The 144,179-nt window shown below is 46.7% G+C and overlaps 1 protein-coding gene across 1 annotated transcript; it reads right to left on the bottom strand.

Moving 5' to 3' along the window:
* Nucleotides 1–67,996: 67,996 nt before the first annotated feature.
* LOC142566795 (protein obstructor-E-like) lies at nucleotides 67,997–135,297 on the bottom strand. Its single transcript, XM_075677679.1, has 4 exons — nucleotides 134,968–135,297; nucleotides 81,734–81,943; nucleotides 80,445–80,832; nucleotides 67,997–68,860 (listed from the first exon to the last, which is right to left on the bottom strand). Exons 1-4 carry the CDS (start codon nucleotides 135,014–135,016, stop codon nucleotides 68,758–68,760), a joined length of 750 nt encoding a protein of 249 aa, XP_075533794.1. The 5' UTR covers nucleotides 135,017–135,297; the 3' UTR covers nucleotides 67,997–68,757.
* Between the last annotated feature and the right edge of the window lie 8,882 nt (nucleotides 135,298–144,179).

Below are 144,179 nucleotides of genomic sequence, written 5' to 3'. Positions count from 1 at the left end.
TGATTTCTTTTTCGTGACCATGTTCTTAGTACATTGACTTGCTGTTAGAGCACCCTTTGTGACTGCCTTACACTTTCTGCGCCCATGACCCCTCTTGTGTATAAACACACTATGTGGCAACGCAATAAAATATTGTTGGAAGTCAGCGCAGTGTATGTCATCTCTCGCAGTCCTTGTCCTTCCCACTGTACATCATTTTTTATACTGCACAGTGAATATTAATTGATTAAAAATTAGAAAAATATAGTACACATCTGAGCTGCAAAAATGCAATTGATGGAGCAAATGACGTTTAGCTTTCCAAAAGAAAAAAATGTTCACGGTTAACCACGAGGTGCAGGGACTCTATTCTCTGAGCATCTTGACCAATAAATGCAGCGCATGGCATTGCTGGAATCTTGCGTCCTGCATTAGCAAAATAAGAAGAGAATCATGAGAGTTCAGTCTGTGCAATTACACATGTACACTGTGGAAAATTTGATAAGGCAACAAGCTCCTGAAAGTAACAAATTTAATTAATGTGACTGGGAACAATGCACAGCTCAGGCAACTGGGCAAGACAGGTGAAAGGTAGGAGAAACTTTTATTTTGCAAATTTAGGAATTGCATTTACTGTGAACACTAAACCACTATGTCACTTTGAATACAAGGCACATACAGCAGCAAAAGCATATAAATTTACAGTAGCCTTTTCACCATAGAAAATAAGAGTGAATTAAATTTAATGACACTACGAATGACATCTCTCAACAGACATTTGTCCAAGAGTGTGTATGTGACCTTAATATAAATTGACATGAAATCTGCAACGGGATATGGCAACCTTAATTACGGGATATGGCACATTAAGAGTGACATGCACAAGACATTAAAAAATGGCTGTTTTTACACAACATTATCACACTAGGAGACAAAGAGTAGTTTTACAGAGTGCACACAAAATGAAAATGAGGGAACCCCGACTGGCATTCTCATTTGCCCTGCAATACCTGCATCCAGCCCAACAATCTCCAACTCTCCAATGCAGTTTATTAGACCATTTCTGTATACTGAAATTTATTGTGTATTTCTTATTTACTAATTTATTAAGAACTGACATTTCGGCATACTTTCCTTGAAAATTTAGCATGTGTTAACTATTTTCCTTAGAGCAGGCCCCTTTCTTTCAATGGGTTAGCTTGGCGATATGGTGACAAGTAGTATTCCCAAAGATCATAAGTTTAAATAAACTTATGATCTTTGGGAATACTAAGTTTGGGAATATCATAAGTTTAAATAAACTTATGATCCTTCGTCATGCTCCCACTTTTTACTTCATGCTCTAAACTGTGATACCCCTCCTAGGCAGTTTATGTTATTCTGCGAATACATACATGGTCCTTCTTTATGTAGCCTCTTAACTAGAGCCTGAAATTTCTCGTCTCCTAAAAAAATCATCTTTACCACCCGAAATATATTGCACGGTTACCCCTGATTGGGGGGGGGGGAGGGATTGTATATAAGTGTTCATATTCAATGAACCTCAGAGCCACAACCATTTCTCATCCTGTGTTGCCACTACCCGCATGAGTCGCTATGGTTGTAAATTGGCTACCCACCCTCTCCCGCCTAAAAGTACACTTTTCCACATGGAAAATCACCACAGCATTGCATTTGATTGAATGAGTCCTCCTGTGCATGTTTTTTTTTTCTCGTCTTGTAATGGCTAGGTTCAACATGGTCAAGTTGTCTGAAAACTGCCAAGCCCCAACCAATACTTTGTGTAGTTTCAAAATTATGAAACATTCATTTTTCTAGACTAGTCCCAAATTAAGAATGAGGCAGATTTTCATGATGCAAATGAGGAAAGGTTGTGCTTAGTGACAATGATAGGCCTACTATATTCTGCGAAACTGTGTGAAATGACATATGCTTGCAATATTCATGAGCAGCTAGCTCAGTACAAGAAATAGGCGCAATGCCTGTGGAAATGTTTTTTAACACCCATGAGAGGTCCCAGTTTCTTGTAATTTCTTCAAATCCCTTGCAGTCTAGATTGCAATCCGGCGCATTTGATATTGTATTTCAAATAAAAACAGCTCAAAGTTTAAGGTTTTGAGAATTATACGGGATTAAATTAAAGGTAGCAGAGTAATGCAACGAGCAAATAACAAGCTCATTGCATAGAGTAAAGAAACATTCCTTTCCTGCAAAAACATTGGTAGCAGGAAGGTCATACGAAATTAGCACTGAATGCACAATAAAGAATATCATGCTGGAATGCTCCAGTCTGTGAATATTCTTGCACAAAGAAAATCCTCATTATGAAAGGCCATCAAGTGTATGCTTTGGATCAGCAGTCATACCTGCAGTATGCAGTACAATATTTAAAAACACACAACTGCACATAATATCAAGCTTAGGCCGCCAAGGAGCCTCAGAGTTTTAAATTATAACTTGACTTACTATATTAAACTTTACACCTATATCTACTTACAATGTTGTCTTCCCAACTGCTTCCTAGAAGACACCAACCATCTATCTGCCTGAAGGCGAATGCAAGTGGCTTGCTCTTGATGGCGGGCACCAAGATTGGGCATTGTGAAATTGCTGCTATCATCTGCATGAGCTGCGAGAAACAACGCTCTAAGTTCAAGATGAATGAAATACAAGATCACTGTCAATGAGCGTCGTTTTGATTTGCACGAGAAAAGCAAAAAATATGGACTTTGTGCTGCTTACTGAAAAAGAAGCAAGCTTCCTTCCAGATGTTGCAGTCATGCATTAACATTGTCACACAGCTGCACGTTTGTATGCTCATATGCCGCTGTCGCTACTCTGCCAGCATGCTTTGCATCGCTTATTATTTCAAGTTATATTGATCATTGTGTTTTCTTCCCAATTTTTGGCAAATAGCACCAGCAAAGAAGTAGCTCACTTACACACACACTCCCTTGTGAGGAGCGAATTCACATACACGCACGCATGCATTCACGCGCGCGCGCACACACACACGCACACACAACAAATACACAAGCCTCTACCACATAAGCAGCTTCCCACGCTTGACACACTGCATTTTTTTATCCTTTGACACTCCTACTGCTAAGGCATAAAAAAGACTTCGTGTGACCAACCCCAAACTCCTCAACCTACACTTCCAGCTTAAACACTTTCTCGAGAGCCAGGACAAGCCTTGCAGCTTCCCCAGTTCTCCAAACTGTAGTTACGAATTTCAATAGGGCTATAGGCGACAGCTCTCGAAGGGCATGCAAACTACCAGGAGAGACCTAAAGCTTGCATATGATACCTCTAAAGCACAACAACAACACGCCAAATTTTCAAAATTCATTAGAGCTCCTGAAGACAATTGCCATATACGTAGGACGTCTCGAATAACCTGCTGTTCACAATTTCAGCGGTTGTCTGTATCAACGGAAATGTGGGCTAATGGGAAATTCACGTCTTTAACATCAGAATTAGTGTAATGGTGGAACACACTACCAGATTTCTTAATCATTTATTTATGCTCTGGATGTAACGTTCCCTTTAGAATAACAATCAAGGATATCAATTCATCACGGCAGAGGAGGGAAAAAGGAGGAAGCGTATACCTGACGCCTTCCCACTGATCCTCCTGAGAAACGGCGCCTCATACCGCAGTTGTCCAGGTTGGCTTGAAACCAAACTCGGGTTTCAGGCGGCAACACTCGCTGCACCAAATTGGATGAGTTTTATTGCGAGTAAAACTCTACCGGCCTTATGCAATACATATGCACGCACAAAAAACGCACTCGCGCGCACACAAATATACGCACTCTCAAAGCGCAGACACAAAAGCACGCACGCGCACATTGATAAACACAAACAAGCACACATACATGCAGGCAGACACGCTATCACGTGCACGCACACACAGCGACCCACACAAACAAGCTCACAAAACACGTACGCACTAGACACACGCAAGCACGCCGGCCCATACAAACCGGCATGTACGCGCACGCGCGCACACACACACACAAACACACACACACACGCACACAAAGCGAGCTGAGCGCACGCACACACACGAATCGAGCCGAGCGCGAGCACGCACACACGCACAGACAAAACGAGCCGAAAACATGCTAAAGGCGCCCGGCAAGCAGCAACAGCAGCACGCGACCGCATCAGGGAGAACCAATACCGCGCCAGTTCTTTCGAAAGGTGGCAAAGTCAGTCGTCCTTTTTCTATGCGGCGCAGAAGTGGTCGACCACATTACAAGAAGCCACGCTGAACGCACAAAAGAATCACATCTACGAACGTTCAAGCGCTGAGAAACAAAGCGTAACTATGCAGGCGCACCGCGCCCGATATAAGACGGGGCGCGATCGAGGTATTAACTTGCCCTACTAGGAGTGCAGCTGCTCTTGCTCTTACATTAGTGAATTATGCTACGAGATCACAGTAACAAACTTCTAGAGCGAAGAAAAACACGTAACCCACCAAAGAAATACCAAGTAAATGGGCACTTGCCTGAAAATTCCCACTATGGCAGTACTACCGACCGCCGACACAGGGCACATTGCAACTGCTCGTCTCAGCGTCCGTGGATCCATCTTCCAGTGCGTACGAACGCTTTGCTCTGAAGTGGAGCCCGAGTAATACACAAAGCACGGGCCACACCTTTTTCTACGCCGCGCACAAAACTAATCACACGTGTAAAATTATTTCGCACAGCGCGAGACGCGAACGCATTTCATGTAGCGCACGGATGTAGCGAGAGAATGCAATAATGGCGTAGCTTCCGCCTTCCCGTGCTGCCGCGCGCCGAAGTGACGGCATGTGACTGTACAGCGTTCTCCCGTCACTTCCGGTCGCTTTTCATTGGGCAGGGAGCGGCCGCGCAAATTGAACGTTTATTCTGACAGGTTTGCTTGCTCGCATGGCCGCCTGTTTGCTGCTGCTTCGTTCTGGTCTCCAACAAGAGCAGTGAGGCGGGTAGTTGTTACTACGTTTTGTGCCGAGCATCTTTTTTTTTTGGGGGGGGGGGCGCAGTCTGTACTGTATGACTGAGGGTACAGTACACAAATCGGGACCGTGAGCGAGACGATCGGCGCTCTTCTGCTGATGCGATTAGATTATTTGCTGCGTCCGAACGAAGCAACCTTGCGAGGTCACAGCGTAGTTACAGCGATATCCTGGCTCGATAAAGAACCCTCACATCTTGGTCGTGCGACAGCGACGCGTAAGCATTCAAGAGGCGACTGAAGAATGTGTTTGTAAGAGCGTATGCTGTGGATAAGCAATTACAGCTTTGACGACACCAGCCCCTAATATATAGGCTGAGCCTCACAAACTGTGTCCGAGGATGCGCTTAGAAAGCACACCAGTGGCTTAGTAAAACTCTGAATAACTTAGGCAAGGTACGTGGAGATTCAAATTTGAGAACTTCCAGCGTGATCTCGCCGCTATAAATGTCTTCGTTATGGCTTCACCAAGCAAATTGTGCGTTGATGCCATTGTACAGCAGAGGCTCGTCTAACAGCACGTCCCTGTTTGTTCAGCAATGTATCCACACAACTTCTTTAATTTCGCCACTTTTTGTTGGGCTTTTAAGGACACCGAAACATTCGTGCAGAATTGTGCACGTTGCTCTCGCGTTTTCATTCTGCTATTGCAGTTTGTCTTAGAAGTGTTTAATTGCATGATAATATAATTGTGAGCACAAAATATAGTGATAATTAAATTGTAAGTGAAAGTGCGTACATTTTCTCAATGATACATTTTGGAGTGGCCGTCATGCCAGTAACATCAGAATCCTAGAAAAAGATCGACAGTCACTTAGGAATGCGAAAACTTAATGACTTCATGGATGTGCACTTGCAATTATCACGTGACCGTGATACGTCCTACATTGTCACGTGTCCTTTACAATTCTACCTTCATCTGCCGCAATCCACCTTGCTACAGTTTGTACGAACCTTAACCGAATTTATTCCACCCTAATACACATTATTTACCCATAATTGCTCATAATTAACGTTGTTCTATTTACTACCTTCTATATCACTACTGACGTCATACAAGACGCTCATGACGTCACATTTTATTGCTTTATTATACATACTTTCAAGGCCTAGTAGATACAACAGAAAGAAGGGGTGAAAGTATACAATATTTGCAGTGCAGGGCAAGAATAGAAAATCAAACTAAGACACTTTGAACAGCGATGTTGAATTGCTGGTGTCACAAATTGAGACTGTGGAGGCGGAAAGGCGGTTCCATTCAGTGGCAGTTCTTGGCAAAAAGGAAGAATGGCACATGAATTTTGTGTTGATGGTCCATGCGAGACGAGATATAACTTGGTTGGGTGAAAATATTTTCTTTAAGAGAAGGGTTAAAGTATCATATTCTATGCAAAATACAGAGACGAAGGTACCTACGACGTAACCAAAGGTCAGGTTGACCTAGTGTTCTTTTCATGGACGTGACGCTAGAATGACGTGAATAATTTGAGAGAATAAAAGGGCGGCGCGGTTCTGAATGCTTTCAAGGGAAATGACAAGATTGGCATGAGCAGGGTCCCGTATGGATGGTTGTTGCGGAGAACGCCATCTTTCCTACCTGAAAGGCCATAAAATGCTTTCGCATTAAAAATGCAATACATGCACACCTTGCTCAATGCGTGGACGTGTACACGTTATTTAGGTTTATGCATGACAGGCCGCCATTGGAATCTGAACCTGGCAACGTTTAACGTTAGAACGCTATCTAGTGAGGCGAGTCTAGCAGTGTTATTGGAAGAATTAGAGGGTAGTAAATGGGATATAATAGGGCTCAGTGAGGGTAGGAGGACAAAAGAAGCATATACAGTGCTAAAAAGCGGGCATGTACTGTGTTACCGGGGCTTAGCAGAGAGACGAGAACTAGGAGTCGGATTCCTGATAAATAAGGAAATAGCTGGTAACATACAGGAATTCTATAGCATTAACGAGAGGGTGGCAGGTCTTGTTGTGAAACTTAATAAGAGGTACAAATTGAAGGTGGTACAAGTCTATGCCCCTACATGCAGTCATGATGACCAGGAAGTCGAAAGCTTTTATGAAGACGTGGAATCGGCGATGGGTAAAGTCAAAACAAAATACACTATACTGATAAGTGACTTCAATGCCAGGGTAGGCAAGAAGCAGGCTGGAGACAAGTCAGTGGGGGAATATGGCATAGGCTCAAGGAATAGCAGAGGAGAATTATTAGTAGAGTTTGCAGAACAGAATAATATGCGGATAATGAACACCTTTTCCCGCAAGCGGGTTAGTCGAAAGTGGACGTGGAGGAGCCCGAGTGGTGAGACTAGAAATGAAATCGACTTCATACTCTGCGCGAACCCTGGCATCATACAAGGTGTAGACGTGCTCGGCAAGGTACGCTGCAGTGACCATAGGATGGTAAGAACTCGAATTAGCCTAGACTTGAGGAGGGAATGGAAGAAATTGGTACACAAGAAGCCAATCAATGAGTTAGCGGTAAGAGGGAAACTAGAAGAATTCCGGATCAAGCTACAGAACAGGTACTCGGCTTTAACTCAGGAAGAGGACCTTAGTGTTGCAGCAATGAACGACAATCTCATGGGCATCATTAAGGAGTGCGCAATAGAAGTCGGTGGTAACGCCGTTATACAGGAAACCAGTAAGCTATCGCAGAAGACGAAAGATCTGATCAAGACACGCCAATGTATGAAAGCCTCTAACCCTACAGCTAGAATAGAACTGGCAGAACTTTCTAAGTTAATCAACAAGCGTAAGACAGCGGACATCAGAAACTATAATATGGATAGAATTGAACAGGCTCTCAGGAACGGAGGAAGCCTAAAAACAGTGAAGAAGAAACTAGGAATAGGCAAGAATCAGATGTGTGCGTTAAGAGACAAAGCCGGCACTATCGTTACTAATATGGATGAGATAGTTCAAGTGGCTGAGGAGTTCTATAGAGATTTATACAGTACCAGTGGCACCCACGACGATAGTGGTAGAGAGAATAGCCTAGAGGAATTCGAAATCACACAGGTAACGCCAGAAGAAGTAAAGAAAGCCTTAGGAGCAATGCAAAGGGGGAAGGCAGCCGGGGAGGATCAGGTAACAGCAGATTTGTTGAAGGATGGTGGTCACATTGTTCTAGAGAAACTGGCCACCCTGTATACGCAATGCCTCACAACCTCGAGCGTACCGGAATCTTGGAAGAACGCTAACATAATCCGAATCCATAAGAAAGGGGACGCCAAAGACTTGAAAAATTATAGACCGATCAGCTTACTGTCCGTTGCCTACAAAGTATTTCCTAAGGTAATCGCAAATAGAATCAGGAACACCTTAGACTTCTGTCAACCAAAGGACCAGGCAGGATTCCGTAAAGGCTACTCAACAATAGAGCATATTCACACTATCAATCAGGTGGTAGAGAAATGTGCGGAATATAACCAACCCTTATATATAGGTTTCATTGATTACGAGAAAGCGTTTGATTCTGTCGAAACCTCAGAAGTCATAGAGGCATTACGGAATCAGGGTGTAGACGAGCCATATGTAAAAATACTGAAAGATATCTATAGCGGCTCCACAGCCACCGTAGTCCTCCATAAAGCAAGCAACAAAATCCCAATAAAGAAAGGCGTCAGGCAGGGACATACGATATCTCCAATGCTATTCACAGCATGTTTACAGGAGGTATTCAGAGGCCTGGAGTGGGAAGAATTGGGGATAAAAGTTGATGGAGAATACCTTAGCAACTTGCGATTCGCTGATGATATTGCCTTGCTTAGTAACACAGGAGACCAATTGCAATGCATGCTCACTGACCCGGAGAGGCAAAGCAGAAGGGTGGGTCTGAAAATTAATCTGCAGAAAACTAAAGTAATGCTTAACAGTCTCGGAAGAGAACAGCAGTTTACGATAGGTAGCGAAGCACTGGAAGTGGTAAGGGAATACATCTACTTAGGGCAGGTAGTGACCACGGATCCGGATCATGAGACTGAAATAACCAGAAGAATAAGAATGGGCTGCGGTGCGTTTGGCAGGCATTCTCAAATCATGAACAGCAGGTTGCCACTATCCCTCAAAAGGAAAGTGTATAACAGCTGTGTGTTACCAGTACTCACATATGGGGCAGAAACCTGGAGGCTTACGAAAAGGGTTCTGCTGAAATTGAGGACGACGCAACGAGCTATGGAAAGAAGAATGATGGGTGTAACGTTAAGCGATAAGAAAAGAGCAGATTGGGTGAGGCAACAAACGCGGGTAAACGACATCTTAGTTGAAATCAAGAAAAAGAAATGGGCATGGGCAGGACATGTAATGAGGAGGGAAGATAACCGATGGTCATTAAGGGTTACGGACTGGATTCCAAGGGAAGGGAAGCGTAGCAGGGGGCGGCAGAAAGTTAGGTGGGCGGATGAAATTAAGACGTTTGCAGGGACAGCATGGCCACAATTAGTACATGACCGGGGTAGTTGGAGAAGTATGGGAGAGGCCTTTGCCCTGCAGTGGGCGTAACTAGGCTGATGATGATGATGATGATGATCAATGCGTTCAACACCCTTCAATCGTCGATTTAACACCCTTCTTCTAGCAAAGTCGCACCTTATGTGTGGTATACACCCTTGTGGTAGGGTGTTTTGACCGAAAAGGGTGCTAAAAGGGTGTGGCCGAGGGTCTAAATGCAGAAAGCACCCCCCTTAACACCCATAAGGGTGTAAAAAGTTTACTGTGTAGGCTCTTCCTTTCGCGCGGCCAGCTCGGCTTTGCGCCACTGCTTCCAGTAAACTGTTTAGTTCGCGCGGCTCGCTTTGTGTCGCTATGGAAAATCAGCCTTTCGAGTACACTTGTCTGTTCGTGCAGCCATGTCTGCTTTTCACTACCGTTTCCAGTGAACGGTTTGCGTGGATCGCTTTGCTTCTCGCTGTACAAAATCACATAGTATCTACTTTTTAAGTGAGCTCTTCCGTTCGGGCAGCAAGCTTTGGTTTGCGCTACTGTTTCCAGTAAGCTGTTCGGTCCGCGGCTCGATTTTCTTCGCGCTGTTGAAAATCACACAGTATTTACCTTTAAAGCAATCTCTTTGTTTCGTGCAGCAAGCTCTGCTTTGCGCCACTGTTTCCAGTAAACTGTTCAGTTACCACGGCCTGCTTAGTTTCGCTATGGAAAATCAGCCTTTCAAGTAGGCTGCTCGGTTCGTGCCGCCATATCTGCTTTTCTCCACCGTTTCCAGTAAACGGTTCGCTCGTGCTCGCTTCGCTTCGCACTGTAGAATATCACGTAGTACCTATTTTCTAGTGAGGTCTTCGATTCGGGCAGCAAGCTTGGCTTTGCGCTACTGTTTTCAGAAAACTGTTCGGTGCGCGGCTCGATTTTCTTCGCGCTGTTGAATATCACCTAGTATCTACCTTTCAATTAGGCTCTTCCTTTCGCTCGGTCAGCTCTGCTTTGCGCAACTGTTTCCAGTAAACTGTTCAATTCGCGCGGTTCGCTTTGTTTCGCCATGGAAAATCAGCCTTTCGAACAGGCCAGTTGGTTCCTGCTGCCAGATCTGCTTTTCGTTACTGTTTGCAGTAAACTGTTCGCATCGTCCGCTTTGCTTCGCGCTGTTCAAAATCACGTAGTAGCTACTTTTCAAGTCAGCTCTTCGGTTCGGGCAGCAGGCTTTGCTTTGCTCTACTGTTTCCAGTAAGCTGTTTGGTCCGCTGCTCTATTTTCTTCGCTCTGTTGAAAATCACGTGTTATCTACCTTTCAAGTAGGCTGTTCTTTCGCGCTGCCAGCCCTCCTTTGCGCTAATCTTTCCAGTATACTGTTCAATTTGCGCGGTTCGCTTGTTTCGCTATTTAAAATCAGGCTTTCGAGTAGGCTGGTTGGTTCATGCGGCCAGATCTACTTTTCGCTACTGTTTCCATTAAACGGTTCACGTGGATTGCATAGCTTCGCGCTGTAGGAAATCACGTTGTAACTAGCTTTCAAGTAGCCTCTTCCTTTCGCGCGGCCAGCTCGGCTTTGCGCTACTGTTTCCAGTAAACTATTCAATTCGCGTGGCTCGCTTTGTTTCGATGTGGAAAATCAGCCTTTCAAGTAGGCCGGTTGGTTCGTGCGGCCGGATCTGCCTTTCGCTACTGTTTCCAGTAAACGGTTCACGTGGCTCAGTTTGCTTCGCGCTGTAGAAAATCAGGTTGTATCTAGCTTTCAAGTAGGCTCTTCCTTTCGCGCGGCCAGCTCTGCTTTGCGCCACTGCTTCCAGTAAACTTTTCAGTTCGCGCGGCTCGCTTTGTTTCGGTAAGGAAAATCCGCATTTCAAGTAGGCTGGTTGCTTCGTGCGGCCAGATCTGCTTTTCACTACTGTTTCCAGTAAACGGTTCACGTGGCTCAGTTTGCTTCGCAGTGCAGAAAATCACGTAGTTCCTACTTTTCAAGTGAGCTCTTCGGTTAGGGCAGCAAGCTTTGCTTTGCGCTACTGGTTCCAGTGAACTGCTCGGTCCACGGCTCGATCTTATTCGCGCTGTTGAGAATCACGTAGTATCTACCTTTCAATTAGGCTCTTCCTTTCGCGCGGCAAGCTCTGCTTTGCACAACAGTTTCCAGTAAACTGTTCAATTCGCGCGGTTCGTTATGTTTTGCCATGCAAAATCAGCCTTTCTTGTAGGACAGTCGGTTCCTGCGGCCAGATCTGCTTTTCGTTACGGTTTCCAGTAAACGGTTCGCGTGGTCCGCTTTGCCTTGCGCTGTTCAAAATCACGTAGTAGCTACTTTTCAAGTGAGCTCTTCGGTTCGGGTAGCAAGCTTTGCTTTGCTCTACCGTTTCCAGTAAGCTGTCCGGTCCGCAGCTCGATTTTTTTCGCGCTGTTGAAAATCACATTGTATCTACCTTTCAAGTAGGCTGTTCTTTCGCGCGGCCAGCTCTCCTTTGCGCTACTGTTTCCAGTATACTGTTCAATTCGCGCGGTTCGCTTCTTTCGCTATGGACGATCAGGCTTTCGAGTAGGCTGGTTGGTTCATGCGGCCAGATCTGCTTTTCGCTGCTGTTTCCATTAAAAGGTTCACGTGGCTCGCTTTGCTTCGCGCTGTAGAAAATCACATTGTATCTAGCTTTCAAGTAGGTTTTTTCTTTCGGGCGGCCGGCTCGGCTTTGCGCTACTGTTTCCAGTAAACTGCTCAATTCGCGTGGCTCGCTTTGTTTCGATATGGAAAATCAGCCTTTCAAGTCGGCTGGTTCGTTCGTGCGGCCAGAACTGCTTTTCGCTACTGTTTCCAGTAAACGGTTCGCTCGTGCTCGCTTCGCTTCGCACTGTAGAAAATCACGTAGTACCTATTTTCTAGTGAGGTCTTCGATTCGGGCAGCAAGCTTGCCTTTGCACTACTGTTCCAAGTAAGCTGTTCGGTCGGCAGCTGGATTTTCTTCGCGCTGTTGAAAATCACGTTGTATCTACCTTCCAAGTAGGCTGTTATTTCGCGCGGCCATCTCTCCTTTGCGCTACTGTTTCCAGTATACTGTTCTATTCGTGCGGTTTGCCTTGTTTCTCTATGCAATATCAGCCTTTCAAGTAAGCTGGTTGGTTCATGCGGCCAGATCTGCTTTTCGCTACTCTTTCCATGGGCTAGGCTGCAGCGGCAGCGGCACTATGTTTGATCGCTGCTTGTTCTTCATGCAGTTCTTCGGCTTCCTTGCTGTACCCCGCCTTTGCGGCATCACATGGCTTGGAACTGCTTCGTCTCACTTGGCTCCCTTCGCGGTCGAGCACGTGGATGTCATCGAGTGCTTGCCATGGAATTGCTCTATCGCTACCATATGCGATTACCTCAGCGTGTCCCGCTTCAAGATACAGCATGCCAGTCACCCCGGTGTCCTGTCCTTTGATCAGCCAATCATCGACAACTCTCGGTCTGTGACGTCAACAGCCGACGGTATAAATGTCCAACGCGCGGATCGACTCTCCAGTGGGCTAGGCTGCAGCGGCACCGGCACCAAGTTTAATCGCTGCTTGTTCTTCATGCAGGTATGTTACTATTCTGATGCCGAGTGTATCCGATCTGATGATCGCTTTCTGCTGCTGCTCCCTTGCCCACAACGTCTTGTATCCTGCTGCTCGCATGCATTGTATTGCGCGAGTTGTCTCCTCTTGAGCGGGGATGTGGAAATCAATCCTGGTCCGGGCCCTCGGTCTAAGTCTAGGCGTGGATCCGGTTCCGCTCTCGATGAGAATGATGATTCTCGCCCTTCCTTTGATAGCCTTGACAAAAACGACCCTTCGGTATCCGAAATGTTCTCTAAATTATTGGAAGGGCAGACTCAATTGGCACAAGATGTTGCTGAAATTAAGTCATTTCAACAGTAAGTCGCGCGTCGCTTTGATGTTTTAGAGTCACGTGCTCATGCACTAGAATCCACTCCTATGTTTAAAGACTCTAGTTTACTGTGTGATTTAGGTTCTGAAATAACTGCCTTGACTACTAAGGTAACGGACTTGGTCTTAAAAAATGACAGTCCTGAAAATCACTCTCATAGAAACAATCTGATAATACACGGTATTTCTGAAGCAATGAATGAAAACGCTACCGTCCTGCTGACTGCAGTTTCATCTGTGTTTACTGAGCACCTGACGACTAGCTGCCCTCATATTGAGCGCTGCCACAGGCTCGGTAGAGCACGCACTGGTGACATTCGTCCCGTCATTCTAAAACTTTCTAACTTCAGCGACAGAACCGAGGTTCTTAGGAACGTCTCAAAACTCAAGGGCTCAAATTTCGTCATTAAAGAAGATTTTTCTTCTAGGGTTCGGTTAATTCGGAAAAAATGTGGGACGCATCAGCCTCTTTTCGGGACAGCGGTTCTGTTGGGAAGTTGAGATATGATCATGCTTTCATTAATAAGGTTCGTTATAACTGGGATGACAGTTCAAATTCATTAGTAACGGCACCCGCTCAACGTGTTTCTTCTGAGTCTGGCCGTTTGACTTCCGTTCCATCCACTTCCTGAATTCATCCTGGCCGTTTTGAGAACCTTGTTGTCTTAAATATAAACGCTCGTAGTATTGTTAAAAAATTTCCTGACTTATTGCACCTTATATCTATTCATTCCCCCCATGTTATCGGCGTCACAGAGACTTGGCTGCACAATGGTATTTACGAATCTCAGTTCACTCCACCCGGTTTTGTTTCCGTGCGCTTAGACAGGATTTGCGGTACTGGTGGTTGCGTGGCACTGCTGATCCGGTCGGATCTACGATTCTCAGTGTTGCCTTCTCCTCCAGAAACAGAATCCGTGTGGCGTAAAATTTACCTTCATAATCGGTGTATTGTGATTAGTGTTATATATCGTCCCCCCGGCTCTACTCTTGATGTTCTTCATGCTGTTCCAAATTTCATGAGCGAGATTAACATTGCTTCGTCGAGTTTTATCGGTATGGGTGACTTCAACGCCTCTGGTATCCACTGGCCTTCATTGTCTGTAGTCGGTCGCGACACAGCTATTTGTAAAGAACTAATAAACATTTCCTTGTCCTTTGGCCTCACCCAGGTTGTTCCTAGTTCAACCAGATTAAATTCCGTCATTGACTTAGTTTTTTTAAGCGCTAACCTAGCCGAACGTGACTTTTCTTGTGAGGTAATTGATGGTATTTCAGACCATAAAGGCGTTTTAGTGTCACTCTCCTCTCCAATTTTTAAATCCCCCTACACGTTTACTAGTTTCCCTGATTTCACTTGTGCGGACGACAATTCTATTACTGATGTCTTATCTCATCATTTCGATACGTTTAGTGCCCTTGCAGACAACCAGGACGTCAACTGCCTTGCTAATTACTTTGAGCGTCTTGTCAGATCATGTATCGAACGTTTTGTGCCCATCAAAACTTAGAAAAGAAAGTCTAACATTCCATGGATGACTCGTGATATCTCGCATTTGTCCAGTCACGTTCGATGGTTAAGGCGTTCCAGAAGAGGCGCTGATCCCATGGCGTTGGATAGATATGTTAAGGCAAAGAATGAAGTCAATCTTAAGTTGCAAAATGCCAAGGGATTCTTTTTTCGCGTTCACCTGCACAATTTTTAAGAACTAACCCACGAAAATTTTGGTGTTATATTTTACCTCGCGATGTTTCATCCACTTCTTTCAGAATAGATAATGACGTCATCAACGACCCGGCGGTGATATCCGAGGCTTTCAACAAATATTTCCAATCCGTGTTTGTTTCCGATAACAACCTTATCCCGACACTTACCAATATAGTTTCTTCTGAAGCAATCAGTGATGTTGAGATAAACTGCGAAGGCATCCTCAACCTTATATTAAACCTGGATGTTAAGAAATGCACAGGTCCGAACGGAATACACAACGCGTTCCTTGTTCGTTATTCGTTGTGGTCATCAAAATATCTGTCAGTCATATTCAGAAAGTCCTTATCATCCTCTACTGTACCTTCTTCATGGAAGTTAGCCAAAGTGCTCCCTCTTTATAAATCTGGAGATAAGCAGTGTTTGTCGAACTACAGACCGATTTCACTGACGTCACAGTCATGCAAAATGTTGGAACACATCATTCATAAGCACATCATGCTCTTTATGGAATCAAATAATTTACTGTCTAATATGCAACATGGGTTTAGGCGCGGTTTTAGCACGATAACACAGCTAGTTGAGTTCACGAATGACATTTCATTTAACCTTGATGTAGGCAACCAGGTTGATGCCATTTTCATAGATTTCTCGAAGGCATTTGACACCGTTTTACATTCTAAACTTATTGCTAAACATAATGCTGTTCTGAATAATCCTCATTTAGGTAACTGGATTTTAAGCTTTCTCTCATTTCGCTCCCAGTTCGTCTCTTACAGTTCGACTGACTCCGCTACTGTTGAGGTGACATCAGGGGTGCCCCAAGGCTCCGTCCTTGGGCCGCTTCTTTTCTTATGATACATAAGCGATTTGCCACTTCACTGCTCTTCTAACATCCGTCTCCATGCTGACGACTGCGTTCTATAGGAAGTGAATAAATCTTCTAATGATCATTATCGGCTTCAAGAGTCGATTTCTAGATTTTGCGATTGGTGTAACACTTGAAATGAACATTAATTTCAATAAAACCATTCTGATGTCTTTCTGCAACAAATCTTCCCCCTCCCTTTTCAGTTACTCGTTCAATGGCCGTGCTGTAGATAAGGTTTCTGAGTATAAGTATCTTGGTGTCATTTTTACGCATAACATGTCATGGTCCAAACACATTGATTACATATACAGTAAAGCACTAAAAAAATTAGGATACTTGAGGCGAACGCTAACCCGATCTCCAAAAGACACAAAGTTACTAATGTATATATCTCTAATCCGCCCTGTTCTTGATTATGCATCTCTAGTTTGGAGCCCGCATAAGCAGTTAGAGATTAATAAACTAGAAGCTATACAGAAAAAAGCTGTGCGATTTATATGTCATCGTTACGATCGCGACTTTTCGCCCTCTTCAACACTTTCTTCCTTGAACCTAAACACGCTCTCTTTTTGGTCCCGTCTCGAATCATTAAAATTTTTGCATTGCATTGTCAATCTTTAGTTAGGCTCTCAAATGGTAATTACATTCACTTCGCGCCGGGATCATCAATGAGGAGACATCATGACCTATACTTGATACCGTACTACTCCCGTAATAACATGTTCAAATTCAGTTTTTTTTTCCCCGCTCAATCGAAGACTGGAATTCATTAACTGGGTCCATTCGCTCATGCTCATCCCAAATTTTTGCAACCACCATCCCAGATGCATAATCGTGCTCACCCATGTCTGACAGCATTTGTATAACTTCTTGTGTATTTTTCTTTCATCAGTGCTCTTTTTGTAAAATTTTGACTTGTGTTTATTTGTGTATTTTCCTTTCATCAGTGCTCTTTAAAAATGTTCACTTGTGTGTACCGCTGAATACTCCAATGTATTTTCTGTACCATTTCTTAACCCACTCCTGCTATAGCGCAAATTGCGCTGCAGTATGTATACATAAATAAATAAATAATAATAGGTAAACAGTTCACGTGGCTCGCTTTGCTTCGCGCTGTAGAAAATCACGTAGTATTTACCTTTGACGTAGGCTCTTCCTTTCGCGCGGCCAGCTCTGCTTTGCGCCACTGCTTGCTGTAAACTGTTCAGTTCGCACGGCTCGCTTTCTTTCGCTATGGAAAATCAGCCTTTGAAGTAGACTTGTCGGTTCGTGCGGCCATATCTGCTTTTCGCTACTGTTTCCAGTGAGCGGTTGGCGTGGATCGCTTTGCTTCGCGCTGTAGAAAATCACGTAGTACCTACTTCTTAAGTGAGCGCTTCGGTTCGGGCAGCAAGCTTTGCTTTGCTCTAATGTTTCCAGTAAGCTGTTTGGTCCTCTACTCGATTTTCTTCGCGCTGTTGAAAATCACGTTGTACCTACCTTTCAAGTAGGCTGTTCTTTCGCGCGGCCAGCTCTCCTTTGCGCTACTGTTTCCAGTATACTCTTCAATTCGCGCGGTTCGCTTGTTCCGCAATGGAAAATCAGGCTATCGAGTAGGCTGGTTAGTTCATGCGGCCAGATCTACTTTTCGCTACTGTTTCCATTAAACGGTTCACGTGGCTCGCTTTGCTTCGCGCTGTAGAAAATCACGTTATATCTAGCTTTCAAGCAGGCTCTTCCTTCCGCGCGGCCAGCTCGGCTTTGCGCCACTCCTTCCAGTAAACTGTTCAGTTTGCGCGGCTCGCTTTCTTTCGCCATGGAAAATCAGCCTTTCAAGTACACTTGTCGGTTCGTGCCGCCATATCTGCTTTTCTCAACCGTTTCCAGTAAACGGTTCGCTCGTGCTCGCTTCGCTTCACACTGTAGAAAATCACGTAGTACCTATTTTCAAGTGAGGTCTTCAATTCGGGCAGCAAGCTTGGCTTTGCGCTACTGTTTCCAGAAAACTGTACGGTCCGCGGCTAAATTTTCTTCGCTCTGTTGAAAATCACCTAGTATCTGCCTTTCAATTAGGCTCTTCCTTTCGCCCGGCCAGCTCTGCTTTGCGCAACTGTTTCCAGTAAACTGTTCAATTCGCGCGGTTCGCTTTGTTTCGCCATGGAAAATCAGCCTTTCAAGTAGGCCAGTTGGTTCCTGCTGCCAGATCTACTTTTCGTTACTGTTTCCAGTAAACGGTTCGCCTGGTCCGCTTTGCTTCGCGCTGTTCAAAATCACGTAGTAGCTACTTTTTAAGTGAACTCTTCGGTTCGGGCAGCAAGCTTAGCTTTGCTATACTGTTTCCAGTAAGCTGTTCGGTCCGCAGCTCGATTTTCTTCGCGCTGTTGAAAATCACCTAGTATCTAGCTTTCAATTAGGCTTTTCCTTTCGCGCGGCCAGCTCTGCTTTGCGCAACAGTTTCCAGTAAACTGTTCAATTTGCGCGGTTCGCTTTTCTCGCTATTTAAAATCAGGCTTTCGAGTAGGCTGGTTGGTTCATACGACCAGATCTCATTTTCGCTACTGTTTCCATTAAACGGTTCACGTGGCTCAGTTTGCTTCGCGTTGTAGAAAATCACGTTTTATCTAGCTTTCAAGTAGGCTCTTCCTCTCGCGCGGCCAGCTCTGCTTTGCGCCACTGCTTACAGTAAACTGTTCAGTTCGCGCGGCTCGCTTTCTTTCGCTATGGAAAATCAGCATTTCAAGTAGGCTGGTTGCTTCGTGCGGCCAGATCTGCTTTTCGCTACTGTTTCCAGTAAACGGTTCACGTGGCTCAGTTTGCTTCGCAGTGGTGAAAATCACGTAGTACCTACTTTTCAAGTGAGCTCTTCGGTTCGGGCAGCAAGCTTTGCTTTGCGCTACTGTTTCCAGTAAACTGCTCGGTCCGCGGCTCGATCGTATTCGCGCAGTTGAAAATCACAAAGTATCTACCTTTCAATTAGGCTCTTCCTTTCGCGCGGCCAGCTCTGCTTTGCGCAACAGTTTCCAGTAAACTGTTCAATTCGCACGGTTAACTTTGTTTCGCCATGCAAAATCAGCTTTTCAAGTAGGCCAGTTGGTTCCTGCGCCCACATCTGCTTTTCGTTACGGTTTCCTGTAAACGGTTCACGTTGTGCGCTTTGTTTCGCGCTGTACAAAATCACGTAGTAACGACTTTTCAAGTGAGCTCTTCGGTTCCGGCAGCAGGCTTTGCTTTGCGCTACTGTTCCAAGTAAGCTGTTCGGTCGGCAGCTCGATTTTCTTCGCTATGTTGAAAATCACGTTGTATCTACCTTTCAAGTAGGCTGTTCTTCCGCGCGGCCAGCTCTCCTTTGCGCTACTGTTTCCAGTATGCTGTTCAATTCACGCCGTTCGCTTGTTTCGCTATGGAAAATCAGGCTTTCGAGTAGGCTGGTTGGTTCATGCGGCCAGATCTACTTTTCGCTACTGATTCCATTAAACGGTTCACGTGGCTCGCTTTGCTTTGCGCTGTAAAAATCACGTTGTATCTAGGTTTCAAGTAGGCTCTTCATTTCGCGCGGCCAGCTTGGCTTTGCGCCACTGCTTCCAGTAAACTGTTCAGTTCGCGCGGCTCGCTTTGTTTCGCTACGGAAAATCAGCCTTTCAAGTACACTTGTCGGTTCGTGCGGCCATGTCTGCTTTTCACTACCGTTTCCAGTGAACTGTTGGCGTGGATCGCTTTGCTTCACGCTGTACAAAATCACGTACTACCTACTTTTTAAGTGAGCTCTTCGGTTCGGGCAGCAAGCTTTGGTATGCGCTACTGTTTCCAGTAAACTGTTCGTTCGGCGGCTCGATTTTCTTCGCGCTGTAGAAAATCACGCAGTATTTACCTTTAAAGCAATCTCTTTCTTTCGCGCAGCAAGCTCTGCTTTGCGCCACTGTTTCCAGTAACCTGTTCAGTTACCACGGCTTGCTTAGTTGCGTTATGGAATATCAGCCTTTCAAGTAGGCTGGTCGGTTCGTGCCGCCATATCTGCTTTTCTCTACCGTTTCCAGTAAACGGTTCGCTCGTGCTCGCTTCGCTTCGCACTGTAGAAAATCACGTAGTAGCTATTTTCTAGTGAGGACTTCGATTCGGGCAGCAAGCTTGGCTTTGGGCTACTGTTTCCAGAAAACTGTTCGGTGCGCGGCTCGATTTTCTTCGCGCTGTTGAATATCACCTAGTATCTACCTTTAAATTAGGCTCTTCCTTTCGCGCGGCCATCTCTGCTTTGCGCAACTGTTTCCAGTAAACTGTTCAATTCGTGCGATTCGCTTTGTTCCGCCATGGAAAATCAGCCTTTCGAACAGGCCAGTTGGTTCCTGCGGCCAGATCTGCTTTTCGTTACTGTTTCCTGTAAACGGTTCGCGTGGTCCGCTTTGCTTCGCGATGTACAAAATCACGTAGCAGCTACTTTTAAAGTGAGCTCTTCGGTTCGGTCAGCAAGCTTTGCTTTTCTCTACGGTTCCAAGTAAGCTGTCCCGTCCGCAGCTCGATTTTCATCGCTCTGTTGAAAATCACGTGCTTTCTACCTTCCAAGTAGGCTGTTTTTTCGTGCGGCCAGCTCTCCTTCGCGCTACTGTTTCCAGTATACTGTTCAATTCGTGCGGTTTCCCTTGTTTCGCTATGCAAAACCAGCCTTTCAAGTAAGCTGGTCGGTTCATGCGGCCAGATCTGCTTTTCGCTACTCTTTCCCTTAAACGGTTGCCGTGGCTCGCTTTGCTTCGCGCTGTAGAAAATCACGTTGTATCTACCTTTCAAGCAAGCTCTTCCTTTCGCGCGGTCAGCTCTGCTTGGCGCTACTGTTTACAGTAAACTGTTCAATTAGCGCTGCTCTATTTGTTTCGATATGGAAAATCAGACTTTCATGTAGGCCGGTCGGTTCGTGAGCCATATCTGCTTTTCACTACCGTTTCCAGTGAACGGTTGGCGTGGATCGCTTTGCTTCGCGCTGTTGAAAATCACGTAGTATCTTCCTTTCACGTAGGCTCTTCTTGTCGCGCGGCCAGCTCTGCTTCGCGCTACTGTTTCCAGTAAACTGTTCAATTTGCGCGGTTCGCTTTGTTTCGGCATGGAAAATCAGCATTTCAAGTAGGCTGGTTGCTTCGTGCGGCCAGATCTGCTTTTCGCTACTGTTTCCAGTAAACGGTTCACGTGGCTCAGTTTGCTTCGCAGTGTAGAAAATCACGTAGTACCTACTTTTCAAGTGAGGTCTTCGGTTAGGGCAGCAACTTTGCTTTGCGCTATTGTTTCCAGTAAACTGTTCGGTCCGCGGCTCGATTTTCTTCGCGCTGTTGAAAATCACGTAGTATCTACCTTTCAATTAGGCTCTTCCTTACGCGCGGCCAGCTCTGCTTTGCGCAAAAGTTTGAAGTAAACTGTTCAATTCGCGCGGCTCGCTTTGTTTCGATATGGAAAATCAGCCTTTCAAATAGGCTGGTCGGTTCGTCGGCAAGATCTGCTTTTCGCTACTGTTTCCAGTAAACGGTTCGCGTGGCTCACTTTGCTTCGCGGTGTAGAAAATCACGTAGTACGTACTTTTGAAGTGAGCTCTTCAGTTCGGGCAGCTAGCTTTGCTTTGCGCTACTGTTGCCAGTAAACTGTTCGGTCCGCGGCTCAATTTTGTTCGCGCTGTTGAAAATTACGCAGTATTTACCTTGAAAGTTATCTCTTCCTTTCGCACAGCAAGCTCTGCTTTGCGCCACTGTTTCCAGTGAACTGTTCAGTTCCCCCGGCTCGCTTAGTTTCACTATGGAAAATTAGCCTTTCAAGTAGGCTGGTCGGTTCGTGCCGCCAGATCTGGTTTTCTCTACCGTTTCCAGTAAACGGTTAGCTCGGGCTCGCTTCGCTTCGCACTGTAGAAAATCACGTAGTAAGTACTATTCAAGTGAGCTCTTCGGTTCAGGGAGTAAGCTTTGCTTTGCGCTACTGTTTCGAGTAAACTGTTCGGTCCGCGGCTCGATTTTATTCGTGCTGTTGAAAATCATGTAGTATGTACCTTTCACGTGGGCTCTTCTTTTCGCGCAGCCAGCTATCCTTTGCGCTACTGTTTTCAGTAAAATTTTCAGTTCGCGTGGCTCGCTTTGTTTCGCTATGGAAAATCATTCTTTCAAGTCGGCGGTTTTCTTCATGCAGCCAGAATTCTTTTTCGCTACCGTTTCCAGTAAACGGTTTGGGTGGCTCGCTTTCATTCGCACTGTAGAAAATCACGTAGTGCCTACTTTTCAAGTGAGCTCTTCGGTTTGGGCAGCAAGCTTGGCTTTGCGCTACTATTTCAAGAAAACTGTTCGATCCGCGGCTCGATTTTCTTCGCGCTGTTGAAAATCACCTATTATCTACCTTTCAACTAGGCTCTTCCCTTCGCGCGGCCAGCTCTGCTTAGCGCAACTGTTTCCAGTAAACTGTTCAATTCGGGCGGTTCGCTTTCTTTCGCCATGGAAAATCAGCCTTTCAAGTAGGCCAGTTGGTTCCTGCGGCCAGATCTGCGTTTCGTTACTGTTTCCAGTAAACGGTTCGCGTGGTCCGCTTTGCTTCGCGCCGTTCAAAATCACGTAGTAGCTACTTTTCAAGTGAGCTCTTCGGTTCGGGCAGCAAGCTTTGCTTTGCTCTACTGTTTCCAGTAAGCTGTTCGGTCCGCAGCTCGATTTTCTTCGCACTGTAAAAAATTACGTTGTCTCTACCTTTCAAGTAGGATGTTCTTTCGCGCGGCCAGCTCTGCTTCGCGCTACTGTTTCCAGTATACTGTTCAGTTACCACGGCTCGCTTAGTTTCGCTATGGAAAATCAGACTTTCAAGAAGGCTGGTCGGTTCGTGCCGCCAGATCTGCTTTTCTCTACCGTTTCCAGTAAACGGTTCGCTCGTGCTCGCTTCGCTTCCCACAGTAGAAACTCACGTAATACCTATTTTCTAATGAGGTCTTCTATTCGGGCAGCAAGCTTGGCTTTGTGCTACTGTTTCCAGTAAACTGTTCGGTCCGCGATTCCATTTTCTTCGCGCTGTTGAAAATCACCTATTATCTACCTCTCATTTAGGCTCTTCCTTTCGCGCGGCCAGCTTTGCTTTGCGCAACTGTTTCCAGTAAAGTGTTAAATTCGCGCGGTTCGCTTTGTTTCGCCATGAAAAATGAGCCTTTGAAGTAGGCCAGTTGGTTCATGCGGCGACATTTGCTTTCCGTTACTGTTTCCAGTAAACGGTGCGCGTGGTCCGCTTTGGTTCGCGCTGTACAAAAACACGTAGTAGCTACTTTTCAAGTGAGCTCTTTTGTTCGGGCAGCAAGATCTCCTTTGCTCTACTGTTTCCAGTAAGCTGTTCGGTCCGCAGCTCGATTTTCTTCGCGCTGTTGAAATTCACGTTGTATCTACCTTTGAAGTAGGCTCTCCTTTCGCGCCGCCAGCTCTCATTTGCGCTATAGTTTCCGGTATACTTTTCAATTCGGGCGGTTCGCCTTGTTTCGCTATGGAAAATCAGCCTTTCAAGTAGGCTGGTCGCTTCATGCAGCCAGATCTGCTTTTCGCTACTGTTTCCAGTAAACGGTTCGCGCGGCTCTCTTTGCTTCGCGGTTTAGAAAATCACGTAGTTCCTACTTTTCAGGTGAGCTCTTCGGTTCGGGCAGCAAGCATTGCTTTGCGCTATTGTTTCCAGTAAACTGTTCTGTCGCGGCTCGAAAACTTCTGTCGCGGCTCGAACTTGAAAGGCTGAATTTCTGTAGCGAAACAAAGCGAGCCGCGCGAACTGAAAAGTTTCCTGCAAACGGTAGCGCAAAGCAGAGCTGGCGGAGCTACAAGAAGAGCCTACGTGAAAGGTAGATACTACGTGATTTTCAACAGCGCGAAGAAAATCGAGCCGCGGACGGAGCAGTTTAGTGGAAACAGTAGCGCAAAGCCAAGGTTGCTGCCCGAATCGAAGATCTCACTTGAACATAGGTACAACGTGATTTTCTTCGGTGCGATTTAAAGTGAGACCGAGCGAACCGTTCACTGGAAACTGTGGTGAAAAGCAGATCTAGCCGCACGCACCGACAAGCCTACTTGAAGGGCTGATTTTCCATAGCGAAACTAAGCGAGCCGTTTAAAATGATTAGTTTACTGGAAACAGTAGCGCAAAGCAGAGCTGGCCGCGCGAAAGGAAGAGCCTAATTGAAAGGTAGATACTACGTGATTTTCAGCTGCGCGAAGAAAATCGAGCCGCAGACCGAACAGTTTACTGGAAACATTTGCGGAAAGCAAAGCTTGCTGCCCGAACCGAAGACCTCACTTGAAACGTAGGTACTACGGGATTTTCTATAGTGCGAAGCAAAGCGAGCCCGAGCGAAACGTTTACTGGATACGGTAGCGAAAAGCAGATCTGGCGGCACGAACCGACCAGCCTACATGAAAGGCTGATTTTCAATAGCGAAAGAAAGCGAGCCGCACGAACTGAAAAGTTTACTGGAAACACTACCACAAAGTATAGCTGGCTGCGCGAAAGGAAGAGCCTACGCGAAAGGTAGATCCCAGGTAGCACAAAAGAGATACGCAACGTTTTCGTAGCATTTATCCAAGACGATAAAAACGGGTTAAAGAAGACACGAATGAGAGAACTTCGGCGGGAAAACGTCGCATATCTCTGCTAATGTCCGGCTTAATTACTTTCTTGAGACGACCTAGTACAGGTCTGCAAGACGTATTCGAAAAGCTGGTCTAGAAATAGGATTGGGAAAGACACAAGTAATCCCTTTGCCAAAACTATTCGTCACCAATTTCTAAACGTTTTTAGGACGTTATCAAAAAGCTGGTCTAGAAGCGATCTTGAAAGGTTTACGATCATCTGAAGCTAATTTTCGCGGGTGACGGGCGCGATCAGACATCGTTGTTCAAAACACGCGTTTAGTTTCGCCTCACGCGACTGGCCTATGCCGCGCAGAGGTCGTCAGCCGCACCCGTTGGCACGGCCTAGGCCAATCGCGTGAGGTGAAACTGATCGGGCGTTTCGAACAACGATCTCCAATCGCGCCCCAGATGAGTAGAAGTGTCGGTGTTGACTGTAAGAGCCATGGCGCAGTGCCAAGCACTGTTCCCCGCATGGCCGGCGCATCCTCTACCAAGTCGCACGAAAATGAGCCTGTTAGGAATAATAAATCCTTAATACCGCCTTTAGTAAGCTACCATGCTTACAACCACAATGGGAATGACATCCTGCAAAGAACAAATGGCCATGTCTTGGCAGGTGGCCAGACCAAGCCCTTCATGCCAAGAGTGCATGAAATGAGAACACTGTGACAAAGCAAAAACACTTTATTAAAATGTAATGCTTATGCAAGGTTCGAACAAACTGTGTGAGAAATGCAAATAGAAGTAAAAGTACATCAACAATGACAAAAGTCACAGAGAGGATTCGTAATGAACTCGAAAGTGAACATTCACTACCACATAAACAAAATTCCATGTACACATACAAAAATGAGCAGAAAAACCTGGAGTGTACTAAAGTGTCTAATTTATCATAGTAAAGTGCGCGTGCTATTAGATGGACTAGAGTTATGCAGAAGTGACATCGGAGCGAATGGAAGAAATAGACTGAAAAATGCAAGAGTATGAATTGGATGGTAACTGCCTCCAAGCAATGTTACCAATCATCTAGAAGCTTGAAAAGAGCACAAAAAGAAATACCACCGCATACCATCATAAAACAATCCTGTGACAGAAATAAAAAAAATGGGAACAATGCAAAATTGGAAATATTGCCTTTAGGATATATCAAAGAAGGTAATGGCGAGAAAAAATAACCATACAACAAAAAAGCAATACAGTGAAATTAGTACAGAATACTTAAACGGGGGATTCAGTGTAACAAGTGAACACTACTGTAGTACAGCGAACGATGAGACAGTAATGCTGCATCTTGCCACTCCAGAACGTGAGAAATGAATATGCAAGCCTCATATTAGAAACTTACATAAACATGGAAATAAACTGGAATGCACTGGAAGCTGCATTTGTGTAACAAAGGAAGCAATGGTCATAATAAATATAAGTGTTTTATCTAAAAAGCCCTTTACAAGAGGCAAAGTTGTACCTCTCTGGCAAAAATAAAGTTGCAAGGAATAATTTGCAAACCAGCAAATACATTAATTAGCACACTGGCATGTCACACTTTGCGCACATCTCCAGTCTCCTAAAGAAAAAAAAGCACTCTGAATGAGAAAAACGTTTAACACATGTAGCCCAGAGCAAATTGTTTGCCAGTTCACTCACACTTTCACATCCAAAAACATTTGCCACAAAGTCCAGGCACAGTTCCACTGATGTTCACCAATTCACCCCCACTTTCACGTCCAAAAATATTCGGCACACAGTCTAGGCAGAACTTCATAGATAAACAGCTTGAGAGCACTCTACTGATTATTGTGCAGTCCCGCTCCTGGAAATAAAACTGCCGCACATGCTGGTAGTGGTTTCAATGTAGGCACACTTGCTGCACTGGACAGGTATGCTCAGATATCTGCGCTGGTGCTCCATTTTGTCGAAGTATACACATTGATGCACTACGCTGGTAATTAAAATGTTTTGAATGCACAAGTATTGGCTTCACCAGAAAGACTTGCCCACATACCACCACTGGCATATATATGCACTTGCTCTTCACTCAGTAGCATTGAACTTAAAGTGTTCCCTAGGTGGGCGCCATGTGTAAAACCGGTGTCACACGACCACTCTCGATCGCGATCAAGCCCAATCCGTATCGAAATTATCGATGCGACTGGCTCACTCTCGTAGCTTGCGCAGAGGAGCCAATCACGACCGAGAAATTCGATTTGTAACGGACTGGATAGCGGCTAAAAGAGCCCCTTGTGAAACTGGTATCAAATAATGCACAGACGTACGCTAGGAAAATGTGTTGCACAAGTACGAAGAACTGCGACATGCCCTGTTGTGCAAAGCGCGCACAGAACACATGTATGTATGTATATACATACATGTGTTCATACAACAGTTCCGATGGTAACGTCTCTTCGTAACCGAGGAGGCAGGTGACGCAGAGCAGGAACAGCTGGTAGCTCGAACGGCTCACACTCGTGCCAAGCACTGGCGATCCGGCTGGCCCACTGGTTGCACAGCAGGCATGGAAGAGACGATCTGGCTGGCCTTGTTCCTGTGCTCTTCTTCTTCATTACAATTACCCCCGGTGCAAAAGCGGAGCCATCCTGGCGACTTACGACGTGGAGACGAGCGGGTCATAGAATTGTTTCAGGCGGCGCACGTGAACAACATCCCGTCCACGGCGGCGCTTGTCGGATGTCGATGTAAGCGGCTCTATGACATAGTTGACGGGAGAGGTCCGTTCGACGATGCGGTATGGTCCATCATACTGCGAGAGAAGTTTTGTCGAAAGTCCAGGCGTGGTAGAAGGCACGGACAACAAGACAACGGTGCCGGGAGCGAAGTTCGGATTCGTAGCGTCGCCATCACGATTGGCTTTTTGTCGTTGTTGGTCAGCGGAGGTGAACTTTCGGGCTAATTGACGGCATTCCTCGGCGTATCGGGCGACAGCTGAAACGGGAGCACATTCTGACGCGTCTGGTGTATAAGGCAAAACCGTATCGATGGTATGGGAAGGATCGCGACCGTAGAGAAGAAAGTATAAAGAAAATCCTGTGGTACTTTGTGTAGCCGTATTATATGCGTACGTGACAAATGGGAGGATGATGTCCCAGTTTGTATGCTCCGATGAAAGGTACATGGCGAGCATATCACCAAGGGTGCGATTGAAACGCTCTGTAAGTCCGTTAGTTTCAGGATGGTACGCCGTGGTGGTCCGGTGAACTATGCGGCATTGAGCAAGCAGAGCTTCAACCACCTGCGACAGAAACACACGGCCTCTATCACTCAGCAGCTCCCGAGGTGGGCCATGACGAAGCATGAAACGAGCAGAAAGGAGGCAACGTTCACTGGCGGTCGCTGCAGGTAGAGCAGCGGTTTCGGCATAGCGTGTAAGGTGGTCAACTGCGACAATAATCCATCGTTTTCCAGCGGGTATTAGTGGTAGCGGCCCGTACAGGTCAATTCCCATACGGTCGAAGGCACGAGCAGGGCATGGAAGCGGCTGCAATAATCCGTGAGCTGGATGAGGCGGAGATTTGCGGCGTTGACATTGCGGGCACGAGCGGACAAACTTTTGGACAAAAGTAAACATTCCGCGCCAGTAGTAACGTTGCCGCAGGCGCTCATACGTCTTCAAAACGCCTGCGTGTGCACATTGTGGGTCAGTATGGAAAGACGCGCACATGTCGGAACGCAAAGTCTTAGGGATAACCAGGAGCCACTGGCGACCATCGGGCTGGTAGTTCCGTCGATACAAGAGTTTATCCCGGACAGCAAAATGGACAGCCTGGCGACGCAGGGAGCGCGAGATGGGAGATGCAGGCGAGCCAGAAAGGAGACCCAAAAGAGAGGCCACCCAAGGATCCTTGCGCTGTTCTGATGCGAACGTGTCGATGTCGACCGAGGATACCGCCTCAATGGTGGAGAGGGAGGCCGCGTCGGCTGGCAGCGGAGAGCGGGACAGAGCGTCAGCGTCAGTGTGCTTGCGACCGGAGCGCTATATGACGTGTATGTCGTATTCTTGAATGCGCAGAGCCCAGCGTGCAAGGCGTCCAGACGGGTCTCTTAAAGAGGATAACCAACAAAGGGCGTGATGGTTAGTAACCACATTGAAAGGCCTGCCGTATACATAGGGGCGAAACTTCCCGAGCGCCCAAACGATGGCCAGGCATTCTTTTTCTGTGACACTGTAATTGCGTTCCGCTTTGGTCAGCGCACGACTGGCGTAAGCAACGACGTACTCGGAGTAGCCAGACTTGCGCTACGCAAGGACAGCGCCAAGGCCAATACCACTGGCATCGGTATGCACTTCAGTTGGGGCGGTGGGGTCGAAGTGTCGCAGTATAGGCGGAGACGTCAGGAGACGGCGTAAGGTCACGAAGGCGGTGTCGCATGCAGGAGACCAGGAGGATAGGTCGTTGGCGCCACTTAAGAGTTGTGTCAGAGGTGATATTATCGAGGCAAAATTGCGAACAAAGCGCCAGAAGTAAGAACAGAGGCCGATGAAGGCGCGGAGGTCTTTAAGTGTCTTTGTTTTCGGAAATTCTGCCACGGCGCGAAGTTTTGATGGGTCGGGGCAAATGCCGTCTTGTGATACGACGTGACCCAGAATCATGAGCTTGCGCGCGGCGAACTGGCACTTTTTCAGGTTCAGTTGCAGGCCTGCGTTGATCGAGGACGTCAACACTTGCCTAAGGCGAAGAAGATGCGTGCTGAAATCAGGGGCGAACACAACGATGTCGTCGAGATAGCACGAACACGTGCTCCATTTTAGGCCGCGCAAGATAGTGTCCACCATTCGTTCAAAGGTAGCAGGTGCATTGCATAGGCCAAATGGCATCACATTAAATTCCTATAAACCATCTGGCGTAAGGAATGCAGGTTTAGGGCGATCAACTGCGGAAATCGTGACCTGCCAGTAGCCCGAGCGTAAATCCAACGAAGAGAAGAATTTAGCGCCTTGCAAGCTGTCCAGAGCGTCGTTAATGCGCGGTAGAGGGTATACGTCTTTGCGCGTGATCTTATTGAGACGGCGATAATCGACGCAGAACCGAATGGAACCATCTTTTTTTGTGGCAAGCACCGCCGGTGATGCCCACGGGCTACTGGAAGGTCGAATGACGCCGCGCTGAAGCATGTCGTCCATGTGCTCACTGATCACCTGACGCTCCTTGGCGGACACGCGGTACGGGCGCTGCCGCAATGGCGCGTTGGAGCCAGTGTCGATGTGGTGGCTGACGGTTGACGTGCGACCCAGAGAAGGCTGAGCGACATCAAAAGAAGAACGGAACTGGGCAAGCAGGTGAAGAAGCTGGGAGCGCTGCTCGGAAGTAAGGTCATCAGCAATGAAAGGTGTGAATAAGTCGCCTGATGGCGGAGCAGAAGTGGAAAGTGCACAGAAGTCAGTGAGCTCTGTATACAAAGCGTCCGGCACGTCGGTTATAAACATGTCATCAAGAGGCTGAACATGGCCAAGTGCTTCACCACAAATAGCCGTCAGGGCTGTAGGAAGCGGATTACAGACAACGATAGCGCTGAGTCCGGCTGAAATGTCAAGCGTGGCGAAAGGGAGGGGAACATCTTTGCGGGTGATGAAGAGTTCCGAAGGAGTGAAGAGGACAGTGCCTCCAGAGACAGCGCCACAGAAGACGGGAACAACGGCAGACGAGTACGGCGGTATGGTGATGTCTTCCCGAAGGACTAGCTTAGCGGGAAGAGATGTGGCGCCGACGAGGGGTGCGTCACACAGAGGCGATAATTCGACTTCAGCACGTGCACAATTGATGACGGCGTTATTTCGCGAAAGAAAGTCCACCCCAAGTATCACGTCGTGAGAGCAGGACTGAAGAACCACAAACTCCACCATATAGAGAACGCCCTGAATAACAACTCTAGCTGTGCAAGCTGCTGAAGGCTGCACTGGTTGGGCGCTTGCTGTGCGAAGAGAAAACCCAGAAAGTGGCGTCGTAACTTCTCGTAAGGCGCGAGAGAGGCGTTCATTTAGGACAGACACGGCTGCTCCAGTATCAATTAGCGCAACGGTAGGGAGGCCGTCCACAGTTAGATCGACTACGTTCGAAGGCGACAATGGAGGACTTGCCAAGGATTAGCAAACGCAGGAGCAGGTCGATGAACGGGATGACGAACGGGTGGTAGCGGCCGTGGATGTTGCGCAACGAGTGATTGACGAGGAGGCTGCGCGGCGACGGATGCGTAAGTAGGTGGCGCGGCGCCAGGGTACAGCTGTGCTGCATTGGTAGAGCCTCAGCAACTTGCTCTTCAATAACCCGCCGGAGCGTAGGGGCGAGCTGTGTAGGAGGTTGTGAAGGCAGCGGCTGCTGTTGGGGTAGCTCAGCAAAGGGCATTAGAGAGAGCTGACGTGCAATTTCCTCCCGCACGAAAACTTGGATTTGTGTGAGCAGGGGGGAGCGATCAGGGAGGACGGTCATGGAAGAGAGGGCCTCGTCAGCCACTGAGGGGCGCCTGGTCAAAGCGCGTTGCCTTCTCAACTCGTCGTAGCTTTGGCACAAGTTTATGAGCTCTGCTACGGTGCGCGGACTCTTGGCGATCAAGATTTGAAAAATGTCATCGGCGATGCCCTTCAAAATGTGCTTTAATTTCTCATTTTCGGGCATAGAAGCATCCACACGTTTGCACAGGTCGAGAACCTCTTCGATGTAACAGGTGAATGTTTCACCGGGTTGTTGCGCTCGCTCTCGTAATCGCTACTCGGCGCGCAACTTGTGGACGGCAGGGTGACCGAAAACTGCAGCGAAACTGGTCTTGAACGCGGACCAGGACTGAAAGTCGGCTTCGTGATTCTTAAACCACAGGTGAGCCACTCCCGCTAGGTAGAATATGACGGCATTTAACTAGGCGGTATCATCCCATCGATTGTGCAAGCTCACCCGTTCGTACGTTGCCAACCAGTCATTGACGTCCTGTTCGTCCGTACCGCTGAAAACCGCTGGATGGCGTTGCGGGACAGCACCAGAGCAGGCAACGGGGGGTGGCGGCGGCGTCGGCTGGCGAGAGTCAGGCATGACGGGAGGCAGAGTCCGAGACCGGAGTTCCAGGGTGTAGATGTTCTTGAGTACCCCGCACCTTCCACCAATTGAAATGGGTGCACTGAACAGTTCCGATGGTAACGTCTCTTCGTAACCGAGGAGGCAGGTGATGCAGAGCAGGAACAGCTGGTAGCTCGAACGGCTCACACTCGTGCCAAGCACTGGCGATCCGGCTAGCCCACTGGTTGCACAGCAGGCATGGAAGAGACGATCTGGCTGGCCTTGTTCCTGTGCTCTTCTTCTTCATTACAATATATATATATATATATATATATATATATATATATATATAAGTGCTATATATAAAGTGATATAAAGGCAAGATCATTACTAATATGGATGAGCTAGTTCAAGTGGCTGAGGAGTTCTATAGAGATTTATACAGTACGAGTGGAACCCACGATGATAATGGAAGAGAGAATAGTCTAGAGGAATTCGAAATCCCACAAGTAACGCCGGAAGAAGTAAGGAAAGCCTTGGGAGCTATGCAAAGGGGGAAGGCAGCTGGGGAGGATCAGGTAACAGCAGATTTGTTGAAGGACGGTGGGCAGATTGTTCTAGAAAAACTGGCCACCCTGTATACACAATGCCTCATGACCTCGAGCGTACTGGAATCTTGGAAGAACGCTAACATAATCCTAATCCATAAGAAAGGGGACGCCAAAGACTTGAAAAATTATAGACCGATCAGCTTACTGTCCGTTGCCTATAAGAATTTACTAAGGTAATTGCAAATAGAATCAGGAACACCTTAGACTTCCGTCAACCAAAGGACGAGGCAGGATTCCGTAAAGGCTACTCAACAATAGATCATATTCACACTATCAATCAGGTGATAGAGAAATGTTCGGAATATAACCAACCATTATATATAGCTTTCATTGATTATGAGAAAGCGTTTGATTCAGTCGAAACCTCAGCAGTCATGGAGGCATTGCGGAATCAGGGTGTAGACGAGCCGTACGTTAAAATACTGAAAGATATCTATAGCGGCTCCACAGCCACTGTAGTCCTCCATAAAGAAAGCAACAAAATCCCTATAAAGAAAGGCGTCAGGCAGGGAGATACGATCTCGCCAATGCTATTCACTGCATGTTTACAGGAGGTATTCAGAGACCTGGATTGGGAAGAATTGGGGATAAGAGTAAATGGAGAATACCTTAGTAACTTGCGCTTCGCTGATGATATTGCCTTGCTTAGTAACTCAGGGGACCAACTGCAATGCATGCTCACTGACCTGGAGAGGCAGAGCAGAAGGGTGGGACTAAAAATTAATCTGCAGAAAACTAAAGTAATGTTTAACAGTCTCGGAAGGGAACAGCAGTTTACGATAGGTAGCGAGGCACTGGAAGTGGTAAGGGAATACATCTACTTAGGACAGGTAGTGACTGCTGATCCGGATCATGAGAGTGAAATAATCAGAAGAATAAGAATGGGCTGGGGTGCGTTTGGCAGGCATTCTGAGATCATGAACAGCAGGTTGCCATTATCCCTCAAGAGAAAAGTTTATAACAGCTGTGTCTTACCAGTACTCACGTACGGGGCAGAAACCTGGAGGCTTACGAAAAGGGTTCTACTTAAATTGAGGACGACGCAACGAGCCATGGAAAGAAGAATGATAGATGTAACATTAAGGGATAAGAAAAGAGCAGATTGGGTGAGGGAACAAACGCGGGTTAATGACATCTTAGTTGAAATCAAGAAAAAGAAATGGGCATGGGCAGGACATGTAATGAGGAGGGAAGATAACCGATGGTCATTAAGGGTTACGGACTGGATTCCGAGGAAGGGAAGCGTAGTAGGGGGCGACAGGAAGTTAGGTGGGCAGATGAGATTAGGAAGTTTGGAGGGTCAACATGGCCACAATTAGTACATGACCGGGGCAGTTGGAGAAGTATGGGAGAGGCCTTTGCCCTGCAGTGGGCGTAACCAGGCTGATGATGATGATGATGATAAAGTGCGAGAGCGCTTCGCGAACTCCATGCGCACACATGGCACCCGCACGAACTCGGCGGGCCGCCGTAAAGCGCGAAGGGCGCACAGCGTACATTCCGACACATGTCCCAAACTGCAAACAATCGTACTACCTAAAGCATACAAGTTATTTTATACCAAGGACATACTCGTCTCACGTATGCAGTATCCACAAGCGAGTTATGCAGCGTACATGCTGTATCCATTCGCCAAATAGTAAAATTGATAACAAGCACAAAGCTACAAGGGATCAATACATTACTACCATTTGAGGCATCAAATAAAATCGAATTTGGCCGTTTCATATATTGGACACAATATATGGACACATGTGGTACCCGGTAATACCATGAAATACCCATCACGTGGGTAAAGGGGGCGAACACACAATCGAGAACCTGAAGCGCAAACGATAAAAGCACGGTATGGTGCACGCAAAATTCTGTCAGTGCGCTGTAGCGCGAGGGAAGGAAATAGGGCGAGCACTTGACCTCCCCTTTTGGGATACCGCACTAGTACTGAATCATTAAAAAAAAGCCTGTTTGAACCAGTTCCCTTGTCTGCAACACTCTTGCTAAACGGGAGACTAAAATACCACGATGACGGCTATATTGCGGAGATCGGCAAGGTGCGCACAGACAGAAATTTTGCCGCCTTTCTTCGCATTCTGCAACATATGCTTTCTTGTTAGGATCACGCATAGCGGCCGACCCCGACGCTAGGGACACACAGGCACTATTTCGTCCATCTAACTTTCGTCCTTATACTGCCCTTAACGCCTTAATTACAGCGTCAGTGAATAGGCGCCTCACATAACATGACAATGAACTTGAAGAGCTGATTAGTGCCCTCCACTCCGCGCCCTCCAATTGAAAACAATACTGATTTCCAAATTAAACTACACAAACAGATCGCACAACCCAAACTAATCACAGAACGTCGTTTTCTTGACGGCAAAACCCTGCAACACTTACATGACAAAGGGCAGCGGCAGCACATTCAGAACAGCCGCTATCATACCACAGCGCAATGCAAGTGCGATAACGCTATTATGCCCGGCTCAAACAGATCGCACAACCCAAATTAATCGCAGAATGTCGTTTTCTTGACAGCGAAGCACTGCAACACTTACATGACAAAGGGCAGCGGCAGCACATTCAGAACAGTCGCAAACAGACCATAGTGCCATGCGAGTGCGATAACGCAACTATGTCCGGCTTCACGAATAACGTGGAGCCTTTGTCACATAACAATTGAAAACACTACTGATTTCCAAATTAAAACCACACAAACATATCGCACAACCCAAACTGATCACAGTATATCGTTTTCTTGACAGCAAAACACTGCAACACTTACATAGCAAAGGGCAGCGGCAGCACGTTCACAACAGCCGCAAACACACCACAGCGCAATGCGAGTGCGGTGACGCGACGACGCCATGACGACGCGACTATGCCCGGCTCGCCCGGCTGCCCGGCATCATGAATCACGTGGCCACCTTGGTAACATGATTTGACGACGGTATCGCCACCTTGCGCAAGGTTCGATCGCGTTGATGGGTTGTTGAATATTGTAGAAGCCGCTAAAGAGGCTGACGCGCCGTGGCGTGGCGGTGGCGTTTTGAGTCGTTTGCAAAACGTATTCACCCCTCGTTTTTAAGCTGTCTGGCTTCGAACGTTATCAAAACGTATTCACCCCTCGTTTTTAAGCTATCTTGCTTGGAACGTCTCTGATGCGTCGATTTTGGTCAAAAATCCGTTTCAGACGTTGAATCCCTTAATACGACGTTTTCAAGACTTTGTGTGCTACCTGGGATACTACGTGATTTTCAACGGCGCGAATAAAATCGAACCGCGGACCGAACAGTTTACTGGAATCAGTAGCACAAAGCCAAGCTTGCCGCCCGAATCGAAGACCTCACTTGAAAATAGGTACTACGTGATTTTATACAGTGCCAAGCAAAGCGAGCCTGAGCGAACCGCTTTCTTGAAACGGTAGCGAGATGAAGATCTGGCGGCACGAACCAACCAACCTACTTATAGGGCTGATTTTCCATAGCGAAACTAAGCGAGCCGTGGGAACTGAACAGTTTGCTGGAAACAGTGGCGCAAAGCATTGCTGGCCGCGCAAAAGGAAGAGCCTAATTGAAACATTGATACTGCGTGATTTTCAACAGCGCGAAGAAAATCGAGCCGCGGACCGAACAGTTTACTGGAAATAGTAGGGCAAAGCAAAGCTTGCTGCCTGAACCGAAGACCTCACTTGAAAATGGGTACTACGTGCTTTTCTACAGTGCGAAGCAAAGCGAACCACGCGAACCGTTTACTGGAAACAGTAGCGAAAACAAATCTGGCCGCATGTACCAAACGGCCTACTTGAAATGCTCATTTTCCACAGCGAAACAATGTGAGCCGCGCGTCCTGATCAGTTTACTGGAAAGAGTGGCACAAAGCTGAGCTGGCCGCGCGAACGGAAAAGCCAACGTGGAAATTAGATACAACGGGGTTTTCAACAGCGCCAAGAAAATCGACCCGCGGACCGACAAGTTTACTGGAAACAGTAGCGCAAAGCAAAGCCTGCTGCCCGAACCGAAGAGCTCACTTGAAAAGTAGTTACTACGTGATTTTCTACTGTGCGAAGCAAAGCGAGCCACGTGAAACATTTACTGGAAATCGTAGCAAAAAAACAAATCTGGCCGCATGAACCAAACCGCCTACTTGAAAGTCTGATTTTCCGTAGCCAAACAAAGCGAGTCGCGCGAACTGAAAAGTTTACTGGAAAGAATAGCGCAAAGCAGAGCTGGCCGCGCGACAAGAAGAGCCTACGTGAAAGGTAGATACTACGTGATTTTCAAAAGCGCGAATAAAATCGAACCGCGGACCGAACAGTTTACTGGAATCAGTAGCACAAAGCCAAGCTTGCCGCCAGAATCGAAGACCTCACTTCAAAATAGGTACTACGTGATTTTATACAGTGCCAAACAAAGCGAGCCTGAGCGAACCTTTTACTTGAAACGGTAGCGAAATGAAGATCTGGCGGAACGAACCGACCAGCCTACTTATACGACTGATTTTCCATAGCGAAACTAAGCGAGCCGTGGGAACTGAACAGTTTACTGGAAACAGTGGCGCAAAGCATTGCTAGCCGCGGGAAAGGAAGAGCCTAATTGAAAGGTAGATACTACGTGATTTTCAAAAGCGCGAGGAAAACCGAGCCGCGGAGCGAACTGTTTACTGAAAACAGTAGGGCAAAGCAAAGCTTGCTGCCGGAACCGAAGACCTCACTTGAATATGGGTACTACGTGATTTTCTACAGTGCGAAGCAAAGCGAACGACGCGGACGTTTACTGGAAACAGTAGCGAAAAACAAATCTGGCCGCAAGCACCAAACGGCCTACTTGAAATGCTGATTTTCCACAGCGAAACAAAGTGAGCCGTGCGTCCAGAACAGTTTACGGGAAAGAGTGGCACAAAGCAGAGCTGGCCGCGCGAACGGAAAAGCCAAATTGGAAATTAGATACAACGGGGTTTTCAACAGCTTCAAGAAAACCGAGTCGCGGACCGACAAGTTTACTGGAAACAGTAGCGCAAAGCAAAGCCTGCTGCCCGAACCGAAGAGCTCACTTGAAAAGTAGGTACTACGTGATTTTCTAGTGTGCGAAGCAAAGCGAGCCACGCAAACCATTTACTGGAAATGGTAGCCAAAACAAATCTGGCCGCATGAACCAAACCGCCTACTTGAAAGTCTGATTTTCCGTAGCCAAATAAAGCGAGCCGCGCGAACTGAAATGTTTACTGGAAACAGTCGCGCAAATCATAGCTGGCTGCGAGAAAGAAAGAGCCTAGGTGAAAGGTAGATACTACGTGATTTTCAACAGCGCGAATAAAATCGAGCCGCGGAACGAACAGTTTACTGCAAAAAGTAGCCCGAAGCAAAGCTTGCTGCCCGAACCGAAGACCTCACTTGAAAAGTAGGTGCTATGTGATTTTCTCCTGTGCGAAGCAAAGCGAGCCACGCGAACCATTTACTGGAAATGGTAGCAAAAACAAATCTGGCCGCATGAACAAAACCGCCTACTTTAAAGGCTGATTTTCCGTAGCGAAACAAAGCGAGCCGCGCCGACTGTAAACATTACTGGAAACAGTAGCACTAAGCATACCTGGCTGCGCGAAAGGAAGAGCCTACGTGAAAGGTAGATACTACATGATTTTCAACAGCAGAAAGAAAATCGAGCCGCAGACTGAACATTTTACTGGAAACAGTAGCACAAAGCCAAGCTTGCTGCCCGATTCGAAGACCTCACTTGAAAAGTAGGTACTACGTGATTTTTTACAGTGCGAAGCAAAGCGAGCCCGAGCGAACCGTTTACTGGAAACGATAGCGAAAGGCAGATCTGGCGGCACGAACCGACCAGCCTACTTGAAGGGCTCATTTTCCATAGCGAAACAAAGCGAGCCGCGCAAACTGTAAATTTTACTGGAAACAGTAGCGCGAAGCAGAGCTGGCCGCGCGACAAGAAGAGCCTACGTGAAAGGTAGATACTACGTGATTTTCAACAGCGCGAATAAAATCGAGCCGCGGACCGTACTGTTTAGTGGAAACAGTAGCGCAAACAAAGTTTGCGCAGCCCGAACTGAAGACCTCACTTGAAAAAGTAGGTAAAACGTGATTTTCTACAGTGCGAAGCAAAGCGAGCCCGAGCGAACCGTTCACTGGAAACGGTAGCGAAAAGCAGATCTGGCGGTACGAACCGACCCGCCTACTTGAAAGGCTGATTTTCCGCAGCGAAACTAAGCGAGCCGTGGGAACTGAACGTAGTATCACTGGAAACAGTGGCGCAAAGCAGAGCTGGCCGCGCGAGAGGAATAGCCTACGTTAAAGGTAAATACTACGTGATTTTCAACAGCGCGAAGAAAACAGAGCCGCGGACCGAACAGTTTACTGGAAACAGTAGCGCAAAGCCAAGCTTGCTGCCCGAATTGAAGACCTCACTTGAAAATTATACTACGTGATTTTCTACAGGGCGAAGCAAAGCGAGCCCGAGCGAACCGTTTACGGGAAACGGTAGCGAAAAGCTGATCTGGTGGCACGAACAGACCAGCCGACTTGAAGGGCTCATTTTCCATAGCGAAACAAAGCGAGCCGCGCGAACTGAAAAGTTTACTGGAACCAGGAGCGCTAAGCAGAGCTGCCCGCGCGACAAGAAGAGCATACGTGAAAGGTAGATACTACGTGATTTTCAACAGCGCAGAATAAAATCGAGCCGCGGACCCAACAGTATACGGGAAACAGTATCGCAAAGCAAAGCTTGCTACCCGAACCGAAGACCTCACTTGGGAAGTAGGTACTACAAGATTTTCTAGAGTGCGAAACAAAGCCAGCAGAGCGAGCCGTTTACTGGACACGGTAGCGAAAAACAAATCTGGCCGCATGAACCAAACCACCTAATTAAAAGGTTGATTTTCCATAGCGAAAGAAAGTGAGCCACGCGAACTTAAAAGTTTACTGGAAACCGAGGCGCAACGCTGAGCTGGCGGCGCGAGAGGAATAGCCTACGTGAAAGGTAAATACTATGTGATTTTCAACAGCGCGAAGAAAATCGAGCCGCGGACCGAACAGTTTGCTGGAAACAGTAGCGCAATGCCAAGCTTGCTGCTCGAATTGAATATCGCATGTGAAAATTGTTCTACGTGATTTTCTACAGTGCGAAGCAAAGCGAGCCCGAGCGAACCGTTTACTGGAAACGGTAGCGAAAAGCTGATCTGGCGGCACGAACCGACCAGCCTACTTGAAAGGTTGATTTTCCATAGCGAAAGAAAGCGAGCCGCGCGAACTGAAAAGTTCATTGGAAACAGTAGCGCAAAGCAGCACAAGCCGCGCGACAAGAAGAGCCTACGTGAAAGGTAGATACTATGTGATTTTCAACAGCGCGAATAAAATCGAGCCGTGGATCGAACAGTTTACTGCAAACAGTAGGGCAAAGCAAAGCTTGCTGCCCGAAACGAAGACCTCACTTGAATAGTAGGTACTACGTCATTTTCTACTGTACAGTACAGTACAGTACAGTACAGTACAGTACAGCGAGCCCGAGCGCACCGTTTACCGGAAACGGTAGCGAAAAGCTGATCTGGTGGCACGAACCGACCAGCCTACTTGAAGGGCTAATTTTCCATAGCGAAACAAAGCGAGCCGCGCGAAGTGAAAAGTTTACTGGAAACAGTAGCGCTAAGTAGAGCTTGCCGCGCGACAAGAAGAGCCTACGTGAAAGTTAGATACTACGTAATTTTCAACAGCGCGAATAAAATCGAGCCGCGGAACGAACTTTTTATTGGAAAGAGTAGCGCAAACAAAGTTTGCTGCCCGAACCGAAGGCCTCACTTGAAAAGTAGGTAAAACGTGATTTTCTACATTGCGAAGCAAAGCGAGCCCGAGCGAACCGTTTACTGGAAACGGTAGCGAAAAACTGATCTGGTGGCACGAACAGACCAGCCTACTTCAAGGGCTGATTTTCAATAGCGAAACAAAGCGAGGCGCGCGAACCTAGAAATTTACTGGAAACAGTAGCGCTAAGCAGAGCTGGCCGCGCGACAAGAAGAGCATACGTGAAAGATAGATACTACGTGATTTTCAACAGCGCGAATAAAATCGAGCCGCGGACACAACAGTATAATGGAAACAGTATCGCAAAGCAAAGCTTGCTGCCCGAACCGAAGACCTCACTTGGAAAGTAGGTACTACAAGATTTTCTACTGTGCGAAGCAAAGCCAGCCCAAGCGAACCATATACTGGAAACGGTAGCGAAAAGCACATCTGGCGGCACTAATCGACCAGCCTACTTGAAAGGCAGATTTTCCATAGTAAAACACAGCCAGCCGCGCGAACTGAAATGTTTACTGGAAAAGTGGGGCAAAGCAGAGCTGGCCGGTCGACAAGAAGAGCCTTCGTGAAACGTAGATACTACGTGATCTTCAAGAGCGCGAATAAAATCGAGCCGCGGAACGAACTGTTTATTGGAAACAGTAGCGCAAACAAAGTTTGCTGCCCGAACCGAAGACCTGACTTGAAAAGTAGCTAAAACGTGATTTTCTACAGTGCGAAGCAAACCGAGCCAGAGCGAACAGTTCACAGGAACGGTAGCGAAAAGCAGATCTAGCGGTACGAACCGACCAGCCTACTTGAAAGGCTGATTTTCCGCAGCGAAACTAAGCGAGCCGTGGGAACTGAACAGTTTACTGGAAACAGTGGCGCAAAGCAGAGCTGGCGGCGTGAAAGGAATAGCGTACGTGAAAGGTAAATACTACGTGATTTTCAACAGCGCGAAAAAAATCGAGCCGCGGACCGAACACTTTACTAGAAACATTAGCGCAAAGCAAAGCTTGCTGCCCGAACCGAAGACCGCACATGTAAAGTAGGTACTACGTGATTTTCTACAGTGCGAAGCAAAGCGAGCCGAGCGAACTGTTTACTGGACACGGTAGCGAAAAACAAATCTGGCCGCATGAACCAAACCGCCTAATAGAAAGGTTGATTTTTCATAGCGAAAGAAAGCGAGCCGCGCGAACTGAAAAGATTACTGGAAACAGTAGCGCAAAGCAAAACAGGCCGCGCGACAAGAAGAGCCTACATGAAAGGTAGATACTAGGCGATTTTCAACAGCGCGAAATAAGTCGAGCCGCGGACCCAACAGTTTACTGGAAACAGTTTCGCAAAGCAAAGCTTGCTGCCCGAACCGAAGACCTCACTTCAAAAGTAGGTACTACATGATTTCCTACAGTGCGAAGCTAAATGGGGCCCGAGCGAACCGTTTACTGGAAACGGTAGGGAAAAGCAGATCTGGCGGCACGAACCGTCCAGCCTACTTGAAGGGCTGATTTTCCATAGTGAAACAAAGCGAGGCGGGCGCACTGAAAAGTTTAATGGAAAGAGTGGCGCAAAGCAGAGCTGGCCGCGCGACAAGATGAGCCTACGTGAAAGGAAGATACTACGTGTTTTTCAATAGCGCCAATAAAATCGAGTCGAGGACCGAAGGGTTTAGTGGAAACAGTAGCGCAAAGCAAAGTTTGCGTCCCCAACCGAAGACCTCACTTGAAAAGTAGGTAAAACGTGATTTTCTACAGTGCGCAGCAAAGCAAGCCCGAGCGAACCGTTTACTGCAAACGGTAGCGAAAAGCAGATCTGGCGGCACGAACCGACCCGCCTACTTGAAAGGCTGATTTTCCGTAGCGAAACAAAGCGAGCCGCGCGAACTGAGAAGTTTACTGGAAACAGTAGCGCTAAGCAGAGCTGGCGGCGCGACAAGAAAAGCATACCTGAAAGGTAGATACTACGTGATTTTCAACAGCGCGAATAAGATCGAGCCGCGGACCCAACAGTATACTGGAAACAGTATCGCAAAGCATAGCTTGCTGCCCGAACCGAAGACCTCACTTGGAAAGTAGGTACTACAAGCTTTTCTACTGTGCGAAGCAAAGCCAGCCCGAGCGAACCGTTTACTGGAAACGGTAGCGAAAAGCAGATCTGGCGTCACGAACCGACCAGCCTACTTGAAAGGCAGATTTTTCATAGTAAAACAAAGCCAGCCGCGCGAACTGAAATGTTTACTGGAAACAGTGGCGCAAAGCAGAGCTGGCCGCGCGACAACAAGAGCCTACGTGAAAGGAAGATACTACGTGTTTTTCAATGACGCAAATAAAATCGAGTCGAGGACCGAAGAGTTTACTGGAAACAGTAGCGGAAAGCAAAGTTTGCTGCCCGAACCGAAGACCTCACTTGAAAAGTAGGTGAAACGTGATTTTCTACAGTGCGAAGCAAACCGAGCCCGACCGAACCGTTCACAGGAAACGGTAGCGAAAAGCCGATCTGGTGGCACGAACCGACCCGCCTACTTCAAAGGCTGATTTTCCGCAGCTAAACTAAGCGAGCCGTGGGAACTGAACATTTTACTGGACATAGTGGCGCAAAGCAGAGCTGGCGGCGCGAGAGAAATAGCCTACGTGAAAGGTAAATACTACGTGATTTTCAGCAGCGCGAAGAAAATCGAGCCGCGGACGGAACAGTTTACTGGAAACGGTACCGAAAAGCTGATCTCGCGGCACGAACAGACGAGCCTACTTGAAGGGCTGATTTTCAATAGCGAAACAAAGCGAGCCGCGCGAACTGCAAAGTTTACCGGAAACAGTAGCGCTAAGCAGAGCTGGCCGCGCGACAAGACCAGCCTACGTGAAAGGAAGATACTACGTGTTTTTCAATAGCGCGAATGAAATCGAGTCGAAGACCGCAGAGTTTACTGGAAACAGTAGCGCAAAGCAAAGTTTGCGGCCCCAACTGAAGACCTCACTTGAAAAGTAGGTAAAACGTGATTTTCTACAGTGCGAAGCAAAGCGAGCCCGAGCGAACCGTTTACTGGAAACGGTAGCGAAAAGCAGATCTGGCGGCATGAACCGACCAGCCCATTTGAAGGGCTGATTTTCCATAGCGAAACTAAGCGAGCCGCGCGAACTGAAAAGTTTACTGGAAACAGTAGCGCTAAGCGAAGCTGGCCGCGCGACAAGAAGAGGCTACGTGAAAGGTAGATACTAGGTGATGTTTAACAGCGCGAAATAAGTCGAGCCGCGGACCCAACAGTTTACTGGAAACAGTTTCGCAAAGCAAAGCTTGCTGCCTGAACCGAAGACCTCACTTCAAATGTAGGTACCACATGATTTTCTACACTGCGAAGCTAAAGTGAGCCCAAGCGAACCGTTTACAGGAAACGGTAGGGAATGGCAGATCAGGCGGCACGAAGCGACCAGCCTACTTGAAGGGCTGATTTTCCATAGTGAAACAAAGCGAGGCGGGCGCACTGAAAAGTTTACTGGAAACAGTGGCGCAAAGCAGAGCTGGCCGCACGACAAGAAGAGCGTACGTGAAAGGAAGATACTGCGTGTTTTTCAATAGCGCCAATAAAATCGAGTCGAGGACCGAAGGGTTTAGTGGAAACAGTAGCGCAAAGCAAAGTTTGCGTCCCCAACCGAAGACCTCACTTGAAAAGTAGGTAAAACGTGATTTTCTACAGTGCGAAGCGAAGCGAGCCCGAGCGAACCGTTTACTGGACACGGTAGCGAAAAACAAATCTGGCCGCATGAACCAAACCGCCTACTTGAAAGGCTGATTTTCAGTAGCAAAACAAAGCGAGGCGCGCGAACTGAAAAGTTTATTGGTTACAGTGGCGCAAAGCAGAGCTGGCTGCGCGATAGGAAGAGCCTACGTGAAAGGTAGATACTACGTGATTTTTAACACCGCAAACAAAACCGGGCCGCGGAGCGAACAGTTAACTGGAAACAGTATCGCAAAGCAAAGCTTCTTGCCCGAACCGAAGACCTAACTTGAAAACTAGGTACTACGTGATTTTCTACAGTGCGAAGCAAAGCGAGCCCGAGCGAACGGTTTACTGGAAACGGTAGGGAAAAGAAGATCTGACGGCACGAACCGACCAGCCCACTTTAAAGGCTGATTTTCCATAGTGAAACAAAGCGAGGCGGGCGCACTGAAAAGTTTACTCGAAACAGTGGCGCAAAGCAGAGCTGGCCGCGCGACAAGAAGAGCCTATGTGAAAGTTAGATACTACGTAATTTTCAACAGCGCGAATAAAATCGAGCCGCGGACCCAACAGTTTACTGGAAACAGTAGCGCAAAGCAAAGTTTGAGGCCCCAATCGAAGACCTCACTGGAAACGTTGGTAAAACGTGATTTCCTACAGTGCGAAGCAAAGCGAGCCGAGCGAACCGTTTACTGGACACGGTAGCGAAAAACAAATCTGGCCGCATGAACCAAAGCGCCTAATTGGAAGGTTGATTTTCCATAGCGAAAGAAAGCGAGCCGCGCCAACTCAAAGTTTACTGGAAACGGTAGCGCAAAGCAGCACAAGCCGCGCGACAAGAAGAGCCTACGTGAAAGGTAGATACTATGTGATTTTCAACAGCGCAAATAAAATCGAGCCGCGGATCCAACAGTTTACTGCAAACCGTAGCGCAATGCAAAGCTTGCTGCCCGAAACGAAGACCTCACTTGAAGAGTACGTACTACGTCATTTTCTACATTGCGAAGCAAATCGAGCCCGAGCGAACCGTTTACTGGAAACGGTAGCCAAAAGCTGATCTGGTGCCACGAACAGACCAGCATATTTGAAGGCCTGATTTTCCATAGCGAAACAAAGCGAGCCGCGCGAACTGAAAAGTTTACTGGAAACAGTAGCGCTAAGCAGAGCTGGCCGCGCGACAAGAAGAGCCTGCGTGAAAGTTAGATACTAAGTAATTTACTACAGCGCGAATAAAATCGAGCCGCTGAACGAACTGTCTATTGGAAAGAGTAGCGCAAACAAAGTTTGCTGCCTGAACCGAAGACCTCACTTGAAAAGTAGGTAAAACGTGATTTTCTACAGTGCGAAGCAAAGCGAGCCCGAGCTAACCGTTTACTGGAAACGGTAGCGAAAAGCAGATCTGGCGACATGAACCGACCCGCCTACTTGAAAGGCTGATTTTCCGTAGCGAAACAAAGCAAGCCGCGCGAACTGAAAACTTTACTGGAAACAGTAGCGCAATGCATAACTGGCTGCGGGAAAGGAAGAGCCTACGTGAAAGGACGATACTGCGTGTTTTTCAATAGCGCGAATAAAATAGAGTCGCGGACCGAAGAGTTTACTGGAAACAGTAGCGCAAAGCAAAGTTTGCGGCCCCAACCGAAGACCTGACTTGAAAAGTAGGTAAAACGTGATTTCCTACAGTGCGAAGCAAAGCGAGCCCGAGCGAACCGTTTACTGGAAACGGTAGCAAAAAGCAGATCTATCGGCACGAACCGACCAGCATAGTTGAAAGGCTGATTTTTCATTGTGAAACAAAGCGAGCCGCGCGAACTGAAAACTTTACTGGAAACAGTAGCGCAATGCATAACTGGCTGCGGGAAAGGAAGAGCCTACGTGAAAGGACGATACTGCGAGTTTTCCAATAGCGCGAATAAAATCGAGTCGCGGACCGAAGAGTTTACTGGAAACAGTAGCGCAAAGCAAAGTTTGCGGCCCCAACCGAAATCCTGACTTGAAAAGTAGGTAAAACGTGATTTCCTACAGTGCGAAGCAAAGCGAGCCCGAGCGAACCGTTTACTGGAAACGGTAGCGAAAAGCAGATCTATCGGCACGAACCGACCAGCATAGTTGAAAGGCTGATTTTTCATTGTGAAACAAAGCGAGGCGGGCGCATTGAAAAGTTTGCTGGAAACAGTGGCGCAAAGCAGAGCTGGCTGTGGGAAAGGAAGAGCCTACGTGAAAGGAAGATACTACGTATTTTTCAATAGCGCGAATAAAATCGAGTCGCGGACCGATGAGTTTACTGGAAACAGTAGCGCAACGCAAAGTTTGCGGCCCCAACCGAAGACCTCACTTTAAAAGTAGGTAAAACGTGATTTTCTACAGTGCGAAGCAAAGCGAGCCCGAGCGAACCGTTTACTTGCAACGGTAGCGAAAAGCAGATCTGGCGGCATGAACCGACCCGCCTACTTGAAAGGCTGATTTTCCATAGCGAAACAAAGCGAGCCGCGCGAACTGAAAAGTTTAATGGAAACAGCAGCGCTACGCAGAGCTGGCCGCGCGACAAGAAGAGCCTACGTGAAAGGTAGATACTACGTGATTTTCAACCGCGTGAAGAAAATCGAGCAGCGGAACGAACAGTTTACTGGAACCATGAGCTCAAAGCAAAGCTTGCTGCCCGAACCGAAGACCTCACTTGAAAAGTAGATACTACGTGATTTTGTACAGTGCGAAGCAAAGCGAGCCGCGCGAACCGTTTCCAGGACACGGTAGCTAAAAACAGATCTGGCCGCATAAACCAAAACGCCTAATTGAAAGGTTGATTTTACATAGCGAAACAAAGCTAACCGCGCGAACTGAAAAGTTTACTGGAAACAGTAGCGCAAAGCAGAACTGGCCGCCCAAAAAGAAGAGCCTACGTGAAAGGTAGATACTGCGTGATTTTCAACAGCGCGAAAAAAATCGAGCCGCGGACCGAACAGTTTACTAAAAACAGTAGCGCAAAGCTAAGTTTGCTGCCCCAACCGGAGGCCTCACTTGAAAAGTAGGTGAAACGTGATTTTCTACTGTGCGAAGCAAAGCGAGCCGCGCGGACCATTTACTGGAAATGGTAGCGAAAAACAAATCTGGCCGCGTGAACCAAACCGCCTACTTGAAAGGCTGATTTTCAGTAGCGAAACAAAGCGAGCCGCGCGAACTGAAATGTTTATTGGAAACAGTAGCACAAAGCATAGCTGGCTGCGCGAAAGGAAGAGCCTACGTGAAAGGTAGATACTACGTGATTTTTAACAGCGCAAACAAAATCGAGCCGCGGACCCAACAGTTTACTGCAAACGGTAGCGCAAAGCAAAGTTTTCGGCCACAACCGAAGACCTCACTTGAAAAGTAGGTAAAACGCGATTTTCTACAGTGCGAAGCAAAGCGAGCTCGAGCGAACCGTTTACTGGAAACGTTAGCGAAAATCAGATCTGGCGCCTCGAACCGACAAGCCTACTTGAAGGGCTGATTTTCCATAGCGAAAAAGCAAGCCGCGCAAACTGAAAAGTTTACTGGAAACAGTAGCGCGAAGCAGAGCTGGCCGCGCGACAAGAAGAGCCTACCTGAACGGTAGATACTACGTGATTTTTAACAGCGCGAAGAAAATCGAGCCGCGGACCTAGCAGTTTACTGGAAACATTAGCGCAAAGCAAAGCTTGCTGCCCGAACCGAAGACCTCACTTGAAAAGTAGGTACTACATGATTTTCTACAGTGCCAAGCAAAGCGAGCGACGGAAACCGTTTACTGGAAACGGTAGCGAAAAACAAATCTGGCCGCATGAACCAAACCGCCTAATTGAAATGTTTAATTTCAATAGCGAATCAAAGCTAGCCGCGCGAACTGAAAAGTTTACTGGAAACAATAGCGCAAAGCAGAGCTGCGCGCGACAAGAAGAGCCTACGTGAAAGGTTGGTACTACGTGATTTTCAACAGCGCGAATAAAATCGAGCCGCGGACCCAACAGTTTAGTGGAAACAGTAGCGCAAAGCAAAGTTCGCGGCCCCAACCGAAGACCTCACTTGAAAAGTAGGTGAAACGTGATTTTGTACTGTGCGAAGCGAAGCGAGCCGCGCGAACCATTTACTGGAAATGGTAGCGAAAAACAAATCTGGCCGCATGAACCAAACCGCCGAATTGAAAGGTTCGTTTTCCATACCGAAACAAAGCGAGCCGCGCGAACTGAAAAGTTTACTGGAAATAGTAGCGCAAAGCAGAACTGGCCGCGCGACAAGAAGAGCCTACATGAAAGGTAGATAGTGTGTGATTTTCAACAGCGCGAATAAAATCGAGCCACGGACAGAACTGTTTACTGCAAACAGTAGAGCAAAGCAAAGCTTGCTGCCCGAACCGAAGACCTCTTTTGAAAAGTAGGTACTACGTGATTTTCTACAGTGCGAAGCAAAGCGCGCCCGAGCGAACCGTTTACTGGACACGGTAGCGAAAAACAAATTTGGCCGCATGAACCAAACCGCCTAATTGAAAGGTTTATTTTCCATAGCGAAACAAAGCTAGCCGCGCGAACTGGAAAGTTTACTGGAAACAATAGCGCAAAGCAGAGCTGCGCGCGACAAGAAGAGCCTACGTGAAAGGTTGATACTACGTGATTTTCAACAGCGCGAATAAAATCGAGCCGCGGACCCAACAGTTTACTGGAAACAGTAGCGCAAAGCCAAGCTTGCTGCTAGAACCGAAGACCTCACTTGAAAAGTAGGTAGTACGTGATTTTCTACAGTGTGAAGCAAAGCGAACCCGAGCGAACCGTTTACTGGAAACGGTAGCGAAAAGCAGATCAGGCGGCAAGAACCGACCAGCATAGTTGAAAGGCTGATTTTCCATAGTGAAACAAAGCGAGGTGGGCGCACTGAAAAGTTTACTGGAAACAGTGGCGCAATGCATAACTGGCTGCGGGAAAGGAAGAGCCTACGTGAAAGGACGATACTACGTGTTTTTCAATAGCGCGAATAAAATCGAGCCGCGGACCGAACAGTTTACTAGAAACATTAGCGCAAAGCAAAGCTTGCTGCCCGAACCGAAGACCTCACTTGCAAAGTGGTTACTACGTGATTTTCTACCGTGCGAAGCAAAGCGAGCCCGAGCGAACCGTTTACTGGACACGGTAGCGAAAAACAAATCTAGCCGCATGAACCAAACCGCCTAATTGAAAGGTTGATTGGCCATAGCGAAACAAAGCTAACCGCGCGAACTGAAAAGTTTACTGGAAACAGTAGCGCAAAGCAGAACTGGCCGCCCAAAAAGAAGAGCCCACGTGAAAGGTATATACTACGTGATTTTCAACAGCGCGAATAAAATCGAGCCGCGGACCGAACAGTCTACTGGAAACAGTAGCGCAAAGCAAAGTTTGCTGCCCGAACCGAAGACCTCACTTGAAATGTAGGCAAAACGTGATTTTCTACTGTGCGAAGCAAAGCGAGCCACGCGAACCATTTACTGGAAACGGTAGCGAAAATCATATCTATCGGCACGAACCGACAAGCCTACTTGAAGGGCTGATTTTCCGTAGCGAAACAAAGCGAGCCGCGCGAACTGAAAAGTTTAATGGAAACAGCAGCGCTAAGCAGAGCTGGCCGCGCGACAAGAAGAGCCTACGTGAAAGGTAGATACTACGTGATTTTCAACCGCGTGAAGAAAATCGAGCAGCGGAACGAACAGTTTACTGGAACAATGAGCTCAAAGCAAAGCTTGCTGCCCGAACCGAAGACCTCACTTGAAAAGTAGATACTACGTGATTTTGTACAGTGCGAAGCAAAGCGAGCCGCGCGAACCGTTTCCAGGACACGGTAGCTAAAAACAGATCTGGCCGCATAAACCAAAACCCCTAATTGAAAGGTTGATTTTACATAGCGAAACAAAGCTAACCGCGCGAACTGAAAAGTTTACTGGAAACAGTAGCGCAAAGCAGAACTGGCCGCCCAAAAAGAAGAGCCTACGTGAAAGGTAGATACTGCGTGATTTTCAACAGCGCGAAAAAAATCGAGCCGCGGACCGAACAGTTTACTAAAAACAGTAGCGCAAAGCAAAGTTTGCTGCCCCAACCGGAGACCTCACTTGAAAAGTAGGGGAAACGTGATTTTCTACTGTGCGAAGCAAAGCGAGCCGAGCGGACCATTTACTGGAAATGGTAGCGAAAAACAAATCTGGCCGCGTGAACCAAACCGCCTACTTGAAAGGCTGATTTTCAGTAGCGAAACAAAGCGAGCCGCGCGAACTGAAAAGTTTATTGGAAACAGTAGCGCAAAGCATAGCTGGCTGCGCGAAAGGAAGAGCCTACGTGAAAGGTAGATACTACGTGATTTTTAACAGCGCAAACAAAATCGAGCCGCGGACCCAACAGTTTACTGGAAACGGTAGCGCAAAGCAAAGTTTCCGGCCACAACCGAAGACCTCACTTGAAAAGTAGGTAAAACGTGATTTTCTACAGTGCGAAGCAAAGCGAGCTCGAGCGAACCGTTTACTGGAAACGTTAGCGAAAATCAGATGTGGCGCCTCGAAGCCACAAGCCTACTTGAAGGGCTGATTTTCCATAGCGAAAAAAGCTAGCCGCGCAAACTGAAAAGTTTACTGGAAACAGTAGCGCGAAGCAGAGCTGGACGCGCGACAAGAAGAGCCTACCTGAACGGTAGATACTACGTGATTTTTAACAGCGCGAAGAAAATCGAGCCGCGGACCTAGCAGTTTACAGGAAACATTAGCGCAAAGCAAAGCTTGCTGCCCGAACCGAAGACCTCACTTGAAAAGTAGGTATTACATGATTTTCTACAGTGCGAAGCAAAGCGAGCGACGGAAACCGTTTACTGGAAACGGTAGCGAAAAACAAATCTGGCCGCATGAACCAAACCGCCTAATTGAAATGTTTATTTTCAATAGCGAATCAAAGCTAGCCGCGCGAACTGAAAAGTTTACTGGAAACAATAGCGCAAAGCAGAGCTGCGCGCGACAAGAAGAGCCTACGTGAAAGGTTGGTACTACGTGATTTTCAACAGCGCGAATAAAATCGAGCCGCGGACCCAACAGTTTACTGGAAACAGTAGCGCAAAGCAAAGTTCGCGGCCCCAACCGAAGACCTCACTTGAAAAGTAGGTAAAACGTGATTTCCTACAGTGCGAAGCAAAGCGAGCCCGAGCGAACCGTTTACTGGAAACGGTAGCGAAAAGCAGATCTATCGGCACGAACCGACCAGCATAGTTGAAAGGCTGACTTGAAAATAGGTGCTACGTGATTTCCTACAGTGCAAAGCAAAGCGAGCCCGAGCGAACCGTTTACTGGAAACGGTAGCGAAAAGCAGATCTGGCGACATGAACCGACCCGCCTACTTGAAAGGCTGATTTTCCGTAGCGAAACAAAGCGAGCCGCGCGAACTGAAAACTTTACTGGAAACAGTAGCGCAATGCATAACTGGCTGCGGGAAAGGAAGAGCTTACGTGAAAGGACAGTTACTATGTGTTTTTCAATAGCGCGAATAAAATCGAGTCGCGGACCGAAGAGTTTACTGGAAACAGTAGCGCAAAGCAAAGTTTGCAGCCAGAACCGAAGACCTCACTTGAAAAGTAGGTAAAACGTGATTTTCTACAGTGAGAAGCAAAGCGAGCCGCACGAACCGTTTCCAGGACACGGTAGCTAAAAACAGATCTGGCCGCATAAACCAAAACGCCTAATTAAAAGGTTGATTTTACATAGCGAAACAAAGCTAACCGTGCGAACTGAAAAGTTTACTGGAAACAGTAGCGCAAAGCAGAACTGGCCGCCCAAAAAGAAGAGCCTACGTGAAAGGTAGATACTGCGTGATTTTCAACAGCGCGAATAAAATCGAGCCGTGGACCGAACAGTTTACTAAAAACAGTAGCGCAAAGCAAAGTTTGCTGCCCCAACCGGAGACCTCACTTGAAAAGTAGGTGAAACGTGATTTTGTACTGTGCGAAGCAAAGCGAGCCGCGCGAACCATTTACTGGAAATGGTAGCGAAAAACAAATCTGGCCGCATGAACCAAACCGCCGAATTGAAAGGTTCGTTTTCCATACCGAAACAAAGCGAGCCGCGCGAACTGAAAAGTTTACTGGAAATAGTAGCGCAAAGCAGAACTGGCCGCGCGACAAGAAGAGCCTACATGAAAGGTAGATAGTGTGTGATTTTCAACAGCGCGAATAAAATCGAACCACGGACAGAACTGTTTACTGCAAACAGTAGCGCAAAGCAAAGCTTGCTGCCCGAACCGAAGACCTCTTTTGAAAAGTAGGTACTACGTGATTTTCTACAGTGCGAAGCAAAGCGCGCCCGAGCGAACCGTTTACTGGACACGGTAGCGAAAAACAAATTTGGCCGCATGAACCAAACCGCCTAATTGAAAGGTTTATTTTCCATAGCGAAACAAAGCTGGCCGCGCGAACTGAAAAGTTTACTGGAAACAATAGCGCAAAGCAGAGCTGCGCGCGACAAGAAGAGCCTACGTGAAAGGTTGATACTACGTGATTTTCAACAGCGCGAATAAAATCGAGCCGCGGACCCAACAGTTTACTGGAAACAGTAGCGCAAAGCCAAGCTTGCTGCTAGAACCGAAGACCTCACTTGAAAAGTAGGTAGTACGTGATTTTCTACAGTGTGAAGCAAAGCGAACCCGAGCGAACCGTTTACTGGAAACGGTAGCGAAAAGCAGATCAGGCGGCAAGAACCGACCAGCATAGTTGAAAGGCTGATTTTCCATAGTGAAACAAAGCGAGGTGGGCGCACTGAAAAGTTTACTGGAAAAAGTGGCGCAATGCATAACTGGCTGCGGGAAAGGAAGAGCCTACGTGAAAGGACGATACTACGTGTTTTTCAATAGCGCGAATAAAACGAGCCGCGGACCGAACAGTTTACTAGAAACATTAGCGCAAAGCAAAGCTTGCTGCCCGAACCGAAGACCTCACTTGCAAAGTGGTTACTACGTGATTTTCTACCGTGCGAAGCAAAGCGAGCCCGAGCGAACCGTTTACTGGACACGGTAGCGAAAAACAAATCTAGCCGCATGAACCAAACCGCCTAATTGAAAGGTTGATTTTCCATAGCGAAACAAAGCTAACCGCGCGAACTGAAAAGTTTACTGGAAACAGTAGCGCAAAGCAGAACTGGCCGCCCAAAAAGAAGAGCCCACGTGAAAGGTATATACTACGTGATTTTCAACAGCGCGAATAAAATCGAGCCGCGGACCGAACAGTCTACTGGAAACAGTAGCGCAAAGCAAAGTTTGCTGCCCGAACCGAAGACCTCACTTGAAATGTAGGCAAAACGTGATTTTCTACTGTGCGAAGCAAAGCGAGCCACGCGAACCATTTACTGGAAACGGTAGCGAAAATCAGATCTATCGGCACGAACCGACAAGCCTACTTGAAGGGCTGATTTTCCGTAGCGAAACAAAGTGAGCCGCGCGAACTGAAAAGTTTACTGGAAACAGTAGCGCAAAGCATAGCTCGCTGCAGGAAAGGAAGAGCCTACGTGAAAGGTAGATACTACGTGATTTTCAACAGCGCCAATAAAATCGAGCTGCGGACCGAACAGTTCACTGGAAACAGTAGCGCAAAGCCAAGCTTGCTGCCCGAATCGAAGACCACACTTGAAAATTGTACTACGTGATTTTCTACAGTGCGAAGCAAATCGAGCCCGAGCGAACCGTTTACTGGAAACGGTAGCGAAAAGCTGATCTGGTGGCACGAACCGACCAGCCTACTTGAAGGCCTGATTTTCCATAGCGAAACAAAGCGAGCCGCGCGAACTGAAAAGTTCAATGGAAACTGTAGCGCGAAGCAGACCTGGGCCGCGCGACAAGAAGAGCCTACGTGAAAGGTAGATACTACGTGATTTTCAATAGCGCGAAGAAAATCGAGCCGCGGACCTAGCAGTTTCCTGGAAACATTAGCGCAAAGCAAAGCTTGCTGCCCGAACCGAAGACCTCAGTTGAAAAGTAGGTACTACGTGATTTTCTACAGTTCGAAGCAAAGCGAGCGACGCAAACCGTTTACTGGAAACGGTAGCGAAAAACAAATCTGGCCGCATAAACCAAACCGCCCAATTGAAAGGTTCGTTTTCCATACCGAAACAAAGCGAGCCGCGCGAACTGAAAAGTTTACTGGAAATAGTAGCGCAAAGCAGAGCTGGCCGCGCGACAAGAAGAGCCTACGTGAAAGGAAGATACTACGTGTTTTTCAATAGCGCGAATAAAATGGAGTCGCGGACCGAAGAGTTTACTGGAAACAGTAGCGCAAAGCAAAGTTTGCGGCCCCAGCCGAAGACCTCACTTGAAAAGTAGGTAAAACGTGATTTTCTACAGTGCGAAGCAAAGCGAGCCTGAGCGAACCGTTTACTGGAAACGGTAGCGAAAAGCAGATCTGGCGGTATGAACCGACCCGCCTACTTGAAAGGCTGATTTTCCGTAGCGAAACAAAGCGAGCCGCGCAAACTGAAAAGTTTACTGGAAACAATAGCGCGAAGCAGAGCTGGCTGCGCGACAAGAGCCTACGTGAAAGGTAGATAGTATGTGATTTTCAACAGCGCGAAGAAAATCGAGCCGCGGACCGAACAGTTTACTGGGAACAGTAGCGCAAAGCAAAGCTTGCTGCCCGAGCCGAAGACCTCACTTGAAAATTAGGTGCTACGTGATTTTCTACAGTGCGAAGCAAAGCGAGCCCGAGCGAACCGTTTACTGGAAACGGTAGCGAAAAGCTGATCTGGCGGCACGAACCGTCCAGCCTACTTGAAGGGCTGATTTTCCATAGTGAAGCAAAGCTAGTCCCGCGAACTGAAAAGTTTACTGGAAAAAAATAGCGCAAAGCAGAGCTGCGCGCGACAAGAAGAGCCTACGTGAAAGGTAGATACAAAGCGGTTTTCAACAGCGCGAATAAAATCGAGCCGCGGACCCAACAGTTTACTGGAAACAGTAGCGCAAAGCAAAGTGTGCGGCCCCAACGGAAGACCTCACTTGAAAAGAAGGTAAAACGTGATTTTCTACAGTGCGAAGCAAAGCGAGTCCTAGCGAACCGTTTACTGGAAACGGTAGCGAAAAGCAGATCTGGCGGCACGAACCGACCCGCCTACTTGAAAGGCTGATTTTCCGTAGCCAAACTAAGCGAGCCGTGGGAACTGAACAGTTCATTGGAAACAGTAGCGCAAAACATAGCTGGCTGCGCGAAAGGAAGAGCCTACGTGAAAGGTAAATACTACGTGATATTTAACAGCGCAAACAAAATCGAGCCGCGGACCGAACAGTTTACTGGGAACAGTAGCGCAAAGCAAAGCTTGCTGCCCGAACCGAAGACCTCACTTGAAAATTAGGTGCTACGTGATTTTCTACAGTGCAAAGCAAAGCGAGCCTGAGCGAACCGTTTACTGGAAACGGTAGCGAAAAGCTGATCTGGCGGCACGAACCGTCAAGCCTACTTGAAGGGCTGATTTCCATAGCGAAACAAAGCTAGCCGTGCGAACTGAAATGTTTACTGGAAACAGTAGCGCAAAGCAGAGCTGCGCGCGACAAGAAGAGCCTACGTGAAAGGTAGATACTACGTGATTTTCAACAGCGCGAATAAAATCGAGCCGCGGACCCAACAGTTAACTGGAAACACTAGCACAAAGCAAAGCTTGCGGCCCCAACCGAAGTCCTCACTTGAAAACTAGGTGAAACGTGAGTTTCTACAGTGCGAAGCAAAGGGAGCCCGAGAGAACCGTTTACTGGAAACTGCAGTGAAAAGCAGATCTGGCCGCACGAACCGACCCGCCTACTTGAAAGGCTGATTTTCCGTAGCGAAACTAAGCGAGCCGTTTAACTGAACAGTTTACTGGAAACAGTGGTGCAAAGCAGAGCTGGCCGCGCGAGAGGAAGAGCCTACGTGAAAGGTAAATGCTACGCGATTTTCAACAGCGCGAAGAAAATCGAGCCGCGGACGTAGCAGTTTACTGGAAACATTAGCGCAAAGCAAAGCTTGCTGCCCGAACCGAAGACCTCACTTGAAAAGTAGGTACTACGTGATTTTCTACCGTGCGAAGCAAAGCGAGCCCGAGCGAACCGTTTACTGGACACGGTAGCGAAATACAAATCTAGCCGCATGAACCAAACCGCCTAAATGAAAGGTTGATTTTCCATAGCGAAACAAAGCGAGCAGCGCGAACTGAAAAGTTTATTGGAAACAGTAGCGCAAAGCATAGCTGGCTACGCAAAAGGAAGAGCCTACGTGAAAGGTAGATACTACGTGATTTTTAAAAGCGCAAACAAAATCGAGCCGCGGACCGAACTGTTTACTGGGAACAGTATCGCAAAGCCAAGCTTGCTGCCCAACCGAAGACCTCACTTGAAAAGTAGGTACTACGTGATTTTCTACTGTGCGAAGCAAAGCGAGCCACGCGAACTATTTACTGGAAATGGTAGCAAAAAACAAATCTGGCCGCATGAACCAAACCGCCTACTTGAAAGGCTGATTTTCCGTAGCGAAACAAAGTGAGCCGCGAGAACTGAAAAGTTTACTGGAAACAGTAGCGCAAAGCAAAGCTCGCTGCAGGAAAGGAAGAGCCTACGTGAAAAGTAGATACTACGTGATTTTCAACAGCGCCAATAAAATCGAACTGCGGACCGAACAGTTTACTGGAAACAGTAGCGCAAAGCCAAGCTTGCTGCCCGAATCGAAGACCACACTTGAAAATTTGTTCTACGTGATTTTCTACAGTGCGAAGCAAATCGAGCCGAGCGAACCGTTTACTGGAAACGGTAGCGAAAAGCTGATCTGGTGGCACGAACCCACCAGCCTATTTGAAAGGCTGATTTTCCTTAGTGAAACAAAGCGAGCCGTGCGAACTGAAAAGTTTACTGGAAACAGTGGCGCAAAGTAGAGTTGGCCGCGCGACAAGAAGAGCCTACGTGAAAGGTAGATACTACGTGATTTTCAACAGCGCGAATAAAATCGAGCCGCGGACAGAACAGTTTACTGGAAACAGTAGCGCAAAGCAAAGTTTGCTGCTCGAATTGAAGACCTCACATCAAAAGTAGGTGAAACGTGATTTCCTACAGTGCGAAGCAAAGCGAACCCGAGCGAATCGTTTACGTTAAACGGTAGCAAAAAACAAATCTGGCCCCATGAACCAAACCGCCTACTTGAAAGGCTGATTTTCAGTAGCGAAACAAAGCGAGGCGCGCGAACTGAAAAGTTCATTGGAAACAGTAGCGCAAAGCATAGCTGGCTGCACGCAAGGAAGAGCCTACGTGAAAGGTAAATACTACGTGATATTTAACAGCGCAAACAAAATCGAGCCGCGGACCGAACAGTTTACTGGGAACAGTAGCGCAAAGCAAAACTTGCTGCACGAACCGAAGACCTCACTTGAAAATTGGGTGCTACGTGATTTTCTACAGTGCGAAGCAAAGCGAGCCTGAGCGAACCGTTTACTGGAAACGGTAGCGAAAAGCTGATCTGGCGGCACGAACCGTCCAGCCTACTTGAAGGGCTGATTTTCCATAGTGAAACAAAGCTAGCAGTGCGAACTGAAATGTTTACTGGAAACAGTAGCGCAAAGCAGAGCTGCGCGCGACAAGAAGTGCCTACGTGAAAGGTAGATACTACGTGATTTTCAACAGCGCGAATAAAATCGAGCCGCGGACCCAACAGTTTACTGGAAACAGTAGCACAAAGCAAAGTTTGCGGCTCCAACGAAGACCTCACTTGAAAACTAGGTGAAACGTGAGTTTCTACAGTGCGAAGCAAAGGGAGCCCGAGAGAACCGTTTACTGGAAACGGCAGTGAAAAGCAGATCTGGCCGCACGAACCGACCCGCCTACTTGAAAGGCTGATTTTCCGTAGCGAAACTAAGCGAGCCGTTTAACTGAACAGTTTACTGGAAACAGTGGTGCAAACCAGAGCTGGCCGCGCGAGAGGAAGAGCCTACGTGAAAGGTAAATGCTACGCGATTTTCAACAGCGCGAAGAAAATCGAGCCGCGGACGTAGCAGTTTACTGGAAACATTAGCGCAAAGCAAAGCTTGCTGCCCGAACCGAAGACCTCACTTGAAAAGTAGGTACTACGTGATTTTCTACCGTGCGAAGCAAAGCGAGCCCGAGCGAACCGTATACTGGACACGGTAGCGAAAAACAAATCTAGCCGCATGAACCAAACCGCCTAAATGAACGGTTGATTTTCCATAGCGAAACAAAGCGAGCCGCGCGAACTGAAAAGTTTATTGGAAACAGTAGCGCAAAGCATAGCTGGCTACGCAAAAGGAACAGCCTACGTGAAAGGTAGATAGTACGTGATTTTTAAAAGCGCAAACAAAATCGAGCCGCGGACCGAACAGTTTACTGGGAACAGTATCGCAAAGCCAAGCTTGCTGCCCAACCGAAGACCTCACTTGAAAAGTAGGTACTACGTGATTTTCTACTGTGCGAAGCAAAGCGAGCCACGCGAACTATTTTCTGGAAATGGTAGCAAAAAACAAATCTGGCCGCATGAACCAAACCGCCTACTTGAAAGGCTGATTTTCCGTAGCGAAACAAAGTGAGCCGCGCGAACTGAAAAGTTTACTGGAAACAGTAGCGCAAAGCAAAGCTCGCTGCAGGAAAGGAAGAGCCTACGTGAAAGGTAGATACTACGTGATTTTCAACAGCGCCAATAAAATCGAGCTGCGGACCGAACAGTTTACTGGAAACAGTAGCGCAAAGCGAAGCTTGCTGCCCGAATCGAAGACCACACTTGAAAATTGTACTACGTGATTTTCTACAGTGCGAAGCAAATCGAGCCGAGTGAACCGTTTACTGGAAACTGTAGCGAAAAGCTGATCTGGTGGCACGAACCGACCAGCCTACTTGAAGGGCTGATTTTCCATAGCGAAACAAAGCGAGCCGCGCGAACTGAAAAGTTTAATGGAAACAGTAGCGCTAAGCAGAGCTGGCCGCGCGACAACAAGAGCCTACGTGAAATGTAGATACTACGTGATTCTCAACAGCGCGAATAAAATCGAGCCGCGGACAGAACAGTTTACTGGAAACAGTAGCGCAAAGCAAAGTTTGCTGCCCGAATTGAAGACCTCACATGAAAAGTAGGTGAAACGTGATTTTCTACAGTGCGAAGCAAAGCGAGCCTGAGCGAACCGTTTACTTTAAACGGTAGCGAAAATCAAATCTGGCCGCATGAACCAAACCGCCTACTGGAAAGGTTGATTTTCCATAGCGAAACAAAGCGAGCCGCGCGAACTGAAAAGTTCATTGGAAACAGTAGCGCAAAGCATAGCTGGCTGCGCGAAAGGAAGAGCCTACTTGAAAGGTAGATACTTCGTGATATTTAACAGCGCAAACAAAATCGAGCCGCGGACCGAACAGTTTACTGGGAACAGTATCGCAAAGCCAAACTTGCTGCCCGAACCAAAGACCTCACTTGAAAATTAGGTACTACGTGATTTTCCACAGTGCGAAGCAAAGCGAGCCCGAGCGAACCGTTTACTGGAAACGGTAGCGAAAAGCTGATCTGGCGGCACGAACCGTCCAGCCTACTTGAAGGGCTGATTTTCCATAGTGAAGCAAAGCTAGTCCCGCGAACTGAAAAGTTTACTGGAAAAAAATAGCGCAAAGCAGAGCTGCGCGCGACAAGAAGAGCCTACGTGAAAGGTAGATACTAAGTGGTTTTCAACAGCGCGAATAAAATCGAGCCGCGGACCCAACAGTTTACTGGAAATAGTAGCGCAAAGCAAAGTGTGCGGCCCCAACGGAAGACCTCACTTGAAAAGAAGGTAAAACGTGATTTTCTACAGTGCGAAGCAAAGCGAGTCCTAGCGAACCGTTTACTGGAAACGGTAGCGAAAAGCAGATCTGGCGGCACGAACCGACCCGCCTACTTGAAAGGCTGATTTTCCGTAGCGAAACTAAGCGAGCCGTGGGAACTGAACAGTTTACTGGAAACAGTGGTGGAAAGCAGAGCTGGCAGCGCGAGGGGAAGAACCTACGTGAAAGGTAGAGACTACGTGATTCTCAACAGCGCGAATAAAATCGAGCCGCGGACCCAACAATTTACTGGGAACAGTTTCGCAAAGCAAAGCTTGCTACCCGAACCGAAGACCTCACTTGAAAAGTAGATTCTACATGATTTTCTACAGTGCGAAGCTAAAGCGAGCCCGATCGAACCGTTTACTGGAAACGGTAGCGAAAAGCAGATCTGGCGGCACGAACCGGCCAGCCTACTTCAAAGGCTGATTTTCCTTAGTGAAACAAAGCGCGCCGCGCGAACTGAAAAGTTTACTGGAAACAGTGGCGCAAAGTAGAGTTGGCCGCGCGACAAGAAGAGCCTACGTGAAAGGTAGATACTACATGATTTTCAACAGCGCGAATAAAATCGAGCCGCGGACCGAACAGTTTACTGGAAACAGTAGCGCAAAGCAAAGTTTGCTGCCCGAACCGAAGACCTCACTTGAAAAATAGGTGAAACGTGATTTTCTACAGTGCGAAGCAAAGCGAGCCCGAGCGAACCCTTTAAACGGTAGCGAAAATTAAATCTGGCCGCATGAACCAAACAGCCTATTGGAAAGGTTGATTTTCCATAGCGAAACAAAGCGAGCCGCGCGAACTGAAATGTTCACCAGAAACAGCAGCACAAAGCAGAGCTGGCAGAGCTACAAGAAGAGCCTACCTGAAAGGTAGATACTACGTGATTTTCAACAGCGCGAATAAAATCGAGCCGAGGACCGAACAGTTTACTGCAAACAGTAGAGCAAAGCAAAGCTTGCTGCCGGAACCGAAGACCTCACTTGAAACTTAGGTTCTACGTCATCTTCTACTGTGCGAAGCAAAGCGAGCTACGCAAACCATTTACTGGAAATGGTAGCAAAAAACTGATCTGGCCGCATGAACCAAACCGCCTACTTGAAAGGCTGATTTTCAGTAGCGAAACAAAGCGAGCCGCGCGAACTGAAAAGTTTATTGGAAACAGTAGCGCAAAGCATAGCTGGCTGCGCGAAAGGAAGCGCCTACGTGTAAGGTAGATACTACGTGATTTTTAACAGCGCAAACAAAATCGAGCCGCGGACCGAACAGTTTATTGGGAACAGTATCGCAAAGCAAAGCTTGCTGCTCGAACCGAAGACCTCATTTGAAAACTAGGTGAAACGTGAGTTTCTACAGTGCGAAGCAATGGGAGCCCGAGAGAACCGTTTACTGGAAACGGCAGTGAAAAGCAGATCTGGCCGCACGAACCGACCCGCCTACTTGAAAGGCTGATTTTCCGTAGCGAAACTAAGCGAGCCGTTTGAACTGAACAGTTTACTGGAAACAGTGGTGCAAAGCAGAGCTGGCCGCGCGAGAGGAAGAGCCTACGTGAAAGGTAAATGCTACGCGATTTTCAACAGCGCGAAGAAAATCGAGCCGCGGACCTAGCAGTTCACTGGAAACATTAGCGCAAAGCAAATCTTGCTGCCCGAACCGAATACCTCGCTTGAAAAGTAGGTACTACGTGATTTTCTACAGTGCGAAGCAAAGCGAGCGACGCAAACCGTTTAGTGGAAACGGTAGCGAAAAACAAATCTGGCCGCATGAACCAAACCGCCTACTTGAAAGGTTGAGTTTCCATAGCGAAACAAAGCGAGCCGCGCTAACTGAAAAGTTTACTGGAAACAGTAGCGCAAAGCATAGCTGGCTGCGCGAAAGGAAAACCTACGTGAAAGGTAGATACTACGTGATTTTCAACAGCACGACAAAATGGAGCCACGGACCGAACAGATTACTGGAAGCAGTACCGGAAAGTAACATGTTTAGCAGGGATAGGCGGGCTAGTTGGTGGTCAATATTGGAATACATCATGTAACCGCGCAAACAACAAAGGACAAAGAAGGAAACACACAGGACAGGAGCGGAAGTTCAACTGAGATTTATTCCGGGAAATCCCACATTTGTACATGTATCATAATCCCTCTTGCTATTCATCACACAACTACCACTAGAGGTTGGCATGCGGGTGTGAGTGGCATAAATTTGCATGGAAATATTTAAACTCTTTATCACTCAATGACACTGAAGAGCTGCTTACGCAGCTGCCAGATTGCATTTTTTTAGAGTAAGCTTCATAGATTTCTCGGCTCAGTTGTGACCCAAACATCTTCAAGACTTTAGTTTCGCGGAACCTAGGCGTGTAATTACGACAGTGGCGACAATGGTCAGGCAATTAGCCACCCCCCCGCCAATCCTTCTACTCCTGCGCGGTGCTCCTGCTGTCTGACGTTAAGACACCGACCCGTCTGCCCTATGTAGCTGTTGCCACCAGAGAGGGGTATCTGGTACACTACCCCTGTTCTGCTAGGGACGAACCTGTCAACTTGCTGGATACCACATTCATTTCTTTTTTTCCTTCCCTGCACCATGTTGCTCATGCCCGCCAGTTTCTTGGGCGCCGTGAAAACCACCGGTACTTCACATTTTGCAGCCAACTTTTTGAGGCGGTGAGAGATTTGATGGTAGTACGGGATGGCAACAGGTCTACGGTGATGCGGCTCTACGCTTGAGCGTGTTCTTACAGTTTCAAAGACTGCATAGCGCAGGATTTCAGTATGAGGTGGTCACCTCGTTGCAAGAAACCCTTGACAAGGAAGCGTGGGGCCCATCAGAGCTCCACCCAAGCGGAGCTCTGATGCATTCCAATATCGACCACCAACTAGCCTGCCTATCCCTGTTAAATATGTTGTTTCAAGTTCAATGGGCCCTGTTCTTCCTTGCTTTCTATGTATGAATTCGAGTGTTACCGTTGTTAGTTTAGCCACCATCGTCGGTTGTCGTGCGCGTGTGTGTGCCTTCTCCCTGAACCATCGGCTCGTCATTCCGAAAATTGTTGTCCTCTTCTACCCATGTACTCCGTCGAAAAGGCATTCTACCATATTGATGAAGATACTCAGGTCTGAATTATGGAGGCAAGTGCGACATATTCAAGCATGCCTGCGGGTGCTTGCAGCGTTCCAGGTGGAGAGAATCCAGAACTGTGCAGCCTTGTACAGAAGGTACTCTCGCGAATGTAACCATCTTACCGAACTGCTGTGGTCTCTGTGCCTTTCAGTGCTCCTCGATTGGGCAAAGTTTCGAAAGAAGGTGAATGTGTCACCAGGAAAGGTTTCTTACTGTGATGTGCCAAAAAGTGTTTATTTGGTCTTATCTAAAGGACCTAAGTTCTGTGTGCGACTCCAAGAGCTCGAGCTCCTATCTATTGTCAAGAACATTGCAAGACGTGCGCCCGAGGATGAAAAAAGGCTTGTGTATTTCAGAAGGGGTAAACTCGCTAGCGGTGAAGCGATCCAAGCAGAACCAGCAGCGAGATGTTAAGCGAACTGTCGAGTACCTCAAGCAGAATGATCTGGCTTTAACGATTTCTGATAAAGAAGTTAGTTTTACCGTTCCACCTAATTCGTTATTACGTCAGAAAGCGAGGGAAGCTGTCGCCAAAAAATTTGCCATCAAGACGTGCACTGCCGCTAAGCTAAAAAAAGCTAGCGTTGAGCCTGTGTGATAGGTGTAACATGACAAATCTTCGTTTGGCTATAGACAGACAGACTATCAGACAGACAGACAGACAGACAGACAGACAGACAGACAGACAGACAGACAGACAGACAGACAGACAGACAGACAGACAGACAGACAGACAGACAGACAGATTTGCTCGATATCATGATAACAGAATGTCACGAACATTCCTTACTGCGATCCTTATATGGCAGCATAAGGTCCTTTATGCCTGGGCACCTATATAACATCATATGTCCTTATATATGTCCTTGGACATATACTATATTGGACATATACTTATATGTCCAAATATAGCGATATGAAAATCATATAGGGGCCTTATCTGACATTTACGTAAGTGCAATCGCGTTGCAGTATGCTCCCTCTTTTTTTATTTCCTGCATGCCGCCGGAGAGCGCAGGTAAAATAAGCATTGGATCATGTTACGCGCGGCACCGGGGAGCAGACGAGACGCTTCCGAGGGGAAGACGCGCGTCCGCGGGGCTTCTACCATGCAGTCATGTATTCGTGTTACAATAAATAGTTAAGCAGTGTAATGCTTCTAAAGCTGTTTCTGGGACTTTTCAATTATGCATCGAAACCAGCCCTCCCAGTTTTGTATTTTACGGTGTCTTCGCTATAGCAGGCGGCGCAGTCAAGGCAGGCTGGGGGCCCATATTTACTTTCTTTTCGGGAACAGCACTACTAACTCGAAAATTGGCCCATCATGTTCGTTTGTCCGGCCGTACGCAGCAACCTCCACCTCAAAAGCACTCCAAGGCATGCGTTGTCAGAGGTGCTACAGGAAGGAGGTGGGAAAGTGAGGCGCGTCACTTCTTGGGCTGTGTGACTAAATGCGCTGTATAACGTGCTGCACGTGCATGTGGAAGGGGACGTGAGCAGTTCAGCCGTGTTTTTGCAAAGGGTGGGCATAACGAGGAACTGTTGCCGAAGCTCGGGAAAAACAAAGCAGCAGTTGGCTAAACATGTATGTTGAGAAGACATTCAGTGCATAAATGCCCTCCAGCTTGGAGACCTACGGGGCTTTCAGCTACAGCTGTCTCAGAGTTTGCGCGTGAGCACGTTGTCTAGCGTCGTTTCTTTTCGCTGAAGAAACGCTACCTAGCAATGATGGCCATGAAGAACCCCGACGTTGACAGGTTGCTGATAATGTTTGCACTCGTCCATAAAACAAACCATCGACGATAAGGATACTCCATAATGCGAAATTTGAGCACAATTCTCTACGTATTTTCATTTCGCGATATACTGGCTGGCGTGGACAATCTGTTTCGTGCGGCACTTTTCAAACGGAGCGAAGTGTGGCGCGACTGCCTTGCTCATTGGGAAATAGCGAGAGACAGCGAGCGGGTGACGCGTGCGCGCGATTCACAGCTGCCGCTGCAGACAGACCTCCGCTCATGCAGAGCTTTCTTTCCATATATGGTATCGGTTGCGTCATCGGTGAACAGACGACGCGCACTACTCTGCCGACATCTCGTAGCCATCGTCTTCGCAGAGCTCATCTTGCTAGGCGAGCAACTTGGGCTTGTTGGCTTTCCACCCTGGAGTTAACAAGACAAAACGTAGCAGGGGTACGGGACGCGAAGACGACGCTACAAGCGCTGCGGTGTCGTTTACTTGCTACGTTTTGCGCTGTTAACACCAGCAGAGCTCATCTTGCAGGGCACTACGCTTTCGTTTTCACGATATTACCATACTCTCTTCCTTCGTTTTCCCCGTGGCGCCCTCTTCGCTATCGCCGTCTTTCATCCGTCGATGTGCTCGGTTGAGAGGACGCCGACGCTCCCGCTCCGAGACGCCGACGGGCGCCTCGGAGCGGCGCTCCAACATACTGCGAGGCTCGCGGTGGGCCAGTGCAGCAAGCGCGGTCTCGCCACAACAAACATGCGCAGCCACGTGAAAGCCCAAAGCCTTGCATTCCACTGAATTGTGCGGGAGGAGTCGGTGACGCAGTGAACTCGGTTTAATGCGAATAAAGCGCCGTCTTTTTGCGACAAACACACGAATGCATGGCTGGCTGACTGTGAAAGCACTAATCTACTTAATACAAACCTCGGCTCACCTGTTCGTAACACAGGCTTGACGGGCCCAAGTAATGTAGGAGACGACGCGAAGCCACACATCTAGCCATCACTTACCGTGCACAAGTGTGCTTGGCGGCACAGCTGCGCTGAGAATCCACGACGCGCGCAGTAATTTGAACAGGTGACAACAACAGGCACGCTTCCAGAACAGGTTACTGTTGCAGAGGCATCTTATGCGCTGTGCCAGCGGCTAGCCATCGACTATTCGAAGACTTTTCACGCGTAGACACGAACAAGGTGAAACGAAAGCGAAGAATTAAGAGAACTAAAATCGCTTCAAATAGAGATTTTCATTGAAGGTGGGGCAATTCATTGCAGAACAGCCAAAAGATCAACATCCACAATTCGGGGTCAAATGATCCCTAGACTGTGTAAGGCAAATTTATTGTACAAGTTCCAGTTACTTAATTTGTTGCTGCGAAAGGTACCCTAAAAATATTTGCCATTGACAATTAGGGGTTTATGAAATTTCTTAGGTTAATTTAAAAGTTGCGGGGTCAGAAATATTAACCTTTAAATATTCGAGTTTTTCTCAAGTTCACTTGCGAGGAATTTCTGCCAAATAAACAGTCCCCAGTTAATTTTACGCGGGTGCACTCCGCTTACGTCATGCCTTGCGCAACCCAACGGCGGCGCTCTTGCGCACAGTTCGCACCCTGCTCAGTACAACAACCTCCATCTGCGAGCACGCCATTGTAACCCTTTGGAAGACGCTTGTGAAGACTCTAGGGCTGCTATGCAGATTGTTTCGGTAGAATTAATGATAACAAAAAGACACCCGCGTACGCTAACGCGAAGGAAACGGATTCATTAGGCATCGCTCACTTAACTAATTCATCCTCACCAAACACTTGAGTATTGAAATCGACATTTGTAGCTTACAGTGCAAATAGTCCGACGCTTACTATTAAGCTCATTCATGAAGATTATTTTCAACCAGTTATTTAAGAAACGAACATTATCGACTTTCTTGAGAACGACTGAGAAATGCTAAACCGAATTCATCTGCATAACCAGGCAGGATCACCGAGGTGCCCGCATTTTCAAATCATTTTAATATTCGTGTCTTGAATAGAAGGCACCCTAAACTGCATTTAGCCTTTTTCTAGAGTTGACATACATGTAGCGCTGTGTAGATACTCACACGCGCACAGTTGCTTCTTCCGGTGAGCGTTTTTCACCGGCTAAAACAACAGTTACAATGTTATCGCTCGGCGCAAGACGCGTCCGCGTGTAGTGAAACTCTCCTAAATGATATCATTGATTCTATATCATATATGAATCTGGTCTGATCAGACTGCGTGCGCGATGTATATATCGCCTCCTGCGTTTTTATCTAAATCGCGCGAGCATCGACCAGACGCTTAAGGTCTGCCGTACGACGGGGATAATCTGCGAGACTGGTATAGTAGTATGCGCAGGCGCACAAAGCACTCTCCATTGTGAGGGTTGTCGCATATACTAACGTGCCGCGATTTCTGGCTTTGTAAGGATTGCATCGACCTGAAGAAAGCAGGGTAGCATGCGACACCTGCACCGGAGATTGCTGTGTAAGCCTGCGCGTACTTCTGCCGGTATCGCAGATTATCGCTATTGGAAGGCGCTGACTGGGCGTGCAACTGATGATCGTGTGATATAGTGAAAAATGAGTACGTTCTGAAACACAGGCACACGGGAATGAACCATGAGCCAAGGCACTTGACAGATTTCGACGACCGACGTCTTGCTTATCGTCATGCTTTGAGCGTCACTTTGCTTTTCTGGGCACAAACTCGGGCAATAAAGAATTATGGCCCATTTGGGCGGCTGTTCGAGAACGCTGTGTCCATCCTTCGAAGGTGGTCAAAAGATGATTTAAAGCTCTTTTAAGAAAGTCACCCTGTATGGAAGTGATGATCATGCTTTCTTATCATCAGTGGAGCCCACACATGCGAGCAGTAACGCTTAGTTGCTATAGCCTTGTTAGTGCTGCCAGAGCGCTCCGAAACGACTACATGAATACGGCATTATATTCCCGGCTCATAGTTTAAGCACTGTCTCTTTATTCACCGTCACTTCAATGTGACATCTGGTGGAGGTGCTTCTAGGTTCTGGCATACGATACGCTGCCTAACGCGTCCATAGGAACCCTGTGTTTTAATATAATTGGAGATCTGCGGGGGCCAGCAGTATCACTTACATGTATTGACATAAATGCCTGTGCGGCAGGAAATGAGCGCTTCGCGCCTTGTGGTGAACGACTTAAAGTATCGCCCACGATTTTAGAAATTTCGTGTGCTTTATTATGGAAGTTTTTTTTTTGTATTTGCGAATTATAAGCGGTCAGCTGCTTTCCTCAAGTCTTTAAAAGAAGTGCCGATTCAACGTAGCTTATTACATTGCGGTCACTGTTAGTCACTTCGTCTAAAAAAGCGTAGCTAGAAGCTTCGCCTCAGCGTAGGCAGAAGCTTCGGCAATCACTTTTTCTTGTTACACAATTCAGGCGCCTGTTTTCAAAGCGTTCCGTACGTGAAAATGTCGTTATTGTCATGACAGACTCACTGTAGTAAACTTTTCGTTATGCTATCATATTTATGTTGATCTGATAGGGCTGCTGCAGGAGCAGACGTTGGGTCGGTGCCGAGACTTCTGCTAGTGTCAACCCGGGCCGCGCACTGCGTAAGCGCGTCGAACGTCACGAGAGGCGCTATTGGGTAATTCGGAACAGAAAGGCTGATATGTAAGCAACCAAATAAACAAACCAAAGCGGGGCATAAAGAATTGTCCTTGTGTGGAGAGATATTTTTATTGAGGAAAGGGAAGTGAAATACAGCCGAAATCGAGCGTCCATGTGCGCTCGGTATTGCAATACTTGGGCGAGTAATCATGATGCCCTCTAGACACATGTGCTTTACTTTTTTATTTCTTATCTGAATAGGACATCGTGTGTGATTGCACTTTCAAAAATGGTACGTGACTGAAGCTCCTCCAGTGCAAGCATTAGGGGACAGAAAAACGTGCTCACCACCCCCACAAAATTACAGCAGATGCGCGCTTCATTCCCTTGTCTCTTGGAGGCCCGTGGCCTGTTCCCGAGTCACTAAGCATTTCTGCATTAATAGTATTTCGCTAGCAGCCGAAATTTCTATATGGCTAGAGAGTTTCCATGTGTTTGAGAAAATACGTTCACATGCACGCTCCTCACAGTAAAGCCATCTGCGCATAAAGAGGAGCACACGCCAGACATAGTCATCACCTTGAATGCACACGTCAAAGACAAATTGCGCATGCGTAACGAGCCGGCTCTCCTGGGTACTCGATAAACTGCGGGCGTTTCTCGGTCGACAGGAGTTGGTGAAGATACCGCGAATGAAGCGGCAGCGTGCGACTTGGGTCCCTTAAAGGGGCGTGAGGTGGGCGTAAGGTGAGGGGGGGGCATCAGAGTCCTGCAGGGAGGAGCAGCAGGCACAGCGCAGAATTCGGACGGGTGGGCGCGTTGTGTAGTAGACACTCGTGGTGTGACTTCATTGCTTTACTACGAAGACGAGGCCTCGTCTGACGACGATTGGCGACTGCCCTTCTTGTGCGTCTGGGCCTTCTTCAGCGTTTTCACATCCAGGTCACCGTAGTAGTTTTCACTGCGCAGGTGAGAGATGAAACTATGTCAGCCATGACTACCAGACGAACGATAACAATGCAGAAAGTTAAAAAATTAAAAGCGCACCTCCTTGGAACTCTTTAAGCGCCTATAAACTGCGCATTACAACACATGGTAAGTACAACATGGATCAAAGGACACTGCGAAAATTGGCTGGCGTACGCTTTTGTTTGATTGTGTAGTATCGTTGTACACAAGCGCACCATGAAGGTTTGAAATGCGTTTATCATAACTTCCCTCGGGCAAATTTCATCAAAACTACGTTTCCCGAATGTTGTTGTAATCACTTAATAAAACAAACCTGCCACTTTCAAGCTTGCGAAACACAACCTGCTAAACTGATAACTGTAGAAATCCCTGTGTTCAGTCGTATAGCCCATATAACGACAGACAACGAAGTACTTGGCGTTTCGCTGAAAAATCTACTTTGACAATTTACCGTTGTGCCAGAATGTATAAGCCGTTAAATCATTCCCGTTGTAGGTCTACATGCCTAATGCTCATAACTTCATCAGCAAGATTTCAACCAACCTTCTTAATTTTGCTTGCCGTTGTTTTTAAGAGCGGGTGCTCTTTATTTCGTACATTTGCAAAGTAAATACGGGGAAACATAAATAATCGCTTAGTGCTACCCGTACATCACACATGCCATTAACTTATTTACAGTTCCCCATAGCAAATCATTTATTTGACATGATAAACATATTGGGTACCACATTACCAGGGATATGCGTTTCTTTTTTTTTAAATCGTAGAAAAAAAGATTTTACGTTTACCGCTGACCCATTCTTTGTTAAATGTTGCTGAAAGATTGCATTTTATAGTCTCTATCGTTCAATCTAACACTTGGCACAGAAGATTGCCTGGCCTTTAACTAAAGAAATAGAAGCTTGCTGCTGCGTACGCGATGCTAGTTACCTACGAGCGTAGCTACAGGGGCTTGTTTGTACGGCGTATCTTATTTTGTTGTAGCGCAAGCTGAACAAGGACAACAGAAAGGCCCATCTTACACACACAGTGCTGTGTGTGTCCAGGCCTATGTGTGTTCTGGCCAAACATTGTAATTGTTTGGCCTGAAATCAACATTACTATCAGCTTTGACAAATAAAAGGTAGCCTTGAGTGTGCCTAAATGTTTTGAAACATACTGTATAAGGCGGTTTCAAGTTGGCGGGCCACATCACACAAATAAATGTCGACATGTGTCGGTTAAACGCTTGAGCCGATACAGATTCCTCACTTTTGTGAGAACAAAACGCTGTTGTGTTCTCCTGTCTGAATGCCGCCTTGAAGAAGTAGTTCCCTTACCGGAATGAGGAACGCTACACGAAGCAACTAGAGCGACTAAAGCAATGGTGACACGGTAGCGTTTGGCCTTTCTGAGCGAAAGCCCAGTTAATTAGTTAACCCGCCGTGGTGGCATAGCGGCTATGGTGTTGCGCTGCCACGCACGAGGTCGGGGTATTAAAGCCCGGCCGCGTGGGCCGCATTTCGATGGGGCGGAAAGCAAAAACGCCTCTGTGGCGTTCACTGTGGGCACGTTAAAAAAACCCAGGTAATCAAAATTAATCCGGAGCCCCCCACTACAGCGTGCCTCATAATCATATCGTGGTTTGGCTCGTGAAACCCCAGAATCTTTAAAAGGCAGTAGCGGAATAAATGTGCTTCTTGCTTGTACAAAAAATGTACAAGAAATTGCCAGTTAGCATTCCGTATCAGCAAGCTGCGTCGCACCGTCTTAAGAAAGAGGAAGCACGGTATTTTTGCATGTAATTTTTTGGGGGGGCAAACCACAAGCTGGCCAAGCAATGCGCTGCCATGAACAGAAGGATCCAGGGCAAAGCCCGCATGAGCGCGCTGTCAAGCCCCGTGAAAGAATTTTCCCACGTCAGACAGGTGCCATTGATGACATTCCCCTATCATGCGTGAAATGCTACGTTGGGCAGACCGGGCGCTGTTTGAATAATATGGTAATGAACCATAAAGCGTCTCTATGGATCAGCCGTTTTCTAACCAACTTTACATTGTAATGAATGGGGCACCACCGGAGTGTTTTCAGATAGAAGACTGCTTTCTAGGTAAAGAAAGACGGTGAAATGTGAGATTAAAGAATTGTTTATAAACGATTCGGGTAAAATATGTGTTGCTAGATCATCTTTCATGTTTCAGTTTTCAGAGAAATTATATCTGTATATAATATGCTTTTTAGTTTTTGGCAACCTGTTCAATGTGTGCATATATATTTGTGTGATTTCAGTAGAAATAATCACCGGCCAAGCACTCCGAACCGATCGTTAACCAGCGAAGCTGAAACGTGCGGGCCTGGTGTTTCTCATTGGATTTATCCGGACAATCCATTAAACGACAGCTGGGTAGTCTGCGGATCCTCGTTACGCAGTGGCTGCTTGCGCTTGGCTGCACGAGCCTCTTCAGGTGCCCGGGCTGCAGCATCGGCAACGCGTAGACGAGCTCGTCCCCGGTTCTGCTCACGGCGTTGCTCATCGAAAGCTGCCTTCTCTTCAGGAGTACGTATGACGTGTGGCCTACCCATTTCGGAGCAAGAGAGAAACGGCATCGCTCACGCTCGACTTCGACAGAGAGCAATAACATCCCTACTGGGGCAGGCAACCTTGCCCTCTCTTTCTCTTTTTTTTTCTCGCGCGTGCACATGGGGTTACACGCGAGGAGTTTTCACCGTACAGGCGACAGATGGACGGACAGGCGAATCGGCTAGCCATATACAGCTTCGCCGTAAAAAGCTCAGTTGATAGTGAGCACTCCGTGAATATGCGTTGAGTTGCCTTGAGGTCTTCCTCTTACTCCGTTCACCACAAGAAAGGAATTACAACTCGTCTATCTCTCTCAATCAATTCTATCCTGCAAAACTCAGACAACGCTGGAAAGCCACTCTAAGCATTTGGAAGAGCTACTGATATAAAAAAAAAAACATGTATGCGGGTTTCGTATTCCACGCTCCTTCTGTGTAACGATAACCACTGACTTCATACCATTTTAATTAACTTCAAACATGTGCAGCTGTAGCACCGCATGCATCAGATCGGGCAACTTGTGCTCATGTGGATTACCTAAAAAGGTGCACATTACAACCTGGGTAAAACCAAACCAACAAAACCCAAGTCGCGACCTAAAACGATGTACGAATTGTCGTGATTATTAGCTTGACAGTACATGTTGACCTTAGGAACGTCAGTGTATTTCGTAGTAGGTTCGAAAAACAGACATCTCGAAAGTGGTGCTACACTAAAGAGTACCGTTCTTCAATTTTCGGTTGCAAGGTGTGGCCAAACTGAATAATTTAAAAGTTATTTAGCGGTGCGGTAGCCTGCCGGTTAGCTCCGCTTGTATAGCAATGGCGCTCCAAAGATGTTGGTCCTACGTTGTATTCATCGGCCAGGACATTCTTTTTCAACTGTGTATCGTTGTTTCGGAAAAATGGATAGTATTGAATTCTGGGGTTTTACGTGCCAAATGCACGATTTGATTGTGAGGCACGCTGTTCTTCCAGACTATCTTTTCCTGGCAGGGAATCCTTAAAGTGCCACCAATGCACGGGACAATGGCGTGTTTCCATTTCGCCCCCATTGATGTACGGCTGCTCCGGCCGGGATTAGATCCGGCGACCTCGTGCTTTGCAATGGAACTCTATAGCCGCTAAGCCACCGCTGGCGCTTAAGCCGGTACTAGGTTTTCCTTATAGGATCGCACTACTCCACAATTGATGACGATGTTCCACTTCATTGCCATTTCTCATGGCGCCGATTTCCGCCTCTTGCAGAAGGCCAGCTTAAAGGCGGTACAGAGCTGGCCCAAATGATGAAATCTGGAAGTTAAAAGACGATTTTGTGCACTTACCTACAAAAAATTCAACATAACAAAAGGCAGGTGGTTACATATATTTAGTGCAAGGTATTCTGGTATAAAGCGGGACAGTGAATGGCACTTTCCAGGTCATGTGGAGAAGTAGCGTTTGTTGTACACAACGTGGAGATTTGCAGAGGTGAAGGTTCGTGAAATATCAAGTCAAGTTTCAGTGAGATCAATAAGCGACCCTGCTGTAACATTGAAAGGATTAGCATCCCTTTTTGTTCTCTCTCGCTATCTCATTGCCTGAAATGTTAGTTCCAAACTTACACTCTAGTTTGTTGCAGTTACATAAGTGCATCAAGCAGAGACATAACCGCAATGGTGTGGAGGGCTGGTCAACGCAGCAATATCAAGTGATTAGCCAGGCTTAGTATGTTACAGGACACGAGACGCAAATATATAGCTCAGAAAGAGGCTGCAAAAAGAAAACGTAAACTGAAAAATTGGCGCCCTGATTATGAAACTCATGTTAATGTTCCCTGACATCTACTAAACCATCAATTGATCACTAACTGCTCACGCCTTTTGGTATCAGTGGCAGACGGACGTGGAACGTACCGGTGAAAATACATTACATGCCCAAGTTTAGGTCACCTCCTTTTTCAACCCATTGAATATTAATTTTGCACTGATTTCCCTGTGCAAACAAACTCGTTAGAGTAGATTTGTCCATGTTCTGATTAACGTCAAGTTTACTAGACATTGAGCGCGGACACTCAGCCCATTTCTAAGTGTCGCGTTTTTTGCTCTCAGCAAGCACAACAGTCAGAGTGCAAGCAGGAACCCAGAAGCAAAGCACCGTTTTCGCGTATAAAAATGCGGCAGCAGATGTCTGCAAGCAAGCGCACATTGTTCTCGCAGGCATTAAAACGCGGCGACCTGAACGGCATCGTCTTACGGCGGTGCCGCCACGTCCCCACTTTCACATCTATTAAGCCATCCACGTGACCAAGAAACATGAGACAGAAAAAATAGAGAATGCTAAACCGGGAACAAGACAAGTGTTTTTCATTCCTGGCAGCTTACGTTCTGCCTAGCATGACGTAACTACCTAACGGGTCTCTTCAGAACGCTCTCTTGTATGCGCCGCACGACAGACCGGCCGAGACGGTGGCCGTTGGCACGAGACCAACCCGACGGGGCGAGGGAATTCGCCTACCTGGAATACGCCCGAGAAACGCTTTCGCCTTGTTGGAGCGCGCGCCACAGATTACCACCCGATCAAGGATCGCCGCCTCCGAGCGTGGCTTTCGCCCCTCGCTCACTGCTGCTTTGCCGCCTTTCCGTTGCGTAAGAGATGAGCTCCATCGACAAGGCCACGTTCTCCCCGCTCGCGTACACGCCGAGCATCCTGATCTTCCAACATAGTCTCACGCACGTTCGCATTGGAAGCCGGTTTTGCCCAGACGCCATCTGCGCGCATCAGCAGCCCTTGCCTAATCCAGCACGACGGCGAGCTCGTGGAGGCATGCGAGTGAACGCTTTGCGGTGAGCGCGACTTTATATTCGCCGCACATGTCTAGCTCTTCAGGGTCGGACTGTAGTAAGCAAGAGGACACACTTATGTTGCATATTGAACGATAAAACTGGTTTGGAATTTCTAAGCGCTTTCTGGGACATTGTTCATTCGCATAGTTCAATGAAAGCCCACAGTTTGCTCTCGAACACATTGAGTCCTCGATGACATATTTGGAGAGAACGTTGTCACGGTGCGGAAGGCGGAGAGAAGACGACTTTTCATGTTTCACTGTGTCGACGCCTCTGATGCCGCTGTTTGTACAAGACTTATTTTTCTGCCTCTTCATCTGCCGCATCTTTGCTGACGAAAAAAAAATATACACGAACAAGAGAATGCTGTCTCCCACTTTAAGTACTCCTAAGAGTTTTACTTGTATTTTAGCTACGTTCTATTTCCATGTACATTAGGTTGCACAGCTCAGGGCTGAGCGTAACCGCAAATCAGTTTTCCTTCGCACAGCCCTATTTCGCGTGCACAGATACCAAAATGTTGAGTTTAATGACATCATCTGAAGAGGATTTTTAAAGATATTTCCTCGATACCAAGTTGTGACAAAATTTTCTCCAGCTATCCAGTTCACGCGCCATGCGGCGGCATCTCTGAGCCATTCGCTGCATTATATTTCTCACCTAAGTGCGAGTTCGTAACGACAATTAAATCGAATTCATGATCGCAATTTAATTGCTCTCGCGTTTTCATTTGCAGCGTACTCCGTCTTCTATGGCATAATTCACGACCTGGCGTATTAAGACAGCCAGGTCGTGAATGCACCTCTGCCTTTGCAACAAAGGCGCGATGAGCTGCCCCTCCACATCAAATTTATTTTATTTATTTATTTTACAATACTGCCGCTCTCAGCCGAGAGCCTAGCAGACGGGCATTAACACTTTTTTCCCGACATAAATACACGTGTGAGCTACACAAAGAATGAAAAAGCAACAATATTCAACAAAATACAAAGGATTAGGTAGATAAGCTATACAACAGAACACTAAACAAAGCAGAATAAAGGAACAACAACCGGGGCATATCATAGTCAAAGCAAAAACGTGAAGTATTTGGAAACAAACAAGTGTATACATTTTTTTTTTCTAAGCACTGTTAGTTTAACATTAAGAGAACAGGGAACAAACATGAGAAATCGTTAATAATCTCTTGTGATGAGCTCCGGTTGTGAAACGAACAGGGATAAAGAATTTGTCGCTGTTAATGACGAGTTAAGTTCATTCCATTCTCTGATTACTCGAGGAAAGAATGAATACCTGAACGCGTCATTAGAAAATGAATACTCGGTTAGGCTATGTTCGTGTTGATGCCGTGTTATTCTAGATTGCGAATATGAAATGTACCGGGTGATATCAATTTTATACTGACGGTGCAGCATTTGAAACAGAAATTTTAGTCGACCTTGTTTCGCTCTCGTCGATAATGTGTTGATGCCTGAGGAAGCTAAGAGACGTGAAGGTGAGTTAGTAGAACGATATTTGCTATGAATGAACCTTGCGGCTTTTATTTGTACAGCTTCAAGTTTAGCTATGTTAGTTGCTGTGTAAGGAAACGAAATTGTGTTAGCGTATTCTAAAATAGGTCTCACAAATGTTTTGTAGGACAGAAGCTTAATGTTTGTTGGAGCAAATGGTCGACTTGTTGACTCAGTGATATTGCTGGTATTTCACCGACTTACAAGCGATGATCGAACTATTAGAAACTTCAAAATCTCAAGTATGAAGGGAAGTATAAACACTCCTTTTCGCACAAAGCTAAACTTTCTACAATTTCCATTTCTTACAACTCTGGAGAGCGCGGTTTCTGCTTTCAAATAGGTGTATAAATGAACGTGATTCGGAATCTTTGCATTCCAGATTGTAGGGAGCACATAAACAGGGGAAGCGATCTGCGACGCAACATGGCTGATCAGTTCAGCAGCAGTTAAGTTATGGACTTCACTGTTTTTGTCAGCGCAGAAACTGTAGAGTCTTACATTGGTCCTACTTAATGTCCCGAAGTGGCGCATTGTTGTGGAGATATGTATCAAAATAATTTTGTAGTGAGCCCACACTGCAGGAAGGACCAAATTGGTTGCATAATCCTGTAGTGGGACCAGGACCACATTTGAGGAAGTATAACCATAGCGAGGACCTTTTAAAATAATTTTTTTGTACAATGGAAGACCGCATAAGCTGAAGTCGACGCATAGCTCAGCTTGTTTGATTTTTACAGCCAGTTTGGACCCAATTGCAAGAAGTCGTTATTGCCAGAACAATCATTTTCTTGGTCGAAACACTGGTCTCGTAACATTACAAATTCGTACCGACATTTATTTGTAAATTGAACAGCTGTTACACAAAGACACGTGTCAAACAACGCTCTAACAGCACTATCATCATCATCATCATCATAATCAGCCTGATTACGCCATCTGAGGGGCAAAGGCCTCTCCAATATTTCTCCAACAACCCAGGTCATGTACTAATTGTGGCCATGTCGTCCCTGCAAACTTTTTAATATCATCCGCTCACCTAACTTTCTGCCGCCCCCTGCTACGCTTCCCTTCCCTTGGAATCCAGTCGGTAACCCTTAATGACCATCAGTTATCTTCCCTCCTCATTACATGTCCTGCCCATGCCCCCATTTCTTTTTCTTGATTTGAACTAAGACGTAATTAACTCACGTTTGTTCCCTCACCCAATCTGCTCTTTTCTTATCCCTTAACGTTACACCCATCATTCTTTTTTCCATAGCTCGTTGCGTCGTCCTCAGTTTAAGTAGAACCCTTTTCGTAAGCCTCCAGGTTTCTGCCCCGTAGGTGGGTACTGGTAAGACACAGCTATTATACACTTTTCTCTTAAGGGATAATGGCAACTTGCTGTTCATGATCTGAGAATGCCTGCAAAACGCACCCCAGCCCATTCTTATTCTTCTGATTACTTCCGTCTCATGATCCGGATCCGCCGTCACTACCTGCCCTAAGTAGATGTATTCCCTTACCACTTCCAGTTCCTCGCTACCTATTGTAAATTGCTGTTCTCTTCCGAGACTGTTAAACAGTACTTTAGTTTTCTGCAGATTAATTTCTAGACCCACTCTTCTGCTTTTCAATGCATTGCAATTGGTCCCCTGAGTTACTAAGCAAGGCAATATCATCGGCGAATCGCAAGTTACTAAGGTATTCCCCGTTAACTTTTATCCCCAATTCTTCCCAATCCAGGTCTCTGAATACCTCCCCTAAACACGCTGTGAACACCATTGGAGAGATCGTATCTACCTGACTGACGCCTTTTTTTATTGGGATTTTGTTGCTTTCTTTATGGAGGGCTACGGTGGCTCTGCAGCCGCTATAGATATCATTCAGTATTTTTACATACGGCTCGTCTACACCCTGATTCCGTAATGCCTCCATGACTGCGGAGGTTTCGACAGAATCAAATGCTTTCTCGTAATCAATGAAAGCTACATATAAGGGTTGGTTATATTCCGCACATTTCTCTATCACCTGATTGATAGTGTGAATATGGTCTATTGTTGAGTAGCCTTTACGGAATCCTGCCTGGTCCTTTGCTTGACAGAAGTCTAAGGTGTTCCTAATTTTATTTGTGATTACCTTAGTAAATACTTTGTAGGCAATGGACAGTAAGCTGATCGGTCTATAATTTTTCAACTCTTTGGCGTCCCGTTTCTTATGGATTCGGATTATGTTAGCGTTCTTCTAAGATTCCGGTACGCTCGAGGTCATGAGACATTGCGTATACAGCACTATAACGTGTTTTTTTCTAAAATAAGAACTTTACTCTAAAAACATCACTATACATGAATTATCGGCCCAGGGGGACCTCATTTTAAGAAAAACCAATGCCTTCAATTGACCGGTCAACTTATATACTTATATCCAGTGAACTTATATATATTATATACCTTCCCAGTTGCCAACTTTACTGCACATGAGATCCTATAACGTAAAGCTATTCCAAACTTTTCTATTTCAGTTCTGCACTCCGCCCTCCGCTATCGGTCAAGAACTTTTTTAGACATCCCCCACTTCGCCTGTCAGTTACGTGACGTCACGCAAACCGCGATAGCTCCCCATCTGATATGACGTGTACACTCTGATTATGCATGATTGGACTGAACAAAAGAAAAAGAGTTATTTCTGACTCGACACTTTCTCGCCATTATTGGCGTGACGCTCAAAATTTGCTGAAATTTGCTATTGCTCAAAATTTTGCGGGCGGCACCCACTTCACCTGCCTCTCACGTGACGTCACAAAACCGCGAAAACTCACCGCGTCAAAGTTACGTGTACGCGTTAAAGATGCAATAATATGCCGAACAAAACTGGATCTTTCGCTGAACAGCCGGAGGTATGTCCCGTTCCGAAAGGAATAAAAGATGGCTGCCGCCGATCGCTCAGGCACTGGCTACTCGCACCTGCCGGAGAGCATAGGTATGCATGACCTTGTAACGTTTTCGAGCTCTTTCGGTACGTTTGCGACCTCGCTCAGCCACCTTTCCTAAGGATTCTTTTTAGCGGCATTCTTAACCTTCCGTTGCATGCCCCTGCGATTTTCGACCAGCCACCGCAAGCTAAGTAAGGGGAAACGGACCAGTCGCAGACGCCCGCAGCACCCTGTTCCTACGGTTATCGATTTTCAGTGCAGTGGCTCGGCCTCATCGAATCTCGCTCCACATGAGCGTGCTCCTCGCCTCTTATCAGCCAATTAGATAAGACAAGCCGCTGTGTGCAGGCAATGTTATTGATTTTTAAATCCAACAAAAGTGACCTCCTACAAACGAGGACAGCATTTGATTGATCTGTTTAGAAAACCCAGAGGGGGACCGCCCAGTGCTTGCGTCAGCAGTTACCCAAATTTGACGTCAGGAGATTGGAAGAATTACATATTGGAAAAGGTTTACGGTATAGGGACCATGCGTATATTTTAATGTTGAAGTGAATCTTCTACATCTCTACATGGCCATGTAGGCCGAAATATCTGGTGTCAACTTATTCGTTCAAATTACGTGATTAGTTATGCGGCACAGCTGATACATGGGCATCCTTCCAAGAAATGCGTCAGCTAAAAGTGTGGCGTTAAATGAAGCTGTTGTCGCACTTGTTCCAGCGAGCTCAGTAGTAGTTTACGAAACTGGCCATTGGAAACATGGTAACTTCAGAAGGAGCGGCGAGAACGACCGCTTTATAGCGCGGTATGGCGAACCTTTATTTTACGCCACACTTCGACGTCACAGGTCGGTTGCCCAATGAGCCACTCATTGCGGTGCCGTGTTCGCAATCAGGGAAATTATAGGAATAATTTGACGCGAGGAACTCGGGTCTACATTTTCTAAGCTGAAAAAGAACTTGCCTTTTGTTACTCTTCAACTGTCCCATGTAAACAATTGCCGTCAAGCGCGTAACTGTAAAGTTAATGTGGGTAGATCGATTATTGAATGGATTTATGTTGACTTTCTTCCAAATCAGGCTTGTTTGGACAGATAATTTATCTGCAGCGACCTGATTTGAGTGAACCTGCCGGCTTATAAAAAAATAGGCGTTGAAAGTAAACACACAACAAAGACACGCATACAAACACAATGCATATAGTTGCCTATATTTTGCAGAATAATACGGTATATGGACACTTAATTTTGTCTCTGGTACGTATCAGCTACTCTTGCAGCATGGCATAGGTCTAGCCTCGCTTTCGGCACGCCTTCAACGAAAGTTTCTGCGGCCATTATGTTTGTCCACTATTTCATAGTACGTTTACATGGACATCGTAGGGGCTAAATTCTCAGATATGCGGCACCACGGGACAGTAATGTCGATATATGCAGTGTTTGGCGGGGTCCCATAGTAGCACTCGGGCAACAGGAGAGACGCAGCAACAAGATGATTCACTTTGATCTCATGGTGTTCTTTAAGGTGCACATAAATCGAAGCAGGCGACGATTTCCCAGACCTCAGCCGTGCACAAGCAGCTGCAGATTTCTATTCATCCAGAGAAATTTCTGTACGAGGCGAAAGCAGAGCTCGGAACTATTCTGGAGCTTCCGTAGGGCAACACCAATGGCGAAAGGATGACAGGCTTGAGCACTAGCAGCCGTCTGTACTCCTCGCCCGTTAATTAGCGGGGTGATAATGGCCCCAGTTGTAACGCACTCACCATCCCTGGACATTCTCGGGGTCATCGCACTGAAGCGAGTCGACGTTGAAGACGGTGCCAAGGCTGCAGCCGTATGGTCGCGCCTGTCCCTCGATGCACACGTAGAACTTGCGGCAGTCGGTCGGGTGAGCATGGCGGGTGAACACGCCCGGCTGGTCCACCTCGGCTGGGTCGGGGCACACGAAGCCTTCAGCAACCTCGCGCTGGTCGCAGCGGTCCACCAAGTCGGCCCACACGCACACGCGCTGGTCGTTGTCGTATGCCAGCCCAGGTGGGCACTCGTAGCGCGAGCTCTCACCGTTCCAGCAGGAGAAGAACACGCGGCAGTTGTGGCTGTCCGGGAAGATGCCGTACAGGCGCGGGCAGTTGGGCGTGCTGATCGGCGGCTCTGCGGGCGCGCACCAGTGTTCGCAAAAAACAGCATTTTAGCCTTCATCTTTAAACGTTCATCGCCTCGTTTTGCAGCGAAAGTAGTTGACTACAGGTACGCATCTTTGGCGATGAATACGCTTATTAAAAAAAAGCTACTTTTCACATATACGAGGCAAAAGTGTTCTGACTGTGTTGAAGGCTCGCTTTGCTTAAAAAGTTGTGTTGTTTCAGTATTATATACTAGGTATCGAGTATTTAACAAATACGAAGCGCGTGGCACGATCCTGAGCAACGTATCACTGTTCGTTTTTATACTTAGGTTGGAACTCACACTAGTTCGGTACGATTACTGTACTGACAAGAATTTTTCTGCAAGGGTAGAATGTTAGACATAAGGGTCCCTTCTAGAATGAGCGAAGTAGGTTCACATTTAGGGATTCGTGCCACATGTGAGTAAATAGGAACATTAAGTTTGTCGAACAGGTTTCTGGAAACTGTGCACCCTAGAGAGGTCTGTTGTATACTATTCACCTGTGCAAATGACTAAATAACTGTATTTTCATTGCAGGGTTGTCGCAAATAACCGGTGTAAATTCAGCTAATTATTTAGAGAAAAAAATTATCCTGGCCGGTAGGCAGTGAAGCTTGTAGCAGATGCACAACGATAACTGTGCAATATCTGGGGCCCGTAGTCCCTGAGACAAGAATTGAACATGTTAGGCGCAGGAAGGACACGACACAGAAGACAGACATCTGAGCACTTGTATTCTAGAACGCAGACGAATTTTTCGAGTGCTCCCTTCTTATCTGTCCTGATCTTTGTGGTGTCTGGTCAGCGGCCGACACGTTCAATACTGAAGATAATCAGCTAGAATGACGCCACGTTCTCTTGTCCTGCAAGATGTAGAAACTCTCACCGAGATCCGTCCGGTCCCCGCAGTTGACGGAGAACGGGTAGGCGCAGTTCTCCCTCAGCGGGTCGACGTCGTCGAAGACCAGCCCGTTTCCGCACGTCTTGAGGGACGCGGTGCCGTTACTGCAGGCGTAATACTTGTCGCAGCTCTTGTGGTGCGGGTAAAAGCCAAACTGGTCCGGACACTGGAAGTCATCAGATTTCTGGCCACCCACTGCGCAGGACAGATGTACGAACCATCGGCATATAAATCCCATTGAATGCAACAAGCAAATGTTACATTCACGTGTGCGCGCATGTCGGTCGCGGCTTCCAGCGTCAGACGCCATCTCTCTTGAACAACACAAGTTGCTTTGACTTGATGTACAACTTACTCCTATGCGATTAAGTGGCACGACAAATATGTCGGCGAAGCTGCTCCACTGATACGTTTTGCTTATTTAAGAAGTTTGCCCGACTCAATGAGCGATTTTATATACATTGGAAGGCCGCCAATTTCGATACCTATAGATGCTGTCCTAATGTGTCTTTCTCTTTCTATCTACAAACAACTAACCTTGGAACAACTTAAGATGGGGCTGCTTTGTTTCGAAGTCTCTATCACACAATATTCATACAAATCTTAACAAACCCAAATTATATTTGCTTGCCAATGTCACGCGACCCTTTTCCAGCAATTAGCTTTAAAGCAGCAGATCTGACTGCTTCCCCTGATAAGCCACGAGAACACTGAATACAGCAACTTTTTCACCATTTGGAAAACGCGTGAGAAAATATTTTAACTGCCATGTTTTCACTGCATTCAAGTTATTAATTGTTCAAGCACAAAAAAGAAAATGCTTGCCACTTAGGCGCTACCGGAGGGGGGGATGGCATAACAAAGATTTTTCCCGGAAAAAAAAATGCAATGTACACACAGCTGACCCTCCTGTTCCTCTTGGCACAATCACCCGTTTGTTATTTGCTTCACTATTTGACTGGTCAGGTTTTTTGTTCGCAGTAGCATGTACTAGTGCAACTGCCTTCGACTTCTGACGGGGTCAAAGACTTTATTTCACAGATTTACTATATTTCGGAATGACCCCTTTCCTCACTCAACTGCAACAGCTACAAGCAATCGCAATCATACTTGGACTTTCCCGCGCGAATCACCATCCTTGTTCAGTCCGCGTTCACTCTTGAGTGTATTTCAGCGATCATGGCCTTTCTGGTGGTCGGAGGTCTAGAAACCCAAGAGGGGCGAAATTCACACAGCTTACTTACAAACGAAGTTTGACGTGAGAAAGATTTTTAGGAAAAAAGTGTATTCACAATGCTAAAACCATTCGTAAGGTCAGCAAGCTTGCGGTGCCCGCTGCTACAACGACGAGTGGTGCAGTCCAAAACAGGCGTGTGTGAAATGAGGCGATAACTTTAGTACTTACGCCAACAAAAAGCGCAAGCAAATACACAAAATTTCAACAGCCATCGCCACTGCCGACGTAAGAAGGCATTTCAACGATAGGGCGGCAGCAGGCTTACGAACAAATGTATATCTGCGCCGCTCCAGCTAACGCGGTTCGGCGTCAGAACGTGTCACTGCGGCCGATTGGCCAGGGGCCACAACTGATGGACTACGATGGTGCGTGCTTTCATTCTTGTGGTGCACTATGATTTGCCATATCAAAGTAAATTGAGCAGTATTAGTGCATAATTCTATTGGGCGTGCGCTGCTGTGGACGGCAGTAGCATTATTGGTGTGCTGCGTATTTCTGCTCAATGTCTGACAGCGTGTGTTTCTGTATGCGTGAAATAGCCTGAATTTCCATGCTTGTCCTGACACTCTGTTAGGTGGTAGAAGTCAGAAATGTGGCACCTGTCCCTGGCAAATCGCGCAAACAAGCAAAGGAATAAAAAATGTTAAGCGCAAAGTTAAAAGACAGGAATAGAGCGGCGTAGACCCGAGAGGAAATGGAGTAAGTGGTAGCTGACCTTAAGAGGAAATATTGGGGCAGTGTAACTCGTAGGGCAGATAATCGGTGGTCCATTAGAAATACAGAGTGTGTTATGCGGGAAAAGAAGCACTGTCGAGGATGGCAGAAAATTAGGCGAGGTGATGAAATGACGAAATTGGGAGGCGCATCTTGAAACCAGCTAGCGCAGGGAAGCGGTAACCGCATATCGACCGGATAGGCCTTCATCTGGCAGTGGACGCAAAACTAGGCTGATGACGTTTGACATCATGCAATTCTTTTCTGGAATTTTCACGCAGAGTTGTTTTGTGGCTGTATTCGCATGTTTATAGAACAGCGTCTGCCACCACTTGGATATCATCAACCTCCCCCCTCCCCCCCCCCCCCCGTTGGCTCACACTACATGTGCAGTGACTACTTTGAACAAAGTGCTTCGCTGGAGCAAGTTCGACGACTTGAACTGATTTCATCCGTAAGCAGCTTCAACATTAAATTGTTGTGCGATTTGGTTTCCACGTGTGTTCTTATGAAGCTGGTAAATTTATAGAAACGTTGGCGCTGATCATTGTGGCCATGCTGACTGATTATCCTTAACTTATTGAGCCGCCACTTGTGCTGTGACAGACACAGTAGTTAGAGTCTCCAGGCCTTCAGGTTCGCAACCTATGATTTGTTACCGGGTTCAGAAAGTGCAGTATACGCGTTGTTGTGCATTTCGCCTTTGTCGTAATGTGGTCGTCGGAATCTTCAAACCAACTCTTGACTTGATGCGAGGCATCATCGTGTTTTATCAGCTGAGGAGAAGCAAGTAAAAGCAATGAACGCTGATACGAGGTCAAAGTATGATAGGCAGCGAAACATGCACGTATGGGTGTTATGAATCTAAGTTTTGTGTAATAACATTTCCAGACGGTAGCCAAGATTTCTTTCTGCATTTGTCTTTCAGGGCTGCTTGAAAAGGTCTACTTGTCCTCGACAGAGAACCTATGCAAAGGGAGCGCGCGTTTGCTGATTGGTTAGCGCTCGATGGCATCGTCGACCTTAGGCGCTACCAGTTATCGAGGGAGCAAACATTGAGCCTATGGACTGCAGCATTAGAACTGCACTGGCCACACTGTTCCTCGAGATCACATGCCATCGCGATGGACCTGCGGGTTCTGCTCGCCTTGCCTTGGGGTCTTATGACATATTTATTCCCACTTTTATTTCTTTTTTCTAATTAGTATCGAAATAAAGGCACTTAGTCGTTTTGTAAATGGTGATGGGGGTGACGTTGCTACAGGTGGGGTTAGCCTGCCAAACCTGGCCGGCAATATATCCGTATAAGCATTTCTTTCTGCACCAATTATGTTACCATCAGTCCCGTCATGACAGGCTTGAGCACTAGCAACCATCTGTACTCCTCGCCCGTTAATTAGCGGGGTCATAATGACCCCAGTGGTAAGCTTCAAATTTCAAGGCGAATTATTTGATGTCAACCCGACAAGCCTGGTGCGTGTGCTGGCCACACTGCCCGTTCACCGAACTGTTCCGGGCCGCTTGAAGAGTGCTGGCGGCCACAAACATAAGCGTAAGCTCGAATCCTCCTCCAGTACACCACATCTTCAGGCTTAAGGTGGCGCCTGACATCGGCAAAAAAAAAAAATTCCAAGAGCCAGTGAGACTTACTAGTCCCAGTGCAACCAAATCAGGAAGGCTCACTAAGCCTAAACAAAAGACATACCCTCACCAGAATAGGAACTGGCCTCCCTGGTGCAGTATTCTGTCACTACCTTCCTCATGATCCCTACAATTAACCTACACCCCACAGTACCTAGCGGATGCGGAGCACCAGACCAAGGCGGCGGTCAGACCTGCGACGCGGCAGAGGGTGCTAAGAATCTCTGGATCCGAATGCTCTGCCACTGGAAACTGAACCTAGCAAAGTTCAACACACGAGCCCTCTCTAGTGAAGCTAGCTTCGCAAGACTCCTTGACGAACTATGAGGCATTACGTGGGATATTATTGGCCTCAGTAAGATTAAAGTAACTGGTGAGGCTTATACAGTGCTTACTAGCGGCCACGTCCTCTGCTACAGAGGACCTCCAGATAAGAGACAATACGGGGTAAGAGCTGTAGTCCATAAGGATATAGCGGGCGACATTAATGAACTCTACAGCATTCATGAGAGGGCAGCAGTAGTCGTAATAAAACTGAATAGGGGGTATGGAATAAAGGTAGTACAAGCCTACGCTCCAACCACCTGGCACGATAATGAAGAAATAGAACAGTTTTATGGAGATGTTGAATTAGCAATGAGAAAAGTGCAAACTCAATATACTTTAGTCATGGGCGACTTCCATGCAAAAGTGCAGAAAAAGTAGGCTGGTGAACAAGCAATTGGAAACTACGGCATAGATTCGACAACACTAGAGGATAGATGTTGGTAGAATTCGCAGAAAGGAGCAAGCTCCGTGTAATGAATACCTTCTTCAGAAAGCATAGCAACAAGAAGTGGGCCTGGCAAAGCCCTGATGGAGAAACAAGAAATGAAATCGCTCTCATACATTCTGCTATATCCCAGCAGAGTGCAGTGATCATAGGTTAGTGAGGTCTAGGATTTCCCTCAATTTGAAGGAAGAAAGAGTATTATTAGTCAAGAAGAAACAGGCCAACCTAGACTGAGTAAGGTCAAAAGCAGACGCATTCAGGATGGCGCTTGCAAACAAATATGCAGCTTTAGAACAGAGAGATGAAGATGGCATAGAGGTAATGAATGAAACCGTAACTAGGCTGATTGCTGAAGCAGCATTTAAAGGGGGAGGTGAGGCACGGCAACTAATAGGTAAGCTCTCCCAAATAACAAACGACCTAATACAGAAACGACAAAGAATGAAAGTGTCCAAATCAAGAGATCAGATAGAATTTGCGGAACTGTAAAAACTGATCAACAAGATGAATGTAAGATATATTCGAAATTATAACGTGAGAAAGACTGAGGAAGTAGTAGAAAATGGACGCAGCAGGAAATCAGTAGGAAGAAAACTTGGCATAGGACAAGTGGAGATATGTGCGTAAAGATAAACAGGCTAATATCATCAGTAATTTCGACGATATAGCAAAATCAGCGGAAAATTTCTATATATACCTGCACAGCACCCAGAGCAGCCATGCTAACTTCATTTTGAGAAGTAATGAACAGGATACAGATGCCCCTTCTATAACTAGCGAAGCAGTTAGAAGGGACTTGCAAGACATGACCCGTGGAAAACAGGCAGGAGAAGATGGAATAACAGTCTATTTATTCGAAGATGGAGTAGTTATGCTCGAAAGCTTGCAGCCCTTTATACGCAATGCCCCACGACTTAAAGTGTGCCAGAGAACTGGAAGAATGCCAACATTATACTAAGCCACAACAAGAGAGACGGGAAAGAAGCAAAAATTATAGGCCCATTAGCTTACTTTCAATATTGTATAAAAGATTCATCAAGATAGTTTCCAACAGAATTAAGGCAACAGTTGACTTCAGTAAACCAAGAGAAGAGGCTGGCTTGAGGAAGGGATATTCTACAATGTCTCACATCCATGCCAACAATCAAGTATTCGAGAAATCTACTGAGTACAATCAACCTCACTATATGGCTTTCATTGATTATGAAAAGGCATTTCAGTCATTATAAATACCAGCAGTCATAGAGGCATTACGTAATCAAGCAGTGCAGGACATACGGAAATATCATGGAAAATATATACAAAGATTTCACAGCTACCTTGGTTCTCCACAAGAAAAGTAGAAAGTTACCTATAAAGAACGGGGTCAGGCAAGGAAACACGATCTCTCAAATGGTATTTACTGCATGCTTGGAAGAAGTATTGAAGGTACTAAAGAGGAAAGGCATAGCAGTGAGGATCAATGTAAGAGTGGTGTTAAAGGTTAATATGCAGAAGACAAAGATCATCTTCATTATCCTGGCAACGTAACAAGTGTTCAGGATGGACAGTCAGCCTCTAGAGTCTGTAAAGGAGTACGGTTATCAAAGTCACTTACTGACAGGGGACCCTGATCCCACGAAGGAAATTTACAGAATAAAAATGGGTTGGAGTGCATACGGCAGGCGTTGCCAAATCTTGATGGGGAGCTTACCACCTTCATTGAAAAGAAAGGTGTACAATCACTGCATTCTACCGGTGCTAACATATGGGGCGGAAACCTGGAGCCTGACAAAGAAGCTCGAAAATAAGTTAAGGACCACGCAAAGAACGATGGAACGAAAAATATTAGGCGTCACGTTAAGAGACAGGAAGAGAGCGGTGCGGATCAGAGAGCCAACAGGTATAGCCGGTATTCTAATTGGCATTAAGAAAAAAATTGGAGCTGGGCAGGCCATGGAATGCGTAGGACATATAACGAGTGGACACTTAGAGTGACAGAATGGGTGCCAAGGAAAGGAAAGCGCAGTCGAGGACAGCGAAAAACAGGGTGGGGTGATGAAATTAGAAAATTTTAAGGCGCAAGTTGGAATCAGTTGGTGCAGGGTAATTCGAGATTGCATGGAGGGGCTCTCATCCTGCAGTGGGCATAAAGAGAGGCTGATGATGATGGTGTTTTCTTTACCAATAAATAAATGTACCCGAGCAAACACTGCTAATATGAGAGCGCAATGTATTGGTGAACTGGATTTTGGTTTTCCAAGAATCAATGAAATTTCTCTGTTACAAAAACGGAATTTAGTAAGGCAGGTTTATTGTGTGCCCTTCAGTTCAGGCGCTAACAGGCAGCCAAAATGAATGTATATCTATCAAGGCTTCGCTCACAGCGGGACCTTATATATAAGTTCACCACGTTAATGACCGTTAAATAAATGTCGTCAAATTATACGAAAACAATCTACGCATATGGCTGTGGCGAAGTTTTCAGCAATATTATTGCGTAAAAGAATGAGCATGCCAAATATTAAGCAGTCTAATGAACCTCAGGTGTGAGAAGCTGAAAATACTGCGGTTGGGTTGAATGTGCTACTCAGGATTTTTTGGAAACGTAAGCGCTTTATGCATCGTTCCGTCTAGTGTTGCTACCTGTTCATTTAGCCTTACCCCGCATTGCCACTCTCGCTCAACCCGGTGAAAGTGATCCTTGGCTGTGTGTATATATATATATATATATATATATATATATATATATATATATATATATATATATATATATATATATATATATATATATATATATATTTGTGTGTGTGTGTGTGTGTGTAATTCCTTATGGTCAAGCAGCGTACCGCTTGTCTGGCAGCTGGTTTGGCGGAAATGCCAGCTGTTGCATTGCCCATTCATGCAGCAACCACGGGCGGCAGCAGTGGAAAAGCTTACACCCCCTCCCGACCAGACAGGTCAGTTCCGCAAGAAAACAGTCCCCGTGAGAGGCGGACAGTTGTCACAGCACCGATGGTCACGCGCTCCATGCACGTCAAGGAAGGCCTTGCTTTCAAAGAGCTCGCTGTCATGGGCGCAGGAGCCCCTTTCCGGGAGCAGCTCTGCCCTGTGCGCCACGCCGGATTGTTCTTCGCAGCGGCCATGTAGGAATTGTGTGGTGTATGACGAGTCTCCTTTTGCGGTGTCTGATTGCAATACTTTCGCTCCCGCTGCAGCATGCGTTAACGCACGCCAGACGTGTGCCGCGCGTTGCACTAAATATTAGTGCGAGAGCATTATATGCCCCATTACACAAAAATCCGGCGGCGGCGGCGCCGTGCGGAACGATTGTAGCAAAATTGGCGATGGCGAAATCATTTTTGAGTCGTCGAAAATGCTCGCAATCCAGTGAAATTTCTCACGGAGGTTCCTGTAAACAATGTAAATTAGTTTCTTTGAAAACAGAGGTTGGTACGTTTTGGTGTGGGTGGGAGTCGAACGCAGGCGTTCGGAGTGGGAGACGAGTGGCCTATTTCACTAAAATCATGCTTTCGCGTTCCCACACGTATGCAGTCTTAAATGTCACTGCGGATTTTGCATCTATGGTATTGCAGCTTTCTTTAGTGTTAATAACCGAACCTAGTTCCTTTTTGGTTCTTGCACCTTTCTTATTACTTTTTGTTGCTTCTTCTTTCAATATCGCACTACCACTTCCATTGCAGCACTCGCTACTTGCGCAGTCGGCTGTCACTTTTTTGCTTTCCAACACACACCCGGTTTTTCTTCTCACTGCCATGCCAGCGTTATGGCGATACCTGCTGCACAAAGCTGCCATGGAATGACCGGCAGTAAACACTTACAGATAAGCTTACAATACTGTAGGCATCGACTCGTAATGAGCCACTGTTATACAAAAGAAAGATTCTGAACAAAAGAATAGTCCCGATTGTGGGCGATTAGACACGTTTCCATGATTGTTACACGGCCACTTGATCATCCCGTTAGATCACCAACAAACTACGATGAAGCGGCTCGGATGCACTTCGCCGTATTTTCCCCCGTCGAACGTATTTGTCACTTAATGGAATTCACTTTTATGTAAGATTATTCGCAGGAAAGTTTCGCAGGCACTGATGGTACAAAGGGAGCATAACTTACTGCACTTCGGAAATCTTTAGTACAGCCAAAGCACCGCTCCTTTTTTTCCTTATTTGTTTTCCAAAATTTTTATTTGCGTCACTAACCTCAGTATCCCTGGATTTTTATACTGCAAGAGCACATAAACGCATAGAAGGCACAATTGTCGACACGGTGGTGTGGTAACCTGCATACAACTTCCAGTGTCACAAGACGAAAAACAGCTTCGCCTGATTGCTGCTATCTCGGGAATAATTACGAGGTGTACAGCAAGCGACCGGCGCGACAAGTTTGCGGTTGTTCGTAGTGCCCACTACCGTCGTCAAATGTATCGGCACAGGGTGACGCTTGAGGCTTTCTTTTGCAGTCTCTGAAAAGCGTTTGCACTTGGCTCAGCTTTCCCCGCAAATGTTTTCCAAGAATATGCGGCTCGGTGTGTGTTTCAGATGCCAAGTGCATAAACAGGTGTTTACAGGCGCAAATTGTGTCGCAGTGCCATGTTTGCTGGTTTCTTTGCAGAAGTGTGAAATAGCGCCGGATTTGCCTCTGCATAAAGCGCGATGCAAATGTGGAGTGTGCCCAGAAGTGCGCCCGACATGGGCAACACAGGTGCCTGGTGAACGCACAAGCTACTCGGGGACAGGAAGAACACTCCATTCTCGATTAATGCGGCGGTCTTGTAAGACGGCATCCTCAGGAAAGCGCGCCAGCGATGCAGTTTCCCCTCCGGCACGTGTGGACGCTTCTTCCGCCTCGAGTGCAGGCGCGCGTCGGCTCGTGCTCAGCTGTCCTGAATAATTCATCGCCCAGGGTAGGAGACCGAAAATGTCGGCCACCGGTCTCTCGCGCACGAGACTCGCGGTGTGACCCGCAGCCGGCGGTGCCGGCACGACCGTGTCGCGCGCGCCCCGTCCAACGTCACCGACGTCGCTGACGACCGGTCTTCCGCGTCGAGCTACCGCCGGTAACTCACCACCCTCTCCCGCTACGTCGCTTAGCTTTGGCATCCGGGAGAGGGCACGAGAAGCGAGGGACGAGAGAAAGAAAAACACGAAAAGTGGTGCGGTGCTGACGCTGAGATACGCGTGGCCTGCTTGTTGGCTCCGATCGGGAAGCCGCATTTTGCGCGGTCCTCGTGTTGTTCGACGCGAGAACAAGTGACGCCGCTGCTGTACCGGAATTCCTGGCAAGTGATTCGGCTCAGCACCACTTTCGCCCGAATTCCGGTGTGAGAGCAATCCGGGACACTGTTGGTAGGGGGCGCCACAGAGTGTGTGCGCCACATACCGCTGCGAGCGTTTTCTGCGACGAGTGTTTCTGGATGGCTTTCGAGAAGAGGTCATTAGTGTAAGCCCACTTCACGTTTGCTGCTGCACCGACTCGCACTTGGCACGGAAGCACGTTTTTTCTGCTTCTGGTTCATTTGCTTCTTGCCTCGAGAACGCGCACATCAAACGCGATAATTTGGTGACGAGAATGTTCCAAGAATTAACTTGCATTGATTTGAAACAATGCTGCAATTTGACACATTTAGACAACTTGCGTCTGCTTTCGCAAACAAGAAAATACAACAGATTGTTGCACACAAGGGGCCCTATAACGTAAAACTATTCCAATCTGTTGCTATTCCAATCTCCTGACGTCAAATTTGCGTAACCGCCAACGCAAGCCCCGGGCGGTCACCCGCAAGGTTGTCCGAACAGACCAATCAAACGCTCTCCTCGTTCATTGGCATCGCTTTGGTTTGCTTGAAAAAACGAATAATATTGTCTACACTGAGTGGCTTGTCTTGTCCAATTGGCTGACAGGAGGCGAGGATCACGCTGAAGTGTAGAGGGATTCGATAACGCCGAGCCACTGCAATGAATGTCCACAACCGGGTGAAGAAGGTGTTCCGGCGTCTGCGATTGGTCCGCGTTCCCTTACGTAGCTTGCGGTGGCTGGGCGAAAATCGCGGCTGCATGCAACGGAAGCTTAAGAATAACGCTAAAACGGATCCTCAGTAATGAAGAGCTGGCAAAATAAAGTCGTAAACGTGCCAAAAGTTCTCGAAAATGTTACACGGCCACGCAAGAAGCTTCATTATACGCAAATAAACCCATGCCCTCCGGCAGGTGCGAGTAGCCAGCGCCTGAGTGATCGGCGGCAGCCATCTTTTATTCCTTTCGGAACGGGGCAGCCTGCGGCTATTCAGAAGAAAATTCAATTTTGTTCGGCAGATTAATGCATCTTTAATGCGCAAACGTCTCTTTGGCGCGGGGAGTTCTTGCGGTTTTGTGACTTCGCGTCACAGGCAGGTGAAGTGGGTGCAGCCAGAAAACTTTTGACCAATAGCCAGGGGGCTAATGACGAATAGGCGTCGTATCAGAAATAACTTTTTTTTTCGTATTTGGTCAAATCATGCATAATCAGCGTGTACGCACGTCACATCAGATGGGGAGCTATCGCGGTTTACGTGACATGGCGTGACAGACAGGTCAAGTGGGGGTGGTCCAAAAATGATTTTGACCAATCGCGGAGGGCTGATTGCAAAATTGGGATAAAACAGTTTGGAACAGTTTTACGTTATAGCGCCCAAGGTATACATCTCTGCGCACTATAAGGGAAAGAGAGAGAGAGAGAGAGAGGAAAGGCAAGGAGGTTAACCAGAGAAAAAGATCCGGTTGGCTACCCTACACTGGGGAGAGAGGGGAGGGGGAGGTAAAGTGGTAACAAAGTAGAGATAAGGAAAGGAAGGAGCGTAGACACACAATCACAATCGGTCACTGGCACCGAATACTGTCATCGCACAGCACAGTGACACTTGCCGCACTATCAAAATCTGTTCAGGCTACAGCCGCCTGTCCAATTCTGTCGCCCTCAAAAACCGCAACAGTGCCCTCGTCGCCCTCTGCTGCGATGGCTTGTGATGGCGGTATTTTAAAATAAGTTCCTCTGTGAGAGGTCTTTGGTCAAAGCGCGCTATCGCGGTGACTATAAGGGAAAGTGTTTGGATGGATCCATAGTGTGACAGTTCTAGTCAACTCGAACCACATGCCTTCGTCGGCGTGGGGTTGACTAATTCTCACCTATGAGCCCACAGTGTCAGTGGCAGCTGCTATGTGGAGAGGCCACCTATACACCTGACGAAAAAACTCATCCAGATGGATAGAAAAGCACAAGACAAATGCAGCATTTTAGACTTTGTTTTCAGGATGATATAGGAGACTGTCGATCAGGGTATTCTGGAGACCCAACATGGCTCTGTGCGGCCGTGATGAATCAGATGCAACCGTAACATAAGCTGAAGCTCAAGTTTCTCTGTTGTGCTCACACTTACGACGGCATCACCGCCGTTTATTTGATCCAACGTACACACGGAAAAGGGCACTTTGTGGACATATATTCATGAACAACAAGCGCCGCTTCGGAGAAACCGCGAGAAAAACCATGTTCGTAAAAGAAAGAGCAGATTGGACGTACTTTGTGTATATAACAGATTTTAAATGAATAAATCTCACAAAAAAGAAAAGTACAACGCTTGGCTTATAGTGACAACAATCAAGATGGTAAATGAAGTCATTTCCATCGTACTCCCGCCAATCTAACCGGTGTATGATTCTGCCAGTGAGAGAGCTTCATTGCGCGAAAAGGTACTCAAAAAATCACCCGAGTTGGTAAGAGAAACTACATAAAAAAAGTTAGGCAGCATGTAACACTCAGGTAACACGTGAAGGCGAAAGCCTGCTGCACTCTTCATAATGCATTAAGTCATACGGTCGGAGCGGTCAGACTTCATGCAATACGTAAGGAGCCTCAGCGTGATCTAAACGTTTGACAAGCCGCTGTCTGCGAGCTTCGGCACCCTATCTACGTTGCCGTCTCGCATCGACGCGTTGTTGCTTTCGCAGTTGGGCTTCTTCGGCTCGTTTTCGACGCCTAGCGGCTGCTTCGCGCGCTCGTATAGTGGGGCATGCTCGCGCCGACGACGTTTCTCTTATGCCCCAACCACTGGCACGCGTCGGCAAGCTTCCGCGCGCCAACAAGCGAACGCTTCGTTTCGCGTTGGTAGAAGGAAGAGGGCACGCAACCACTGGACAGAAGCTCTGACGCTCGCCGAAGCTCGCTCCACAGCTGCGGCGCACTGTTCCTGGACTATTTTGTCTTCATCCGTCAAAGCCCGGCGTAAAACAGCCTGCTGTAAACTAAGCTTGAAACAATAAGTTAGTGATCTGTATGAGCTTTTCAGATATAAAAAAAAACACGTTTGAATAATGAATATACGCCTGCCGTAAGAGTTTGTTTTTATTTTTGAAGTAACAATAGTGCACAAAATATCGACATCAGTGCTCGCGCATCGTCTGCCTGCAAAATCGCTTTGCAAACACCTGCACTACGATGCCATATATCAAAAACGGTTGTACCTTTTCATTTTTCGGTAGCTCAGTGCACAGCCAAGTATGTAATAATTAGGCGTGCAAAGTATCACTGAAAAAGTCTGTGTTGGAAATATCGTCTTGTAGTAGTGACGATAAATAAATAGTCCAGACTCAATCGCAAAGATAGCGGTGAGCAATGCCGGCAATCGTCGAAAATCTCATCTGCGGGTCAAGCGCGTCGGTTTGCATACATCACTCGCCGAAAGTTACAGCCTATTCGCTGGTGCCCGCGCGCCTTCCAGAAACTACTACACAATTCCTGTCGCGTATGCAATCAGATTAACAGGGTTCGTCGACCACAGATCGATAACATTCGCGAAACTTCCGATACGTTCAGGCGCATCCTGCAGCTAGCGATAACGTTTAAAAATTTTTTAGCCGGTGACATACGGTAACCAGATACAGATAAAACATCCGTGTCAATACAATTATGCTTGTTGGTGCATGAAAGAAACGTGAAAAATGGGTTCTGAGAAAATCAGCAAAAAAGGAATTGAAACACCTGTAGCACTCACCAAAAAAATCTAGAATGGCTAAATTTATGTATCTGTAGCTTGTCTCCCCCCGATTCTTGATTCTGTCAAATCTAGCCCATGGAGCACCTTTAATGTTCTAGGTTGTTTTGGTGCATCAACACCCCACCCGGAGGCCTTCAGATTGAGTGTATTGCTACAAAACATTTTCACAGTGTAAGGGCCATGTTCTATTGTAATTGGTTTCGACATGTCAAGTTTGTCTTTCTTTACATTAATGAAATGACATACCATCAGATAATACAAGCTTGAGAATTGGAGGGTTTTAATAGGGGCCCTTCTTTGCCCTTTGCCAAGTCGTGCTATTGAAGCTCTTATTCGAATGTAGGGGAGCAGCTCGTTTGCATAGTATAAGAAAAATATAAATAGGTTATTTCCACAATTTATACACTTCTTCAGCACAAGAAAAAATTGCAGTTTATTGTTTTCAGCCTGCTATCATGCTTTGACTGAAAGATATATTCAATTTGTTCTGCGAGGCACGCAATAATTGCTGTTGCATATTATTTTATTGCACACCACTGGATACAGTATCCAGCCATTATTAAAACTCAGAAGAAATTAATAACATAATGCATAGGATCAGGCACATAGCATATTATTATTGCACTTTTTTAATTCATGCCCTTTATTAATTGCACAAAAGCTACTGCACTGAAATAGTATACTAGTACATACTTAAAAACCACGATTTTATACTGCGATAATATACAAGCATTCAAATGTTTATTGTAGTGCCCAGAAACAGCTAGAGAGCCTTTGTACTGGTGCACTTAATGAGCACTATGCGAGACAAAATGTACAGAAAACATGAATGTAGTAGAAAAAATGCAAGATAGAGAAGCAAATAAGGAAAAAAGGAAACGAGTAAAAGTAAAAGGGAGTTAATCCTACGTTATTATCTACAGATGCACAAAACACAGGAAATGAACTCTAAAGTATGTTTTGGAGTCGAGTCTTATGCAGCACAATTTTGCAACAAGGCCAGGTAACGAATGTGGAATGCTACCTGGTATAGTGTTGCGGCACGAACAAATGCATATGATCAAGACGCTTTAGGGAACGTACAATGTCATGGACCACCTTATACAGGAACAAAAGGTGTGAATAATTAAGTCTGGAATCTAGAGGTGCGAGTTGAAGTACATTTGAGAAGGCTCAACTGTAGTCGCCAGAATGGCAAAAGTGGTGCTTTAAGATAGATATAAATTTATTATGGATGCGTTCAATGAAGTCAGAATTAGATTTGATGGTTGCACCCCCTCCTACAGAGGCATACTCTAGTAGTTGGTTGCACACAGTAGAATTTCAGAAACACAATAGGTGAGTGAAAATCATGCAATATACAGCATGCAATTCCAAGAACGTGACGGGCATGGTGTGTAATTATCTATGTGAAGAGAAGCTTAGCATTTTGTCGAAGTACACACCAAGATCTATCATTTCATCGACCATGAGGAGTGGAGCATCACGTACGGTGTATCAAAATTTCACATGGCGCGTTTTTTGCATATAACTTAATGCCATAGTATTGGAAGCATTGAAGAGTACTTATTGTTTCTGTACCAGTTTGAGAGAGAAAAAATGTCTTTTTGGAAGTCGATGCAGTCGTCAACCATGTTGACAGTCTAAAATAGCTTTAAGTTGTCGGCACACAAAGTCATGCTGTTCATTTATTAAAATGCTCTTAGTACGAACAGAAAGCAAGCAATCCAATATGGATTCAAACACTTTTGACGCACTGCAGAGGACAGATATAGGTCGGCAGCTAGTAACTCCACATCTAACATCTGATTTGTGCATGGGCAATGTCCAGGCTACTTTCCGAGTGCTAGAAGAGGTACTAGACTTTAAGGAGCTATTGAAGATGTTTGTGAGAACAGGGAACAAGTATGCTTCCATACGTCTTAAGTTCCGCGGAAGAAATACCATCAACACCACAAGAAAGAGAAGGTTTAAGGCACTTCATACACTTGAAAACAAGGTTTTCATTGACTGATAGCGTACACACTGTGCCAGACTGAGAAGGAAGGTTACTTGAAGCATATTTCACACCATATAGCAAACAGAAAAGTTCTGCAAAGGCATCAGCAGTGTTCGAGACAGCACCACTATTTTCATGAAGAAGACGTACATCTTTCGCACTCTTTTTAGAAGAGTGAGAGCGCACAAAGCTCCTGAGATATTTTGAATTATGTGCCAGGCTGGCTTCAACCCAATCAGTGTGGTCACAGTAATAATAATAATAATAATAATAGTAATAATAATAATATTCTTAGTGGAAACTTAGAACTCTGGACTAAAAGAAAGTCTGATGCCTGTATGTTAGAGTGTCTGGTAATCAGCCATCTAGAGCAGGAATTAGCAGGATGCAGATGACACCTCCTTCCCTCCACGTGCACACACACACACAGACACACACACTTGCTCAATAACAGCACGGCTCACACGCACACATTCGACGGGTGCACAACACACAGGAGTGCCAATTCAGTCTGGTTCCAAGGCAGAATCCAAATGGCCAAGGGGGGTGAAGAGAAAGCTCTGTATGCCAGATATAATCATGGAGTTGTGGTGTCGGTCCACAGAGGCGCGATGAGGGCTCGGGCTGTGCTGACCACGTGTTCAGACGAACTGAAGAAAGATTAGCGCTGTTCAGAGAACCGTCAAACACCTTGAAGTATAGACTAGTGCAATGTTGCGCTGGTATTGCTGGGTATGCTACTTGTGAGGTTTGAGGCAATCCTCGTAGGCTGGCATGAGCTTGCGACAACCGCAAAGACGAGAGTAGAGGGTGCGTGCTGTCCGGCGCTGAGCAAGCTTAAGTTTGTTTGCGTCGCGAGTTTGGTACGGGAACTATACTGATGAGCAGTACTCAAGTCGTACCAGAATGATAGAAGCGTAGAGTGCTCGAAAAACCTTACGTCATCAGGGTAGGCAGACACGGGACACAAACCCAAGAATTGGCCGATGCTTAGATACAGTGCTGGTGACATATGCGGAAAAGTTGAGAGAAGAGCTAAATGTTACACCCAGAACGGGAAGGGCCCGAACAGTCTTTGTAGAGGTGCCTCTAAGAAAGTAGGTTGGACCTGCAGCAGTTTTGTTGTGGCTGATATGCATGGCAGCGCTTTTTGCAGTGCTATTACAAAGTTTGTTATTGTAGGCCCAGTCTTTCACCTTTACGGAATATGTTTATTACAAGCAGATATGCTGTGCATCGGCATATTCTTGTTGTGGAAGTGTTAACTTGTTAATGAAACACCTTCTGCGCAGATACATTAGTAACTTGGTTTTGAGTAGATCTTTGTCCTGACGACAATTTATAGTATCGCAGCAAGAAACATTTTACTAGAAGCTGAAGGGATTCCAGCAGTTTAAGCATACCGACTTCACTCACACAATGCACTCACACCATCTACACTTTCCATAAACAAAAAGTGAGATAAAAAATCAATTACAGTTTCATTGACTCCGTACTTGCTGCTTCTGAAGCAGGCATCGAAGCAATCATGGTATACGCTCCTACATGCATAGGTCTTGCATGACGCAGGTCCTGCTATGCACTGCACATGAGGCACACGTTGCAGATTTATTTTTGCATTCCTCAAGTATAAGGACACATTGACTCAAACATGACTCCGTTGTCACGTATGCTTCAGTGCGTCAGTATTCTTGATTGCTACAGGAGCGATATATCTCCAGCTAGCCCAAAAGACGGATGCACTTGAAAGAAGTGAGTGAAGGAGCACAGTGAACTTGTACTGATCTGGATTCACATGCCGAATAGAAGAGCGCAGTGTCAGCTGAAACGGGCGGCACGGCTGATTATGTAAGTACTTCCCATAGTTCGGCTACTAGTCTATTTCGCTTTTGGAAGTTATCTTTGCCACTGGAAACAGCGCACAGCTTGCCCGTTAAACTTGAGTCACCCGTCACTACACGAAACACACCGCTGTTGGCCACCCCAAGCTCCACAGGGTTCATTCGACACATCACACATCACACGAAGACAGGAGTGCCATATTTTACATCACTGCAGCACCAAAAGGACCTGAAAATTCATTTCCTTCGACAGAGTTTCTTAACTGGGTTCGTTCACTAGCCAGTTACGAACTCGATGGATGCGCTAGGCATACGCGTAACGTAAACAACATCGCCGATAGTCGAGTGCTGATTATCCAGACTTCGGTGCTCGTAAACATGTTTCCATTCGTTTTGAGCACAACAAAATACACATACAACAAGCACAGACGTTGCGACAATCGTGATTTGGTTGCCTGTTTTAGCAGACGATCGTACCAAGCCCGCCGGAACCCAGTGGGCAGGTTGGATTAGTCGGCGTCGTTCGAAGTCGCTTCGGATCCATGTCGCACTGCCACAACCAACGGTCGTCGGTCGGTCGGTCTTGTCGTTGTCGGCCTACTATTACAACACTGTCTTTCAGGAACACTGTTGCGCGCGTCGTGCGTCCAAAGAACTCCGACGATCGTTGGTGCCGGCGCCTTTGCAAGGGCGGCCATCATAGGCATAGTAGCCGGAGGATTCCCAGCCTCCGATTGGTTGACGCTTGCGGCGCGTCGCAGCCTCTCATTGGTGCAAGCAAGTGCAGCTTCGCTTCGCGTTGGCAAACTTCTAGCATCGGCAGTAGACATAATCGCTGCGCGTCGTCACGCTGCGCCGTGTTCCCGACGGACGTTTCTGACGCTTTTGACGCTTCGGCGCGTGCCGATGCTTTCCGACGCGTGCTAGTGGTTGGGGCATTACACTTTACGTTACATCCTCTTCGCAAGGGAAAGCAACACACGCAGTCGAACAGCTTGCTCGCGCTGTTTCGCACGCCACATCTAGTTGCTCGCGTGGCGTGCATCTTCGGCCGTTGCGTCCTTCTGATGGGGGTACGCAATGCTTTATTAACGCGATAGCGTTAAGGAGCTCGTGTCGCAGAAAAGCCGGTGTCGTCGGCGTCGGCTTCCGCGGCGTTGGCCGTGAGCGATAAATCACGGCAGGCACTTCATAAATAAAAAGCAACTTCCGAAATCGAACGAGGGTCTCCGGAGTGTGAGACGGAGACGTTACCACTGAGCCACGAGTTCGATGCTTCAAAGCGGTACAAAAGCACCTCTAGTGAACGCGGTGTTGCCTTAGAAACGAGCTGTTTCTAAGGCTCAGGCGTGCGTCGCTTGCTCAGGCGCACATTTCGTTGTCGCGCGGAACGCTGCGTTGCTCGACGCTGACCGCGTCCGATGCGGGGCGCGTAGTCGCTGCGCCGTAGCCCATTGTCTTACACCCCTTGGCGGGTCTACGGGAACGCTGTCGCGTTCCACTCTTGAAGGCGAAGCTTAAGCGTCCTCCAATTTTTGATGGTACAGATGTTTGTTTTGAGCTTCTTTATTGAAACGCATGCTGTTCTATGTGTTGTGTGGGTGATTTCAATGAATGCATGCACTGTTTGTTCAACTTTGCTGCGCCCTTGTAGTCTCTGCATGAAGGGCTCAGCCATTGCTTAAGGGTGGTGAGCCATGGCAGTTTTGTTTGCTTATGGGGGCATGGGCCATTGCCGATGATGATAATTTGTGTACCACTCGACTAACGCCGCGTTTTGTTCAAAGCCATGGTTGAACGAGCCACTTAAGTATTTCGCCTTAATAACATGTTCCAAAAAACTCGACTCATATCATGCATGCTCACGGAGCATTTTGGTGTTTTTTATTAACTTACTGAAGTTTTTCAGAAACAAGTAGCGCCATAGTCTCTCCTTTTCACTTGTGTTCTTGCTTGGCACTTAAGACACCGTGGTTGTATAGGACAGCCATACACAGTTCATCCTCTCGTTGCATGACGTTCAAGAGCTTCTGAATGCAGCAGTTCCTGTGAAGCCACTGTTACGCGATGGCGTCGACTTGGCTATTTATGACATTTGTGGGACGGCTGCCCTTAGCCACCACTTCATATTTGCGTACAAAGATGTTGCGCACGCTGTTAAGGAACTTGTCGAAAAACATGCATGGCAGCGGATACGCAGGAAGTATAACACGACCTTTGTTGCGTGTAGCAGCCATATAGTTTTTACGGATATATACGCGGATCTCAATAGCTTTAGTACAACTGTCCACGGAAGCCTTTTCTAACAAAAAGCTCTCCCTTGCCGAATGAAGCGAATGCGACGGTCATTGGGCAAGTCAAGTTCTTAAATGCAGTTCGTTCCGACGTAATCATCACCACTAGGGTGCATTTCATTGTGCACAGATTTCCTGAAACTAACTGAATAAGATCAAACCGGTATATATTACGGGCGCATGCAAGCCACTTTCTCCAGAAGGAGTCGACTATTAGCGGAGCCCGTAGCGACGCTTCGTGGAATTATTACAGACAAGCGTAGATTTCGCGCTGCATTGGTCGAGAGCGTGACTATAAACGAAGCACCCATATGTAGACAACACGATGTTAATTTAATGAAAAAGTTCGCATCATCGGCATGCACTGCCGAATAGATATCGCACCGATGCGTACGCGTATTATTTTCGAAAAAGACAGTAAATGCTGTGCGTGGCATGGCAAGCGTGGCGCCATACCGCGCATGTGTGGACAGGCCACTGGCAGGTCTGTTTTGTGGCTGCTTATTACGTCTCAGTGGACAACGAGCGAGATTTCAGGGCATCATGGAACTCTCTGCGGCAGCGCTAAAGCAAACCTCTCTCCAGTGGTCTCGATGAATGGGAGAAACGAAAAGTCTAGGGCATCGCGTCTCCACTCGAAATTCGAATGTGGGACATAAGAAAGAGCGGAAATCATGGACGCGATAACATAAAGCATTCGCACGGGCTCTGCTTGTACCCCTTCGTGGATGTATAAGACTGGCCTGGCGTTGTCTCCATTATGTTCAAAGTGTGTTCAACCTACAACATTACCTTATGTACTTTACTCTGCATAACGCGGAAAGGAGCGTGTTATTCGGCTCCCTCAAGAAGACAGGAGTTCCTCACAGTTCTCTTCAGGGCATTGTTTTCCCGCGCGCGAACCAGTTGGGTAGGAAGGAGGTTTCTCGCCTTCTTTTAAATTATCTGCAGGACACGGATTTGGCCTCCACATGGTGACCTTAGGAGTGACTGTTTGTAATTGTGAGGTCTGCGTCTGATCCATGTGATTTATTTATTTTAAGTGTCGCTACGGTGGAGCAATTGCCGGCAGCAACTGCAAGGCTAATCCCACCAGTAGCCTGCAGCCACTCTACTCAACTCAACTCTGCTATTCCAAACTTTTCCATTTCTGTAATCAGCCCTCCGTGATTCTTCAAGAACTGTTTTAACCACCGCCACTTCGCCAGTCTGTCACGAGACGTCATGAAAAGCGCGATAGCTTCCCATCTGATATGACGCGTACACAATGATTATGCATGATTTTACCGAACAAAACAAAAATAGTTACTTCTGATTCGACCCCTTTTCGCCATTAGCCCTCGGCTATTGGTCAAAATTTCTCGGGCTGCACCCACATAACCTGCCTGCCACGCGACGCCACAACCTGCGAAAACACCGCGTCAAAGTGACGTGTAGGCGTTGAAGATGCATTAATATGCCGAACAAAACTGATTTTTTTTAATAGCTGCACGCTGCGCCGTTCCGAAATGCATAAAAGATGGCTGCCGCCGATCGCTCGGGCACTGGCTACTCACACCTGCCGGAGAGCATGGGTTTATTTGCGTACAATAAAACTTTTTGCGTGGCCGTGTAACGTTTTCGAGCATTTTCGGTACGTTTGCGACCTCGCTCAGGCAACTTTGCTGAGGATCCTTTTTAGCGGCATTCTTAACCTTCCGTTGCATGCCACCGCGACTTTCGACCAGCCACCGGCTAAGTAAGAGATAACCGACCAGTCGCAGACGCCCGCAGCACCCTGTTCCTCCAGTTATCGATTTTCAGTGCACTGGCTCCGCCCCATCGAATCTCTCTCCACCTGAGCGTGCTCCTCGCCTCTTATCAGCCAATTTGATAAGACAAGCCGCTCAGTGCAGGCAATGTTATTCATTTTTAATTCCAACAAAAGTGACAGCATATAAAAGAGGACAGCATTTGATTGGTCTGTTTAGACAACCAAGCGGGTTAACGCCCAGTGGTTGCGTTGGTAGTTACGCAACTTTGACGTCATGAGATTGGAATAAAAGCATATTGGAATAGTTTTCATTATAGGGCCCCATAATATTATTGATCAATGCAACGTTGCAATGAAAGCCCTCGATGATTGGTCCATTGCTAATTCAATGAAGATCAACGAGGGTAAGACTAAGGCTGTCATTTTCAAAACAAAAAATAAACTTATCCCACCACGTGGAGATATTTTAAATTCGCGTACTATATAAATAATAGAGCAGTTCAAGTGCCTAGTGGTTTTATTTTCCTCCAATATGTCATGGAATTATCATGTTAATTACGTCTCAAACAAAATAGCTCAAATCACTGGTGCTCTAGGTCGTTCAAAAACATCCTTCCTATAAAAACTAAAATCTTGATTCAGAACTCAATCTTCAACTCGCATTTGAATGATTGCCACTTAGTTTGAGGTACCACAACCTTCACTAACCTTGAACGCATTCACCTAATCCGAAAAAAGGTATCTCCGACCTGTGTATAATACGTCATACCGACATCCAAATGCAGCTTAATTTAGTCATTCTAGAGCGATTAAAGTACATAACTTCTATAAATATCGCCTCAGTGTCATCTTTAAATCGGAAATTAGAAATACTATAACCTATCTCAGGAAATTAGCAGAACGAAAGAAAAAAACGTTAATCTATCCAACAAGACATGGCGAGGAATTGATAGTACCGACACCTCAACTTAAAGTTGGACAAAAATGCCTTCACTATATTCTTCCATCCCTTCTTAATGGCTATAGTCTCATTATTTCGTTTTGTTTTCTGGTTCGCGCGAATAGCTTCATACTACGTGTTTAATTAACACGGCTTGAGTACACTTGCGTGTACATATTGCTGTTCCATGTATACTTTAGTGATTACTTGATATACTTATCTTATTTTTATTGTACAAGTTCCAGTACTGCCTCTCTGCTGAACATTATGTTTGCAGACTTGTCAAGCTGCCCTGGTGTAGCTTTCTTTTGCAACCCCTCCATCTGTATTTTAAGACACGAAAATAAAATTGAAATTGAAATTGAATGACACTTTTTTTCTCTTAGGTGCAGGTCTTCCAATGAAGTTGTAGTTCGGGTCGCGGTAGAGAATGCTGCGAATATGCTATAAGGGGGGCGTAGGACTAGTCAAACATCGATGTGTAGTCAAGCCTCCCAATTTCTTTCTCAGCTCTCGTCGCTTCGGAATTGAAGAGACGCTTAGACCTCCGCGGCCATTCTGTGTACAGCATTGGGTGTTGCTGGCACTGCGACCCCACTGCCACCGTCAGACCCCAAATATTGGCCCCGTTTTAATTACGTTCACACTGCAAACATCTGGAGTGAGTAATTTCGGCAGCGTACTTGTCGTTTCATCGTGTGTAAAGTGGCTACAGGAAGGTTGAGAGTTCTCTTGGTGGATTCAGACCGCATGCTTTTATTGCGAGCTTGCATTGTACGACCAGATTACGCACACTACCCTATAGTTACTTGTGGCGCTGCTCCAATTTGGTCTACATTTTAAACGATATTTCTTGAAACCGGGTGAACTATGGCAGGTGATGAAACATCGGGCACTAGTGGTCTGCGTAACATAAACACTTTGATTTGACCATTGTATTTAAGGTCGCACTTGGTCACGTAAAATATCACTGCACATCTCCTAAATGCCGTAGTTAAGCGAAGAAGACATCAATACTTTTGGTAACGAAGCGTAGTACACAGGAATCTGATTACGAAGCTTGTAGCTGGTACACTGAATGTGCATCCTGTCACCCCCTGCACCTTCTTTATATCGCAGAAATTAGAACTTTCTTCGCAAGCGTCATTGCGGCCCCTTCATGTTTAGAAACTCAGAGCACCAACTTACATCCGCTATCAGCTCATTAGCTTCACTTTCCAAATATCCGCTCCAGCAGAATGTCCTTGTTCATTACAGGTTACAACAGAGTACAAAGAACGAGAAGACGACTTTCAACCACTTGTTTTCATGTTGTCATTTCACAGTGCCCTACAATTCTGTTCCTTTTTTGTGCGTATCACTGAATTCAGAAAAAAGAAGACCTAGAAATACCTGCGCACTCGTATAAAAGAAAAATAGAAACGTTTTCCAGAGCTTTTGAGCAATATAAGTTCTCTGTTTCGCGCAAAAGATTAGGAATGCTGCACACACAGGAGAATTATCTTTTTTTCTACGTCTACTGCGGTCACGTGAGTGGAGTCGAAACACTTTCTGTCCGTTCCTGCAGTGATTTCACCATGGTTTTCATTTCTTTTTTGTCATGGCTTCCATCAACAGCACCCTGTCACCACTGGCCCTTCTGGTCGGCATAGTCCCAATTGATTCTTTGGTCCCCCGGTTGCTAGAACCCTGTAGATGTTCTAGCGCAATGCACGCGCCATTTTTTCAGGCCGGTCCCGGCCTGAGCCCTTCCCGGTGATTTCGAACGTGGCCCGGAGCCGGCGCGGAGCCGGACCGCACCCAAAAGATTCAGGTGGTATCCGACAAGGCCCGGCCGGGTTCGGTTCGACACATTAGTCATGGAGCCTATATGAAGCTAGAGTTCTTCGTTATTGCGAATTTACTGTTTTTAACGGGCGCCGGGTGGCTTTCGAGCTCTATCAAGCAGCTTTTTAACCTGCGTCCGCTGTTCATGTCTACTCTGCAACTGTGAGAGAAATCAACATTTCATTTCCCTACTAGCCGTACAGACAGAATATTACTATTCGTTTAGTGGATATGAAAACATTCCTATGCAGTTGACCGAGAAGAAAATATGCAGGGATCAGACTAGGCCGTAACACAGAGTGGCACGACGCCTGCTTACTCTCTAGGAAGGACGATATACAAAAACAAGTTGATAATTTTGCAACGGGCACATTTCACTGCATGAGGTTTTCCGCTAGAGTTCTTGCTAAAGGAATTAGATACTTTGATCATGATGCTCGTGCTTTGAAGTGCGATATGAACGACCTCACTGCATTTTCTAAACAGTTGTGTGGCAATATATAGCGATGGCATAGGTAAACTCTTGCAAGCCCCACTAGCCATTAGATATTCTTTCTGAATCTTGTACAACTGTAGCGATGTACATGTGCCCGAGTAGCGATGTACATGTGCCCGAGAAAGTAAACGGAGCGCGCGAATCCTGGCCCATCTGCATCTGGTGGCGCTAGCAGCGGGATCACGATCTACACAGCACGCGCAGAGAAAATCTATGCGGTGCCTTTCGGTGTGCTTTGGAGTCCTGCCTGTTTAACGGCTCACACGAAGCAGCGCTTGCTCCAACAGTCGACGCTAGGGGAATCTTTATGCGCTTGTGGCAAATATTTATTTCCGTACCATTGTTCTTGCCGTGTCATGATGCGATAATTCCTCTTCCGCATAAAGACATGGAGATAAAAGAAAAATAAGTGCGCAAATCGATTGCCTTCGCGCCCTTAGTACGCATATATGGGCTTCCTGGCTGCGAAAGTGGAATAAAGATAATGGCGATAAACGCTGTAAATCTCCAGTGCAGCGAAAATACCACCCCGAGTACCACTTGAGGCGAGGGGCCTTATAACTGAACTGTTTATTCAAGGTATCTCGCAGCGTTAAATAAGCCGGATGACTCAAAGATCGACAACAGCAGTCAATAGAATGATACCGGCTTACAGAGATGAGAGCGGTCGCCTGATTAACGCTCTCCGTTCTACACTCTAAGAACGAAAGGGGGAAATAGGATATTGGGGTTACTACTTTAGCGGAGGAACTGATCGGCCACTACGATTCATCGCCTTAGGGAAATCCTCGCCTTAGGGGTAAGTGCGAAGGGGTCAGCTGTTACTCCCTATGCGGTTACTCCTTCGAAGTTTAACAGTTGCGCTTTTCCGGCGCTCCTCAAGGGAGTAACGATCATTCTTTCCAATGCTCCACGAAGGTGGAATTATTGAAATTAGGCATTCATACCCAGATAAAAAAAATGACTTAGCGGAAAAAAGAAAAAGTTGCCCGAAAGTAGGATTCGAACTCACGTCCCCGCGCTCACAAGTCAGGTACTCTAACCACTCCATCACGGCAGCACCACGGCAGTTCACAGGACAGGATATTGAGACAAGGTTAAGTATCGGAAAGCAGACTCTGCAATATAAAAGCGACTCGGCATTTTCTGTGTGCTATGCGGGGATACTCTTAGGTTGAGTGTACTTGCAACGATAAGGGACTGCGAAAAGAAATCTGCCTGATTATTATTAGGGTGATCTAAACTGAGGCACGAGCGGCGAGCTCAAACTGAGCAGCGAGCTCAAACGGGGCACCGAAGACGACAGAGAAGGCCAATTTCACTGTCTCTGAGAGTGTCCCGTTTGAGCTACACATCTCTGAAGCTAGGTGCGTAAACTTCTTGGAACGCAAGGAACTGAGGTACTACTCACCAAGAAAATCTAGCAGTCGATCAATGACTTGAGCGTTTAATGTTTATCGCTCACTTATGGTGTGCGCACGAAGGGCATGACTCTTCACATTCCATTTCTTTTTAATTTGGCGCAATTTTCTAACGAAAAGGCAAAGTGCTGCTTTGCATGTAGTTCAATAGACGGTGCACGAACCTCGAACTATTCACGATTTATAGAAAATACCGTTTTCGCCGCATCACTCTACGCCACGCACTAAAACAGCGGAGTGCATGGGGAGTAACCGTTGTCGTTCATCCTCCCGTTGCTCTCTTTCAGACCATGGACTAAACACTTACTCTCTGAAATATGCACACGGCACATACATTCATGCACTTAGTCCCTTGAAGGACGAAAGCCCACTTTTTGGGAAGAACGGTGATTTTTTTTCGGCGTTTATACAAACTACGCGAAATATGAGATAAAACCACGTGACTGCGCTCATGCGCTATCGTAATGCAGCACAGTCGGGAATATATATATGTATACTGAAGTGTGAGTCAGAGGATCAGGCAGTGAAATAGCTGAAAGAATAGTAGCACGTAGACAATATTTTCCGTACGTGCATCTTTGAATTACACACACACGCGCACACACACACGCATATATATATATATATATATATATATATATATAAATATATATATATATTTCCGGGATGAGGCGAGGAAAACGGCTCAAGAAATATATATATATATATATATATATATATATATATATATATATATATATATATATATATATATATATATATATATATATATATATATGTATTTCTTGAGCCGTTTTCCTCGCCTCATCCCGGAAACAAGCGGATCATCATCGCGACTGATTATTTCACTCGTTATGCTGAGGCAAAAGCACCGCCACGCTGCGCACCTAGCGCTGCCAACCTAGGACGCCTGTTTTCCTCTAAATTTTATAAAGAAATGCACTAGATTTCCCTACATTTCTTGTAATGCACGCGTCTTCAGTTTGTTAATATAATTTTTGTAAATATATACTTATTTGTTATATAAGCCTTCAGTCACGGCGTACGCGGCATGCGAAATAGAAGCTTTTTTTTTTTTGCAGCCGCAAAAATTCGTTTTTTTTTTTCGCCGAAAGCATGGCGGGCACAGTTGTGCACTTTCGCCGTGGGCTCCCTGGCACCATCTTCCCTGTCTCGCAAGAAACGAATACAGGATAGCCAGTTTCAACATCGACGCAAGCAGCTTTTACGGAAACTCCGGTACGGGCTGTTTTTATTTGGTTATAAATTCGTTTGGGCGTCTTCTGAAAGCAATTTTGACGATTTTATATGCAGCTGCAAGGCTAAAAACCAAGTATGCACAGCTTAACTGAACTGGGGTGTTATTTCTGCGTTTGAAAATCGACGTAGTGTGTTCGTGGACACGTTTATGCACATTGTGTGGCTGTTGGCAAGAGCAAAAAAAAAAATAACAGGTGTTATGTAACTGAGTGTATTCTCATTGCAAAAATTGTAATTTTGGTGTATAATACAAGAAAAACAATGCATGAATCGATCACGCATCGATGACAGCGCCAATGAAAGGCAGAATTGGCGACGGAAACACTTTAGATATGAGCCTCTCCAGTGGCGAAGACGACGAGGTTTGACTCGATCTTTCGCGAGTAGGGCCACCGCTTCGCTTTCGCTGCGGTTTTTAGAGTGCACCTCTTCGGGGCCTGTTCCTGCGGGGAGCGTCGGCGTCTCTTGTAAGTGAGCGAACGAGCACGGTGGAAGATGAGAGCGAACTCGGCGCGCAGAGGTGGTTGAAAAAGACGAGATCAATGATGCGCGAGGAGAAAAGCGGAGAGGATAGTGCTGAGGAACCATGAAGCGGAAAGCAGAGGAGGGTATGGCGAAAGGATGAGCATGAAAGCTGAGTGCCTGCAGCAACCAGGCATGCGGCCAGCACAGAAACAAACCGCTGCAGTGGGCTTCGGACCCAGTGCGCATGCGCTATTTAGCAGGCGGCGCCGCCGCCGTTGGAGAATGTGCTCCGCGCGAGCCACGCGTTCCCGTCTTCACGCTTTCGTTCTGAACGTTGAGCGACGCAGCCGGTGGAAATGCTTCGTCTGCTGCTTCTGCTACAGCAGCTGCCCAAGCAGAGGCTCAGTGCCGCCACCAAGAGCACCCTGTTGTTCAGAATGAAATTCTTAGCCACAATAGATGGCGAATTCAAAACATTTAAACAGCTGCGCTCAAAATTCGCATTAGGGAGTATCGTAATGGTCGGTGAAATCCTTTGTCCTGGTGTACTCTTTCTTCTTCCATTTTTCTTCCATTGCTCTTTTGAGATGATGACCATCGCCCGTTTTCCTTTTTCAATACACTTGGTGTGTACGAATAATTTTTTCGGGATCACCATTATCAATTGAAATTTTATTCAAGCTTGTGAAGCGGGAACATCCCGAGCAAGTACTTCGGATCATATAAATTCTTAAGGCGTGTCAGCGATATGAACTGTAAGGTCATTCAGAGGGAGGTACGCCGGCACATCAGCGGCGATTACATTGTTCAGATTGTCCACGTCTTTCAGCTTAAGACTAATTTCGCATGGCGATGTTTACGCCCTGCTGTGCTGTTGCCACAGCTTTTTTCTTGCTATTATTGTTGTTTATTAACAGAACTGGGAAGAGCTTTGTTTTCTTGTTACCACCACCGAACGTGTTCCTTGGGTCCTATAACATAAAACTATTCCCATGTGTTTTATTCCAATCTTCTGACGTCATATTTACGTAACAGCCGACGCAAGCAGCGGGCGGCCACCCGCAGCGTTGTCTGAACAACCCAATCAAACACTCTCCTCGTTTATAGGTGGCCACTTTTGTTTGACTTCAAAACGAATAACATTACATATACTGAGCGGTTTCTCTTCTCTAATTGGTTAACAAGAGCAAGGAGAACGCTAAAGCGGAGAGGATTTCGGTGGGTCCGAGCCAGCGCAGCGAAAATAGATAATCGGATGAAGAAGGTGGTGCCGGCGTCTGAGATTGGTTGGTTTCCGCCCACTTATCTTGCGGTGGCTGGTCGAACATCGCGGTGGCGTGCAACGGAAGGTTAAGAATTCCACTAAAACGGATGCTCGGCAAAGAAGAGTTGACAGAGCGATGTCGTAAACATGACGAATACGGCGTATGCACTGACGTCATCAAGGTCACCATATTGTAGTACAGCGAGCACGGTGAAAGCCTGCGTGTTTTCTCAATCCGCTTATCTCTCAGCAGCACAGTGGAAGCTGTCAATATGACTACAGTATGGCGTACGTGACGTCACTTGAATACTCGCTATAGGCTTGATTACGTTACACGGCCAAGCAAGAAGTTTTGTTATACGCAAATAAACCGATGCTCGCCGGCAGGTTCGAGTAATCGGTGCCTGAGCTATCGGCGGGCAGTCATCTTCTATTCCTTCCGGAACGCGGCAGTCTTCGGCTATTCAGAAAAAAAAGTCCGTTTAGTTCGGCACGATAATGCATCTTTAACGCGTACACGTCACTATGACGAGGTGAGTTCTCGCGGTTTTGTGACATCGCGTGACATATAGGCGAAGTAGACGCCGCCCGAAATCTTTTGATGAAAAGCAGAGGGCTAGTGGCGGAAACGCGTCGAATCAGAAATAGTTATATTTCGCTTGTTCGGTCTCATAATGCATAATCATTGTGTACACGTCATATCAGAAGGGGGGGGGGGTGTCGCGGTTTTCGTTACGTGGCGTGACAGAATGGCGAAGGTAGGGGTGGCCCAAAAAAGGTTTGGTCCAAACGCGGAGGGCGGATTGCCGAATTCACATAGAAAAGTTCGGAATAACTTTACGTTAAAGCGCCCTTTGTGTTGCTGTCCGTCCTGTATTCCCCTGTGTAAATATCTGTTCTTTGGGGATCGAGTGCGTGATTTATGGGGAATAAGGCCACCTGTGGTTTGTAGGATCGCTTGTAAATGATGACGTAAGCCACGTGCTAGCTATCTGGTGCCTGTAGCTAACTTGCGAATGAAGAAATGAAGAGAAATACAATTTGCACCAAGCGCCAGCTGAAGACATTATATATATATATATATATATATATATATATATATATATAGAAGAAAGGGGGTTAACCGAGGGGCCCGATTTTTATTAGTCATATGATAAGGAGCCAACAAAGATTGACACCAAGGACAGCATAGGGGAAAATACTTGTGCTTAATAAATGAAATAAAGAAACGATAAACTGATGCAAATTAAAGTGGATAAAAAAACAACTTTCCGCCAGTGGGAACCGAACCTACAACCTTCGCATTTCGCGTGCGATGCTCTACCAATTGAGCTACAGCCGCGCCGTTTCCCCATCCACTCTCTTGGGTATTTACGTGCCCTAGTAGAACCCTGGGAGTTAGCCAGCGCCACCACTCGCAGACCTGGACGGCGGACGGGGAACGTCGTTTTTGCCGCAGGCGTCACGAGAACGTGATCTTTTTGGGTGAAGGCAACTTGTCAATAAACCCACACATGCTACCTGAAGGTATGTGTGCAACGAATCCGGCAACATTGATGCCTTCGCGCAATGCTTGGCAGTGTAAGCTCCAGTATTGCACGTACTGGACAACACTGGCAGAGTGTAGCGTAGATATCCTTGGAATAGAGCTCTCTACAACTGAAGCATGGATCCTACATATGTGCCACATGCTTTTCCGCACATGAATTTCGGTACCAGGGCAATCGACTATAGCTCTTCTCCTTAGGTGCCTGCAATGAGGGCTGCGGGAAAGATTTCGGTCGAATATTACACCTAAGAATGACTGCGTCTTTCCATAGGTGACGGTGTGTCTACAAATGGAGACTGGGTATGGCGCCAAAGGTTTACGTGTGAATGCAATCAATGCACATTTCTTGCTCTCACCTTGTGTTTGAAGGCATGAAGATGTCAAGGTTGGTGCCAGCTGCAATCGCGCGCGAACGTCCGAAATGCTCCGATTTGTATATTATTCATTTATGTTAGATAGTTTCCTCATACAAACAGCGATAACCTACGCTGCTAAGAACAGAAACCATCGATAGGAACCAGGTATGAAAGCATTACCCTGGGCATTTATAAAAGTGCCACAGAATGAACGTACATCCTAAATTCAATCTACTCGCCACAGTTGAAATATACACACATCAAACTACAACTCGACAAAGAAACTCACGCACTTTGCTACATGCACGCATAGTACACAACAAGTTTCTGCGGCGTCAATATCTACACATCGATTCAATGCCAATCGTGTAATGTGAACACGAATCGTGAGATGAGTTTTGCGGGTATTTTTTGAATAAGGTTGGTTCTGGTTATTATCACATCTTGAATAGTTTACTTCCACTTCTTAGGATACAATTTCAGCTGAAAATAACCAAGAAATTTTCACCGATCTCACTCACCGTTTTTTATCTGCAGTTAGCTTGATGATACCATTATAAGCATTGGATAAAATCAAATAATCCACCCCACACACATTTCAGACAACGAGGCTTATGGAATTTGACACCTGGGAGCATTGACGTGTGGCGGTACTGTACGTTTTGACGGTCAAAATGTCCAAAGCGCGAAGGAATTTTTGGCGTTAGCAATCATGACGCCTTGCTTTTGTAGCAGATATAAGCGAGTGAGCGAGAGACGTCGAATAATGCAATGACATCTCTTTCTAGTGAGCCCGGTTATTTGCCTCGCATAGAAACAAAACTCGCCTTGAAATGTGCCCGCGCTTAACGCTCATAACTAAACGAACGTCCTCTGTTCCTTGGTTTCGATAAGCTCGCGCCGAAGCAATTCCTTATACCCTGCCCATAAATCACCCGTCATCTCTGCAGTCACCTGTGGCTGCGCGTGCGCCGAGAAGCATAACGCACGCTCAGGCGTCGGGGAGTCCACAAATAGATGCCCCCTGTTCTGGGTCACGGGGGAGGGGTCACAAGCGCCGCACTCGAACTGGGCCACCGCCGACGCTTTCGCCCGGCCGGGAGAGCAAACCAGCGCGCAGTTGCGTGCACCGTGCAGGTTCGCTCAGCCACGGATGCGCTCAAACAGCGTGTCGCGTAATTTGGAGATGGGCGACGGGTGCGTTCCGCACGCCGTGGAGAGCTCGGCGACATATCCTGGACCCTTTGGATCCCGCCAGAGACCAACGCGCGCCACAATGCGTGGTATAAAAGGTGCTGCACACAATTGTCCGAGCATTCGTGCGCATATAAGCTTTATCTTTTCGAGGCTCACCAAAGCGTAGCTCGAAAAAGGGACCCTGGATGCTCATGTCTGCACTTGGGTGTGTATTCTACAAGCCATGGCGCCGCTTCAACGATTAACGCAAATGGGACCTGACAGTGTACTGTCTTATCTGGAGATAAAACGATCTATTCATGAAAGTGGTTAAGCGGGGGTCTCCATCTTACACGGATGTATAGATGCGTCTTGAATGCCAATGAACGAATGAGACCTGCATTGCGCATGTCGGTGTGTGCGATAGCGGAACACGAAGTCGTGGAACCCAAGTCTACACTGGCATATTTCTCCTAGTCATACCACCTCATGAAGCTGGCCCAAATTGGAGAGCATCAAAGCCGCAGCTTTCAGTCTTTCCTTGTGCCATTAAATAAAGACGAAAGAAAACCTCAAGCTGGTGCCGGCCTGCCGCTTCTCCATTACTGCGAACCATATTTACAAGCTCCTGACACCTCCATGAGTTCATAAACACGCACGCGACGTTCAGAAGAGCCACCATTAGCCTTTGGGCAAAACGTGAAAAGACCCCTAGCGCCAACAGAGGAACTTCAAATTCCTGAACACCTGTAAGAGGCATTCGAAAGAAGCACGCTCCTCGTACACAGCAACAGATGCACCCAATGCGCAGCGTCATCCATTAGCAAGCCAGTCATCCGAAACACGCTCGGCTGACGAGGACTCCATGCGGTCGCCCTGTTCACCTTTCCTCAATGGCGTCCTTCTTTTTCTTCATTCCCGCGCATTTCGTTTAATAACTGAATCCCGCAGACAACGTGTGCAGCGCAATACGTATGGGGCGCACCGCGGTGGGCAGACGTTGCCGCTACCGTGTCTTGGCCAACGCCATTTCAGCTGCCCGACGGAAAACCGTGTCTCGGAGGACAACGTAAGTGCGGGTCTCTTCGCTTCTGCAAGGCGGCCATGACCACAATGCTCCTCTTGAAAACATTTCAACGCCAAGTAAAGCTGCTTACATATACTTGCTACGGCGCGGCCACCCTGACGCAATGCGTGGGAATTCAAACAAAACAACATCACCAATTTTTTAGCTAATAACTGCTTTTCACGCAAAAAAAAAAAAACGAAAACAGCTCCAATTGACTGAAACGGAATGCTTGTCTTGCTGGGTGCTTTACCACATTATTTCGAGATGAATAAAAAAGCACTCTTAACTGCTTGTCACAACTTGTATAGACGCGATGGACTTGCGGTTTCTCAATGATAGTGGAGAATCCAGAGCGAGTGAACACTACCGGGCGTAATTATAGTGGAATAAATACCTATGCTAAATGAAACAACCAGCATCCACGCCACTCTTCATAACACTAACCTGTCTATAACGCAGTCTTGTTCCACCCGGAAGATTCGGCACCCCACTTCAAAAGTTTCAAGTTTAAGATTGAATAAATTCTGCATCTACCATGCGGCATTGAGTACCTCAAACGGGTGACATCCTGCCCACATGTAGAATTGCCAGGTGGCGTGTTTGCTAAAAATTGATCCGTACACCTCTGCATCAGCACAAAAAAAAATGCGTACAGGCGCAGACGAATAGTTAGGATGCTTTTGACGGAATTTTCAGGGCCCGTTTTCACAAAACGTTCTTACGTTAAAAGCGTTCGTGCCAGCCAATAATGATGCATGCGATATTAGTAGCGAAGGCGATCAGCGAATAAAAAACAGTGCTTACGAACGAAAAGCTTGGTGTATTTGGCCCCAGAATGATCATGTGTAACCTTTTTATTACTTTGAAGTTTTTCATGCCCTTCATCGAGCAATTTACTATGAGTAGTTTTCTAATATTTCAGAATCGTAAACTGGCTCAATAAAACTCAAAATTCGACCAAACTGGCGATAAATTGCACCTCCAAGGCCTTAGTATATGCATAAAGTTCGATAAGTCAAGTTGTGGAGCACGTTATACATAACTCAGGGAGCCACACTTTATAGACCGTGGTCATTCGCACTCGCCGAAGAAGCCTGAGCATGTCAACAATATAAAGTTTTGTTCGTAATGTTCCATTTGAGCTTTTAATAAGCAGGGCTTGAAAACGTGCAATGTAATGGCACAATGTTTCTAAATTTAGAAACACTAGAATGTCAGCACTCTATATTATTAAGGGGAAACACAGGCGTTCGATATTCGAAAACTATTGGAAAAGTCTTTGATAGCCGATTCGCTTCCGGGATTGGCCGATTCGTATTCAACCTGGTCTCAAAAATTTATATGCGCACACCTGTATAATTTACTTTATAATTATTAGGTACTGGTTTCCTTGAAAGTCAATTTCCAGCTGTTCAATAGTGTCTTTAACTGCAGCAAGTGTCGCACCAACAGCTTCTACCGATGGGCTCACCGAAGAGCTACACTGTGGCACTGTTCGTAAGCTTTTGGTCAGGCTCGCAGCTAACTATGCCCAAACGTGCAGGGTGCTTAAGTGAAGCAAATGCGCTTGTACGTGCTGGCGCCTTCGAGCGAAGGCTTCGTTAAACAAAGCGCGCCCGCGAGAATCAGCCAAACTCCGGAAGTGAAGTCACAAACAGTGGGTAGACCCCAGCCGTTCGATCATCCGTACACTTCAGGTATGGCTTGTTTCTTCGGCATAATGGTCGTCGTACGCCATTGCTAAACTTAAACTTTATTTTCACAACGATGGTCTCTCTAACAGCCTCTCTATCGACTATAGCCGGCCTGCTGACGAACTGTTGTGCATGCATGTGAACAACTAATAGCGATATTTGACTCACATTTCTCTTATAACTATTAGCACTGGCAAGCCCCTTCACCCCTTCGCGTCTCTGATGCGCTATGCTTCCATTAAATATGCATCCTTCCTTGCATTAGCAAAAGGCGCTTGCTAGCACTCATTGCATTCGTGGTTTCTCTTGGCTCGCGCTAATACCTCGACCCCTACCTATGTCAGCGTCAGCAGCCGCACAAGTACAAAAAACACTTGCTTAACGCGTTAAACTTATTAGTACATTAACCAGTGCTTCCACTAAGGCTTTAATTACGTCAGTTTGCAACCATAGACTTTCCTCAACATCACTAAATAGGGCGCTGCCATGATTCCGCTACACGAGAAGACATGGTTCCTATATGGATTCGTCTCATATTCGTGCTTCAGTCGTTCTTGTGACGTTGTTTATTGCAATTCATCTTTATAAATTTCCCAGCGCCGATAGTGTCATAGCACGGCAATAAATCTCTGCACACATTAATAATAATTGCTAATTCTTGCTTTTATAACACCGTATTTCGCTACATATGACTCCTTTGCAAAGTTGCAAAGCCGTTTGAAGACAGAAGGACGAGGTGTACGCATAACTGTACTTCGTTCCCACGCTGGAGAAAGCAATGCCGCACTCGCAGCGCCCCCCCCCCCCCCGGCGCTCCCTCTGGTGAGCTGCAGAAACTTTAGCACCTGGCCACCACTTGCTTCACATAGCGACTGCCCTTCCACCTATGAAAGGAACGAAAACTGGTGCCTTTTCATGTACCGGCAATAATGTGATGCCTTGCGAAAGCACTCGTCTGAGACCACTGTATCAATCATTGCCTTGTAGATAACACGTGGAACGAGGACCCTCAGCCAGCTTCCCGAGGGCGCGATGTAGTTGCCCCTTTTGCTCTGAATGCTGCCTCGGCCAAGCCTGTCCGTGGAATCGTATCGCCTAGTGAGTGCGCGAACTACTGACCCAGCTCTGAGCGGCCGCCGTCGCGAAGCTGTTTCGGCTCGCGTCTTGGTCCACGCTTGCCGACGCTGCAAGTGGAACGGTGCTCGGACAGGACGCGGCGCTGACCTCGACGAAATGCCGCCAGTCGGAGAAAGCAACTCTCCACCTTCTCGTTGAGAACGGCGCCAAAGAACGGGTTTCGTGCGTCTCCTCACCGCGTCGACACGAGGCCGGCGAGGCTTGGCGGTGTGACTATTTCTCCAGCCGCTCTGATTTCAGTCCATAAGTGTTGTTAGCGTCTAAATAAAATACATACAGCGCTTCGCGGGACTAAAGACAGCGACGCCGACGTGCGAGTTTGCACCCAGCGCTCTCGCGCCATCCCCTTCAACGCCCATGCACAGCTTCTGGCTTCGCAATGCTGCAAGCTAGTTGCCATTCATGGCAACCACAGGGCAACGTGTGCTTACCGAGTAGCCACTTTTTCGAGCGCGGTGGTGGTACTACTATTCTTGCTGTGCCAGTATCATCGGATGGACATGTGTTACCGATCCAAACATATTTCAACAAGAACCTGAAGATTACCGTATGCGTGCTTTAACTTTCTAAAAAGAAACATTCCTAATAAATACGACGAACACTCTACAACTAATTGCTAAAACAAAGGTACCCTTGCATAACATGCACGGTTCCTTTTTTTTCGTTCGATGACAGCTAATATTCGTGTCGTCGACAAAGTGCGCACACGCAACTGAAGGTGCTCGACGGTTGTAAAACCAGGGGCCGAATTCACAAAGCTTTGCCTTCGTAAGCGCTGTTTTCCAATGGCTGATCGCCTTCGCTAATAATATATTGTACATCACTATTGGCTGGCAAGAACGCTTTCAGCGTAAGAATATTTTTTGAGTTCAGGCCCAGATGAATAGTCGGCAATATAACCAAATACACAGCCTCGTACTAATTAATCTTATCGAGGAACACTCATGTGTTTCGCTTTCCAATTCTTTAACAATGACACTCGCGGCTAGCACACTGAGCAAAGACACTCGTTCCCCGTAGACCGTACACGGCGTTGATTTGTCTCCCTCCAAGGCTAGCTCTTAGGAGAGATAATAGCGAAAGTAAACTCAATGATATTGAAAATAAACACCCTTCCGGTTTTCCAGGATCTTAACCAGCTGCGCCTCGCCGACGTGGCTTCGGAATACGGCAGGCAGCCGCCAGCGGGCACGCTTTAGCATACAAGACTGCGCTCGAAGGGATGGCGTGCGTTTCCTTCTCCTTGCGAAACAGCGCAGAGAATGCGGGCTAACATCGTGAGCAGCCCAAGTCGGTGTCGAGAGAACGGCCGTAGGCCCAGCGAAAGTTAGGGAATGCTGAAGCTGCGGTGATATGCGACCTTCTTTTTCTGATTACTTCCTTGGCAATTGAAGCACAGATTGACTGGTGGACCCCGTCACTCTCAACTTTCCGGCCCGTTGAGGCCAAACTGGCTATTTATCTGAAGGTGCTGTTTTAAAGCTTTCTCTTCATTCTATGTTCAGTAGACATATCACGTGTTCCACCAGCAATAATCTCAAGTTATTAAACATAGAAATTGTGGGACAGAATCTTTTTAATGACGACCGGCACGCATCAATCACACTTCCTCCAATAATCCCCAATGCATATGCTAATTGACAAATTTTCACTAATTAACGTTTAAGGTAAATATTTTATGGGGTATGTTGAAGACACCAGTACCAAAAGGTTACGTTAGAGAAAAATCCCTGCGTCTCGCATCAGTTTCGTGAAATAACTATTCGAGATTTACAGCATTTGCGTTCCAGTGGTAATGCACGTGAAGTGCGAAACGTGCACTGGGGAAAACATACGTGGCACATCAATACACTTGACGGCTCATTTTGATTGAGAAACCGCAGCTAAGCACAAACATTTAAGCAAAATGTTATGCTTTGAGTATTGGTTCACTTTATTTCGGCTATTACAACATGCTTCCTAGAGCCAACATTAAACCGTAGAGAAATTAGAAATGTCACAATAAGCGATCGCAGAAATTCTGATGTCCACCACTGCTATTAAGACATCTATTATGAGCTGTTCTTTCGTAGGATTAACACCGACCTTGTAGGCCAATTTACTTCGTTCTCATGCAAACATATTTTCATCTGGTTGCTATACACATGTATATTAACTACACTAATGTCATACGTTGTGTTGTGATAAAGGTCGGACCCTAACCGAAAAGACAATAAATTGCTTCGTACGCGCGTTACATCACTGTGGACACAGGCACACGCACGCGCACACACACACACACACACACACACACACACACACACAACACGCACAGATATATATATATATATATATATATATATATATATATATATATATATATATAATAAAGAAAGAGAGAGAAATCACATAGCAGAACCATTTTCTACATCACTCAGTCCTCACCAAGGTAGCAACCAAGAGGTGCTTCAAGAGCAGCTAATAAATTTTCACGCGTGCCAATTTTTCGTACCACTTAGCTAATTCTCTTTCATCAACAGGTACTCCATATTGGAAGGCAGGAGTGGCCCTTTCCTGAGGGTTCCCGGTAAATATTTTCAGTCTAAACCGGCGAGGGTAGGCGGCGACAAATCCGCACAGTTTACGCAGGGCGTTGAATGAGAGGCTGTGACGTAGTGGGCGCCTGCGCAAGGTTATCGTGACCAGAAAACACAGGGATTCGGCTGCGCGGTACCTTTCAAAGGAGCCTTCGCGGCATTCTGATCGTCCGTAAATACTTTCCAAGAGTATATTAAGGCAGCGTTAGGAATATATCTCTCCAGACTCTGACAACCCACAGACTACAGCAGTTCAGCGACAGATGTGCTCTAAAGCGAGGCCATTCAAAGGCCAGTTTGAGGTTTACTACTACAGCGGTGTTGCCCGCCATGGTTGGTACCCACAACGGAATAAAAGCTTCGAAATACAGCTTTGGCTCGCTGCACCTCGTTAAACTAAGTTATAGCTGAACGTATTACACCCAATGTTTCATATAGGACTGTAAACCGTTCGCAGCGTTGTGTGGTTGGTTGCGAGACCTAGTCAGGCGTCACACAGATGAACTTTGCCTCGTATGTCTTCGTAGTAGAATGTATGGGTGCTTATTGCACAATGGTTGTCTATGAATGTTAGAATTTCTAAGAATAAGAGATTTGTATTATGCCTATGCAAATTAATAATTAAATTACTGCAATGACGTCAATAATCCATGACACCACTAAAAGCCTCCATATCAACCGACCCTAAAAATTGTCCTATTGGGACCCTTGGCAAATGAAAATTGGTCCAAGCGAGGTAATTACCAGAGAGGCAAAAGCAGGAACACTTCCAACTAGTAGCTGTGTGATAGTTGAGGAAACATGGTGGCAGTGACACTGTAACATTACATTGCAATTCCGGCCAGTCTGTATCTACCTGTGTGAAAAAATGCCGCCACAATTGTTTAAGGCTGCGTTGACACTTGGCGAGTAGCAAGCGGGCGGAAAGGCGAAGGCAGGCGGCAAATCTTTTCCGGACATGTCTAAGATGTTCACATTTGTTTCGACACTGCAGCGGAGACCACTGCCGCTTTTGCCCACGTTCGTCTATTCTACGTACACTTGTCCGCGTGGTGGCGCTATTGATATCTCCATTTCAAGTGGTATATTCATTAATTTGCTCATGAGTAATCAAAAGCTATCATATTGCGCAACTGCGCATGTCGTCGTTAGCACCGTTATCACACGACGCACTTTTGATCGCGATCAAGCCCGATTCGGTTCAAATTTCTCGGTCGTGAATGGCTCCTTTGCCCAATATGCGCGAGAGAGTCAGTCGCAGTCGAGAGTTTCGATCCGGATGGGTCCCGATCGCGATCAGAAGTGTACGTGTGACAGCAGTATAACTTTTGCCCGCCATGAATGAGGAATAACACATAGTTCTGATACTTTTAGCTAGTTCTTTTCCTAAAAAATAGGCAATGAACACGGGAAAATGGTAAATTTTACGACCGGGTATTTACATGATAGTGCAGCTTCCGCTGAAGAGGAACCGCTTTCCGCTTCGCCAGGGGGAAAAAAATTTGTCTGAGACCGATTGGACTCGCCACCTGTTTTCCGCCCTTTTCGCCGCCTTGGCGGGCAGATTTTCTCAAGTTTTTTCCGCTTCCGCCAGCTCCGAGACGAAGTGTGAACGTAGCCTAAATGTGAACCGCCCTAGCAAAGCGCGCGCACATACACACTTCACCCAAACCAAGCACTCACGCGCTCGTCTTCGCAGGTCAGAGAGGGGCCATACACGGTCCGCTGCACAAGCAACCTCGCCGGAGAAAAACTCCACGAAGAAGCGCAGACGGGAATCATCCAGTAACATAAAAGAAAGTGGACAGGCCGAGTTCAGGTCTAGTTTTGCCACTTAGCTTGACGCTGGCCGCGCCACAACAAATATCTGGCCTGCATGGTCCCCTTCCACTCGCCATGGGCCCAGTGCTTCATTGCCGAGCAGCTTCAGTGTAGACGTGTGCGAATATTCGAAAGATTTGAACATCGAAAGGAAAAACGGTATCCCCTTCGATTCGGCTGAGCAGTGCAGGGCCAGACGCTCAGAGTGTTATCGATTAATTTCGAATGCCGCACCGCCGACACGTCATCTCCCATCAAAGCGTTCTGAGCTACGTCTCATACGGTGGAGAAAGCGGTTGGTGCGTATGGTACTTGGAATTTCTTTCAATAGCGTGACAGCTCGAGCACAGGTGTCGCTGAGGGACACTGCATACCAGGGCGGCATCGCGTAGACACACGTTCACCGGACTGTTGGACAGTTGTCGTGCCGCCATTCCCTTGGTCTGCAGTACTTCACTTGGCCGCTTTTTAAAATTCGGTCCGCTTGCACCTTAAATAATTATCAGGTGTTGTTCGTTAGTGCTAAGCGTTTGATAATTGGATGGTGAGCTTGTGATACGCCTGTGGATACTATTGCGTAGCTACTTTCGGGCGACAGGGTGCGAGAAGAAACGATGAGAATGCAGGCCACGGGCGCGCTACCACCAATGGTATTCGTTATTCGTCGCTTAAAAGAGCAAAACAAGCAGTTCGTAAATGGGGTATCGGGTAAGCAAGGATGCGTTTTCCATGAGAACGTGTTAAGAAGTTGCACCTTCGTCACTCAAGACGGTGGATGGGGAGGCGGCGGGGCTTATCCGTACATAACGAAGCGCTTTGTGTGCTGTAACCCAGCACGTAATCAGCCATACGGTGAGCGACGAGCCGGTGCCTCAAGAGATGGTAACAACAGCCCGAGCAGAACAAGTCTCAAGAGGAAGCTTAAGCTCGGGTGCTCCTATCTAACTACATGCAAAGAAAAATTCGTTTTTCTCGGCAACCACTGCAGCATGCTTGACGAGGTTTGTTGCATTTAAAAGAAAACTTAAAATCTATTGACCGTTGGTTTCGAATTTTTTATTTAGGTTGTCAATTTCTCACTAAAAATTGGCATTTTCCAGAAAACGAAACTATCAAATTTACAACTCCGTAACTCAACAATCAAAAACGATATCACAGTTCTGTCAATTGAATCTCAGAGTAAATCCAGAGCGGACAAAATTGATATCTTAAACATGATTCTCAAAAATAAAGTAATGTGTAAATACAGCTTTTCCTTGTACACACTGTAACAAATCATGTAACGTGTAAACTGACATATCGAATTTGTCCGCTTTGAATGATTTATGGATTCCGTTTAAACAACCGCGATATCTGTTCTTGATGGGGAGCTAGTAGCTTGTAAACTTCCTGTTTCTATTGCTTTTTTTGCGAGCTTTCAAATTTCGGAAAAGTCAACAAAATTCATGCCCCACATCGAAATTCACTAGTACTTTACTTTCTCTCACTAGTACTTTAGTCACAGTCACTAGTACTTTACTTTCTGTCTCAAATACAACAAATTTCATTAAAATCGGTCCAATGGTTATCTTATAAAACCGTTTTGCGTTTTACATGTATTTGAATAGGCCACGTCGGAGTTAGACCCGAGCTAAAGCTTCCTCTTAACGTTAAAGAATTTGTAATATGCCCCGATAAAAAAATTCCAATTATATTCTTGAACAGTGCATTTTCCATTGATCATATTACCTGCACTGGATTCGTGGACCCCATAAAGTCAATAAACACTTTTTAAGGTACGACATAATAAACATCTTTTTTTAATTCATAGAACCACCATTTAAGATTTCTGGCAGCGATGATTCAAGGAAAAAATTGTGCAACCGCTGATGAGCACGAAGTGTTGTCCATGCAGTCAGGCCACTCACTTGCTTATTTATTACTTCCCTCATCGTTCCCTCAGGGCCAGAAGCATTAAAGACGGGAGTGATTACTAAACGACAATAAAAATATAATAGTGCCGTGAGTGACAGAGTAAAAGTAGCTCCTACTTATACAATGTCAGCTATAGTGTTTTCATGATAATATTCATAATTATTATATATACAATATAACAAAAAAATTAATTACGGGGCTTTAGGTGCCAAAACCACGATCTCATTATGAAGCACGCCGTAGTGGAGACTTCGGAAATTTGGACCACCTAGGGTTCTTTAACGTGCACCTAAATCTATGTACACGGATGTTATAGCATTTCGCCCCCATCGAAATACGGCTTCTATGGCCGGGATTCGATCCCGCGGCCTAGTGCTGAACAGCCCAACACCATAGCTACTAAGTAACTACGGCGAGCACAATAGAACAAAACCAACACTACAAACAAACTACCAATGCTACCGTCCTGAAATAGATGTTTTCTATACAATGCAACTAGTACTTCGTAGAAAGTGTGGTTATCACTAATAGCAACTATTACTCCCGAAAGATGGTTCAATTCTTGTGATGTGCAAAGAGAAGTACTGGTATGAGAAGTTGATTCGATTATTGCCTTATGAGGATGGTCAGCGCGATGGGCCATATGCTAAGTTCGCAGATTAATCCCTCACGTACTGCAGGGCGATAGTACAACTTATGGAAGAAAGCTAGACGGGATATGTTCCAGTGAGATGCTAAATATCGTAAAACGAAATAAGTTTACGTAGGTTATTGTTAGGCTTGTGGTTTCATTCTAGGTACAAAAGATGAAGCGCACGGCAATAATCTGAACGGGATAAAAAATAATATTCCTAACACGAGTCGCACACTGCTGATACGTATTCTGGCATGGGCATGCTAGTATTGCGATTGGCCCACGGAAACAGTCGCCCAAGGAGGACGCCATAATGGTGACCGGGCCGATGACTTTGCGAGAGCCCTCCGCAACTAGGATAATTTATGGCCAACATTTGAGTTCTGCTAAGAGGTTCAGCTAGGCAGGGTACAGGTGGACATTCTTTCACATCAGCTGTCATCCAGCCAAACTGCCATTTCCGCGCCGGAGACGGGGTCAGTATGCTTCCCCCTTTCCCTGTTCGTGCACAGTGATGTGCATGTGTTTTGGACAAAGCTCTCCTCGGAGGCAAACGGCTACCAGCCTCAAACTGGCGGGACCTGATATCATACGTCTGCTGACGCCGGATTGGGCGAAGGCGATTGGACAACGAGGACGGATGGTTTGAAAGAGGATACGAACGTTTGGTGAAAGACATCACTTGCTGAAACTTGAACCTCTATATTGATTATTTCTGCATCATTCTTGTACATAATGTAATATAAAGTTGTCTATTTAAAACACCCTAGATGTCTGGCCCAGCCCGATGTTCCCTCAAGATTCGACGGTGAATAAATATACCCCATTCTCGGACCCCCGGTCACAACGGTATTGCATTAAGGCGGCAACTTTAAATCGGAAGGGGCAGAAGAAAAAGTAGGGCGCCATTCAGGAAGTGTCCTATAAGCCCCGGTAATCACAAATTCAGAGCTGAAAGCCCAAGTCAAAGTACTTTTAACATGAACAATGATGTATATATAATGAATTTCGCATTCTAAGGTAGTCTTATTTAACAAAGGTATGGGTGAAAAATTAGACCAGTCAGACACAGGCAATACTTTGCATTTCTTCATGGTTAGTTGCTTTAGCTACGCTTTACAATATTGAGGAATAGTGGTGAGATATGCTTTAATCCTATTCTTCGTAATTGTTCACTTCTCGAAAAAAATCATACAGTCAGCAACAAAGAGGTGAATGTTGCCAAATATTGCTGGCAGATTTTTTCTAACTCACATGAAAAATAAAAGACGACCTAGCATTGAGGCCTGCCGTAGAGCTTGGTGCACCTGACCATGCGGGGAGAAACTATGAGGAGTATGTGCCAGCGATTTCTCAAAAAAACACTACATTCAGTTTAAATGGTTCGATTCATATATGCTAGACAGAGTTTGTGCAATGAAAGCGTGTTGCATTCCTTGTCAAACGAAAAGTCTACGAAAATACAGCATACAGTGATATTCATGTCTAGAATGCAATGTACCTTACACCTAAAAGATAAGTTGTCTATCGCAAGAATATTGTTGAATTTTCTTTGCAGAGATGTCAATAAAGCTAGCCCTGTGATTCCTACACGCCGTTCCACATCAAGGAAAATGGGAATGAATAGTGGACATTTTACTTCTGGCCATGCAGAGTACGTTTGTATAAGAAAATCAAAGAAAGGTTCTTTCAGCGGTGACCTAATTACTGTACTAAATAATAATTTAGTAATTGGCCTAATAAAATATTAGCAACGGAAACTTCACTCCAGCATATTCATAACGCAACTATTTATTGTCTTCAAGTTTCCGGTGCTAAAATCCCCATTTTATATGCGACAAACTCAGTGTAGCGTATATTATACTTTGGGAATTACAGGGTTAACCCAGTAACGTTCGCATTCTGTTCATTGAAGGTTAAGGCGGCCAGTGGCTGTAGTTGGCGCTCAATTTTTTTTATTTCTTCGAATGGGAGTGAGCTCTATTCCACTGTAGGATTGTTTGGTGCCTCTCAGAGTAATGCGAGCAGCTATAACACAGGAACGAACACTGCAAGGTTCAGCGCCACGTGCAACAAGCAGCACAACCACCATCCACCATCATAAGCCTACATTATTTAAACTGAAGCATGAAGCTGCGCCAGTGACCTCCAATAAACCCTGCATAGCGAGATTGTGGTTCAGCGGCTCAGAGTGCACAATTACAGGACCGAGCATTTCCAAACACAGTCCTGGCTAGTGCAGTGTACCGAGAATGAGTATATTGTGCTGCTCCATTTTTCCTAAGCTACAATGAAATGTCATCAGTGTTGAGAACCTTGATGTATTTTTCATTTTACTGATGCCTTTTCCACTCAGTAGGACTTCCTAACGCGAGTACGTTGTACCTTGTCAATTCACTCCTATAACACCTTTTGTTTTAATTATTGTTCCATTGTAGGCATGAAAAGCCTGAAGGCCTAATTAGTTTAGCATTCCAACAGAGTACCTAGAATACAGCAACCGATACAGTAAAGGGAGATAACTACTAACACCACTAACTTATTGCTTAGAATAAACAAGGTCAGGCGGAAGGTATTCGAAATCTCTCTCTTCTTGAAAAACTCGGCAGTGATGCTATTTAACCCAAAAGTGGCATGTAATGACGCTGGCCTCCTCACGCCTAGACACAGTAAATTGAACCTTAAAGGTTTGCCGCTCTATTATTTTCATCGTACTAGAGGTACCTGTGAGTTTTCAGCACTTATCAAGTTATCAGATGTGACGACGCATTTGTTGGGGAGGGGGGGGGGGCAAATAATGAACTGTATTAAGATAACAGATAACATTTTTGTGCAATTTGAGTAAGCAGTTATAGAGCAGTGCTGATATGACGGGACGGTGAAGTTCAACTAGACAGGAATTGCACAAATACTGTTATCTGCAGGAAACGCTTTGAATATTAGAAAAGTGACACAAATCAAGCAGCTATGGTATGCAGAATCAAATAAGTAATTTCTTATGTGGCTATTGAATCGAAACAAACTTTCGGTAATTCAGAACTTGTTGTTTGGCATAGTTCATCTGCTTAAAAAGTCCATATCTCTCTTCCTAGCTTTAGCAACTTTGTGAAATCATAAATGCTGTGCTGCCCGCGAATCTGCCCTTACAAAAGGCGCTGAATTCATTGCAGATGCTTGTTGAGGTGAAAGATGTGTCTCTTTCTTCGATATAACGCAAACGTGGGCTAATGATGTAACATAGACTGCGACCATTTTTTGCAACCGTTGGCTCACGTATAAAGGGCGCCGTTTGACCAGGTTTATGCTTTTACGTGAAGTACGCGTGTTGATCTTCAGTGAACCATATCTTCTATCACGTTCGACGCGTTTTCTTGCTGGCTCTCTTCAGTAATGTTGAAGCGCCGTCCCGGTAAACGAAAGAAATACTGGTTGAGCGCATGTTTGCTGTTTCCGGAAGAAACAAACCTTTCATCTTTGTAAACGAAAATATCCACATTATTGCGTCCGAGCCCTAATGTGGCAGAAGACTATTACTCCAGCGCTGATGAAAGAATAGAAAAGTTAATACATTTTCCTGTATCACTATAGCAGTTTGAAACACGAATGTATTGTATTAGTGAACTTTTCGATGGCTTCAAGCATAATTCTTGACATGCACACTCAGTAGTTCAAAACTATAGGGCAAGAAGGGGCGCCGAACCATGCTATCGCGCCTGCAAAGCGTTCCGTATGGTGTGCTGCTACTGCGTTATTAGATTCACTTAAATACAATGTGGTTGGCAATATTTCAGCAAGATGTAGAGGAAACTGTGAAAAAATAAAAACAAAGACTCAGAGCAGGATTGGCCCCTAAATTTCAGTCAATAATACAGACAGGACAATCTGACACCAGATAATCCATTGGGAACCATCCGCTGATCGTGCTTGCCCAATTCGAACGCAATGACTCAGGAAGGTGCGATGTTTGAGCGAACGCGATAATATAGGTTATTTTGCCAGTCCATGGACCTGTGCGCGAGTCGCAAATCGACAGAAGTAACAGCGTTTCAACAAAGAAAAAATAATGGAGCAGTTCTAACGTGCTATTGACCGTTATAACCTAAACCTCTTCCGAACTGTTTTTATGCCACATCCGTCATTAGCCCTCCGCGATAGGTCAGAATGGTTCAGGTGCAGCCCACGTGGGAGGGCGCCACACTAACTTAGGCAGAGCGCGAACCACTTTGATCTATCAAGGAGAGCTAATGGAGAATTTGGAATAAAAACAGATAGCAATTGTGTTACGTTATACCGGCTGAAATCGATGTACAGCAAAGCTTTGTGTGAGCCCATAAATAGTCGAAACACGAGTTCGCTTTTATAGAATGTCGGCACAATGTGACCCGGAAGGCTTTATTCAGGCATCGTAGGGAGGCTAATGCAATGCGCCGCCGCGGACGTGCGAAGGCGAGCTTTCTGGTTCTTTTTCCCCCACACGGCCACCACCGCAGCGGATGTGAGGGACATCCGGTGCAGGAACAAGGAACCCGGCGGCGATGCCGCGGGCGTCCTCCGTTGTGGTTGGTTGGCCTATTAGTCTAGGGAACAGCACCACGCAGCACCATCCACGGTCACGAAAACTCGGCGAGGTTCGCAAAGAAAAGCTTTAAAAAAACGTGGCAGATCTAACGCACTTTGTTTTGATTGACATACATCAGCGCTTTGTTCAAACGTATAAAGATCGCTTAAGCCTGTGGTAGTTTCTGTATTATTACAATGTGAGCGCATCGTAATACCGATGGGCCTCGCCCAAACAACGCTACAATCTGTCCAAACGCAGCGCCTGCGCAGCTGCTTGGGTACACGCACACGCGTGGGCCCATTCTACGCAATGTAGCTTTGATGAGCGGCTACGACGAAATACACGGGCGCGGCGGATTTCGGCGACCATCGCATCCAGCAACGATCATCTGTCACGGTGGCATACCTTGCAGAGCAATATTCAGCTTTGTTCAGAGGCGATATTCCCGAGCAGTCACGTTCGTTATTAGTACCACATTCGAGACACTTCACGTGACTTGGAAACTGAAACGTCGTAGACGTCTGAAAGCGTGCCTGCCACTGTGCGAAGATAGCGACCTTGGCACTGTAGAAAAAACGCTGTCACGCGCCGATGCGTGTGGTGCAGAGTCATGCGAAACATCGGGGCACTGATTGTATGCCCAATAGTGACAGTTTCTCCTCGTTGAATCCGCTCACGAAGGCAACGGCGACGACTATCGTGAAGGCAATGAAAGGACGACACGTCAACTATGAGGTAGGTATGCAACGAAAGCTTCGCTTTAAAACCGCTATGTCGGGCGGCCCGCCATACGTATAGGGGCCGTTCCAGCGATCTGAATTTAACTTATGCAGACAATTCCGGAAAGTGGCAGTTATTCCAGTAGCTGCTGCATCGAGTTCTTCCACGACTGACAGGTCAACGAGTAACAGCGACATGCTCAGACTATGGCGAAGCGGTCAAGCCAGCGCGCGAACCTGTGTAATCGACCACATTTTGGTTCACACACGAATGGATGTGGAAGCTAGGTGTGTGCAATGTGTTCTTCTCACATGGTCGAGAAATGCAGCGATGGCGTGGCCTTCTGTAGTGCTACCAGGCGTGCTTGCAAATTTCGCGCGCTTTAAATGCGGCCAGTCGGGTGTCTCCGGTGGCCCTGTTAGTCCACTTCGGCCACATGCAACAGCCCGCTGTCGCGGGTGTGAGCCAAGTTTCTTTGAGCGCTTTTGAGAGGACCTCAACGGGGCAGATTTGTGTCCAAAAGAGCCGAGAGCATAACGCACTTGCGCATAATTAAGTAGGAACAGGCGAGATGCTGCAAAAGCTGAGAGAGGCAGCGGCGGCTAAAGGATAAAATGCGTTAGCCACCGGTTCAGATTAGGCGAGGCGTTAGGAGTTGGAGCGCATCTGCAGAAGATGTATGGCTGCCATGGCATACAGGTTTGGTAAATGTCAACAGCACATTTTAGCTGCAACGGCTATTGTGCTTATAGGTGGCATCTTGTTTATTTCACCAAAGCTAAAGCATCTGTAGTGTCTACAGGACTCGCCTTTGAATTGAATAACCCTCACTGATGATAGAGCGTTGAGCTCCAGAGAAATGTCACCGTGTTTAAAGCGAATATAGCAAGGATCCAAAAGGGGTAGAATAATGGTGAGGGCAATTTTCTGGTTTGTACTAGTGTGATTATGACCGTGTAACTGTTCCAAATGTCAATCCAAGCTCATGTCTCACCACACTGCCTAAACTTCATGATGGCCCCATTTTATACTATTTAGCCTCTTAGAAGGCGGGGGCAGCACCAAGGGTCTTCACGTGAGAGACGAGTGGCTCTTGCGAGGCGCGAAAGTGAAAGTAAAAATGATATTCTGCGCATTGGTATGTGTGTCAGGAGAGGCAGTGCTATACAAGTTGAATAAAATCACGCACCAAAACTACCTTCATCAACGAACAGTAAAGAAACCTAGGCATAAGAATTCATTTTATGGGACAAGCGCTTTCCCGGTGGCACTGCAACAGCCTTGTGTACCGAACACGCGAACAGAGCTATTCATTCATTTTTTATTCACTCATTTTATGTGTTCTTCGCAACTACGTATTGTGGAAGGCGCCAAGGAGAAAAACCGCTACTTGACGGCTTGAGGAAATCATTGGTACGGCCTTTTCTTTTTTCCTTGGAGCGCCACAGTAAAACAACCACAATGTCCCCAGTAAATGAAAAAAAAAACACGTAAGCACGTATCTTCTGGATAACGCTATACACTGAGGTAACATAAAACTAAGAAATAATAATAACCACAAACATACGGTGTAAGCTCATAAAGAAACATTATAGGCGAGATGTGTTCGTATATCGGAAATGTCCGTGATAACGTGGATGTTACTCGTGTCACTTGTTTTATTTCGTAAATAACATGGCTAGTTGTATGAAACTGACTTTTGGAATATATATATATATATATATATATATATATATATATATATATATATATATATATATATATATTTATTTATTTATTTATTTATTTATTTATTTAAATATACTGCAGGCCATTCACGGCCCGTGCAGGAGTGGTACAGAAATGCAGTGAAAAGAATCGTGATGATAAGTCAATATACTGAATGTGGTTAATAAAAGAGTCGATGTTATTGCAACACACAATATTGTTAGTTATCTTGTTCCACTGGGAAATGGCAGCCGGAAAAAGGGTATGCTTGTGAACATTAACACGACTTGGGGGAAGATAGATTGTTTTGGAATGATTTAGTCTGCTTGAGCGTTTTGGAGGATCTTGCAGGTAATGAGAACGTGCTATCTGGAAATGAGCATGGTTTAATTGGTGGATGAATTTTAGTCGCGAAACTGCTCTTCTCTGCGAGAGGGCTTTTAGGTTTGCCCTTGCTAGCAGACCTGAGATACTGGACGGCCTTTTGTAGTCCGAATATACAAAGCTAATGGCTAATTTTTGTATACGTTCTATTTATTTATAAGACATTTTTGATGAGGGCTCCAGATTAGATAAGCGTATTCTAGGCATGGCCTTATTAGTGTTTTGTACGCATTTAGTTCGAGGTGTGGTGGTGCTGCGCGCAGTTTTCTTTTTAAAAAGGATAGTTTGCCTATGGCTTTTTGACACATGGTCGAAATATGAGGCTCCCAGTTAAGGTTAGGCGTGAGTTTAATGCCTAAGTATTTAACCTGGTCGCTTTTGTTGATTGTTGACCTTCCGATCGAATATGTAAAGTTAAGCGGGAGCTTCTTATTTGTGAAAGACATGTAAGGTGTTTTTGATGTGTTCAGTTTCATGCCCCAAGTGTTGCACGAAGAGTAAATTGTTTGCCGTGAATTATGAAGTTATATCTGGTCTTCTTGGTTGTGTACGACTGTGTGCACGACACCGTCATCAGCAAACAGGCGCATCTGAATTGAGTTTTTAATGGAAAATTGGATGTAGTTAATGTAGATCAAGAACAAAAGTGGTGCCAGAACTGATCCTTGAGGTACTCCTGAGTAGACATCGAGTGGCTGTGAAAGATTATTTTCGATTGAAACGCTCTGTTTACGATTGGTTATAAAACTGTTGATCCTGGATATTATTTTATTACTAATACCGAAAGCCGATAATTTTGTTAGTAAATCCTGGTGCGGAACTACGTCAAACACTTTAGAAAAGCCTATGAAAACTATCTAATTGGCCATCATTATTAAGTACGTTAGCTATATCATGAGTTAACTCTGCTAGTTGGCTTATTGTTGAGAGGCTTGATCTCAAACCATGTTGTTGTTTATATAGAAGTTCGTTTGTTTCTAGGTGAGTTATTATGGCCTTAAATATTACGTCTTCCATTATTTTGCAGCATGAGCTTGTTAATGACACTGGGCGGTAGTTATTTAAATGTAATTTCGAGCCCGATTTATTTATTGGAATTATTGCAGCCTTGCGCCAATCGTCTGGTAACACTGATGTTTGTAGAGAAAGAGTGAATATTTTAAATAGATACTTTGATGTCCAGCTTACGCATCGACTTAAGAATGAGTTAGAAATCTGATCGGGGCCGGTAGATTTCTTGAGAACGAGCTTATGCAATAGAGACAGTACGCCCTCCTCAGTTACAGTTAATTCTTCCATTGGTATTTTCACATCGTGTAAGGTGTTAAAGCTGCATTTGTAGTACGTTTCGTAAAAACTGTCTGAATCAAAATTCTAGGCAAATAATTTCAGAGAATTTGTATGCGGCAGTTGAAAAGAGTGATATTATCCCGTGCCCAGTATTTCTAGTTTGATGTGTGGGATCTCGTAGTTGTAATGTTTAAATATCGGAGAAGGGGCTCCCTTCGCGATCAAAATAATTCTTGAAGTTAACTTTGACCTTCAAGCAGCATATGATCAGGCTCTCCTTTTAATCAATTTATTCATAATACTGAAAAAAGCTACCTTTGCTAATGTCGAGCAAAAAGGCAAAGTAATTTATTACTTTAATACTTCCCACATATTTATGGCGTGGTCAGTAGAACTTTTAGGAAATTAATCCATCAAGCGAAATACAACAAGTCTTTTGTGTTGAGCGCAAAATCTTTCCAGCTGATCTACTGCTCAAATAACGACTTTCAACGCGCCAACGCCAAAGCCCACTTGCGTGAACACAGATACAGTTAGTGCATTGCAGGGCATCTTGCAAAGAGCGTAGAACAGAACGGCATTTAAATAGAATCTTTACATTATCACGTCCTAGAAGTTGCCCTGCGTGATAATTGCAGTGAATTAATATCATCGGGAGTAAACACGAAGAAAATAATGTTTAAAGCTCGTAAATTTATGTAAAGTACACATGAATGACCGAGGTACACTACTGCATCATTAACACAAAGTGAGACTATCCTGTGAAGCAGGCAGCTAGGCGTCTCCTGTAAGAGTCCTGTCTTACTTAGAGACGCCTGGCTTACCATCGGTCAGCAGCGTACAACGAATCTGCTAAAGTACAATGGATATACAGCGCGCATCAGGCGCTTAGCACTGGTAAGCGTGCACTTTAGTAGGTTCTGTTTAAGTGCTTGAATTAAAGGCACTGGGACCAGCACACGGCACCAGTAGGCGAGGGGCTTCAATTTATTGAGCCACTTGCTTTGTTTTCCTATTTTTTTCTGCTCACGGTTATTTTCATCACCAGTTGGTGGCGCGTCTCTGAGCCTTCCTCAATGAAAGTGAAGGGCTTAGAATCGTGTATTACTTTCCTGGCCCTTTATTGTTGAATTTAACCTCAGATCAGGAATTTGTTCAGTTGCTATGCAACCGTCGTGCTATGCAGCTGAATGCTATGCAACCGTCCTCACTAATGTTTAGCCAATGCCAATCGCCCCTTTCCTATATCATGAAATATTTCAGTGATACATAGAACGACCACCTTCTCGTATCTGCGATTTCTTCTCAGGGGAAATTGGAAAAGCTGCACGCAAAACTGACATCCACGGACAGGGCTGTTGGAGAATCCCTCAAGTGAGACAGCACACCTACTACACGTCGGATTGGTATTCATTGCGATGTCTCCCCATGAGCCATTTAGAGCATAACACGTGTCCAGAGCCAAGATATTTCTCCGTCCACCACCAGAATATGTCAACAGCCGATCAGTATCGCAAGATGCAGGGCCGCGCGGTTGGGGCTACCACACACACACACACACACAAAAAGCGTCGAGCGTAGGCACATCTCGAGAAAGTGTCCGCTGTGGACATTTGCTAGAGACACCGGGTGTGTGGAGGGGTACACACACGCGTGCCAGCACGGCCACTCACCGTAGGGCGCACAGGCGGCGAGCAGAACGCAGAGCAGCAGCGAGAGCATCGCAGGTCGACTGGCACCGGGCGTCTGAGCGTAAGTGTACCGGGCGCCGCGCCGTTGGCCGCCTTTTCATACCGGTTCACTTTCCGACTTAGCCTCAAAACCAGGACAGCGCCGCCTCGAGGGGCCGGTCACGTTCGCCCCCACACGCTCGTTTTTTTCCCGCTCCCCAGGAATGCCAAACCACCGGCGGAGTCGCGGCCGCCGAAAGCAGCAGCCAGCGCTCGTCGCGGCCTGCGATCAGGCAGCACGATAGCGCGTCGGCGGACGCCTACGGCCTTTAGGCAGCGGAACACGCATCCCCCGTCTTTCTGCGAATGCCACCTTGGGGACAGCGCCGCGAAGGATGCGCTAGCCCGGAACAGGCGCGTGGGCTGGCGAGCGCTGCTGCCTCAAAGCGCCGCGGCGATGACGCATCACGAAATGAGCTGCACGCGCCGAAGGTGGCCCCGGAAACATTCATGGGCTCCGCGCTTCACTTTGACGCTTTCGTGACATAGCACGAATCGCATGCTGAGGGTGTGACAATCGATTTCGTTTTCGACTCGCTTTTAACCGACCACTGAACAATGCCGGCGATAATGACAGTGCTCCAACGAATGTCGAAGGGCAGCAAAACAAAAACTACGGGAAATGTGCGCAATGGTTACGAAATAAGGCACCCGAGCCGGTGATGATGATCGTGCCATCTATGAGATTGTCCAAATAGGTGATTCCTATCTTCGGCTAACTTGGTTCTCACCGGAATCTGACCGTGCTTAGTGCTTAGTGGCTCGGCAGTATCAGGAGGTGAAGAAGTAGGAGTGGACACTTGCCGTCACTGGTATGTTTCCTCAAATACCTAGTAGTAGTCATGGGAAAGGGCCCAGGCTACGGTCCACCTGCTCGCTACTTCCGATCGCACCGTTGCAGCGACTTCGTGGTTTCTGCCTGGTGCAACGTCACGAGTTGCGTTTGGACGACCGCCAGAAGCTTTTACCTGCACTTGCAAGAGCGACAGATTGTCTAGAGCATGCCAATTTGCCGCGCAATGTTATTGAGAAAGGCAATAGTGCCAGAAGCTTGTGCGTATCTGGGAATCCGCACGGTAATTGGCTTTCCGGGGCTTCTACACCCGGCTGTGCTCGCTATTCGTGGCTTGCGCGTTGGAGACGCGCGCCTCATCGCTAAACGGGAAACTGGCTTTGCACCGGGGAGAGTTTTCGGCCACGACCGGTTAGAATATCCCGTTAGTGAGCGTTGCCAAGTCCTGAACCCGCACTTATTATGCGTCATCCGGAATACGACGTGCTCAGTCAGCGAACGATCCTGATTAAGTTGGCATGGAAGGGAGGAGCTGCATGTTGCGCCTGAACATTCGAAACTTATTCTGAATACTCCAACATGTGCTTGGAAATTCCTTTGTTTTCAGCACCTGCTTATGTGTTCACGTGTTTGGCTTCCAATATGCGTTGATTCTACTGCTATAATAAATCATTGGTTATGCTCTCAATGCACTTTGTGATTTTCTGTATTCCACTTGTTCCTCTCCAACTCAATCAGCATATCACCTATTTTTACATAATTTCTAGTTTCCATACTGCCACGTTTCCATCTCAGCGCGTTACATTAATCACATTCGTTTGCGTCACTTATTGCGTCGTACTCATTTTCATCACGCTTTCCTTTGTCATCTTCTGTTTTATCCCTAGAGATCAGATCTGACAGAGTAAATAGATCATATAATATTGTTTCAATTACAAAGATGCCGACATAATGCCGTTTACGATGAAGTCCTTGCAATATCTGTTCTAAACAATTTTTATTCATTTAGGCTTTTCTGCCCAAAATCCAGGCAACTCTGATTACTCAACTTAGATACATGTACTACATGACAACTTCAAGAAACCTATCCCCAATCACGGACCAGTGCTCCCTTGTAAGCCATAATTATTATTCTTTTCTTCATAATAATCTTCAACCCTGGTACTTTGCCGCTTCTGGTCATTTAGATATCGCTGGTTACATTCATTGGTCTATCATTTTTGATAATTATGTTGCTGACGAACACGAGGATGTATCAGAGAGCCGCAAGAGGATAATATGCTTTGATTATAACCAAGTACATCGCAAGGAAAAAATGACACAATGCCTCTTACTGTTGTTTATGTACTTTTTTTTTTAATCAGAGAAAGCGCAATTTATGAACATATTTGTGAATATGCTTTATTGTAGCCGACATTCTTAGTATGTCGGTAACTTATCACAGCAGACATGCAATACCTAAGCAGCGCAGCGCAATTTTTGCAATGCAATAATTTTCCCTTTATGTCTTAGGACAAATTAAAGTGGCACAGAGAGGGCAGAAATATTCAGGGAAGTGTTACACGTGTTGTGATGTTTAATTGAAGGTGAGGAGCAGCAGCTAAACAGCAGCCTATAGCAGCAGCGAACAGCCCGAGCTCTCTAGCTAATCACAGCACGGGTCGTCGTCGTCGTCTCTGACCAGCTATCGCAAACATGCGGCGCGTCTGCTTCAAAACATTTGCCCCGGGTGTGAAACGGAGCCATCCTGGCGACTCAGCGAGCAGAGAAGATTAGGGGGTCGAAATAACGCTTCAGCCGGCTAGCATGCACTGTTTCCCATCCTCGGCAACGAAGGTCCGGCGATGGTGTGACGGCCTCAACGATATAGTTCACAGGGAGGAGGCATCGATGATCAGGTACAGACCGTTGTACCGCGCAAGTAGTTTAGTAGAAAGGCCGGGCATGTGAGGTGTTATCCATAGCCCCACAAGGGAATCAGCAGGGAAAGTGGACATGGCCTGATGACTGTAGCGTCTTGTCTTCTGACGACCCTGATCCTCGCTGGTCAACGAAGGAGCCAGCTGGTGGCAATCTTCAGCGTGTCGGGCGACTTCCGACATAGTTGTGCACTCAGAAGCTTCAGGTCGGTACGGCAGGATAGTATCCAGAGGAAACAAAGGCTCACGCCCATGCAGAGAAAAAAAGGGGAAAAACCGGTGGTTGCTTGTGCCGCGGTGTTATATGCGACAGTAACGAGCGGGAGTACGGTGTCCCAATTGGCGTGGTCGGACAAGACGTACATCCTCAACATGTCGCCAAGTGTTCGGTTGAAGCGCTCCGTGAGACGGTTCGTTTGGGGGTGATACACGGTCGACTTCCGGTGAATGATCTGGCACTCGCGAAGGAGGGATTGTATCGCTTCTGACAAGAAGACACGACCCCTATCGCTCAGTAGTTCTCGAGGAGCACCGTGGCGAAGGAGGAAGTTGCGAACAGTGAACATCGCAACGTCGCGCGCGGTCGCGGCGGGAATAGCCGCGGTTTCGGCGTAGCGCGTCAGGTGATTGACACCAACAATAATCCAGCGGTTTCCACATCCACTGTAAGGAGCGGGCCATAGAGGTCGATGCCAACGCGTTGGAACAGTCGAGCAGGGCACGGTAGCGGCTGTAGTGTGCCAGTAAGGCGCAGTGGGGGAGTTTTGTTTTGTTGGCAGGCGGTGCATGATCGGATGTACTGCTCCACAAACCGATACATTCCACGCCAGTAATATCGCTGACGCAGCCTTGTGAAGGTTTTTAGGACGCCGGCGTGGGCGCTTTGAGGGTCAGCATGGAAGTACGCGCACATATTGGAGCGCATGTGACGAGGGATAACCAGAAGCCATTTCCGATCATCAGACATATAGTTGCGGCGGTAGAGGGTGTTTGTTGTCTCGCACGGCAAAGTGGGCTGCTTGACTTCGTAACGTCCGCGTTAAAGGAACGACCGATGGAGCGGCAAGGTAGTCGAGCACCAGGGCGAGCGATGGGTCCTTGCGTTGCTCGGAGGGCATGTCAACAGCGGTCAGTACTGACGGGTCTGATGTCGGAGAAGGAACGGAAAGAGGAGCCACATCAGGTGTCATCGGCGAGCGGGAGAGCGCGTCAGCGTCGGAATGCTTTCGACCAGAGCGGTATACAACACGAATGTCGTGTAGGCGAAGCGCCCAAAGTCCAAGGCGGCCCGACAGGTCTTTCAAGTAGGAGCCAACAAAGGGCGTGATGGTCAGTGATGATGCTGAAAGGAAGGCCTAGAGATAAGGACGAAACTTGCCCAATGCCCAAATGATGGCTAAGTATTCCTTCTCCGTAACGATGTGATTCATCTCAGCTTTCTTGCCCTTGCGCCATAAAACATAAAACATCCATTCATTCATTTCAGCTTTTCTTAAAGGGGTGGCTGGCATAAGCCTCGACGTATTCTTCATTCGTGGCTTTCCGTTCGGCCAAGACCGCAGCAAGGCGGACACCACTGGCGTCGGTGAAGTCAGCAACTCGCGTAACTTGTCCAAGACTTCATCGCATGCTGATGACCACGCGGAAATGCCTTTGCTTACGGTAAGCAGCTTCGTCAAGGGTGCGATATTAAAGGGGAAGTTCCGAACGAAGTGCCGGAAATGATAGCACAGGCCTATGAAAATTAGCACAGCCTTGATAGATGTGGGCTTCGGAAACTCGGTGGCTTCGCGAAGCTTGTCGGGATCAGGAAGCATACCATCTTTCGAGACAACGTGACCCAAGAAAGTTAACGTTCGGGCAGCGAAACGGCACTTCTTGAGGTTGAGCCGTAGGCCAGCTGAAGTGAGACACGTGAGGATGTCATGCAGACGGGCGCGATGTGTCGGAAAATCTTGTAAGAAGACAACTATGTCATCCCGGTAACATAAACAACTCTTCCACTTGTGTCCGCGAAGGATAGTACCAATCATGCGCTCGAAGGTAGCGGGAGCATAGCAGAGCCCGAAAGGCATAACGTTAAACTCGTACAGGCCATCGGGAGTGATGAAAACTCTCTTTGGGCGGTCAGCCTCAGCCATCGGAACCTGCCAATAGCCAGAGCGGAGAACTAAAGACGAGAAGTATTCGGCACCTTGCAGATAGTCAAGAGCATCGTCGATCCGAGGCAGTGGGTAACGTCTTTTCTTGTAATCATGTTTAGGCGGCGATGATCGATACAAGACCGAATGGTGCCATCTTTTTTTTTCGCACTGGAACGACAGGTGACGACAAGGGCTTTGAGAAGGCTGAATGACGCCACGCTGCAGCATGTTGCCCACTTACTCCGTGATAACTTTGCGTTCTTCTGAAGGAACGCGATACGCACTCTGTTGTAAGGGGGCATGGGAACCGGTGTCGATAGTATGAGAGACACTTGTCGTGTGACCCAAGGATGGTTCGTTGCAGTCGAACGAAGAAACGAATTCGTGCAGTAGAGTAAGAAGTTGAGTGCGCTGAGACGGGGCGAGGTCTTCGGCGATGGCGTTGTCCAAAACTGCTGAAGGCGGTGTTGATGAGACGGAAGTTATGGCGTCCAGATGTAAACAGGTGGCGCCAACGTCAACGTCCAGGTCTTCAGTACATGTGACAGCTTGCACATCATAAGGTCTCACCGGTGCGGATTACAGAACGGTATCAAAGCGGGTTCCGATCTAACAGTGAGGACGGCGAACGTGAGAAAAGTCCTTGTGGTGAGAAAACATGTCAGGTGGCGTAAACGCCACAGTTGAGTCTGGTACGGCAGTACACGACAAGGTCACAAGCACTGACGTCTCCTGAGTTAGATCAGTAGCACCCTCAACGAAGCCTTGCGAACACTGTGGTCGGCGCCGACTGATGGCGAATCACATAGTGGCGAAAGGGCCACTTGCGCGCGAGAACAATCCATGATGGCACTATGACGTTACAGATAGTCCCACCCGAGGATGAGATCATGAGAACAGGAGGGTAACACAAAAACCTCGGTGATGTACAAAACGTCTTGGATGACTACACGGGCGATACATACAGCTGCACGATGAATGTGTTGCGCGGTAGCAGTGCCGAGTGCCATGCCAGACGGAGAGGTGGTTACTTTTTTTCAGCTTGTAACAGATATTTCGTTACGTTGATGATTACCCGATTTTCTGCAATAGGGAAGAATTCGTTTCCGCTTCTACCTCAGTAAGTGAGCAATTTAAACTTAATGGAGGAGGAATAAGGTATACCAAGGAATTTCCTCAGCAACGCGTAATTTAGTTTCTAGACATTTCCTTGGTCTTCGAACATAATCACGTTTGTTGGCAGTACTCCCGAAGATCTTCGAACGCGTTAAATTTTCAATCCAATCATTCCAAAGTAGTAAAAAAACATAATAGCCATGTCGTGCCTCACTAGATCCTGCATGCGCAAAATGAGCGCCAATTTTAATGCACACGTCCGGCGGCTATTAGAAGCAGGTTATCCTAGCGTAGCGGTGGCCACTGTGGCTGAACGCCTAAAGAAGTCGATTTCAAGGGGGACGGACGTGATTACAGAAAGCAGTAATAGCAAAAAAAGAGTAGTGGCTATTCCGTACATTCACTCAGTGACGCACAGGCTTAAAAAAGTTGCAAGTAGATATGATGTTAATGTTGCTTTTCCTCTGCCCTGCAGAGGAAAAAAGTAGCAGGTAAAAGGAAAAAAGAACAGATATTTGTCAGGTGAAGCAGAATAAGAAGAACAGTTTTGCTGACTGTCGTATGGGTGTGGTTTATAAAGTTCCCTTTAGCTGTGGCCAGTTCTACGTAGGGCAAACGGGGCGGTGTATCAATCAGAGGCTAATGGAACATAAAAGGTCGTTAACAGGTGGATCGCCTTCTAATCTTTCCCTACATTGCCAAGATTGTAACTACGCACCAGAGTTAGATGAGTGAGCGATATTGTACAGGCACAAGAATGAAGATACGCATCTTATGGTAGAGGCATGGCATATATATATTGGTAGAAGTGCATGCGTGAATCAGCCTCCGATTACTTTACATAAGGAAGAGAATAAGTGCCTCAACAGCTTTCTCTCACGTAGACCGGGTATATGTACCCAACTGACACGTGGTGATACCATTCCAGAGCTTGCGCAGATGAGTTGTGTCTTCTTTCTTCTTTTCGCCTCAGTGCCCGTTCAGTTGATAGTCGGCGTTGGTGTTGTCCACTTCTCTTTTGTCCTGTCTCAAAGCCTCACCTTTTCGCATAATGAATCCTTACCAGCTAGCTCAGCTTTCTGTCGTTCTATGCAACAAAGATTTTCATGAATGACGGAAACTGCGGCCCCGGTATCGATAAGCGCTTGAACGCATGCTCCCTCGAGATGCGCGTCAATGACATTCTGTGGTGAAAATTGAGGCCTTAGAAAGTCCGATGAGCTTGCAGTTCTTGCCTCCGGAACTGCGCTAGTCAGTTTCTCTCGCAGTAGGTGGCCGACGACGCATAGGCGACAGCGACCATCGACGTGGAGAAGGCGAACGGCGACTATCTGAACGGCGGTCGCGATCCAAGGGTCTCAGCGGCGAGTCAGCGGCATCTTGGCGGCTTATCACGGCGGCATGTTGTGGGGCGTAGGGAGACTGGTCGAAGGCGTAACGTTGCGAGGGCATGTTACGACGACAAAAGCGCGCAACATGATCAGCAATGCCACCGGCGAAGCAAATAGGCCTGTTGTCTGGTGCGTGCCATGTGCCGGCTCGATGAAGAAGATGGGATGACTGCCGTGAGACAGCGGCAGCATAGTTGAGCGGCGGAGCTGTGACCAGCGACGGGTAGTCGGTATAAGAGAGCGGTGTCAACATAGGAGAGCGGTGCCATCACAGGAGCTGGCCGGCGAACAGGGGTAAGTGCGTCAGGTATTTGGGCATGGATGGCTTGTTGTGCGGCCTGAGGCAGTGTTGGGGCAGGCTCCTGACTGGGAGGGAGCAGCAACAGCTGGCGGGCCACTTCCTCGCGAATGAAATCCTTCAGCTGAAGGGCGACAGCAGAAGGATTAGCACGCGGCCAGCGGCATCTGCAATGGCTGAGACCGAGTCAGCCTGTGGGACGTTTCGGCGGGTGATGTTACGTTGTTGGCGCAATTCGTCGAAACTCTGACACAGTTGAAGAGTACGGCGACGCTTGTTGGACTCTTGGCCAGCAGCATTTAAAACGCGTCGTCCTCAATACCTTTCAGAATATGGTTAATATTCTCGTCCTCCGCCATCGTTTGATTAACATGCTGCGGAGATCCAAGACATCCTCAATATAGCTGGGGAAAGTCTCGCCCGGTTGCTGTGCTCGCTTGCGTAGACGCTGTTCGGCGCGTAGCTTGCGGACAGTGGGGCGACCAAACACTTCGGCGAAATGTGTCTTGAATGTGGACCAACAGGATATGTCAGATTCGTGATTCTTAAACCAGAGATTTGCGACATCAGCAAGGTATATATGACGTTATTCAGTTTAGATTGGTCGTCCCACTTATTGTGAGCGCTTACACGTTCAGAGGAGGACAGTCAGTCTTCGCCGTCATGGTCTCGGGTCCCGCAAAAGATGGTCGGGTCGTGCTGAGGGAGTACGCCGTCGCAAGCGACAGGGGCAGCCATGGGTACAGAGGGTGCGTAGGTCGCATCAGTCATGGTGACGGTGGGCAACGTACGATTGCGGAGTTGCAGGGTGACTTGAGGGATTCCAGCAATCTACACCAAATTCAATGATGTTTAAGTAAAGGTGAGGAGCAGCAGATACACAGCAGCCTAGCAGCAGCGAACAGCCCGAGTTCTCTAGCTAATCACAGCACGGGTAGTTGTCGTCATCTATGAGCTGCTATCGGAAAGACGACGCGCGTCTGCTTCATTACACACGCCACAACAGCAAATAAATCTGAAGTACAAAGTACAAATCTGAACAAACAGAACAAATCGCAATAAAATTACGCTAAATGGTCCCACGTTACACTCGCGTTGCATCGAGATATTTAGCCTCACCAGTCCAGCAACATTTCATGGAAAGAGGATCATTACTACTATATGTTACAACTGCTGTCCCACAGCTACAGCTTCTGAACTGTCAAACTTATTTGCAAGAATCTAAGACAGTGATTGAACTGCGTGTAACCTAAAGAAAAACTAGGCAAGAATGTTACTTTAGGCTCTGTTAGTGAATTCTGCTTTTGCAGTGTAGGGCACCGGTGTCGTGAGAGGAAGCTTCAAGACCGAAATTACAAGAAAGACGTGTGGCAAGGCCGCCCTTAAATTTCCACAGAAGAACTGTCACCCCATATTCTCGCAGTGGCCACTCGTGTATAACGAAACGTTCATCGAAAAGAAGGACCAACGTGTATTCCAAAGAAATAAGCAAAG

This window comes from Dermacentor variabilis, unplaced genomic scaffold, assembly GCF_050947875.1.
Source record: "Dermacentor variabilis isolate Ectoservices unplaced genomic scaffold, ASM5094787v1 scaffold_13, whole genome shotgun sequence".
NCBI lineage: Eukaryota > Metazoa > Arthropoda > Arachnida > Ixodida > Ixodidae > Dermacentor > Dermacentor variabilis.
The sequence above is the reverse complement of the archived record's forward strand: the minus strand, read 5'-3'. Positions and strand labels throughout refer to the sequence as shown.

Coding starts and splice junctions, on each gene's coding strand:
- LOC142566795 (XM_075677679.1), bottom strand. CDS start 135,016: ATGCTCTCGCTGCTGCTCTGCGTTCTGCTCGCCGCCTGTGCGCCCTAC. Junction 81,944..134,967: donor CGCCGCCTGTGCGCCCTACG/GTGAGTGGCCGT, acceptor TGTCCTGCGCAG/TGGGTGGCCAGAAATCTGAT. Junction 68,861..80,444: donor CCCGAGAATGTCCAGGGATG/GTGAGTGCGTTA, acceptor TCACCTGCGCAG/TGAAAACTACTACGGTGACC.